Source organism: Rhinatrema bivittatum, chromosome 2 (genome assembly GCF_901001135.1).
Source record: "Rhinatrema bivittatum chromosome 2, aRhiBiv1.1, whole genome shotgun sequence".
Lineage (NCBI taxonomy): Eukaryota > Metazoa > Chordata > Amphibia > Gymnophiona > Rhinatrematidae > Rhinatrema > Rhinatrema bivittatum.
The window spans coordinates 672,775,582-672,919,760 of NC_042616.1; the positions used below are offsets into that span (position 1 = coordinate 672,775,582).

At 43.7% G+C, this 144,179-nt stretch overlaps 1 protein-coding gene across 1 annotated transcript; it reads left to right on the plus strand.

Annotated features, from left to right (window-relative positions):
* Positions 1–8,380: 8,380 nt before the first annotated feature.
* Positions 8,381–105,260, plus strand: HNF4G (hepatocyte nuclear factor 4 gamma). Its single transcript, XM_029591503.1, has 9 exons — positions 8,381–8,555; positions 8,821–8,915; positions 22,568–22,674; positions 54,716–54,871; positions 61,183–61,270; positions 73,328–73,480; positions 75,195–75,431; positions 88,881–89,003; positions 102,329–105,260. Exons 1-9 carry the CDS (start codon positions 8,410–8,412, stop codon positions 102,448–102,450), a joined length of 1,227 nt encoding a protein of 408 aa, XP_029447363.1. The 5' UTR covers positions 8,381–8,409; the 3' UTR covers positions 102,451–105,260.
* The last annotated feature ends 38,919 nt before the right edge of the window (positions 105,261–144,179 follow it).

The window sequence follows — 144,179 nt, forward strand, 5'->3', positions numbered from 1 at the left end:
CCCCCACCAAATATTTTAAAATGACCTGGTGGTCCAGTGGGGGCACCAGGAGCGATCTCCCGCTTTCGGGCCGTCGGCTGCCACTAATAAAAATGGCACCGATGGCCCTTTGCCCTTACCATGTGACAGGGTATCCGTGCCATTGGCCGGCCCCTGTCACATGGTAAGGCCATTGGCACGGATACCCTGTCACATGGTAAGGGCAAAGGGCCATCGGCGCCATTTTAATTAGTGCAGCCGACGGCCCGAGAGCGGGAGATCGCTCCCAGCGCCCCCACTGGACCACCAGGTAATTTTAAAAACGTTTTTTGGGGGGGTTGGGAGGGTTGGGGAGGCTATGGGGTCAGTTTTAAAGGGTCAGGGTGGGTTTTTTGTTTATCGGATCGGGCGCAGCTGATAAACAAAAAAACAATCGGGCCGGACGATAAAAATTATAAGATTTGAATCGGAACCGGAACCGAACCGATTCCGGTTCCGATTCACATCTCTAATTGAAAGGGAGTCTGATGGGCTAGCATATGGCCGGTTAAGAACATAAGAACATAAGAACATGCCATACAGGGTCAGACCAAGGGTCCATCAAGCCCAGCATCCTGTTTACAACAGTGGCCAATCCAGGCCATAAGAACCTGAGTCCCAAAAACTAAGTCTATTCCATGTTACTGTTGCTAGTGATAGCGGTGGTTATTATCTAAGTCAACTTAATTAATAGCAGGTAATGGACTTCTCCTCCAAGAACTTATCCAATCCTTTTTTAAACACAGCTATACTAACTGCACTAACCACATCCTCTGGCAACAAATTCCAGAATTTAATTGTGCGTTGAGTGAAAAAGAACTTTATCGATTAGTTTTAAATTGTGCCACATGCTAACTTCATGGAGTGCCCCCTAGTCTTTCTATTATCCGAAAGAGTAAAAAACCGATTCACATCTACCCGTTCTAGACCTCTCATGATTTTAAACACCTCTATTATATCCTCCCTCAGCCGTCTCTTCTCCAAGCTGAAAAGTCCTAACCTCTTTAGTCTTTCCTCATAGGGAAGCTGTTCCATTCCCTTTTTCATTTTGGTCGCCCTTCTCTGAACAATTTTGTATCATCTGCAAATTTGATTACCTCACTCATCATATTTCTTTCCAGATCATTTATAAATATATTGAAAAGTAAGGGTCCCAGTACAGATCCCTGTGCCCACTCCCTTCCACTGAGAAAATTGTCAATTTAATCCTACTCTGTTTCCCGTCTTTTAGCCAGTTTGTAATCCACAAAAGGACCTCGCCATCTATCCCATGACTTTTTACTTTTCCTAGAAACCTCTCATGAGGAACTTTGTCAAATGCCTTCTGAAAATCCAAATACACTACATCTACTGGTTCACTTTTATCCACAAGTTTATTAACTCTTTCAAAAAAGTGAAGTAGATTTGTAAGGCAAGACTTGCCTTGGGTAAAGCCATGCTGACTTTGTTCCATTAAACCATGTCTTTCTATATGTTCTGTGATTTTGATGTTTAGAATACTTTCCACTATTTTTCCTGTCACTGAAGTCAGGCTAACCGGTCTATAATTTCCCAGATCTCCTCTGGAGCCATTTTTAAGTATGGGGGTTACATTAGCTATCCTCCAGTCTTCAGGTACAATGGATGATTTTAATGATAGGTTACAAATTTTTACTAATAGGTCTGAAATTTTATTTTTTAGTTCCTTCAGAACTCTGGGGTGTATACCATCCAGTCCAGGTGATTTACTACTCTTCAGTTTATCAATCAGATCTACCACATCTTTTAGGTTCACCGTGATTTGGTTCAGTCCATCTGAATCATTACCCATCAAAACCTTCTCCAGTACGGGTACCTCCCCAGCATCCTCTTCAGTAAACACCGAAGAAAAGAAATCATTTAATCTTTCCGCAATGGCCTTATCTTCTCTAAGTGCCCCTTTAACCCCTCGATCATCTAACGGTCCAACTGACTCCCTCACAGGCTTTCTGCTTCGGATATATTTTAAAAAGTTTTTTACTATGAGTTTTTGCCTCTATGGCCAACTTCTTTTCAAATTCTCTCTTAGCCTGTCTTATCAATGTTTTACATTTAACTTGCCAACGTTTATGCATTATCCTATTTTCTTCTGTTGGATCCTTCTTCCAATTTTTGAATGAAGATCTTTTGGCTACAATAGCTTCTTTCACCTCCCCTTTTAACCATGCCGGTAATCATTTTGCCTGCTTTCCACCTTTCTTAATGTGTGGAATACATCTGGATTGTGCTTCTAAGATGGTATTTTTTAACAATGACCACGCCTCTTGCACACTTTTTACTTTTGTAGCTGCTCCTTTCAGTTTTTTTCTATTTTTCTCATTTTATCAAAGTTTCCCTTTTGAAAGTTTAGCACGAGAACTGTGGATTTGCTTACTGTCCCCTTTCCAGTCATTAATTCAAATTTGATCATATATGATCACTATTGCCAAGCAGCCCCACCACCTTTACCTCTCTCACCAAATCCTGTGCTCCACTGAGAATTAGATCTAAAATTGCTCCCTCTCTCATCGGTTCCTGAACCAATTGCTCTATAAAGCTATCATTTATTCCATCCAGGATCTTTATCTCTGTAGCGTGTCCCGATGATACATTTACCCAGTCATTATTGGGGTAATTGAAGTCTACACACTAAAACCAGTTATGTATTCAGACACAACGAGTACAATTCTCACTAGAAGGACGTCATGTAACTATGATTTTTTTCTTTTTCTTTTTTCTTAATGTGCTATAATTTATGGAGCCATCATAACACCTGCGGGTATACCAGCATTTTGTAGCTTAAGGTTTTACCACTTCAGGTCGTGTTTAATCATTGGCCCAAGTCCTTTATTCTTATGCGTATTTTTCTTGGTATTTTTCTCAAGGGTTTTTTTTATATAAAATTCTGTATCGGGGTAATATCTTCCTTAGTATGAATCAAGGTGTCAAGGAAAAGTGGTTATTTAAAGTCCAGTCCGACGCGCGTTTCGCATCGCTGCTTCAGGGACTGAAACGAATACACTCCGCTTTTGTGTTTAACAGGTGTAATTGCCCCGTTACTAAGTTGCTTCCGGTTACTTATTTTTACTTTTCTGCAAAGGACAGATATCTTTGTTATTCTATGAACCATGCAGCACATATATAATTGAAAAGTTTGGCACATACCTGGGTAACGCTGAATGAAAAGACTGTGAACTCACCCAACCTTGCCGCCGTTTCCTCTTACCGGCGTCTGAGCAAAGTTGACGCGAGAGTCCCGCTGATTATATGTGATTTTTCATGTCACAGCTGTGTGAGATCAGCATGCTTCAGCTGTGTGTGTGACATTTACATGAAATGGACCCATTCTATTTCTTTGTTGAGACCACTGGGATTAACTGTATTTAATGTAAAAATCCATCGTTGTTCACTTTGGCGAAGGCGTTGTATTCTGTCTCCTCGTCTCCAATGTGCAGGTATTACTTCTAAAACTGTCCATTTAATTTCAGCGAAAGTATGTTTATGTTCGGTGAAATGTGCAACCAAAGGCTCCTCAATTCTTCCTGTTTTTAAACAGCACTTGTGTTCTGTTAAGCGGATGCGAATAGGACGCTTTGTCATGACCACATAGGTTAATGGACATGGGCAGAATATGGCATAAATGACAAACGAGGTTCTGCATGAAGACTGAGGTAATGGCAGAGTACGTCCTGTTGCAGAACATATTGTGGTCTGTGATGATTTTAAAGTGCAGAGCGTACAGCTGGCACAGTTGTTAACTGAAATGTGAGGAGTTAATGCCTCACGCAGACCTGAGTGCACAATTTGATCCTTAATGTTCCTTCCCCTGGAATAGGCTATTCGTATAGGCTCCTTGAACATAGGATGGAGATCCTGCAGGATTGACTAATGTGCTCTGATGGCTCTGCTGATAGAGGGGGACACCAGTGAATGCCTCATAATCAAGGTCTGTGGGTTTGAATCTGGCAATTTTTTTGGAAGAAATAAATAATCACGATTCGAGTATAATGCTCGACGGTATGCCTTTTTTACACAGGATGTGGGATACCCTCGTTTTAAAAAGCATTTTGCCAAATGTTCCGCCTGTAGCTTGAATTCTTCATCTTCAGTGCACATGCGTCGGATACGCATGAATTGCCCCACTGGGAGATTGGACTTGAAGGTATTTGGATGGAAACTGTCAAATCTGAGAAAGTTGTTACGCTCATTTTGCTTCCGAAAGAGGGTGGTAGTGATAGTGTCTGCTCTTCTGGTTATGAGGATGTCTAAATACGCCACTTGATGCTGGTCATAATTCATTGTAAATTTCAGACATGAGTTCAAATTATTCAACCAGGCATGAAACTCAAGTAAGGATGCAGAAGATCCTTGCCATACTATGAACACATCATCTACATAACGCTTCCAATGTTTAATCTGGGCGGACCACTGGTTTTGATAAATGTAATGTGATTCAAACGCGGTGACAAATAAATTAGCCACATCTGGAGCCATGGCCGCTCCCATGGCGGTCCCACAGGTTTGCAAGTAAAATTTATTCTGAAACATAAAATAATTCTTGCTTAATGCTAGATGTAAAAGCTCAATCACAAATGATGTGGGAATACGTTGAGGAGGCACACGACTCTTTAATACTGTGGAGATGACTGTCAAGAGTTCCATTTGGGGAATGACTGTATAGAGAGATTCAATGTCCATGGTGACAAGTATGCTATTACTAAGTAACGTGACTGTAGACAAGAATTGTAACATTTCTGAAGAATCCTTCACATATGAATCCGCTTTAGAGACATACGGCTGTAAATGTTTGTCTAGGAAAATGGAGATTGGTTCTAATACTGATTGTTTTGCAGAGACAATTGGTCTACCAGGGTTTTTTTCTAAATTTTTGTGGATTTTAGGAACGATGTATATGACTGGGATAGTGGGATGTTTGTTGATTAAAAATTCTCGTTCGCTGTTGGTCAAAAACCCCAATTCATGTCTTCTGTTTACTAGTTATGTGACTTCCACTAGTATTTCGTCAGTTGGATCCGTCTGTAATTCTTGGTAGAACAATGTATTTGAGAGTTGTCTCTGCACTTCCTCAATGTATGATGTGAAGCTCATGATAACCACTGCACCCCCTTTGTCCGCAGGTTTTATGACAATATCTTGTCGGTCGCGTAGATGTTGAAGTGCCTGATATTCTTCTTTGGTCAGATTATAATAACTGTGGGATTTTGTTTTTTCAATTCGTTCCACCTCACACATAATCAGTTGTTGGAACGTGATGATGGCTGCATCTCCCGGGGGTGGCGGGCTCCACTTTGATTTATTTTTAACTATGGAAGTTACTGATGGTGAAGAAGTCTCAAACAGACTGTGTGCCAGATAAACTTTACGTTGCAATTGTCTTATGAATTTATAGAAGTCACAGCGGAATTGAAAAGGATGATGACGTTGGGTGGGCACAAAATTTAGGCCTTTATTTAGGACACTTTCTTCAATAGTTGTAATTTGGCACCCTGATATATTGATGATGGCTGATCTTACATCCATCGTTTCTGAGCAGCTGGAGGGGGGTTGTTTGGTTGATACTGTGACCTTGTTCTTGGACGATTCCAGTCTGCGTTGTAATAGTTTCGGGACCCCCGCCTTCTCTCTCTGCCTCTTTGTCCACGTTGAGGTGCTTGTTTTAAGCCGTCCCCCGACGGTGTGTCTTCATCGCTGCCTGAGGAATGATCAGATGTATTGAAAGTGACTTGCTTAGGTTTGGCTGCACGATTGAGCCACGGATAGATAGGGCCTTCTTTGTAATCTCCCTCGTCTCTTTGGAATTTATTGATCTTGGCTGATTTTGCATCAGCTTTAAATTTTTCCATGTTGCGTTTGAATTCCTGTTGAGCGTTATCAAATGCTTCTACAGTTACATCCTGCTTCAAGGATTCCAACATGGCCGTTGATTGATCCTGTAGTTCCTGTGTGATCTTATGCGTTTGTTTGACTATTAATAACATCAGGTCCATCGAGCATTTGTTCAAGATGAAGGACCATTGTTCCAGGAACTCAGGGTATTCTGTATAAATTTTAGGTTCCTTAACCATCCTGAGACCTCTTGGGATGCGATGATGTTTTAAATATTCAACCATTGTGGCTCCGTGGAGTTCCGTGCGAATTAATCTTTTATGCAACATAGTAATTTCAGACCAACTGGAGATTGATGGAATGGGTTGATCACCAGAGAACAGAGATTCACTTTGTAATGCGTCGCTGAGTTGGTCCTGAGAGAAGCTCAGGATGTTTACCCAAGGTGTGTGTGCCATGTTTTATAATACTGTAAATTCGTGGAAACCACACACTAAAACCAGTTATGTATTCAGACACAACGAATACACTCCGGAGTGTATTCGTTTCAGTCCCTGAAGCAGCGATGCGAAACACGCGTCGGACTGGACTTTAAATAACCACTTTTCCTTGACACCTTGAGTCATACTAAGGAAGATATTACCCCGATACAGAATTTTATATAAAACAAACCCTTGAGAAAAATATCAAGAAAAATACGCATAAGAATAAAGGACTTGGGCCAATGATTAAACACGACCTGAAGTGGTAAAACCTTAAGCTAAAAAATGCTGGTATACCCGCAGGTGTTATGATGGCTCCATAAATTATAGCACATTAAGAAAAAAGAAAAAGAAAAAATCATAGTTACATGAAGTCCTTCTAGTGGAATTGAAGTCTCCCATTATTACCGCACTACCAATTTGTTTAGCTTCCCTAATTTCTCGTAGCATTTCACTGTCCGTCTCACCATCTTGGCCAGGTGGACAGTAGTATATTCCTATCACTATAGTCTTCCCCGACACACAAGGGATTTCTACCCATAAGGATTCGATTGTGTGTTTAGTGTCATACAGGATGTTTAACCTGTTGGACTCTATGCCATCCCAGACATAAAGCACCACACCGCCTCCCGGGTGCTCCTCTCTGTCATTGCGATATAATTTGTACCCCAGTATAGCACTGTCCCATTGGTTGTCCTCCTTCCATCCTGTCTCTGAGATGCCAATTAAGTCTGTGTCATTCACTGCTATACATTCTAATTCTCCCATCTTACTTCTTAGACTTCTGGCATTAGCATAAAAACATTTCAAAGTTTGTTTTTTGTTTGTATTTTCATTCTGCTTTTTAATTGATAGGGATAAGTTGGAATTTTTTAGCTCAGGTGAGTTTTTAGTTACAGGCACTTGGACTACTTTTCTTATTAATGGAACCTCACTGTTGGGATGCCCTAATTCTAATGCATCATTAGCATCCTTTGAAGATACCTCTCTCCGAAGCATGCGCTGCTGAGCAACTGTCAGCTTTCCCCTTTGTTCTAGTTTAAAAGCTGCTCTATCTCCTTTTTAAAGGTTAGCGCCAGCAGTCTGGTTCCATCCTGGTTAAGGTGGAGCTCATCCCTTCGGAAGAGACTCCCCCTTCCCCAAAAGGTTCCCCAGTTCCTAACAAAACTGAATCCCTCTTCCTTGCACCATCGTCTCATCCACGCATTGAGACTCTGGAGCTCTGCCTGCCTCTGGTGACCTGCGTGTGGAACAGGGAGCATTTCAGAGAATGCTACCCTGGAGATTCTGGATTTAAGTTTTCTACCTAAGAGTCTAAATTTGGCTTCTAGAACCTCCCTCCCACATTTTCCTATGTCGTTGGTGCCCACATGTATCACGACAGCCGTCTCCTCCCCAGCACTGTCTAAAATCCTATCTAGGTGATGCGTGAGGTCCGCTTCTATAGTCACAAATCAGGGCAGCCCTCTGACTCTAGCATCTTAATGTAAGATATTATGATAGCCTTGGAGATTCAGTTTTCGGGCAGAGAATTGTCCCACCATATGAGGTAGGACCTTTGATGAATGCTGCTCAGGTGGCCAGGATAGAACATGTTGTTACCAATAGCCCTGGAGTGGACATTTAGTGATTGTAGACTGTATCGAAAAGGAGAAAAGGGGAGTGGTCAGGGAGGAGCTAAAGACAAAGGTTTGACACCTGCACACTTAGATTTAGTGAATTATCTAATATAGCTGTAGACAATTATCTAAATGGTTACTGATTTGTCAGAATCAGTTTGCTGGCCTGGATAGGGTGTGGGGGCTGGGGTAGGGTGGAATGGGCAAGGCGGGAGGCAGAAGGGGAGATATTGTCCTGGATGTTCTCATTAATTGTAAGTGCAGAGTATAGCATCAAAATGTATGTAGAGATTCTGTTTGTTTTGTCCCACTGATAGAATAAAAAATAAAATAAAGCAAGACAGTAAAATATCTATGTACATATAAATTAGTTCTATTCCACAAAAGCATGTGCTGTTCCTTTTATTTTTTTATCAGCAGACAGTTCTCCAGCTGAAGCATACAACATGAATACAGCTGATAGTGGGGTCAACAGTTTTTGTGCAATATGTGGAGACAGAGCGACTGGCAAACACTATGGTGCTTCCAGCTGTGATGGGTGCAAGGGCTTCTTCAGACGTAGCATACGGAAGAGTCATATTTATTCCTGCAGGTATTTGAAATGTTCTTTTGAGACCTTACCTTGATTAGAATGGTCATGCATTTGAAATTCAGCAGTGAATGTAATGCCTTCTGCATATAGTAAAGACAGGTTATTAATTAATTGGAAAAATGTAAAGATTTTACCCTAGAACTGTTCTCATATTACTGACAAAATATTTCTTGGTTATCGATATGTGGATAATACTAAAGTCTAATTATGCAAAATTTTCACAATAGGGTTCCTGCGTATTTAAACTTTTCAACTTGGCATTTAGGTTCAGTCGTCAATGTATCATTGACAAGGACAAGAGAAATCAATGTAGATACTGTCGTTTAAAGAAGTGTTTTCGAGCTGGAATGAAGAAAGAAGGTAAATGAATGCTTTTGCCTATTACTATTATAGCATAATAAAGTACAGCAGTTATTTTACTTCATGCTAATATATGTTGTAACATATGAGATACATTAAAACATAAGTAGTAGAAACTGTTAATTTACCACAATTAAGAATGTAAACAATTCAAGATTGAACTTAAGTATTTACAATTGAACTCAAACTGTTTAAATTTCAATATTGTTAGAGGCTTTTTCTTAGATATACTGATGGTAACTTTGAAATAGTCATGAGGGTTCACATGTGAACACATTTACCAGCTTGTGTCAAGAGTCGCAGCCATTTTATAACATACGTGCTTATATGAGTTCATGTTATAAGATAGGCTGAGCATACGCACATGTGCTTGCATTTTTTAGTATGTGGCGGTGCAAGCAGGGTACCCCAGCACATGCCTGTGTGTGTAAAGTATTTATGTGCCCATCTTTTCCTTTGGTCTTCCCCTGACATACTCATGTCCCAGACAGATCATGCCCATTCCCCCCTAGGGATGTGCATTCATTTACAATGAAATAAGAAATAAAGACGATATTTCCTATTTTGTTGCATTTCGGGGGGCTAACAAATTAAAGGAAAACCCACGAAATTTTGTGTGGTTTTCCTAGTGTTTTTTTGGGGGGCAGAAAGGACACATTAAAAAAAAAAAACCCAAACCCACCCCAACCCTTCAAATGTAATTAATTACAAACTCCTACCATCCCAACCCCCCAAGTCTTGCCCGACCCCCCCCTTCCAAAACTTGCCAAAAGTCCCTGGTGGCCAGCTGGGGTCCCGGAGTGATTTCCCCCTCTTGGGCCATTGACTGCCAGTAATCAAAATGGCATTGGTGGCCCTTTGCTCTTACCATGTTACGGGGCTACCGGTACTATTGGTCAGCCCCTGTCACATGGTAGGAGCAACAGATGGCCTGCGCCATTTTTTTAGATGGCACAGGCCGTCCATTGCTCCTACCATGTGACAGGGGCCAACAAATGGCACCAGTAGCCTCTGTCACGTGAAAAGGGCAAAGGGCCACCGGCGCCATTTTGATTACTGGCAGCTGACGGCCCGAGAGGGGGAGATCGCTCCTGGGACCCCGCTGGACCACCAGGGACTTTTTTTAAGTCTTGAAAGGTGGGGGGATTATAGTTAAATAATTTGAAGGGCTGGGGTGAGGATTTTTTGTTTTTTCAGGTTTTTCCCAAAATAGAAACGCAAAAGGTTTCGGGTTCGGGGAGTGGACCGAAATGGCCCACCCCAGACTTGAAAATGAAACACCTATTCCCGGCTCCTTTTTTAAAATGTTTGACTTGTGCGTGTAGCAGGAGATATGTGCTTACACGGCTGGCTTATAAAATCTGTTCGGTGCATGCTAGCCCAACGTTTACGCATATCTCCTGATTTTGCCCCATGCAGGGTTTTTAAAATTCATATAACTGGGTGTGAAATCAAAAATAGATCCAGAAAAATCTGGAGAAGATCTGAAAAGGTACTTTGGATATGCCAATCCAATGAAATATACTTCAAATTTTCCAATAATCTGAAGCAAATTGCTGGCAATTCAATACAAAATTTAAAAACTTTTCTCAAAAGCAATAGAAAGCTGATATTTAGTTGAACTTACAAAGCTAATTAGAAATATTTAATTTTTAAATTTTCAAAGCTTATAAAAAATGCACAAACATTTCTATCTAACCTGTTTTTTTTAATATTTATTAATTTTCAAAATACAAACAAATGTAAATTGTTTGTGACAGAAACACATGGATTTCAGCAGTTAAACACAAAAAATAAAAAACAATATTGAGAAAATAAATTACAATGTGGACCTCCATTTCTGAGCAATAAGAAGAAAGAAGCACAGATAGGCAAAGGAAAAAAAAAAACAAATCAAGGAGGTTTCCAAATGTAACAATAATCAAAAGAAACGGCTTAACACTAAATTACTTAAGGCACTGGAGAACAGGTTATCGGCCTTTAGGCCTCTATAAAAGATTTCAGTTCAGATCAGAACAAAATGAAGCATTCGTTAACTCTTTTGATAATACATTTTCAAGGATAGGGAAGTAGAAAGGAAAACCCTAAAGTTACAATTTCCTGCCTGAAAGCTGGAAAACATTTCCTCTTAACTTGAGTAGCTTGAGCAAGATCAGGAAAAATCCTCACAAGTTGACCATAAAAAGTATAAGAGAACTTTCTAAAGTAATTACACATTACATTTCTCAAGTCCACAGTTGAAATAAAGGAGACCAGCAAGGTACTCCTATCTAAAGCTTCCAGCGTAGAATTTTCAAGGAAATTAGTTAAATTGGCTTGAATTCCAATATTAGAAGTAACTCCAGGAGTTCTTTTATGAAAGAAATAGGTTTTTTCTGATGGAATTTGCTCAATTGTAAAACCTAGACCATCCTGAAAATACATCTTCAATGTAACATATAATATTTCCCCTATAACTTTGGGGAAATTCAACAGATGCAGATTTAAATGTCTCACATTATTTTCTAATAATTCATTATGTCAGAGTCACCATGGACAATCAACTGAACCTAAAAAAATTTATCAATAATACCACAAAGGATTGCTTTTTTAAATTACAAATCCTAAAACGGCTGAGACCACTCCTCCACTTCCAAGATTTCCGTACAGTTCTACAATCAATCATTTTTTCAAAAATTGACTACTGCAACTCACTTCTGCTCAGTCTCCCAGCAAACACCATCAAACCCTTACAGATGTTGCAGAACGCCACAGCCAGGATTTTGACTAAGACCAATAAAAGAGATCATATTACACCCATCCTGCGGAACCTGCATTGGCTCCCAATCAAATTTAGAATTATGTACAAAGTCCTAATGGTCTTACACAAAGCACAATCTCACTCCTCTGGTTCTGAATATCCCACTTCGTCCCCACATACCCTCCAGACTGGTGAGATCTGCCTATAGAGACACTCTCTATGCCCCCCCCCCCCATCAAAACCACATTAAGGAAACAAGCTCTTTCCACAGCTGGCCCTCTGCAATGGAACACTCTCCCACCAGAGCTCCGGCTAGAATGATGCCCGATTACCTTAAAAAAAAAACTCAAAACCTGGCTGTTCGATCAAGCCTTTCCTTAATTTCAGATGACCCCCTCCAGCATTCTACCCCTTCTAGGAATGGACTAGCTCTCAGGTTAACCTCCTAAGTCAGATGATCATTCCTAGGGATGTGCAGAGCAAAAGTTTAAGTTCATATGTCCATAAGTCGAAAGGTGGTCCTATTTGCGGTCAATATGGACATATGTAGAATTCCATAAGTTGAGTCTATGTCCATAAGTCGCCCATTAAAGTCAATGGGGGAAGGATTTCCAGCCTATTTTTGGCTGCAGAATTGGGGTTTTCTTATCAATTGGCCCAGGAGAGAGTTCCCTTTCTTTTGTGCAGGGAAGGACTCCCTGGAAAGGGTCCACCCCTAGAGTTGGGTGTACCCGGTGTTTACATTGGCGTCCAGTGAATATCGTTGGCGTCTAGTGAATTCAGACTGTACTTACGCACTTCAGATGATGACAAAGGAATTGGAAGATCTCTCAGAAATAAGAATACGTGTGGGAACACAAGGTCTGGATGAACAGGCAGGCACAGCAATGGAGTTAAAACACCAGTAGGAACACAAGGCCTGGATGAACAGGCACATCATTCGAGGACAGAGGTCAATCACAGCTAGGGACACAAGGCCTGGATGAACAGGCACAGGAACTAGGTTAAAACACTGGTAGCTCGCCAGCATCTTTCTGATGCATGCTAGAATATTGGCAGCGGTATGGGCATGGTCCGTCAGGTGGGTGTGCAGTAAAGCCCACCTCCACCCTGATGCTTGTTCAGGGAAGGACTCCCTGGAACAGGTCCACCCCTAGAGTTGGGTGTACCCGGTGTTTACATTGGCGTCCAGTGAATATCGTTGGCGTCTAGTGAATTCCGTTGGCGTCTAGTGAATTCCGACTGTACTTACGCACTTCAGCTGATGACAAAGGAATTGGAAGATCTCTCAAAAATAAGAATACGTGTGGGAACACAAGGCCTGGATGAACAGGCACATCATTCGAGGACAGAGGTCAATCCCAGCTAGGGACACAAGGCCTGGATGAACAGGCACAGCAACCAGGTTAAAACACTTGTGGGAATACAAGGCCTGGATGAACAGGCACAGCCACTGAGTTAAAACACCTGTGGTAACACAAGGCCTGGATGAACAGGCACCGCCACTGAGTTAAAACACCTGTGGGAACACAAGGCCTGGAAGAATGGGCACAGCAACTGAGTTAAAACACCTGTGGGAACACAAGGCCTGGATGAACACAGATACTCGGATAGTAATTTTTTTTTTAATGTATTTATATTCTTATTCTAAAACGTTTCTAGCACTTCATACTTGATTACACTCAGGTACTGTAGGTATTTCCCTATCCCCAGAGGAACACAAGGCCTGGAAGAACTATCAAACATAGGAATCAAAGGCACAGCTCTCAGTTGGTTCAAGTCGTTCCTATCAAACAGGTTTTACAAGGTCAGAATTAACAACAAGGAATCTGACCCCATCCTATCTGACCAAGGCGTACCACAAGGTTCATCCCTCTCTCCCACCCTGTTCAACATTTACCTCCTCCCCCTCTGCCATCTGCTATCACAACTCAAGCTTACTCATTACCTCTATGCAGACGACATCCAGATCCTCATCCCCATCACAGAATCAATTCAAAAAACCTTCGCCTTCTGGGAGAATTGTCTTCAACCAATTAAACAACTACTTTCCAACCTGAACCTGATTCTAAACTCCAGCAAAACAGAGATGCTACTTATTTCACACAACCCAAACACCTACTCACCTAGCCTTGCACAATCCACATCTTTAAACATGGATCTCTCTGCAGACGTCAGGAATCTAGGAGCATGGCTTGACAACCAACTTAACATAAAAAAAATTATAAACACCACCACCACCAAGGACTGCTTCTATAAACTACAAGTCCTAAAAAAGCTAAAACGACTCCTGCACTTCAATGACTTTCGCCTCGTTCTACAATCCATTATTTTTTCTAAACTCGATTACTGCAACGCAATCCTACTTGGCCTCCCCTCCACCAGCATCAAACCTCTACAGATGGTACAAAACGCCGCAGCCAGAATCCTAACTAACACTAATAAAAGAGACCATATCACCCCCATCTTGAGCAACCTCCACTGGCTACCCATCAAACAGAGAATCCTATTTAAAACCTTAACCATTATTCATAAAGCAATTCACAACGTTGCACCTATATCACTATAAACTCAACTTTGTCCACACTTATCCTCCAGACCCATCAGAAGTGCCTTCAAAGGCACCTTAGTCGCAGCTCCAGCTAAATCAGCACTAAGAAAAAGAGCACTCTCAACTAGGGATGTGCAGACCAAAAGTTTAAGTTCATAAGTCCATAAGTCGAAAGGGGGGGTCATTTGCGGTCAATATGGACATATGGAGAATTCCATAAGTTGAGTATATGTCCATATGTGCAAATAAAAATTTAAACCCCTCACCCTCCTTAATCCCCCCCCCCCCAAGACTTACCAAAACTCCCTGGTGGTCGAGCGGGGAGTCAGGACGCCATTTCTGAACTCCTTTGCGAGGAGCACGTGACGTCGGCGTCACGTCGGAGTGACGCGGCGTCACGTGATTCCCCCCACGTTTGCTCCGGGACCCTCCTTGCACCCAAAAGTTCCTTTTAGGTCAAACGAGGGTCCCGGAGCGAACGCGGGGGGAAGCACATGACGTCGGCGTCACGTCGGAGTGACGCGGCGTCACATGATTCCCCCCGCGTTCACTCCGGGACCCTCCTTGCACCCAAAAGGAACTTTTGGCCAGCTTGGGAGGGCCTCCTGACCCCCCCAAGCTGGCCAAAAGTTCCTTTTGGGTCAAACGAGGGTCCCGGAGCGAACACGCGGGGAATCACGTGACGTCGGCGTCACGTCGGAGTGACGCCGACGTCACGTGATTCCCCCCGCGTTCGCTCCGGGACCCTCCTTGCACCCAAAAGGAACTTTTGGCCAGCTTGGGGGGGCCTCCTGTACAATGGATGATTTTAACGATAGGTTACAAATTTTAACTAATAGATCAGAAATTTCATTTTTGAATTACTTCAGTTCCTTCAGAACCCTAGGATGAATACTATCCGGTCCAGGTGATTTGCTACTCTTTAGTTTGTCTTGCAACTAGCATGCTACGACTCCTTAGAAACTAATTTGATTGATACCAGCAAATTAGAGATTTATTTATTTTATTAAAAATCTTATATACCACATCTTCTCAAGATCCAGATTCAGTGCAGTTTGCAATAACAACATTCATAAAAGCACATAAAACCATCAACATCAATAAAACATTACAAAAATCCATAAGAACTACATTCATAAAATGGTTCTTTACTCACACACTTCTTTAAAACAAAGCATCAATCTGCTTTCTAAATTGCGTTACTTCTCACTCCTGCCTTATCCTGACTGGCAGCTTATTCCATGCCATTAATGCCACTTTGGAAAATACACTAGCCTGAGTTTGCGCCAATTGATAATCATGGGCTGTAGGAGATTGTAATAAACATGTCCCTTCTTCACGAAGATCACTCATGGGCATGTACCAAGTAATAACATTTCACAAAGAACATGACCATTCACTGTTCCGAAGTATATAAACAATTGATAAAAGCCTCAATTTTGACCTCCATTTTACTAGGAGCCAATTGAGATTTTTTTTAATACAGGGGTTACTTGTTCATATCATGACAATCCATACAGCACCCGGACAGTAGCGTGATTGAGTATCATCCAACAGGACCACAGGGATTTGTAGATTTTCAAAAGTCAGTGTATATATTTGCCCTTCCTCTTGGTCTTTCTTCACCCTCCAATCCCTACTCATACCCATACCCCTTCAAGAAAATCAACAGTAGGCTGAACATAGTGGTTATGCACTGCTAGAAGCAGGTGCAACTTCCTGAGTGTATGTACCTGGGAACTTTACCCAAACATTTTCAAAGTAATTTTATGGATGTAGCATTGCTTTGAAAATGAGTGGTATAGTTTGCGTGTAATTGGTATACACACGGGTAGATTTTGTAAGGTGCGTGCGCGTGTCCATGTGTGCGTGCTTCCCGACAAGCAAACATGGACGCACCGAGTTTATAACATGCGGGGACTGGCGCGTTCATGTTATAAAATTGATGGGCTGCATGCACATGTGCGCCGGATTTTATAATCAGCATGCACGTGTGTGCGTGGCATGCGCAAGGGGGGTATAATTGTGCAAATTCATGTGGCGATGCATTACAGGCTTCCCAATTAAGGAGCAGACTGGGAAGGAACTTCCCTATCCCCTACCCTAACCTCCCTTCCCCTTCCCCTCTCCTCCCCAATCCCTAAATCTAAAGTTTTTGGGGTTTTTACCTTTTTTTTTTGCAACTCCAGCTCCTGAGCTGAAGTAAGTTGCGTGCACCAGCAGCTGACCGGCAGGCAACCGGGACAGCGAGGAATGGCCTGTCCTGTTCCAAACACACACACACCCTCCCCCCGCCTAGCCCACCTTGCTACTTACAAGCGTCCCGGGCCGGTTTGAAAATTGGCCCAGTGCACGTAAGGCCCGGCGTCGCACATAAACCCCGGGATTTATGCGCGACAGGGTTTTAAAATCCGGTCTACAGACCTTACTGCTATATGTGGTGTTCTAAAATTACGCTCCCTAAAATGAAGGTAAAGGGAGAGAAAACATTATTCCAGCATTATTTTGTGGTAGCACTAAACAGTAGGGATGTGAATCGTGTGCCCGATCGTTTTAACGATCGGGTTCGGCTGGGGGGGGGGGAAATCTGATCGTTACGAGATGTGAATTGGAATCGGTTCCGATTCCAATTCACATCACTAATTTTTTTTAGTGAGGCCCGCGCCGATAAAAAAAAAAACCCACCCCGACCCTTTAAAATTACCTTCTTAGCCTCCCCCACTCTCCCGACCCCCCGCCCAAAAACTTTTTACACATACTTGGTGGTCCAGGGGGGCCGCGGGGAGTGATCTCCCGTTCCCAGGCCATCAGCTGCACTAAAAAAAAAATGGCGCCGATGGCCCTTTGCCCTTACCATGTGACAGGGTATCCGTGCCATTGGCCGGCCCCTGTCACATGGTAGGAGCATGTCACATCTTTAAAGATGGCGCCGGCCATCCAGTGCTCCTACCATGTGACAGGGACCGGCCAATGGCATGGATACCCTGTCACATGGTAAGGGCAAAGGGCCATCGGCGCCATCTTTATGAGTGGTAGCCGATGGCCCGAGAGCGGGAGATCACTCCCTGCGCCCCCCCCACCCCGGACCACCAGATAATTTTAAAAGGTTTTGGGGGGGGGGTCGGGAGGGTGGGTGAGGCTAAGGGGGTCGGTTTAAAGGGTCAGGTGTTTTGTTTTTTTTATCGGCGCCATTTATATTAGTGGCAGCCAAAATGGCGCCGATGGCCCGAGAGCGGGAGATCGCGCCAGGACCCCCCCCCCCCCCCCCCCACTGGACCACCAGGTAATTTAACATTTTGGGGGGGTTCGGGAGGGTGGGGGAGGGTAAGAGATTGGTTTTAAAGGGTCGGGGTGGGTTTAGGGGTTGTTTTGGTGTGCCGGTTTTCCCGCCCTCTCCCCAAATAATTCCCGTGCCCGATTTAACGATTTTTGACGATAAATCGGGGAAATTTGTATTGTATCGCACACTTTTTTTAAATCGTCAAAAAACGATTCACATCCCTACTAAACAGTGGCCTCTCTTTCTGCATTGCTCTCAGACTTTTAGCATCTTAATTACAAGGGAACAGAGCCCTTAAAGCCAGCACTATGTTTCCATGAGGACACTGTTTTTGCCTTTGTCACATTCATTTTTTCACTTATTTTCCCCCAGTGGCCTTTTTCCAACTATTCCTTTTGCTACATCAAGATCTTGCTGTTTCTACTACTATTGCTACTTAACATTTCTATAGTGATACTAGCCATAAGCACTAGCAGTGCTGTACAAACACACCTAAGAGTTTACTGTCTAGTTAAGACAAACATATAGGACAAAAGGAATTTCATTTATTAAGAAAGAGGTTAAAATCAACAAGGCTCTGATAAGAAGAATCAGAGTTTAAGATATAAAAGCGGATCCAAAAGGTGGATTTTTAGACAGCATTTGAATATTGCCAGTGAGGGAACATGGCACACCAAAAAATGAACTCTATTCCAAACACACTGTGCAGCAAGGTGGAAAGCTCAGAGGAGAGAAGAACATAGATAGAAGTGACTTGCCTTTTGAGCAGAGCTCATGAGAAAGGGGTATAGGATAAATAAGAGCGGGGAGGCAGTGAAGAGCTATTAATACACTTGTCGTGAGTAAGAGAAGCTTAAACAGTCTCCACGGCATGACACTTTGATCTCCTAGCTAGTGTTATGATCAGATTCAGGACAATTGATTTATGTTTTTAAATATATTTCTTTCTGTTTTGTAGATATTTGTTGCAACTTTGAGTAGAATATCCCATATCTGTTCAGTTGGATAAGGCATACTAAGGAGCCCTCTTGTGGTAGTTTTTAGATTCAATCGATTTATATTATGGAATACAAAGTATTTTTGCTTTCATAAGTGGATACAGAAGGTAAATGAGCTCCTTACCTTACATAGTACTAACATATAGTAACGTAGTAATGATGGCAGAAAAATACCAACTGATCCATCCAGTCTGCCAAGCAAGTTTCTTCATGCAGATTACCCCAAGTGTTATGTTAAGGGTAGTAATATTTATACTCAGATCTAAGCAACTACCAAACCCATAACAAAATTACTGCTAACAACATTTTTTGCATGGTGAGCAGCCTTGATAATTCAGATAATGCTGCTTGAATTTGCTTTGCATTTGGACTTGGCTGTAGAAGCGATCCTACTCTTTTTCCCTAATGTTTGGCTGTCAGTACCCCAGACCATAAAAGTCAGGGCCCAACATCCAATTCCTTTTTACTCCCACCACTGAAGCAGAAAGCAATATTGAAATTGTTACCTTGGCATTTTAAAAGGTGTTTGTACCCTCCAAATACTGTGTGATATTTCTAACATGCATAAGACAAGTAGTAATGCCAACCCATTTTGCTAAATTAAAAATGTAACTGATAATTTATTACTTTTAAAATTATTTAAGCAACTTTTTAATAGTTACTACCCTGGCTTACTTTGGCCTACTCCTTTTCCCCTCTTCTCTCTTTGGTCTATTCCCTTACCCTCCTTTCCTTTTGGCCTCCCTTCTCTACCTCCTCCTTCACCTTCTGCCACTCCTCCTCCTTTCCGCTCCTCCCTCCCCTTCCTCTTGGTTTTTCTTCACCCTCATATCCCTACTCATACACATAATCCTACAAGAAAATCAACAGTAGGCTAAACATAGTACCATATATCTCATGGCCTTGGCCTGGGACTACTAGACTGAGGCCAAGGAATTGGACCTTGGTCCAGGTTGAAGCCCTTCAGGCTGGGCCATGGTGTCAGACCTGGGCCTGTGCTCTGGCCTAGGCCAAGGCCGATATTGCAGCAACCTACTGCGATCTCAGTGTACACAAAGCTGAGGCTTTGGACTGGACCTAGACATTGCCAGCAGATCCCCACCGGACTTAGTAGTTGAGGCAGGGGGTAACCTGGCCCTGGCATTTTTCCGGGTAAGTAGGAAGCCTTGGGAGCCTTTTTTGGCTGTTTTTGGATTTTTATTTTTAACGTTTGATTCGTGTTTTTCACATGAATGAAACGAATCAAATATTCCATGTCAGAAATTCATGGGAAAATAACCTTCCAAAAACAAACCGAAAACGGAAACACATTTTTTTTTCTCTACACACCACTAAAAAATAGTTCTATTTAGACTTACACCTGATCAATCGCAGAAGTAAATTTGCACAGAAATGAACCAGACGTATGCCACATTTTCTTCCTTACATACTTACATATTTACATATCTTTCAGCCCCCGCCCTGGAATGCCCATGACTTGTCTTCATTCCACACCTTTTTTTTTTTACTCAGTGTGAGATAGTCGTACCTCAGTACTTATGCACATATGTGGCAGGTTTATAAAATTGGCCAGCCATGAATAAGAAGTATATGAGCATGGTTCTCCCACTTTTGGCATGTGCATTGCTTTTAAAATTCACCTTTTAAATATATACTGCAATATGACAGCATTTTGGCAAATTCTGCAATAATATTAAAGTATAAGTGCATCACCATTGAGCCCCTGCACAGCACTCTTTTCAATTAAAACACTTGTTTTAGGGGGTCATTTACCAGACAGATCGCACGTGATAAGGGACGCTTTGCACGCGAAAAGTCCCTTATTGCATGTGATACCAAGATGGGGGCGGGGTTGGCCCCGGAAGAGGAGGAGTCGGGGCATCACCAGGGCCAACTCCGCGAAGACACCGCGGACGACGAAAAGGTAAGGGCCTTTTTGTGTCCTACTTGGCACCCAATAGCTACACCTTCTATTAGGGGTGTGCATTCATTTTGAACTTATAGGTAAAACGCAACTTATTTTTTTTAACTTAAAAAAGTGATGAGGCGAAAACGATCGGATTTCCAACTTATTCAACATAGCTATGTTGAATACGTTGGAAATCGCGATTGTTGATCCTAAATAAAAATTTAAACCCCTCACCCTCCTTACTCCCCCCCCCCCCAAGACTTACCAAAACTCCCTGGTAGTCTAGCGGGGAGTCAGGACGCCATTTCTGAACTCCTTTGCGAGGAGCACGAGACGTCGGTGTCACGTCGGAGTGACGCGGCGTCACGTGATTCCCCGCGGGTTCGCTCCGGGACCCTCGTTGGACCCAAAAGGAACTTTTGGCCAGCTTGGGGGTGTCAGGAGGCCAACGAGTGTCCCGGAGCGAACCCGCGGGGAATCACGTGACGCCACGTCACTCCGACGTGACACCGACGTCACGTGCTCCTTGCAAAGGAGTTCAGAAATGGCGTCCTGACTCCCCGCTAGACTACCAGGGAATTTTGGTAAGTCTTGGGGGGGGATTAAGGAGGGTGAGGGGTTTAAATTTTTATTTAGGGAATCGGTGCACATATGGACATAGACTCAACTTATGGAATTCTCCATATGTCCATATTGACCGAAATTGACCCCCCCTTTCGACTTATGGACTTATGAACATAAACTTTTGGTCTGCACATCCCTACCTTCTATGGTGGCGCTATTGGGTGTGAAACCGGCAGCGATCGCACCACGGTGGTGCGATTGCTGCCGGCTATCACAGGACCGCCCCCCCCGTTTCGGCCCTCGCCCCTCATTACCTAAAGTATCGCAGGCCTGCGATACTTTAGAAAATGAGGACCTTAGTTTGCCAGGTAGAGTAAAATATAAACTTATCTATCTAATCTGGATTATGTGATTTCTCTAAGATTCCTTAACTTTTTCAGAACTTTCAGTTATTTCCTCGAAACATCTGATGAAATCAAACTCATCTTTTGGAACTTATTATCAATCATAAATCATTTCACTGAATGGGAATTCACAGTGCAAGACAATAGGATTGCAGTTTTAATATGGGATCACAAATCTTAACTGATGTTATATCAAGATAACCTATTAACTGTTTTAAAGTTGTTTCATAGGTAGGAACCTTCATTTTCCATTTTTTATTATTTTCATGGGAATTTCCAGGTTATCACAAAAAAAAAGTCAATACAAAAATGAGTTTTCCACTGATTTATCTCCTTTCTATTTTAACAGTAATTTTTGCACTGATTTTTATTTTTTTTGTGATAACCTGGAAATTCTGGGGAAAAATAATATAAAATATGAAAACAAAGGTTCCTATTCATAGCTCATTTAAGTTTTCTTAACTTTTTACTAATACCATGTCCATGTTACCTGTTTTATACTTACCAGTGTTTTTCTAAATTGCTCAGTATGAATCTCCCGATAAGTCATATTTAGTTATACATGTAAGTATAGATTATTAGGGATGGGCATTCGTGAGAAACAAAATAGGAAATTAGACTAAATTTCCTATTTCATTTCGGAACATATTCAAAATGGAATAGATCACGACCCAACAAAGGGTCTGTGGTCTATGCTTGAGTGAGATGCTGAGGTCTTGGCCTAGGTCTAGGTCCTGATGCCAGGACCTAGACCTAGACCCGATAAAGGCCCAGGCCCAGGAAATTTCCTGACAACCACACCCCATACGTACCAAAACCTAGGCCGCACTAGGTTGCCATGACCTCAACCTAGGCCCCATGCAAGGTCCCAGCCCAAGTCGGGGCCTAGACCTCATCTGTGGATCCCTCCTGGACTGGGTAAGTGGGGCATTGGAGGATCCTGAACCAGTATTTTTCAGAATGGGAGGGATGGATATTTGGGGCAGGGTTCAATGTTTACTTCATTTTTTTTAAACTAAAGAAACAAAATAAACATTATCTGAAATGAAATTCATGGAGATAAAAGCCCCCCCCCCAAAAAAAAAAATGAAATGAAAAACAAAATGACATTTTCCTCCTTTCCTATCCCTGCTAATGATTTGTGTACAGATTATAATGCTGCAAGATCTCCGATCAATTACATTATAAAACTGTATTTTTTTCTAGCTGTTCAGAATGAGCGGGACCGGATAAGTACAAGAAGAAATGCATTTGAAGGCCGTGATATTCCCTCTATTAACACATTGTCACAAGCTGAATCTCTTTCCCGTCAGGTACCAAAGTCTATTCTAAAGCTTTCTCACCATAGCACAACAGCCTTTCTACTAAAGTTGTGTTTACGATTCATAGTCATACTTGAACTAGGGAGATTTCAACTTGGTCTAAGTGCAATGGAAATTTCAGATTGGAAGAAAGTATTATGATCGTCATGTTAATCCACTTCACTATTGTAGAATTAAGGGTGAACAAACAAGATGTAGGAAATATTTTTTTATTGAACTAACATTAAACATGTGTGATGAGTTTTCATGAGCTACTGTTTCCTTCATCAAGACATTGATGAAATAGCACTCTGTGTTTAAATAGTACAGAGTCAACTAGGCTTTTGGTTGTTTGCATATATCATTATAGTTCCATAAAGGTAAATTGGTGGAGGGAGGGGTTGACAGAGGTGACAGTAATGATAAACTTTTACTGTTTAAAATGTCTCTATCTGATAATGGATAAGAAAGTAAATTTCCTTATTAAGTCTTTTGGTGTTTGTGTTCTGTCATATTAATATTACATGTTTTTCATTCCTGTATATTCCTAAAATTCCCCTATATGTATTTTGATTGTGAGGTCTTTAAGAGTGTGATGCTCCATTGAAAAATATTCACTTACTGATCTTCACAGATATAAAATAACATATTACAAGGAAGAAAAGTGACACCTTACTAGGTGAGCATTTCTCAAAGATTAATCAATTCCTTAATGACCTCACTATCATAATACATAAAAGGCCGGATTTTAATACCTACGCATGGGCATACATTTGTGCGCGCAACTTGCACATGGTGGTTCTAGTGTAGTACAGTACCAGCTCAAATGCATGAAAATGGGTAAAAATAATGTGAATTTGGCTGTTGATAATGTGGCTCAAAGTAGCTTAAAAACAAAATGACAATCAAAAACGTGATCTGTAGATGTATCAGAGGCTCTAAGCCATGAGATACCACAGGCTGATACTGGCTGTCAGAACCTAATAAATAGTACAGAACTAGCTCAAATGCATGAAAACTGGTAAAAATGTGAATTTGGCGGTTGATAAAGTGGCTCAAAGTAATTCAAAAACAAAATGGTAATAAAAAAGGTGATCTGTAGATGTAGCAGACATTCTAAGCCATGGGATACCACAGGCTGACACTGGTTGTCAACCTAATACAGTAAATATTACAGTACAAGCTAACATACATGAAAACATAAGAACATAAAATGCCATACTGGGTCAGACCAATGGTCTGGCCCAGCATCATGTTTCCAATAGTGGCCAATCCAGGCCATAAGAACTGGCAGGTACCCAAAAACTAAGTCTATTCCATGTTACCATTTCTAATGGCAGTGGCTATTCTCTAAGTGAACTTAATAGCAGGTAATGGACTTCTCCTCCAAGAACTTATCCAATCCTTTTTTTTAAACACAGCTATATTAACTGCACTAACCACATCCTCTGGTAACAAATTCCAGAGTTTAATTGTGTGTTGAGTAAAAAAGAACTTTCTCCGATTAGTTTTAAATGTGCCCCATGCTTACTTCATGGAGTGCCCCCTAGTCTTTCTATATCCAAAAGAGTAAATAACTGATTCACATCTACCCATTCCAGACCTCTCATGATTTTAAACATCTCTATCATATCCCCCCCCCCCCCCTCAGCCGTCTCTTCTCCAAGCTGAAAAGTCCTAACCTCTTTAGTCTTTCCTCATAGGGGAGCTTTTCCATTCCCCTTATCATTTTGGTAGCCCTTCTCTGTACCTTCTCCATCGCAATTATATCTTTTTTGAGATGTGGCGACCAGAATTGTACACAGTATTCAAGGTGCGGTCTCACCATGGAGCGATAGAGGCATTATGATATTTTCCGTTTTATTCACCATCCCCTTTCTAATAATTCCCAACATTCTGTTTGCTTTTTTGACTGCCGCAGCACACTGAACCGATGATTTCAATGTGTTATCCACTATCACGCCTAGATCTCTTTCTTGGGTTGTAGCACCTAATATGGAACCCAACATTGTGTAATTATAGCATGGGTTATTTTTCCCTATATGCATCACCTTGCACTTATCCACATTAAATTTCATCTGCCATTTGGATGCCCAATTTTCCAGTCTCACAAGGTCTTCCTGCAATTTATCACAATCTGCTTGTGATTTAACTACTCTGAACAATTTTGTGTCATCTGCAAATTTGATTATCTCACTCATCGTATTTCTTTCCAGATCATTTATAAATATATTGAAAAGTAAGGGTCCCAATACAGATCCCTGAGGCACCCCACTGTCCACTCCCTTCCACTGAGAAAATTGTCCATTTTATCCTACTGTTTCCTGTCTTTTAGCCAGTTTGCAATCCACAAAAGGACATCACCACCTATCCCATGACTTTTTACTTTTCCTAGAAGCCTCTCATGAGGACTTTGTCAAACGCCATCTGAAAATCCAAGTATACTACATCTACCGTTTCACCTTTATCCACATGTTTATTAACTCCTTCAAAAACGTGAAGCAGATTTGTGAGGCAAGGCTTGCCTTGGGTAAAGCCATGCTGACTTTGTTCCATTAAACCATGTCTTTCTAAATGTTCTGTGATTTTGATGTTTAGAACACTTTCCACTATTTTTCCTGGCACTGAAGTCAGGCTAACCGGTCTGTAGGTTCCCAGATCGCCCCTGGAGCCCTTTTTAAATATTGGGGTTACATTTGCTATCTGTATGTGGTACTTGATAAGTGGGTCAAAAGGACTCAAAAACAAAATGACAATCAAGAAAAGTAATCTAATATGTAGCAGAAGCTATATGCCATGAAATACCACAAGCAGACACTGAAAGTCAGTATAATGCAGGAAATATGTACAGTACAAGTACACGTGCACAAAAATGTGCACTCAGTGGTTATAGGGTGTTTCAATTTTTTTATGAAAACCAAAAGGATGGGGGTTGTTACATTATCAGAAACTGAAGGTCAGCAAAAATGACTAAAAGTCAGGAGGTTTCAATTTGTTGTGATAATTTTTACTGATTGTGCAAGCATTTATAGTTTTCAAATGCATGAAAACATGCACTTGGTGGGTCTTGTGATAGAGTCTGCTAATTAACATTTAATACTAAAAAAATTACAGTCATGCATGTTGGCTTTAAAAATCCAAAGAAGTAGTGCAGTATGGGGGAAAATTCTTCAATGCTTGAAACAAAAATGGGATCCGGTGTTGATTATATTTTATGATCTCAAGGTGTCCAAACAACTGGAGAATGAAATAGAAAAAACTAGAAAGATGCTTGGGTTCATAGTAAAAAGAATAGTCAGCAGAAAAGCAAAGATGATATTGCCTTGTATAAGTCCCTGGGGAGATCTCATTTAGAATACTGTGTGGATTTTGGAAACCACACCTTCAAAAGGATATAAACCAGATGGATTCAGTCCAGAGAATGGTTACTAAAGTAGTCAGTGTTCTTCATTATAAAGCATATGGGGACAAATTCAAAGATTTAAATATGGGGAAAATATGGCGGCAAGAGCCAAGTCTAACAAAAGCTCCTCCATGAAAGATTGTTTCTAGCAAGGATGCGACAAAAAGGAAGGGGAAAGTTTGCACTTACCCCACCGAAGCAACTCTCCCATCTGGACAGTGTTTGATAACCTCTTTTGGACCTGGTCCTGCTCTAGAAATGGGGGGCAATTTCCCTGCTGTAGTTCCTGCTGAGAGAGCAGTGGAGCTGTTTAGGGAGGTCACTTTTAGCCCTCCAAATTTTCATCTACCGTTGGCCTTGAAGTGTACTGGAGCTCCTCTGTTGCCCACAGTGCCGGGAAATGACATCGCTGAGGAAAATGTGGAAGGTGGGGGCCAGAGAGGAGGCTTCTCTGAGCAGTCTTTCTCTGTGGTGATTGGAATCTGCTGGTGTCGGCGCTGGGGATCTTCCTTTGACTTTGACACCAAGTGGGAGCTTTGAAGCATGTGGAGGAATGGAATCTGCATTTAGGAGACCAGCAGAGGAGGCAGACATTCCCTCTCGTGCAGGAGAGGGTGAGTCTTTTGTGAGTCCAATGAAGCCTGCGGTGGTAATGCTTGACGCATTGTGGGACCTGGTGGCTGGTTTTGGTTGCTCACTCCGAGGTCAAGGAACAAAGCTAGTAGATCTTAACAAAAAAATTGACTCTGTAAGGAAAAATGGATGGTCAGATTTGAAGTGTTAAATCACTATCAGAGAAGGTTGAATCATATTCTTCAAAAATGCATGATTGTAATATAAAGTTAATTAAGGATTTCAGTAATACTTCAAGAAGATTAGAATATTTGGAGAATTATAATAGGCTTTTAAACCTACGTTTTTTTAGTTTTGGGGGAAGAACGTTATTACACTCCAAAAAGCTACTTTAAGGAGCTATTAAAATTTGAAGATGGAAATTATCTTCTGTATATAAATTACTATTTCTGCCTGTTTTGGCTAAAGTGAGATGTTCTCAAAATCAACATGAGGCTTTAGAAAATTTAACACAATTTTTGGAAAATTCCTCTGCGGAGGTGTATGACCGTGCTACTCTCTTGGCTACATTCCTAACTGAGCAAGAACTTGATGAAGTAATGCAGAGATATTTTAAGAATATCTCTGCTTGATTTTACTCCCAGGAAGTCTGTATTAGAGATGTGCATCGGGTGCCTGATTGTTTTCACTTTGGGTTTGTGTGGCTGCGGGAAAATCAGCATTTTTTTTCCATGATAAATCATTTTTCTTCTTAGTGCGCGATAACGGGAGTTAGCGCACACTAACTCCCATTAGTGCACGCTAACTCCCGTTAGCGTGCACTAACAAAAACTAACAAAAAAGTTGCAAAAAGTTGCAAAAAGTTGCAAAAAGTTGCACACTAACCCGAAAACTGATTTCCCCCGAAAATTTGGTGAAAATGGAATGGTTTTCGGTGTTGCCGATCCATGACGATTTAGGAAATTTTGTACGAAATTCCCTATCATCAAAAAACAAATGCACATCCCTAGTCTGTATATATCCGGACTTTGCATGTGCTACTCAAGAGAGCAGACGGGAATTCCTTTTGCTAAAATCTCAGATAATATCTCTTGGTTACTCCTTTTGTTTAAGATACCCATGGAAATGCGTTATTCACTCACATAATATTTCCTTTATCTTTTTCTACCAGAGCAGTTGAAGTCATTTATTAATTCTAGGAAAATAACTACTCAGTCTCTAGGAAACATCTAGGTTATAGAAGACAATGCAGTGATCACGTTGAATGCCTGTTTCTTGTTTACATTTTTCTTTTATATCTCCCTGTAATCTGTCCCCTCTCTTGAGCTATTACTTAAGTTGGGAAAATGAGCATTTAAAATGATTATATAATTTTCTAGATAATATTTTGTTGTATATTATATATGTCATTTTAATTTTTCTGGAAGTAAGTGTTATCTTACTTGTATTTTAGTTGAAAATTATAAAAATAAAATAAAAAAAAACCAAAAAAACAAAAACAGATTTAAATATGTATACTCTTGAGGAATGGCAGGATAGAGAAAGATATGATAGATATTGTCAAGGAACTGATGTATAGGAAACAGCCCTCTTTCAAGGAAAAGGAGGTCTGAAATGATTGGTTAAAGGATGAAGGTGAAAGGAAGTAGACTCATGAGTAATTTAAAGATATATTTCTTTACAGGAAGGGTGTCAGATGCATGGAACAGCCTCCCAGTGGAGGTGATAGAGACAAGAACAATATCTGTATTGAAGAAATCATGGGACAAGCACAGGGAATCTTTGAAGGAGCAGAAGGGATTTTAAAGCTGAGCATCTGGTGTGGCTGGCCAGACTATATAGGATATATGGAGGTCCATATTCAAAAACATGTAGCCGGCTAACTCAGAAGTTAGCCAAATAAGGGGGTTATTTTCTAAAGTTAGTGCACGCGAAAAGAGACTTTTCGCATGCAATAGCTAGATAGGGGAGGAGTCGGGGAGGAGCAGCCACCAGAAGGGGAGGAATCGAGGCGGCATCGGGGTGGATGCCGCAAAGACAGTGTGGACGGCGAAAAGGTAAGGAGCCTTTTTGCTTCCAATTTCGCGCCCAATAGCACCACTTTTTACAACACTATTGGGTGCGAAAGCCGGCAGTGATTGCAGCGCGGAGGTACGATCGCTGCCGGCTATTGCAGGCCCGCCCCCCGCTTCGACCTCCCACCCCCCTGTACCACGTGATTCATAGAGCTGTACGTCATTAGAAAATCCCGGCCTAAATGAATATTTGGGCACTTAACTGGCTAAATTCTAGCTAGTTAATAAGATAACTAGCTAGAATTTAGCTAACTTAGGCCTGGATTTTCTAAGGTCGCAGACTTTAGAAAATCCGACGATAACGGGGGGTGGGATGGCGAAGTGGAGGGCGGGCCTGTGAAAGCAGGCAGCGATCACACCTCCGCGGTGCTATCGCTGCTGGCTTTCGCACCCAAAACTGGTGGCAAAAATGGCCTTTACCTTTTCACCATCAGCGACGTCTTCATGACATCTGCCCCGGTGCCACCCTGACTCCTCCCCTTCTGGTGTGGATGCCGCCCAGAACCCTCCACCATGGCCTTATTGAGCCATTCTTTGAGCTGCGACAGGTAGGCTCCATCATGGCTCCGTAGGCCTCTCTTCTGTTCACAGTGATGTGGTCTCCACTGTGGCCCTGCCAATCTTTCGTCTGGGTTGTGGCAACCCCTCATTTTTGACCGTACCTGGGAAGCTGAGGAATCACATGACTAGGGAGACTGACCCACTAGGGAATTCCCAGTCCTATGATAGGCCAATCCATCCCTGGATATAGTAGATATTTTCCTAAACATACTGATTGGAAGAATGGATGAATCATGGTCACTTTGAAGTCAATATTCAGCTGTTGTATGGCTCGGCTAGTTAGCCAGATAAATGGCTAACTAGCTAACTACATTTGTTCAAAATGTAAACCGAATTGATCAGTAATTCTGTTATTGGAAAGTCGGTATAGAAAAGTTCTAAATAAATAAATAAATGTATCCAGCTCAATTAGCCTATATATTCAGCAATATAGCTGCATCACAGAATATAGATGGCTTTCTTAAATTTAGCCAGATAAGTTTATCCGGCTAACTTTAGTACGGTTCTACAGGCCAACCAGAGTTAGCCAGATAAGTTATCTGGCTAATTTTGAATATTGGAGTTACCCGGATAGCTGCTCTGGTTAACTCAACTCCTCCTGGAATGCCCCTAACTTATCTGGCAAAATTTTAGCTAGATAAGTGCCCAAATCTTCATTGAGCTGGATAACTTCTGATTTATCTGGCTAAATACTTCTGAATATAAACCTCATAAAGGATTGAAATGGGGCACTCAAGTTAGTGCTTACTACTTACCTATATTTCTGTTGTTTGAATGGTTAATTTGTTCCTATATCTAGCCATTTTTTTGAAAAAGACATTCTACCTCACTTGTTAGAAAATTCCTCTGTTAGAAGGCAAACCCGTCCCTCCATCTTGCTCTCGACCATCCAATATGATCGGGGCCGCATCCATCGGGGCCTCGCGCCGTGGTGCACTGCTCGGACTGACACGGCTGGGTCCCGCCCCTTATGTCAACATTCGTCCTGGCACTCTCCGTGCCTAACTTGGGAAAAAATCAATGCTTAAGCCCTTGCCTCGGCTACAGGCTCGCTTGTGCTCGTGCTTTCTTCGATAATCGTTGCTTTCTCGTTTGGACCTGGTCTGTCTTTGGACTTGCCTTGCCTGCTGCCTGCCCCATGATTTGAATTTTCTTGGATTTTCCTTGCCTGCTGTCTCCCTCTTGGATTTGGACTTTCTCTGGATGTGCCTTGTCTGCTGCCTGCTCTTGAACTCGGACTGTCTCTGGATTACCCTGCTTGCCACCTGCTCTTGGATTTGGACTGTCTCTGGATTTGCCTTGTCTGCTGCCTGCCCTTGAACTGTCTCTGGATTACCCAGCTTGCCGCCCAACATGGGGATTCGGACTGTCTCTGGATCTACCTTGCTTGTCATCCATTCTGGTGGACTGGGACTATCCATTACTGGGTGCAGGATTGCTGTCTTCTTGGCTGACCCAGGTAAGGCTGTTATTCTACCAATTGGGTCCACATAAACTACTGGTATTCTAACAGATAGCTGAGGCCATGGATCCAGTGGATATGACAGCCTTACAGGCTATTCCAGGACTTGAGTACAACAGCAGGGAGGTCCTGGATCAAGTAACAGGAGTACTGGAGAAATTGGTGGCTCATATGGATGCATTGGCAGTAGCACCTCATCCACTACCTTCAACTTCTTCATTCAGTCCCATCCTTCATTTCCATCCTCCCCCACGTTTCAATGGAGATCCGAAGCTCTGCTGTGGTTTTATTAACCAATGCAAGATGCATTTTTCCTTGCAAGCACCATTATTTTCCACGGATAAAATGAAGGTCACTTTTATCCTCTCCCTCCTAGAAGGATCAGCTCTGGCGTGGGCCTCTCCCCTCTGGGAGCATGACGATGCGCTACTGAACAATCTAGATCAATTTCTTAAGGACTTTCGGCTCGTCTTCTATGAACCTGGGTGCACTGCCTCAGCAGCTTCTGAAATGCTCCAGATTCGACAGGGTTCAAAAACTCTGGGGGAAAATGCAGTCCAATTTTGGACCCTGCCCACAGAGCTTCGGTGGGGAGAGGAGAGTCTCACTGCCATTTTTCGACAGGGTCTTGCGGATAATATAAAGGATGAAGTAGCCTCTCATGACCCACCAGATTTCTTGGAGGATTTAATCCGACTAGCTATCCGTCTGGACCTCCAATTTCAAGAGTGTTTTCGAGAGAAAGGCACCTTTCGACTTCCTATGCATTTAGCCCCCTCATTTCAGCGACCACTCATCTCCTCCAAACCACAGGAGACTTCCTCCACTCCTGAGGAACCTATGCAAATTGATCGATTCTGGAATATCCATAGAGGAATGGCAGCGACGATGTCAACAGTTCCTATGTCTTTACTGTGCAGGTACTGGTCATTACACTAAAACGTGTCCCTAGAAGTCGGGAAACTCCCGGACCTAGGGTGGGTAGGAGAGGCCTCCCTTGGTCCAGCAACTTCCTCTGAACAGATACTGATTCTTGTGGCACTCTCTATTGACCAAAAATCCATTAACTTGCAGGCTTTTCTGGATACAGGGGCAGCGGGGAATTTTATTGAAGAAAATTTAGTCCAAACACTTTCAAATCCCCACTAAACAACTGGAGGTGCCTCTCATTATTTCTTCAGTTTCGGGACAACCTCTAAATGATAGGATTTCACACATCACAGAAGAACCCATTTCTATGACTACCGGAGTCCTACACCAAGAGACTATCCGTTTGTATGATTTGCCTTCCTCAGTCAACCAAATCATCCTGGGGCTGCCTTGGTTAAGACTGCATCAGCCCAGGATAGATTGAGGAACACTACAATTGGCCAGCTGGAGTTCTGATTGCCATAAGAACTGTCTGTCATCCATAAAACCTCCCTCCAGAAATCTTTTCTTTATGAAATCCACCTTATCTAATCTGCTCGATCAATACGCAGATTTCACGAATGTCTTCCGCAAGCAGGAGGCTGAGAAACTGCCTCCCTGTCATGACTACGATTGTGGTATTGACCTGCTTGCAGGGAGAGTCCCTCCCTGTGGAAGAGTATATGCACTCTCAGGACCAGAAACAGAGGCCATGAGTCAGTACATCCAAGAAAACCTAGCCCAGGGATTCATTAGGCCATTTTCATCTCTGGCAGGGGCAGGTTTCTTTTTTGTTAAAAAAAAAAAAAGATGGGTCTCTACAAACGTGTATTGATTATCGAGGCCTAAATGGTATTACTTGAAAAAACCGATACCCAATTCCTCTTATTACTAAATTATTTGATCAATTTAAAGGTGCTCAAGTTTTTACTAAATTAGATTTTCAGGGAGCCTACAATCTCATAAGAATTCGAGAAGGGGACGAATGGAAGACAGCTTTTAAAACTAATGACGGGCATTACAATATTTGGTAATGCCTTTCGGATAATGCGATGCCCCGGCAGTTTTTCACGCCATAATCAACGATATTTCCGAGACCTTTTTTACTTTCATGTTCTCGTTTATTTGGATGACATCCTGATATTTTCCAAATCCTTGGATCACACATCCTCCATGTTCAACAGGTTCTGCAAAGACTTCGAGAGAATAAATTATTCGCTAAATTAGAGAAGTGCATATTCCACAGAACAGAGCTCCCCTTCTCGGGTTACATTATTTCCCAGGATGGATCTATGAATGGACTCCGAAAAACTCAATGCAATCCTGGATTGGCCGCAACCAGTAGGATTAAAGGCTGTGCAGTGATTCTTGGGATTCTCGAACTATTACCAACAATTTATTCCTGTTTACTCAACCTTAGTAGCACCTCTCACAGCCATGATACAAAAAGGGGCAGATGTCCGAATTTGGGGCTTAGAGTCCATTCAAGCCTTTCAGAAATTAAAAAAAGAATTTATAAAGGACCCCTGTCTGCAATGACCAGATCCATAGACACTTCTGCTCTGGGTGTCAGAGCCATCCTTTTACAACAATCAGAGGACAAGGGATTAGTCACTTGTGCCTATTTTTCTAGAAAAGTTTCCCCAGCCGAAAAGAACTATGCCATCGGGGACAAGGAACTCCTGACTATTAAATTAGCATTAGAGGAGTGGTGACACCTTTTGGAGGGAGCAAAATACCACATCACAATTTACACAGACTACAAGAATTTGTCATATCTCACACATGCTCAATGGCTGAACCCATGACAAGCCCACTGGGTGCTATTTTTTAGTTGATTCAATTTCAAACTTCTCTTCTGGTCAGCCAGAAAAAATTTGAGAGCAGATGTCCTATTGAGAGGTTTTTTGCCTGAGGACACTCTGGATCCACGCCAACATATAATAGACCCTGCCAGAATTATGGTTGCCACTATGTTTGCCATTCCACCCGAGAAAACTGTGGTTCCCAAACGATTAAGAGAGAAAGTGTTATGTTGGGCCCATGTATCTCATTTTGCTGGTCACACGGGACTCCATCGTACCAAAGAAATTCTGTCCCACCACGTTTGGTGGCCGCAGTGGAAATAGGATACTAAGAAATTTGTGGAGTCTTGTTCCATTTGCGCTGCTCACAAAACCCCCCAGACTAAACCTTGGTGCTTACTGCAACCCTTACCCATACCTGACAAACCCTGGACTCACATTGCCACTGATTTTATCACAGATCTGCCTTTGTTGCATGAGAACACCATCTGGGTCACAGTAGACAGGTTTTCTAAGATGGCCCACTTCATCCCTCTTCCTGGTTACCCTAGGCATCAAAATTAGCCCAGCTCTTTGTGCAGCACATTTTCTGAATTCGTGGACTACCTCAACATATTTATTTATTATTTTTTATATACCGACATTTGATCTGAGATATCACATCGGTTTACATTCAGGTACTGTAGATATTTCCCTATCCCCAGAGGGCTTACAATCTAAGGCCTTGATTTATCAAAATGCAATAAGTAAAGGGGTGTGTTTTATGCTAATACCTATGTTAGTACAAATTGTGATAACATTTTCACAGTTTGTGATAGGTGCCAGACCTGTTGTATTTCCTGCATACAACCACTCGGGGACCATTTTTAATGGAGAGAGAGAGACAGACAGACAGACAGACTAGCTGTAATGCCCTCTCCCTAGATTGGTATTTACATCCCTATGGGAGGCCCACCTTGTAACTCGAGATGAGGTTTAGGTATTAGTGTAGGGGGTTAGGGGCCACTTTGACATTCAAAGTGAGATATAAGAACAGAACAGTGGTCTCTTGTGAAGATTTACTGACCTTTGGAGTGAGGAAACTCACTCAAAGATGAGATTTGTGCAATGTTCTCTCAACCTAACTTGATGGACTCTCTACCTGGGTAACATCAAGCTAGGTTGAGAGAACATTGCACAAATCTCATCTTTGTGTGAGTTTCCTCACTCCGAAGGTCATCAAATCTTCACAAGAGACCACTGTTCTGTTCATACATCTCCCTTTGAATGTCAAAGTGACCCCTAACCCCCTACACTAATACCTAAACCTCACCTCGAGTTACAAGGTGGTCTCTCTCTCTCTCTCTCCATCCAAGGCTTAACACTACTGCTAAAATTGGCATTAAAGCCATGCAATAGGACTTCACAAAATTGTAAACTCCTCCTGTTTTTCAGATTTGCATCACGCCATACAATATGGTGATGTCGCATGCATTAAAATCATTTTCACATGCGATAAGCCCTTAAGGCATGGAAAAACACCTTAGCACATTTTGATAAATGAAGGGGTAAGCTTGTACCTGAGGCACTGTGACTTGCCCAAGGTCACAAGGAGCAACAGCAGGACTCAAACCATGGTCTTCTGGCTCATAACCCACTGCTCTAACCACTAAGCTACCCCTCTTCCCTAACCACCAGGCTATTCCTCCTTTCAGATAGAGGAGTACAATTTACAGCATGCTATTGGATGAACCTATGCAAAACATTTGGTATACAACTCGACTTTTCTTCAGCATTTCACCCTCAGGCCAATGGTCTGGCAGAACAGACTAGTCAATCTCTTAAAACCTTTCTACGTTGCTATTTTAACCAACAACAGGACAACTGGTCTTCGCTACTTCTCTGGGAAGAGATCTACCATAATGATCATCACAGACAGGCCACTGTGTCTTACCCTTTTTATATGGTATTTGGACAACACCCCAGGATACCATTACCTGTCGGGACCTCATCCTGTGGTGGAACTGTCTATCCAGGACCTAAAGGATTTACAGAGAGACACTCGTATGCTCTTACACAGGCTGCAATCAAAGCTAAAAATCAAGTGTATAAGAGACAAAGACCAGCTCCTCAGCTCCATTCTGGAGATTTAGTCTGGTTGAGCACTCGTAACCTTAGATTATGTATACCATTGTTGAAGTTCGCTCCTCGCTTTGTGGGACCCTTTCCTATTGACAAGCGGATCGGGGAGGTTACCTATAAATTACAGTTACCTCCCACACTTTGAATTCATGACGTCTTTCATATCTCACTCCTGAAACCTGCAATATCGACTTGGTCTTCCAGAAGGTCTAAGCAACAGTCGTCTGTCATAGTGGAGGAGGACACACAATATGAAATGGAGGAGATAATGGATGTCAGACAAGGGAGATCATTCCAGTATTTAATCTTCTGGAAAAACTACGGCCCAGAAGAGAATTCCTGGGAACCAGACAAGAAAATCTAAGTCCCTCAATTAATTCACTGGTTCCATTTACAGTTTCCCTTGAAACCCAGGCCTCGGAGATGGGGGGAGACCCTTGAGCTGGGGGTACTGTTAGAAGACAAACCCATACCTCCGTCTTGCCCTCGACCGTCCGACATGATCGGGGCAGCGTCCGGCAGGGCTGCGCACCACGTGGGCTGACGCGGCTGGGACCCGCCCTTACGTCACATTGCTCCTGGCACTTGCCGTGCTTAGCGTGGGAAAAAAACAATACTTAAGCAGACAGCTCCACATAAGCCCTTGCCTCGGCTACAGGCTCGCTTGTGCTGGTGCTTCCTTTGGTGATCATTGCTTTCTCGTTTGGACCTGGTCTGTCTCTGGATTTGCCTTGCCTGCTGCCTGCCCTGTGATTTGGATTGCTCTTGGATTTGCCTTGCCTGCTACCTCCCTCTTGGATTTGGACTGTCTCTGGATTTGCCTTGCCTGCTGCCTGCCCTTGAACTTGGACTATCTCTGGATTACCCTGCTTGCCGCCTGCCCTTGGATTTGGACTGTCTCTGGATTTGCCTTGTCTGCTGTCTGTCCTTGAACTCGGACTGTCTCTGCATTACCCGGCTTGCCGCCCGCCCTGGGGATTTGGACTTCCTCTGGATCTACCTTGCTTGTCGTCCACTCTGGTAGATCGGGACTATCCATTACTGGGTGCTGGATTGCTGTCTTCTTGGCTGACTCAGGTAAGGCTGTTATTCTACCAATTGGGTCCACATAAACTACTGGTATTCTAACATTCTCTTCTTCCACATTAGCCAAATAATCAATATTTCAGTAATATGTTTTCTCTTCTTTTTAAAATCATAGAATTATTAACTTTGTACTTTATTTCTTATTTTCATAAAGGTTTGTACCAATGACAATACAAAGATATAAACTGCCATTAGACAATATGCTTTCTCTTTTCTTTAGTAGTAATGGCACCAATGACAAGGGATATGCATTCAGTAGATTCATTTTTGGATTCTAGTGCACACATTTCTTTTTAGTGTATACTAAAAACTGAGTGCACATATTAAATCAAACTAAATTGAAATAGTGCACATTAAATGGATTTAGCACACACTGCTTTTTATTCAGTGCACACTAATTTGAAACAAATGGAAAAATCCTAAATGAAAATGAAAATCTCATGAACATTTTCCAGCTTCACCATAGTAAAGACTTCTTTTTTTTGCAAAATTTCTGAATCATATAATTGTCCAAATATCAGGGAATATTTGAACTGTATCATTTTTTTTCTTGCATTTCAGACAAATTCAGGTTACCTTGGGGGGGATTTTCAGCTATATCCAGTGAAAAATGTTTTTAAATGCCTTCAAATTGTACAAAATGCAGGCCAATGTATTTTGCTTTTATTTTAAATTATATTTGAAACTTTAGATTAGTGTTGTAATAATATTGTATTATTTGTCAGTACTCTAAATATAAGGGGGTTCCTTAATTTTAGTTTATATTTGCCTAAAGCTGAATAATCCAAAAATCCTCTATAGACAATCTGAGGTGCAATACAAGTTGGAAGAGTCAGAAGGACTCTTCTGGATGACAGAGTGTATATTGGCTTATTTTCTGTTCTGAAGGGTAAGAGAGCAAAGTAGTCGGTACAAAGATCTGCAGTGTGAGGCAAAATTTTGAATTGTGTCCAGACTGGAGTTGAAGCCAGTTTCCTGCAGAAGAGAAACTACCTCTGTGTTTTTTTGGCAAGCTAACAAATTATAGCAGTCTTTCTGTAAAGGTCAATGCCTGAGGACTCTGTGTTGTGATAGATAAGAACAATTATTGATGCTAACCCTTGGTACCAACTCCTGATGGACTCAGATATGTACAAACCATGTAAGGAATAGGACTGAACCTTCTTTAAATATTCTGATCTGAGATGAAAAGGTTAATTCTGTGGATTTAGCCTAGCTATTATCAGTTGCTAGAGATAACTGCTTAGATTGGAGACTGCTGGAGAGTATTTAATCAACCATGAATCAGATATAGATAGAATCTGAGTCAATTGCGCCAAATGAGACTTAAGACCTTTCTGTACTGGAACTGAATTTGACAATTAGTTATTTGCATCCATCATGTATTACCCCATTCAATTTGTAGTCTGGCTTTTTCTATCTTATTGTAACTACTTTGATGCAGAGTCTGAACTTTTTTTTACCATTTTTTTGTTAACTACATCAAAATAAAACAAACTCTTGGGAAATAGCCAACTTGACATGAAAGATAATTATTTACTATTTTAAGTTGCAGTGATCCAAAACCTAGGTCTAATGTGTTATATAGCCTATTGGATACAACAGACATTTCTACGATGTCGGGTGTTAAATTAACCTGGGAAAGACATGGCTACAAAATGCATGTCCATCATTCTTCTCCAATCATCATTAGAGGACTGGGATAAAATATTTCAGGAAACTAAGGATCCTTTATCAGGGATAAAGTGTAGGGGGTTAGCAGCCACTTTGACATTCAAAGGGAGATGTATGAACAGAACAGTGCTCTCTTCTGAAGATTTGCTGACCTTCGGAGTGAGGAAACTCAACCAAAGATGAGATTTGTGCAATATCCTCCTCTCTCTCCTTAAAACTACTAAACATGCCCCCCCCCCACCCCCCAGTAGTTGTATGTAGGAAATACAACAATTTTGGCAATTATCGCAAAGTGTGAAAAAGTTATTGCAATTTGTACTAAGATAGTGCTTCGCATAGGTATTACTGCAAATTGCAATAAACTGCCTATTAGCATAAAACACACCCCTTTTCCTATCGCATGCAATATTTAGTGCATTTTGATAAATCCAGGCCATAGTGATATACCTGCAAGAAGTTAGGATTACAATAGAATCATCTAACCTCTCTTTAAATGAGTGAATTCAATCTTCAGGGCCCAAGGAAATTCTCAAATTAATAATTTTGGTTAATTGAAATGGATCATAAAAATCATATTTTATATCACAAAGGAGTGGATTTTAAAACAGTTACATGCGTAATATACACACATAACCCTTTTAAAACCCTCCTGCGTGCGCCGAGCCTATTTTGCATAGGCTCGGTGACGCACGCAAGCCCCGGGACACTCGTATGTCCTGGGGCTTGATAAAATGGGCAGGGAGTGGGCGGGCCGGGGGCGGGACAGAGGCCCCCGGCACAGCGGTCGTGCCGGGGGCTCGCATGCCGGCACTCGGCCGGCGCGTGCAACCTACGCCTGCCCGGAGGCAGGTGTAAATAAAGAATTAAAGGTAGGGGGATTTAGGTAGGGCTGGGGGGCGGGTTAGATAGGGGAAGGGAGGGGAAGATGGGGGGGTGGAAGGAAAGTTGCCTCTGAGGCCGCTCCCATTTCGAAGCGGCCTCGGAGGGAACGGGGAAAGTCATCGGGGCTCCTCTAGGGCTCGGCACGCGCAATGTGCACAAGTGTGCACCCCTTTGCGTGCACCAACCCGGGATTTTATAACATGCTCGTGGCTACTCGCGCATGTTATAAAATCGGGCGTAGCAAGGTTGCTCGCACAAATCTACGCCCGCGTGTAGATTTCAAAATCGGCCACAAATTGTAATTACACATTTACAAGGAAAATGTAATCAAAATAAGGCTCCAAGTTGTAACACAGCAGGTCTCATTAATACAAATCTTTTCCTCTTAAATTGTGAAATGCTTGCAACTCTTGGAAACATACGTACATTTAAAGTGAAGAAAGAAATTCTCAATTTATGAAAGAAAAGATTAAATAAATAATCTCCATCCGAATCTATTACCAATGTTATTATAAGAGTAGCAGGTATTTCATCTTCATCTGTAGATTTTTCCAAAAAGGAAGCTGAATTCAAAATATCAATAGAAACTTGACCAATAAAATCAGGTTCTTTCTTGAAGGGGGGGGGGGGGCTAAATAATATGCTCTTATAACTGGGGGCAAAGATTCTTCCAGAAACTGAAGTATTTCCAAAATATTTCTTAAACATCTCCAAGGGGAGACCAGCTTCTTACTTGGAAATTTATGAGTCTCATATTCTTACAATGGTTAGAATTTTCAAAAACTCAAGCCTGTTTTATAACAATAGATTACCTTTAGATATATAACAAACTGACTCTTACATAAGGGTAGATTTTAAAAAATTGATTTCGGAGCGGCCTCGGAGGGAACTTTCCTTCGCCCTCCCCCCACCTTCCCCTCCCTTCCCCTACCTAACCCACCCCCCCGGCCCTATCTACCCCCCCTTACCTTTATTCCACAATTTACACCTGCGAAAAGCAGACATAAATCTGCGCGCGCCGGCCAGCTGCCCCACTCCGTGTTCCGGTCCCGGGGGCTGGTCCGGAGGCCGCGGCCAGGCCCCGGAACGCCCCCGGGCCGAAACCACGCCCGCATCGCCGCCCCCGAAACACCGCATCATTCTGCCACGCCCCCCCCCGACATGCCCCCTCCCGCCCCTTTTAAAAAACCCCGGGACTTACGCACATCCCGGGGCTCTGCGCGCGCCGGCAGCCTATGCAAAATAAGCGCGCCGGCGCAGGGCATTTAAAATCAGCCCCATAGTGTCTGTGTGGCAAAATTTTAAAAATTCTGAAGTAAATTAGCACACATTTTGATTTTTTATATATTTCATTATACAAATAAAGTAGTTTTACATTATAATTATTAGTAAAATTTTATTTTTGTTCTATTGGTTAAAGAAAAGTGATCTCAAGTATCAGTATAGGATTGGGGTGAGGAGAATGCGGGAGGAATGTGAAAAGGAAATATAACTAGGGATGAGGAGGATGAGCGATGGGGAAGATTAGGAATCTTCAATAGGGAAGAGGAAGGCCAGGGAGGGAGGAAAGTTCTTGGATTGAGGAAGGGGAGGAAGGAGTAAGAAGGTTTGGGGACTGGGTCCTAGAACTTGGGGAGAAGGGAAAGGCAGAAAGGAAGGGAGGTTCCAGGATATGGGGGGATAGATCAAGGGAGGAAGGGTTTGAATTTCATTGGATGGAGAGGAGAGGAGGGCAATGTCCCTACTATACTCTGGCCCTGCTCCTCCTTGCATCCTCTCTCTAATATCCTATCCAATATGACATACACATATATTCACTCGCACACTTGGCACCAGACATTTCTCTTTCTTAAGCACAAACGTAATCTCTCACTGATACACAGACCTATTCACCCACAATTTCCCAGCTTCTCTTCCCACCCTTCAGTGATCTCTACTCAGCTCCTATTAGTCGCCCCAAAATAATTCCCCTTTGTTCTATCTGATGCTTCAGATTTTCCTGTCCCTGAATGCTGCCTAGAGGGGAGAGGTTGGATCAGGATACAGTTTCCTGTTGAGTGAAGTTCAGCATAACTGAAAGGCAGCAAATTTCAGCCAGCATGCTGCTCCCCAGATTTCTGCTGCCATAGGCACAGGCCTAGTGTGCCTATCAATTTATTCAGGCCTGCCTCATTGGGAGATAGAGCTATCCTCATTTTCTCACATAATGCTGGCCATTTGTTTACTATCTTGTGTTTTTCCTTTATAACTTATTGTCCCATCAACCCACTCCAGTAGCAAGTTTTCTCAAACAGTCTCTTATATAAAAAAGGCATTTCTGCAGCTTTTTCTCAAGGGATTAAAATGGTTTCTTCTCTATTCTACCACTGAACATCTTAGAGGTTCATATTGAAAGGGGTTTGTCCACATAAATTTCCACTTAGATGTATATTCCCTGAGTTTTGAATTTCCAGGCCCGCTTAATAGGTAAGTTTGCTTGGTCAAGTTATGACCCCAAAACCCTACACCACCACCAAAACCTCAACTTGAGTTACTAGCTGGCATTCCTATAGCAGTTTAAATAGGTGACTACTATGTGTGCTACCCAGAAGCTCTCAGGCTCTCTCTCGCTCTCTGTACCCCCCCCCCCCCCTCCACTCTTCTCCCTAAGCCCCGAAATGCAATTTGCAATCTTTATTGTGAATTGTGTTTTCGGAATTTCGCACAATTTAACACCAGGAAAAAATGTGTAGTTATTTCCGGTGTTGATAGAGTGTGTTACGTTATCGCACAGTGCAATAATGCCCCTCATTTTCATTAATCCCCCTCAAACCCCTTCCCAATCCCACCCCTTTAAAATATTTGCATTCGTGTCACGTGCTACCAAAACTATTGTGTGCTTTATGGTGTTAATGCATGTGTTATGACGTTATTGCAGGTGTTAATGCCATAACGCATTTTGATGAATGATCCTGTTAGAGATGTGCATTAGTTTCTAATGAATAGCAAAAATGCTCCGAATGAGGATATTTTAGGGGTTTTTTTACAAAGCAAAAATAGCCTTGTACCCACTAAATTTTGAGGGATTTTTTTACAAAGCCCAAATAGCCTCATACATACAAAATTTTGGGTATTTTTTTGTATTTTTTGTATTTCTCACCCCCTCCAGAATTAAATGGCTAAACTTTAGCCAGGCCAAGCACCAGGACCTTGCCACAGGAAGGCCCAGGTGAGAGAGCCTAGCCACAAACTGGATCTGCCACCAAGGCATAGCTCCCAACCAAGTCAAGCACCTAACCTCTAGGGATGTGCATTCATTTTAAATGAATGTGCAAAACACAACAAATAAGAGGAATTTGTTTCATTCAGGTCCCCCAAATGAAACAAACCTAATTCATTGCATTCATTAAAAAAGAATGCATCAGGCCTAGGCTTAGGCCTTGCCTAAGGCATAGGACGAGGCCCAAAGCAGAGGCCATGGACCACATTTGAGCAATAATGTAGATTAGACACCACGGAATCTCCAAGTAAAATCTTTATTTGAGAGCAGATGTATATTTTGTACTTGTGCCCGACTCAGGCCGAGTTTCGCCCCACCAGGGGCTGCCTCAGGGGCTGTGTGTAGGTGATCCCTAAATGAGCCAGAAAAATTGTTTAACTTAAGTGTGCCAAAATATGAACACTCTTTTGGTACAAATACGACGATAAAGCAATTCAGTTTCTGCTCTTGGATATAAACAATTTTTCTGGCTCATTTAGGGATCACCTACACACAGCCCCTGAGGTAGCCCCTGGTGGGGCGAAACTCGGCCTGAGTCCGGCACAAGTACAAAATATACATCTGCTCTCAAATAAAGATTTTACTTGGAGATTCTGTGGTGTCTAATCTACATTATTGCCTAAATGGCTTTCTTAGACAGCCTACCCTCCTGTTTTATCAGTCCCACATTTGAGCAAGACGCTGGCACCTAGGCCAAGACCCAAGCCCCTCAAAAATGTTCACTTACCTGATCTATCAGGTATCCGAAGAAGCTGCCAAATCAGGTTCCAATGCCTAGGCCTCAGCCTCAGCTGGGTTTAGGCCTGATGTAGCACCCTGGCCAAAAGGCCATGTCCTGATGCTGGGACCTTGATATGGACCCAGGTGCAATGATGGACCCAGGTGCAATGATGAGGCGTGGCCCAAAGTCTGGGTCTAGGCACCTGAGCCTTAGCTTATGCCAGGGTCCGGACCCTGGCCCAACACTGCAGCCCAGTCTGTAAGCCATGTCCTGACCCCAGGGTGATGGCCCAGACCTAGACCTGATGCTGGAGTCTTGTTTGGAGGATGGGTCCCAATATCTTGGTTTCACCCTAGGCCAGAGACCAGGCCCAGGTGCAACACTGTAGCCCAACCCGGAGGCCAGGTCCTGAAGCTGGTGTCTCAGTGTGAACCAAGGCCCAATGCCGTGCCTGGCCCAGAGACTAGGTCCTGACACCTGGGCCTCAGCTTAAGCCAGGGCTTGGGCTCAAGTCCAAAACTAGACTTGAGACTAGAGGCCAGGTTCTGATGCGAGGCCTCGGCCTGGACCCAGTCCCAACACCTGGGTCTCAGCCTAGTATCAAGCCCAGGCCCAGAGTCAGGGCTCGGAGCAGGGACAACGATGTCCACTTGTTTCTTTCTGAACTGACGCTGTCCACTGCGGTGATGTGCTGGTGTCAGTTTACAAAGAAAGAATAAAGAAGAGGACACCATCATTGGAGCTGTAAGGCCTGAGCCTGACCATAGGCTGAGGACTAGGTGTCAGGACCTGGCCTCCAGGCCAGGCCCTGGTGTAGGACCTGAGTCAGTGCTGAGGCCACGGCATCAAGACCTGGCCTCTGAGCCAGGCTGCAACATCATGCCTTTGCCCACACTCCAGCCTATGCCAAGGCCAAGGCAATAGAACTCAATCTCCAGGCCGGGCCCCAGAAACAGGCTTTGGTGCATGCTGAGACCCCAGCATCAGGACCCAGCCTCCAGGCCGGGCCATGGCATCACGTCTGGGCCCTATCCCTGATCTAGGCCCAGGCCTAGGCCCAGGTGTCAGAACCCAGCCTCTGGACTAGGCCCCTGGGTTTGGCCTTGGTCTGGGCTGAGTCCCTGGCTGAATCCCTAGCATAAGGACCCAGACTCTGAGCCAGGCTGTGGCATTGGGCCTGATCACGGGCTCCAGCCTAGGCAAAGGCCCAGGCACCAGGACCCGGGCTCTGGGCTGTGCCCAGTATTGGGCCTGGATCTGGTCTGAGGACTCACTGTCAATAGCAGGCCTCCAGGATAGCTTGCAGTGTTGGGCCTCAGTCTGAGTTGAGGCCCTAGTGGGACGCATCCTCCCGGCTGAGCTGTGGCATCAGGCTTTGAGTCTGGGCTACCGTCTAGGCCAAGGCACAGGAATGCGAACCAAGCCTCTGGGTCAGGCCCTGATGTCAGGCCTGGGCCTGGACTCCGGTCTAGGCTAAGGCATCATCCTTGAATTGGCCAAGGTCATAGTGACCTGCCTTGGCCTACACAAGGCCAAGTCTTTGGCCTGGGCTTAGGACTTGCCAGTGGATCCCCACTGGACCAGGTAAGTGGGAACAACGGGATCCTGGCCCCAGTTTTTTCTGGGTAGGAGGGATGGGTGTTGGGGATGGGAGGCCTTGGGATGCCTCATATTTTTTCTTTGTTTTTCTAAGTTATTGATTTATTTTTTTCAAATGAATGAAACAAATCAAACATTCTACAAGCTTTAATTTGTGGGAAAGAAACTCCTGAAAATGAACCGAAAAACAAAAACACATTTTTTTATCCCTATACACCCTTCTAGTCTGAAGTTGGTCTCAGCACCAGGGACATGGTTCTTCCTCTCAAACCAGGAATTATCTTCCCATTTTAATCCCCTTCCTGGGTTCTGGGTCTAAATGGGCAGGAGCAATATACAGCCATACATCAAAATGGTGCCAGCCACACCAGTGAAAGGTGCTGATATGATGTCATTTTGGTGCCCTCCTCCAGGCTGACTGTTCCATTTTTAAAACACTGGGACTCAGGGAGGAAGGACTGGACATTGCTCCTGCCCTTTTGAACCCAGAATCCTGGAAGGAGGCAAGTGGGGTCTAGGATGGAAGCTCCTCAGCTCAACACTTTTAATCAGGGGTAGGGACTTTGGATCTGAGCATGCTTCAGCTCTGGGGAGATCTCAATGCAAGGCCTAACTCAAGATAGGCCTTAGTATTGGGCCTTGCTCAGGGCAGACCCTGATACTATGGCCTTCTTGGGGCAGATTTTTTGGCCCAGGAAGATCCTGCCAGGGCCACCAAAGGCCCCTTTTATTAAAAAAAATTGCTTTAGGGTTTTTCTTTTTGTATTTTTTTTAAATCATGTTTAATGTTTTTTTTTTGTCAGTTTGGCAAATTAATTAAACTAAAAAAACAAACAAACTCATAAATAAACCAGAAAACCAAACCCTCGCAAAATGAAAAAAAAAAAAAAGATCCCTAAATTTTGTGGCTGCACATCCCTAACATCTATACTTCTAAAGATGTAGCAAGAGCCAGTTAACAAGGGAGCTTATTAAAAGCCCTATAAATTAAAAAATAATCTATAGCGATAATAGTAAAATATCACAGATGCTTTGCAGTATAATATGTGTGGGGTTTTAGCTTTTAGAGAGGTCTTCTGGATGCTTCACTGTTTCTTTATATCTGTTCAGCTCTCTGGAATGTGTGGGCGGCGCGCACGGGGGGGGGGGGGGGGGTGCTTTTTTGCAAATTTTGCGCGGCAACGCAGTGGGGCCTTTCCCAGTTCCCTCCCAGTCCGCTCCAATTAAAGAGCAGACTAGGAAGGAACTTCTCTAACCTTCTGCCTTCCCCTCTCTTCCCCACCCCCTAAATCTAACCTACCTTTCACCATTTTTAAAATTTTCTTACTTACTGCACCTCAGGAGCAGAAATAAGTTATGCATGCCAGATGGGTGCCGGCGCCTGCTTCCCAGGGACAGCAGCTAATGGCCTCCGTCCTGCCCCGCCCCTCCCCACCCCTCCAACACAAGCTCTGTCCCCTGGCCTGCCCCTTTTTTAGGGCCCCACATTGTCGGGCGGATTTTCAAAGCCCTGCTCGCATAAATCCGCCCGGATTTACGCGAGCAGGGCCTTGCGTGCCGGCACGCCTATTTTCCATAGGCCGCCGGCGCGCGCAGAACCCCGGGACACGTGTAGGTCCCGGGGTTTCCAGAAGGGGGCGTGTCGGGGGCAGGGCCGGATGACGCGGCGTTTTTGGGGCGGGGCGTGGCGTTTCAGGGGCGGGTCCGGGGGCGTGGTTTCGGAGCGGGGCATTCCGGGGGCGTGGCCGCGCCCTCCAGAACCGCCCCTGGGTCCGGTCACGACGCACCAGCAGCCCGCTGGCGCGCGTGGATTTACGTCTCCCTCCGGGAGGCGTAAATCCATGGATAAAGGTAGGGGGGGGGTTTAGATAGGGCCGGGGGGGTGGGTTAGGTAGAGGAAGGGAGGGGAAGGTGAGGGGAGGGCGAAAGAGCGTTCCCTCCGAGGCCGCTGCCTTGCGCGTGCCAATCCAGGATTTTAGAAGATACGCGCGGCTACGCGCGTATCTTATAAAATCCAGCGTACTTTTGTTTGCGCCTGCTGCGCAAACAAAAGTACGCGATCGCGCAGTTTTTCAAAATCTACCCCTGTATGTGTAAGTGGAGATTTTTACGTGCCCCGGGCTTTTAAAATCCGGCCTTAAATGCATAACCTTAAATTTTTTAGCTTTAAATCTTAGCCTTAAAATTCTAAACCATTCTTCAAGTTTCACTAGATCCCTTCTCATGTTTCCCACCCCTTCTAGGATGTCTACCCTATTGCAGATTTAGGTATTATTTGCAAAAAAAGCAAACCTTAACTTAAACTAGATAGGGTGTGGATGGATGAAAGCTGATTAAATTGAGCTGTCACATCCAACAAACAAAATTAGTGATAAAAATCTCAAATGTGTGTATCTCACAAGGCTACTTAAAAAGAAAAGAGATGATGGGGTGGGGTGGGATGGGGGTTAGAGCAGTAATGAGAATGTACAGAAAAGAAAAAAAACATATCTGGAAGGCTATAAGAACATAAGAACATAAGAAATTGCCATGCTGGGTCAGACCAAGGGTCCATCAAGCCCAGCATCCTGTTTCCAACAGAGGCCAAAACCAGGCCACAAGAACCTGGCACTAACCACATCCTCTGGCAACAAATTCCAGAGCTTTATTGTGCGTTGAGTGAAAAAGAATTTTCTCCGATTAGTCTTAAATGTGCCACATGCTAACTTCATGGAATGCCCCCTAGTCCTTCTATTATTCGAAAGTGTAAAGCTATGAGTACAAATGCTTTACTTTAGGGAATAAAATTCAAGAATTGGACGTAGTATTTTTTTTTTTTTTTTAAGAAGAAAAATTAAATAAAACCAGTAAGTCTTTTTATCCTTTGACTTTAGATATCTTTATTAACTGTTCAGACACTTACAAAAGAAGTAATGTTAATTTAGCTGCATTCAGACATGAATCCCACTTGCTGTATAACAAGGGTAGAAGGGAAATCTTCCTTAAAGTCAGTTGGAATGTGATGCCTCCTACATTATGATGAAGCATGAAACAACCATGAACAATGTCAGACACTTTTTTGGAGAGAAAAGAACGGTACAACCTGATTTACCAAACCATCTGAATTTACTTTTTAAAAGTTCAGATGTGAGATTAGAGGTAGCGTGTTTAGATGTGTACATCTTGACATATCTTATTTTGGCTGGAATTCTTTGGGACGGTTATATAAACGAGCAGCTTCAGTAGGCAACCGGATCCTGCATCACTTTTGAGTCAAAATATCCTCCAGAAAAATTAGGGATGAGTTTTTTAAGCAGCTGGACATCTTATGGGACTCAAGTTAGAGCTACCAACATTGCAATATAGGGAAATATGGGGCTACGAGATGCAGATCCACCCTGAAAAGAATTGAGAGAACTCTGTCCACTTTTAACAGAAACTCATTGACTTACTATGGATATGATTATATTCCTGAACAAAAATACAAACAGAGAAGAGAAGAAAGAGGGAAAAGGCTGGGTTATACAGGCTAGCCACCAGAACCCATATATCCCAGGATACCTAAGTTCCATCAAAGATTCCAAAACATTCAAAAAAGAACTAAAAATATGGTTGTTTAGACAATCATTCACAGACTGATATGATCAATATATATCAATATCAACCTTCATCTTGAACTCTAATACTTCTTTAATAAGTTTCTTCTAAATTAAGCCTTAAATTGTCTCATTCTAACATGTTATACTCTGCTGCTGTCGAGATGTTATAACTATGTTTATATTGTGTTATAATTTATAACCTGTTCATTGTATGAAGTTGTTACACTGTACACCGGGGTGAAGGCACTCAGCTATACTTCGGTATAAAAAAGAATATAAATAAATAAATAAATAAATATATTTTTGATGCAGAAACTCCCCATTGGATTGAAGTATAAAAAGAACATTTGAATAAGACCCTCAAACAAATATTATGGAAAAAAATGGCAACCTCCATTTCATGATAGGGGAAATCGCATGGAGTTCTACCAGCTTTATCCACTTTGATCTTCTTGAAAGAAAAAAGTTTCAGTGAATTCTGGATATAGTCAATGAAACCTGAGAATAACAGTCAGACCAGGAAAAAAACATTGCTGAACATATGATAAAAAATATAAATGAATCAGACTGGTTAGGAAATTCATAAAAGAACATGTGGAGAATATCAGTCTCCCAGACCACTTACGATAACTTTGAAAATGAGATACTTCTAAGTAGGAGATCAGGTCTTGGTCCTGCTCCTCTCTTCTGCAATTAAGTTACACTCTAGATCTATTTATGTATAATTACATTTATGAGTTGCTTCCTTTAGTAGCAATCCAAGGAAATTTACAATAGACATAAACAAATACATTTTTTCAAATAATACCAAAAATATATAAAAATGTAAAAGCATAGTCAACCTATCTAAAAATATTGAATTTAATCATCAAACCTATCTTGCAAGATTCCTGTGCAATAATTAATAGGCTTCAGCCAGCCAGTGGACTATCAAATTGCTCAGCCAGGAAAGAGGAAAAAGATCCAATTTTTGACATCAACCTGTTAAAGCAATGGATTGAAGAGGAATGCACCTAATTTAGGGGGTTATTTTCATGATAAGGCCATATCGCATGCGAAAAGGGCCTTTTCGCATGTGATACAATGGAAATTAGAGGGAAGGGGGGAGTTGGGGAGGGGGCGGAGTCAGCGTTGTCTTCACTGCCGGCGATAATGTTAGTAACGTTATCGTCAGCAGTAGCACGCTGAATAGCACCACCTTTCACGGTGGTTCTATTCGGTGTGAAAGCCAGCAGCCAGCACACCGCCGTGGTGCGAAGGCTGCGGGCTTTCACAGGCCTTCCCCCCCTTCGCCCCCCACCCCCCCATTTTCGCAGCATTCATCATTCTGCGAAGAATGATGAATCCAGGCCTTAGAGGGGAAAGAATAACATTGGCCTATATGCCTGAAGTATCCTCTAGTCTAATGGCTCCAGGAGTCAACCTGGGAGAAGAACTAATAACTAACAAAGAAGGGTCCTGCTGCAGCTGGTTTTTTAAAATCAAGATGTGTTTTATAAATCTCCTACAAACATAAATGATCCAGTATGATATCCTTGCAGACCCTGGGGTCATCATTAGACAGAAGCTGTGCCAAATCCCTGCAACCTGATGATAAACATTCTCCCAGGAATTGGCCAAAATTATGGAATTAGGGGATATGAAAGAATACCATTCAATCACCTATTGTGCTGGTACAAAAATTAGATGGACCTGTCCATTTTTTGTATTGGTTTTAGAAAAATCAGTGAAATATTTCATCTAGATGCAAATACAATACCATGAACTTAGGTGATTCAGAAACTAGAGAGGGCTGAATATATGACTATGCCAGATTTCACTATTGACAAATACCCCTGATACAGGCTGCCAAAGAAAATATAGCATTTACTTCACCAGAAAAACTGTTCCAGTTCACATTCCTCCTTCTTTGGTTGCATAAAGCCTCAGTCATGTTCCAGTGGCTGATAGACTGACATCAGGATTATGTTATCACAAACTGGACAATGTTTTTATGAAAACCTCATCTAAACTCTAACCCCTCCCCAAAGCACGTAAAATTACAAATATATACTTTGTCAGGTGAAATTTAAAAGCCCTACACAATACGTGGCAAAGCAGGAGATACGCCAGTATCTTAGGCCAGCATGTGCCTTGAGGATTTTAAGATGTGCCCGAGAATGCACGTATCTCCCAGTATGAGCACAAATGGGAAAGGCAAAAAAAGAGACAGGGTGTGGAAAGGGTCTGGGTGGGGCATGGGTGATTCGGGTCTGTCACATGAAATGTTCGCGTAAGTATTTACGCGCATAAACGCAAGCCGGGGCCCCCTACCACATCATTTTACTTCTGCTCTGGATAGTGTACAAGTGATAAAAAAAAATGAGCTAAGTGGGTTTTTAAGGGTTGGGGCAAAAAGGGTAAAAGGGAGGCTTATTTCTTAGGAGGGTTAGGAAATCCTATCCTTTCCCTGGGTGAACTGGGAACGGACTTGGGAAACGTGTCAGCACTCGTATTTAATAAAATCCTCCCCCTTACATGGTAAAGCTGGAATTTGCGCATATATGCACAGGTCCATATACAATTATGCGCACATGTACACTCGTACAGCCAATTTTATATCATGTGAGCATAGATGCACGTATGTTATAAAATGTCCATGTCTATTATCGCGAACTGGCATACGCGTGTACATGTACGCCTCCGCAGCTGTTTGAAAGTTACCATCCCCATTTATATTATTTTATGTGCATATTAGTTGACCAATTTTTAAAAGTAAGAAAAAACAAGGTGTGGGACTAATAGGTAATGCTGTTCCAAGTAGACAAAAGTTCAATAACGTCTTCAAAAACAGCATTTATTGTGAGCATCAAAGCAAATTTTCAGAGAAATCCTGTCCCCTGATATGGACTTATTTCACTGTAGGAACTGCGTTGGGAAAGACTCACAGAGAGCAATTCCCATATAGTTGAAAGCATCTATACAGAACCAGAAACCTTAATATCAGAACGGTGGCAAATTTACAACTAGAAAACGCACATAGAAAATTCACATAAAACATACCAGATTGAAGTTTAATGATTGTACTTCAACAGATTATAGTTTGCAAATTCAAGGCATCCTAAGAAGCAGAGACACATAATAAAGATGCATAATAAGCCTTAAATAAAAAAATGTATATTTTTTGCATTTACACAAATGATACTGTACATACCATGGGCATTGTCAAAGTATAGGTAAAGCAAAAATATTCAAAAATTTGGTATCCTGCCAGTAAATAGAGAAAAGGTGAAGAGACTCGCTGAGAGAAATGGCTGTAAGGGTAAGAGAAAGAGAGTATCAAAAACATACATACCAACTGATTCAAGCTGAATGTAGGGAGTGGGATGCCTACTGTAGTTAAAAGAGAGAGCATATAAGAGGTGTTTCAAATTTGCCAGAAAAGATTGCCAAAACGAGCTAGCCAATTACAAGAGTCATGATGAAGTCACATAATGCAAGATGTCACTAATGAGGATGAATCAACAATAACTCACGTGAACCCCGATTGTAGCGAATTAAAGTACAGTGGCAGATTACAAATATGACAAAACAGAATGCTAGTGGTACTGTGCAAATATAGAAGAGACGCTTAAGATATTATTGACCAGTCATAATAGGCTTCATCTTGTAAGCAAAATTGCTGGATGGTAAGCCTTATCTTTAATCATCAGTCAAAGTCCCAAGTAATAAATCAATTTTTTGTATTTTCATTTGCTATGTGTGTAATTCATGCAATTCATGTAATTCCAATAAGTTAGCTTGTAAACATCACTGAAGCCATAGGTTGTCAACACGCCCTTGGCGTGAGGATGAAACAGTAACTGGTAGGCCCAGAGGATCTGAAAGAGAACTTAAAGTAAAAAGTGAATGGAAACTGAATCTGAAAGGGGACTAAACACAAGCTAGACATAGAGAAAACACAGCAATGGAGAACCTCAAAGAGGACTAAATTGTTTAAATGCACACCACCCTTTCAGTATCTCTATTAAGGCCAGCAGGCATTAAAGAATAGAAGTAAAAACTCCAGTGCAGTTCATGCTGGGTTTAGCAAACCAGAAAAATTGCCTCCATGGCTAGGGTGATGGCAGTGTTCTAGCACAAACAATTCTTACATCGATGATCAAGTGTGAGAGTTCCTTCCAATGGACATCAAGGGGGGCTTCCATGCAACCCAATGAAGACATGAATAATGTTCAATTATTCTTTTTTTTAGTGACCAAATTATTTTGCCTACATAAATGAAATGGCATGAGCACAGACTTAAATAGATTATTCCTATTATGGTATAATCAGAAGAGTGTTTCAAGAGATAAAGTTTCCTTGTGCCAGGGTGAACAAACTCAGGGGCTGATGCAAACAAATGCAGTGAAAGTGGGCACTGAGTTTTCAGCACTTGCTTGCCTAACCTGCCCCCAGGCACCTCCCCTGGAGGCACCATGAAATATGCAAATTAGGGGTCATGTTGTCAAGGAGGCACTAGGGTCGATTGCGTGCCCCTAGCATCTCATTGACAGTGGGAGCCAGCGAGTAGTTGACTGTGAGTGGCCATCCACCGGTTAAGAAAACGGACACTGAATTTATTGGCATCCATTTTCCTAATTGGTGGACAGCCATGGGTTTGGGAAATGGATGCTTGTAACCTGAGAGTCCATTTCCTGAACCTGTCCACCAGCACTATTTTTTAAACTTTTTTTAAATTTTAATATTTTTATTGACCAACATTTAGTTAACAGTAGAACAAGAGAACATATAGTCACATTTTGTATTAACAAGCTAGTCGCTCGCTTAGCATATACAAATTAAAAGAATGGTTGTAAGACAAAAGTAAAATTTAGACATTAGAAAGAGTGGCCCCAGAAGTGGTTCTGATTTCTGGTGGGGCCTAAATTGTTTTTAACTTTTTAAAGTTTTCCTTCCTCCTACTTAATATTGCAATGATATTATATAGGAGGATATTCAGAAAAGCAGTATTTTCTAGAGATGTGAATCGTGTGCCCGATCGTCTTAACGATCGGGTTTGGCTGGAGGGAGAAAAAAATCTGATCGTTGGAGATGTGAATCGGAATCGGTTCCGATTCAAATCGTTAATTTGTTTTTAGTGAGGCCCGACCCTTTAAAATTGACCCCTTACCTTCCCCACCCCCCCGAACCCCCAAAAACTTTTTACGAGTACCTGGTGGTCGAGTGGGGGCGCGGGGCCGATCTCCCGCTCTCGGGCCGTTGGTGCCATTTTGGCTGGCACTTAAAAATGGCGCCGATGGCCCGATTAAAAAAAAAACCACCCGACCCTTTAAAGATGACCCCTTAGCTTCTCCCACCCTCCTGATCCCCCCAAAACATTTTTAAATTACTTGGTGCTCTAGTGGTGGTCCCGGGAACGATCTCCAGTTCTCAGGCCGTCGGCTGCCAATCATAAAGATGGCGCCGATGGCCCTTTGCCCTTACAATGTGACAGGGTATCCGTGCCATTGGCCGGCCCCTGTCACATGGTAGGAGCACTGGCTGGCCTGCGCCATCTTTAAAGATGGCCACCGCCATCGTAAAGATGGCCGCCGCCATCCTTAAAGATGGCGCAGGCCATCCAGTGGACGGCTGGTGCCATATTTAAAAATGGCACGGGCCATCCAGTGGACGGCCGGCGCCATCTTTAAAAATGGCGCGGGCCATCCAGTGCTCCTATCATGTGACAGGGGCCGGCCAATGGCATGGTTACCCTGTCACATGGTAAGGGCAAAGGGCCATCGGCGCCATTTTTATTAGTGGCAGCCGACGGCCCAAGAGTGGGAGATCGCTCCCGGGGCCCACTGGACCACCAGGTAATTTAAAAATGTTTTTTGGGGGGGTCGGGAGGGTGATGGAGGCTAAGGGAGCGGTTTTAAAGGGTCGGGTGGGTTTTTTGTTTATCGGTGGACAGCCCGAGCGCGCGAGAACGCTCCCGGGACCCCCGCTGGAAAATACAAAAAACAGGGAGGGGGGAAAGGGGAGCAACAAGAGTAACAAGTTGCAACAAAGGTGCTGCAGCTAGAAGGAGGCTCTATATGTGAGCCTTAAAAATTGAAACTAAAGGGTTAAAGATATTTACATATCAACATAGTAACATAGTGCTTAGGGCGGTGAGGGTTAATTGCAAGGTGAGGAGGTGAAGGTGGCAGTGGTTAATGGGAACTATGGGATATGTCTGTTTCTTGTATTATACTAATTATTCTACTTACTCTTTTCTTACTTCTGTTAGTCTTATTATGATTCAACAAATTTGTTAAAATTTCAGTCATAGAAAATAACATTGTTGAAGGTAGTTTAATATACCTTTTCTATTCCTTTTAGATCACTGTTTCAAGTCCTGGTGCAAGTATTGATATAAAAGTAAAGAAAACTGCCAGCATTAGCGATGTCTCTGAATCTATGAAGCAGCAACTGTTGGTCCTGGTGGAATGGGCAAAATACATTCCAGCCTTTTGTGAATTACCATTGGATGATCAGGTAAAAATAAAGCTGACAGGCAAAGCCAGATTTTACCTTATAAATACAGGTAATAATGCATTTCCATAGGAACATAAAATATTGCATTCAGGGTCAAACCAAAGGTCAATGAAGCCCAATATCCTGTTTCCAACACTGGCCAATCCAGGTCATAAGTACCTGGGAGGAACCAAAAAGTTAAATAGATTTAATGCTGCTTATCCCAAGAATAAGCAGAAGATTTTCCAAACTCCCCCTTAATAATGATTTATGGACTTTTCTTCCAAGAGCTTGTCCAAACCTTGTTAAAACTCAGCTTTTACCACATCCACCAACAACAAATTCCAGAGTTTAATTATGTGTTGAATAAAAAAAATATTTTCTCCTATTTGTCTTAAATATCTCAACTAGTAATTTAATTGAATCTCCCCTAGTCTTTGTACTTTTTGAAAGAGTAAACAACTGATTCGTGTTTCCCCACTGCTATTAATTGCATCAGTAGCATGGAATCTTCTTGGTGTTTGGGTAATTGCCAGGTTATTGTGGCCTGGTTTGTCCTCTGTGGGAAACAGGATGCTGGGCTTGATGGACCCTTGGTCTGACCCAGCATGGCAATTTCTTATGTTCTTATGCTCCACTCATTATTTTATAGACATCTATTGTATTTCCCCTTAGCCTTTATAGCTGATGCTTTCATTTTTTTCCTAACCATTTTTCTCATTTTCTCATAATCTCCCTTTTGAAAATGAAATGCTATCACAGTAGATTTCCTTAGTGACTTGCCTTCAGTCATCAAGTCAAATTTGATCATGCAATGATCACTATTGACAAGTGGCTCCAAAACATTACCAGTTTCACCAAATCATCTGTTCCACTAAGGATTAGGTCTAAAATAGATCCCCACCTTGTTGGTTCTTCTACTAGCTGCTCAATGAAGTAATCATTTATTTTATCTAGAAACTTTACCTCCTTATCATGTCCTGATGTGACTTTTATGCAGTCAATAATGGGGTAATGGAAATCATCCATTATTACTGTATTGCTAATTTTGTTAGCTTCCCTAATTACTGTTAGCATTTTCACATCTGTCCATTCTGGTTAAGTGGATGGTAGTATACCACCACTGTTATTCTATTCCCCTCCTTACATGGAATTTATAACCATAAAGTGCATTTTGGTTTTAGAGAACCTTTATCCTGTTTGACTCAATTAAACATAGAAACATAGAAATGACGGCAGAAGAAGACCAAACGGCCCATCCAGTCTGCCCAGCAAGCTTTCACATTTTTTTCTATACTTATCTGTTACTCTTGGCCCTTATTAGTAACTTTTTGGTTCTAGTTACCTTCCACCCCCACCATTGAGGTACAGATCAGTGCTGGAGCTGCATCAAAGTGAAGTATCAAGCTTAATTGGTTAGGGGTAGTAACTACAGCAATAAGCAAGCTACTCCCATGCTTATTTGTTTACCCAGCCTGTGCAATTGTTGCGTTCGTGCCTATTCTCGCCCTCGCTTCACCCTCTCTACCTTTGTGGCGACTCCCTTCGGCTCAGACGGACAGATGCAGCCACAGCTTCTCCCCACCTCTTGGTCCCGGTATCCCCAGGCTGGCTTGACGCTATGGATCTGCCATGTTCCTGATGAAGTAAGGGCACGCACGCACGCACGCACGCTCCAGACTTTGTACCAACAAGGGTGTGAACCTCGGGGGTGTCCCCCCGTAATGATGTCATCCATTTTCAATTTAAAAGGTCTTTGTTTGCTAACTACAAGCGAGTTAGCAAGGAACTCCAATGGGACTTGCTTCGGCAGTCCATGCTACTTGCAACTACGTTCCGAGTCAGCAAGGGGAATTCTTCTCCACTGCTCGGCCTTTTCAAACTTACCAGGAGTACCCACTCCTCGGGGGCTCTGCTCTCTTTATTCTTGATTTCAGATTGTTGGACGGGATCCGGTACTCGCTCCTCGAGGGCCTACGTTCCCGAAGACTCAGAATATTCCTATTGCCTGGAGGCAATCGCAGACGTGAACACAGTGAGTACTATTGTTAGAGTCGCTGGTTGCAGCGGCCCGCGACCGGGACCAGGTGTCATGGCCGCTGGCCACGGCGGGTCGCAACCCGGGTCGGGCCGACGGCCGCAGCAATAGGGCTCACCTAGAGTGTCGGGTCCTGCCGGAGGCTCTTGTGGTGGCAGGCAGCCTTCTTCGACCTTCCCGCGGGACTGCTTCTGCTGCCCAGCCCGAACGCATGGTTCCTCTCGGCCGGGCTGACCCCTCCCCCTCTGTTGCAGCTAAGGGCCGTGCACATGGCTGAAGAAGATATTTAAAGGAGCCTTGACAGGAAATGGTCATGGCTCCTCCTGGGACTCCGCCTCCTGGTTCCTGTACTTAAGGCAAGGTCTGACACTCAGACCTTGCCTTGGTATTGAGGCTCTGTGCTTGGTTCCTGTGTCGGTGTTCCGGATCCGCTCCTTGCCCTTCTTCTGCTCTTCTCCTCGTTGGGCTGATTCTTTGGCTCCTGACCCTCGGACCGGTGGTGGTGATCTTCTGGTATCGACAAGGACTGGCTCTGGACCCTTCTCCTTCTTTGCTCCTGGATTGGCTTCGGACCATTCTCCCGTCTGCTCCTGGACCGGCTCTCGACCTCTCTCTGGACTTCGACCCTTGGACTGGATTGGGACTATTCTTCAACGTACACACCCGGACTTCTCACGACCTGCTGGAGGCGCCAGCCATCTGGAACCCACGACCTGCAGGAGGCGCCTGCATCCAGACCATCTTCATTCTTCAGGGAGTCTCCTGAGTCGCAGCGGCTGTGTCCCTATGGACTCCTCCTGGGGGGATCACGAGCTTCCAGGGTAAAGCCTTCATCTCAACATCTTCAACAGGCCTTGCCAATTCAAAATATTGATCTTGCTCGCATTATCCTCTCTGCTACGTTCCCAGTCCCACCGGGCAAGACTGTGATACCTAAGAGACTTCGTACTAAAGTATTACAATGGGGACACGATTGTCAGTTAGCTGGACATCTGGGCAGAGCTTGGACTCAAACGCTCCTGCAACAATATTATTGGTGGCTCGACATGCACAAGGATATTCGTGCATATGTGGATTCTTCCCCAACTTGTGAAGAACACAAGAGTCCTACTGGAAAAACTTGGGGACTTTTACAGCCACTACCTATTCCCCAGAAACCCTGGACACATATTTCCATGGATTTTATTGTGGATCTTCCGCCATCTGAGGGAAATACAGTAATTTGGATGGTTGTGGATCGATTCTCCAAAATGGCCCACTTTATCAAACTTCCCTCCCTCCCATCAGCCCCTTGCTTGGCCCAACTGTTTATGATTCATATTTTCCATCTCCATGGCCTCCCACAGCATATTGTATCTGATCGTGGCCCTCAGTTCACGGCCTGTTACTGGCTCAATCTTTGCAAAAAATTTAACATTTCCTTGGATTACACCACTGCATTTCATCCGCAGGCTAATGGACAGGCGGAACGCCCTAATCGTGCGTTAAAGCAATTTCTTCGGATGTACGTCAACTCCCACCAGGACGATTGGGCAGCACTTCTGTCATGGGCTGAGTTCTCTCATAATTCGCATGTTTGCTCTGCGACCGGCTCTGGGGTTGCAGAGCATGTTTGCTCTGCAACCCCAGGCCGCCTCTACTGTTGCCATTATCGGTACCATCACCAGCAGCTCAGCTTACCGCAGTACAGTTACGGTGGCCCATTCCGCCAAGACATTCGCTGACAAGCATCGACGAGCAGCTCCACGGTTCCATCCAGGAGAGAAAATATGGCTTAGCACATGCCATATCCGGTTGTGAGTCCCTTCCATGCGGTTGGCCCCACGTTTCATTGGACCTTTTCCTGTACTACGTCAGCTTGGTCCTGTAACTTACCAACTCCATTTACTGACCACCTTGAGGATTCATAACTCCTTCCATGTGTCCCTTCTGAAACCGTTTGTCCTCACTTGGCCTTCTCGGAAAACTCCCGCAGTACCACAGCATAGGGCTGAGGATGAGACCATATAACAGGTACATGAGGTTTTGGATATCCAGAGAAGAGGCAAAACATGGGAGTATCTTCTATCGTGGGAAGGATTCGGGCCTGAGGAGAATTCTTGGGAGCCTGCTAGGAATATACTGGACAAGTCTCTTCTCACGAACTTTCACACTGCATACCCTGGAAAACCCAAGCCTTCTAGGGGGAGGCCTAAAGGAGGGGGTACTGTTAGAGTTGCCGATCATGGCGGCCCGCGACCGGGACCAAGTGTCATGGCCACCGGCTGCAGCGGGTCGCGACCCTTGTCGGGCCAACGGCCGCAGCAATAGTGCTCACCTAGAGCGTCGGGTCCTGCCAGAGGCTCCTGCGGTGGCAGACAGCCTTCTTTGACCTTCCTGCGGGACTGCTGCTACTGCCCAGCCCAGCCGCATGGTTCCTCTCGGCCAGGCTAGTCCCTCCCCCTTTGTTGCAGCTAAGGGCCGCGCGCGCGGCTGAAGAAGATATTTAAAGGAGCCATGACAGGAAATGGTCATGGCTCCTCCTGGGACTCCGCCTCCTAGTTCCTGTACTTAAGGCAAGGTCTGACACTCAGACCTTGCCTTGGTATTGAGGCTCTGTGCTTGGTTCCTATGTCGGTGTTCCGGATCCGCTCCTTGCCCCACTTCTGCTCTTCTCCTCATTGGGCTGATTCTTTGGCTCCTGACCCTCAGACTGGTGGTGGTGATCTTCTGGTATTGACTTGGACTGGTTCTGGACCCTTCTCCTTCTTTGCTCCTGGATTGGCTTTGGACCATTCTCCCGACTGCTCCTGGACTGGCTCTTGACCTCTCTCTGGACTTCGACCCTTGGACTGGATTGGGACTATTCTTCAACATACACTCCCGGACTTCTCACGACCTGCTGGAGGCGCCAGCCATCTGGAACCCACGACCTGCAGGAAGCACCTGCATCCAGACCATCTTCATTCTTCAGGGAGTCTCCTGAGTCCCAGTGGCCGTGTCCCTACGGGCTCCGCCTGGGGGGATCACGAGCTTCCAGGGTGAAGCCTTCATCTCAACATCTTCAACAGGCCTTGCCATCCGACGATATAGACCGACGAGGGTTTCCTTCTCGGCAGTGCAGACTCTACCTCGGAACAGGGATCCACTCTCCAATTCATAACACCTATTACAGACAGGAACCGGTACTCGCTCCTTGAGGGCCATTGTTCCTAATTGCTAAGGCTCCCTTCAGTCTAAGACGTTATCGCAGGTACGGAGATTGTGAGTTACCATTGCAGATTGAAGACAGGAATCAGTACTCGCTCCACGAGGGCCTATGTTCCTAATTCCTTTCTCATACTATCTTCTTCCTCAGAAGATATTGCATACCTATATCTTACGGATTACTATTACAGATTAACAGATAGGAACCGATATTCGCTCCACAAGGGCCTACGTTCCTAAATCTCTTCTAGCTTCTCTTCTATTCCAGAAGCCATCCCATACACAGTTATTGTGAACTCTATTTCAGACTGCCTATAGAAACCAGAACTCATCCAATGAACTATCAATTGTATTTTTCAGATCTTTGGGTGAAGGGGGGGCACTATCAGCCTTCATGTCTTTGGGAAGGAAAAGTGGGTTGGGTACTCTTTATTGATTACAGGGTTAATAGGGGGCTTCCATCATTGTGCGTGAACATAATTCTTTTTTTTTTACCACTTTGAGTTGTTGGGACCACCTCGCCTGGTTGCCCCAGGTTTAGCTGGGGGTCAGCCTTGTCTCCTGCTCAACATCTTCATTTTTCAGGGCAATTTTCTGCTAGCAGTCCTTTAAAGTGAAGAAGGTCCCTTGAGATTGGGGCTGCTATCGCATCTAAAGGGCCCCTTGCTGTGTTGCTTTGTCAGGTAGTGTTTTGCCATGAGACAAAGCAAAGCACCATACAGCCATGATGTTTTATCGAGGTAGGGGCTCACTATCAAGGCAAAAATTTCCCATGAAAGTAGGAGCCTTCCCACGAAAAAATATCATGGGTTAGTTCCTCTAGGCCTTAGTTAGCAAGGCCACAGAATAACTGCAAGTACTGTAACTTATGAGACTTCTTCAGGTGAAATGGCGACCAGAAGCATGTCTCCAAATAGAATTGCCAAATGCCATCTCACTCAAGTCAACCCAAACAGGCTGACCTAGAATTGATTTCCACTGAATGCATAAAGTTGTAGTTATGATTTCCCTAATAAGACAAGAAGCACATTTCTATACAAATGCTGAGTACTGAAAATATTGAATCTACTGACAATTAGTTTTAATTTTCCATATTTTCTTTTTAAAGGTTGCCTTGTTGAGGGCACATGCTGGGGAACACCTTCTTCTTGGAGTAGCAAAACGATCTATGTTGTTTAAAGATATTTTACTTCTAGGTAAATATAGAATTATTTTAACACAAGAAATATGTTATTACTTCTACTACTGCTTATTATTTATAAAGCACTACTAGAATTATACATAACTGTATAAATTTATGTATTTATTTATTTATTTATTTATTTATTTATCTGCCTATTTATTTATTTGCTAATTCTTCTAGAGCGACTTTCTGAGCTCCAAAGATTGCCCAAGCAAGTCTCCAAGTATTAAATATGGGGCGGATTTTCAGAGCCCTGCTCGCCTAAATCCGCCCAAAACCGGGTGGATTTAGGCGAGCAGGGCCCTGCGCGCCGGTGAGCCTATTTTACATAGGCTCACCGGCGCGCGCAGAGCCCCGGGACTCGCGTAAGTCCCGGGGTTCTCCGAGGGGGGCGTGTCGGGGGCGTGTCGGGGGGGCTTGTTGGGGGCGGGCCCGAACCACACGGCGTTTAGGGGGCGTGCTGGGAGCGTTTCGGGGGCGGACCCGGAGGCGTGGTTACGGCCTGGGGCGGCCCGGGGGCGTGGCCGCGCCCTCCGGACCCGCCCCCAGGACGCGTCCCGGCGTGCAGGAGGCCCGCTGACTCGCGGGGATTTACGTCTCCCTCCGGGAGGCGTAAATCCCCCGACAAAGGTAAGGGGGGGGCTTAGACAGGGCCGGGCGGGTGGGTTAGGTAGGGGAAGGGAGGGGAAGGTGAGGGGAGGGCAAAAGGAAGTTCCCTCCGAGGCCGCTCCGATTTCGGAGCGGCCTTGGAGGGAACGGGGGTAGGCTGCGCGGCTCGGCGCGCGCCGGCTATACAAAATCCATAGCCTTGCGCGCGCCGATCCAGGTTTTTAGCAGATATGCGCGGCTCCGCGCGTATCTACTAAAATCCAGCGTACTTTTGTTTGCGCCTGGAGCGCAAACAAAAGTAGGCTATTCGCGCTCCTTTTAAAATCCGCCCCTATATGTATAGCAAACATACAAAGCAAAATAATTAAAAACACATAGTAGACAGATACTGCTTGACAATCTAGTCAAAACATACACATGGCAAACAAGAGTCTCTAGGAAGTATATTTATTGTAAATATGATTTACAAGCAGCCACAGAAAGATGAGTTTTTAAACTGAATTTGATTAGAAGCAGAGAGACAGCATGATGCACTGATTCAGGAAGTCTATTCGAAGCATACAGGGAAACAAGGTGGAAAGTGCAGATTTGGGAGGTGAGGATGGAGGAGGGCATGCTGTTAAGTTTGATATTTTGCTTCTAAAGGAAAGCTCCGTAAAAATGACTGAACTAAAAGAATGTTAGCTTTTGTTAGTGAATCTCTTAAAAAAAAAAGAAAATGCATAGGGAAGGTGTTTGAATGCATATTCTTCCCCCATTTATTTACTGTATTTAGTGCATGTCTGTTGAATAACAAACTGAACAAATAAGAGAACTTTCATCATCAATCTTCTATGAGTTTTCCCTTATCTACAAATCCCTTAATTCAATAAATCAAAAGATGAGAAGTTTCTTTGAACATAATGGACTGACAGTTGACCAAGAAATTGCACATAGGAATTCAAAACTACTTCCTGGGTTGCTGCGTATAATTCTAACCCATTGCTGACCTCAGAATTCACCTCGTTAACCAATAAAAGCTTCTTCTCATTGGTATTGACTGCTTTATATTAGGTACAAATCAGATAAAAATTGAGGACCTAGGATTCTCTGAGTTTGATATAAAAAATGTGTTTTTCATTGGTTTATCTGATAGAAACTTCTTTGCATTTATCCAGTTTCATTTATTTAGTTATTTAAAATATATTTTTTCTGCCTATCTATAATGTTAGACACATTACAATTGAAATGTACGTAAGTGTATAAAACTATACAACATCAGACCAATAACAAAAAGTATACAGGCTAACCAAGCTGAAACATTTTGGGGCTTGAGCACAAGAGTAAATTATAAGCTTGTGCAGAGAAAATTAACATTCCCTGAAAGCCTGTTGAAAAAAGAAGCCTTTAAGCTTTTTTCGAAAGACTTTGATGCATATCTCGGCCCTCAGGTTATCAGATAATGAATTCCAGAGGGCCGGACTGACAACTGCAAAAATACGTTCTCTCATTTTGCACAATCTTAAATAGTGAAAAGAAGGCACTTCCAAAAAATTGCAGCCTTGCGAGCAGAGATGATGAGAGGGAACAGATAGTTTCATGGTGGCATCTTCACATGCAAAGTCTTTAATATCATTTATATCACCTTCAACCTGATATGCCAGATTACTGGAAACTGGTGCATTGATGGCAGCACTGGAGAGATACGATAACGATGCGGTACCCCCACAATCAACCAAGCTGCTGCATTTTGTATTACCTGTTCACTTCTTATTAGAGATTTCCAACCTTATTCTTACTTGGAACTTGCTGATTCCTATTTACTGGCAGCAAAATTGTGGAAATGAAAAAAGCTCAGTCTTAATTTATTTTCTTTCCTTATTTTGGGGCACTTGCAAAATATATATGCTAAAAAGTCTACGTGTGCAACTTAGTATAATTTTTAAATGCATTTTAAAATGGGACTGAACATGCTATCACAATCCAAAAAAGGGGAAAAACCAAAAACCTTAACCAATGTTTCAGTATCAGTGCCCAAAAGTTGTCAGCAAGTCTGTAGGTGTATCCTGCATTGCAAGAGCTACCCGGTCTATTCATTCATCCACCTCAAGGTGAAAAGTCAGTTTTTTAAAGAATTTTGAATGCACACTAAAAACTGGCTATGGCAATTTTATGAATATGCTGTGCCACTAATGTGGATGTTAATACAGAAATATGTGACATCAATTGCTAGCTGCTTGGAAATTCCCTGTGTTAACGCTCTTGAAGTAAAAGGGCTGTTAACAGCGGGGAATCCCTCCCATAAAGAAGTCAGCATCACAGAGTACCCACCAAGGCATCCACTCTTCATATCCCTCACTGTGACAGCACTCTCTCTGTGTCATCCCCTTCCTGATTATTCCCCTTCCTAGTATCAACAGCCAATCCCTTTCAGGGCAATCCCATGGCAACAATGACTAGTAGGGATGTGAATTGTTTTTTGACGATTTAAAATATCGTCCGATATATTTTAAATCGTCAAAAATCGTTAGGGCCACGATACAATACCAATTCCCCCGATTTATCGTCAAAAAATCGTAAATCGGGGGAAGGGGGAGGGCAGGAAAACCGGCACACTAAAACACCCTAAAACCCACCCCCGACCCTTTAAATTAAATCCCCCACCCTCCCGAACCCCCCCAAATGCCTTAAATTACCTGGGGGTCCAGCGGCGGTCCGGAACGGTCTCCTGCAATTGAATCGTGTTGTCTTCAGCCGGCGCCATTCTGCGCCGCCATTTTGCAAAATGGCGGCACAAATGGCGGCGGCCATAGACCAACACGATTCGACTGCAGGAGGTCATTCTGGACCCCCGCTGGACTTTTGGCAAGTCTTGTGGGGGTCAGGAGGCCCCCCAAGCTGGTCAAAAGTCCCTGGGGGTCCAGCGGGGGTCCGGGAGCAATTTCCTGCCGCAAATCGTTTTCCGTACGGAAAATGGCGCCGGCAGGAGATCGACTGCAGGAGGTCGTTCAGCCGGGGTCCGGAATCCCCACTGAACAACCTCCTGCAGTCGATCTCCTGCCGGCGCCATTTTCCGTACGGAAAACGATTCGCGGCAGGAAATCACTCCCGGACCCCCGCTGGACCCCCAGGGACTTTTGGCCAGCTTGGGGGGGCCTCCTGACCCCCACAAGACTTGCCAAAAGTCCAGCAGGGGTCCATAACGACCTCCTGCAGTCGAATCGTGTTGGTCTATGGCCGCCGCCATTTTGCGCCGCCATTTTGCAAAATGGCGGCGCAGAATGGCGCCGGCTGAAGACAACACGATTCAATTGCAGGAGACCGTTCCGGACTGCCGCTGGACCCCCAGGTAATTTAAGGCATTTGGGGGGGGGTTCGGGAGGGTGGGGGATTTAATTTAAAGGGTCAGGGGTGGGTTTTAGGGTGTTTTAGTGTGCCGGTTTTCCTGCCCTCCCCCTTCCCCCGATTTACGATTTTTTGACGATAAATCGGGGGAATTGGTATTGTATCGTGGCCCTAACGATTTTTGACGATTTAAAATATATCGGACGATATTTTAAATCGTCAAAAAACAATTCACATCCCTACTAGTCATTGTTGCCATGGGATTGCCCTGAAAGGGATTGGCTGTTGATACTAGGAAGGGGTATAATCAGGAAGGGGATGAAACAGAGAGAGTGCTGTCACAGTGAGGGATATGAAGAGTGGATGCCTTGGTGGGTACTCTGTGATGCTGACTTCTTTATGGGAGGGATTCCCCGCTGTTAATAGCCCTTTTACTTCAAGAGCGTTAGCACAGGGAATTTCCAAGCAGCTAGCAATTGATGTCACATATTTCTGTATTAACATCCACATTAGTGGCACAGCATATTCATAAAATTACCATAGCCAGTTTTTAGTGTGCATTCAAAATTCTTTAAAAAACTGACTTTTTACCTTGAGGTGGATGAATGAATAGACCGGGTAGCCCGTGCAATGCAGGATACACCGACAGACTTGCTGACAACTTTTGGGCACTGATACTGAAACATTGGTTAAGGTTTTTGGTTTTTCCCCTTTTTTGGATTGTGATAGCATGTTCAGTCCCATTTTAAAATGCATTTAAAAATTATACTAAGTTGCACACGTAGACTTTTTAGCATATATATTTTGCAAGTGCCCCAAAATAAGGAAAGAAAATAAATTAAGACTGAGCTTTTTTCATTTCCACAATTTTGCTGCCAGTAAATAGGAATCAGCAAGTTCCAAGTAAGAATAAGGTTGGAAATCTCTAATAAGAAGTGAACAGGTAATACAAAATGCAGCAGCTTGGTTGATTGTGGGGGTACCGCATCGTTATCGTATCTCTCCAGTGCTGCCATCAATGCACCAGTTTCCAGTAATCTGGCATATCAGGTTGAAGGTGATATAAATGATATTAAAGACTTTGCATGTGAAGATGCCACCATGAAACTATCTGTTCCCTCTCATCATCTCTGCTCGCAAGGCTGCAATTTTTTGGAAGTGCCTTCTTTTCACTATTTAAGATTGTGCAAAATGAGAGAACGTATTTTTGCAGTTGTCAACCCCCGCAGTTGTGAACCCCCGCTGAACGACCTCCTGCAGTCGATCTCCTGCCGGCGCCATTTTCCGTACGGAAAACGATTCGCGGCAGGAAATCACTCCCGGACCCCCGCTGGACCCCCAGGGACTTTTGGCCAGCTTGGGGGGGCCTCCTGACCCCCACAAGACTTGCCAAAAGTCCAGCGGGGGTCCATAACGACCTCCTGCAGTCGAATCGTGTTGGTCTATGGCCGCCGCCATTTTGCAAAATGGCGGCGCAGAATGGCGCCGGCTGAAGACAACACGATTCAATTGCAGGAGACCGTTCCGGACCGCCGCTGGACCCCCAGGTAATTTAAGGCATTTGGGGGGGGTTCGGGAGGGTGGGGGATTTAATTTAAAGGGTCGGGGGTGGGTTTTAGGGTGTTTTAGTGTGCCGGTTTTCCTGCCCTCCCCCTTCCCCCGATTTAGCTACGGACCGCCGCTGGACCCCCAGGTAATTTAAGGCATTTGGGGGGGGGGGGTTGGGGAGGGTGGGGGATTTAATTTAAAGGGTCAGGGTGGGTTTTAGGGGGTTTTAGTGTGCCGGTTCACGATTTTAAAGATTTTCACGATACTCTAAACACCCAAACGGCGACGATACGATTCCCTCCCCCTCCCAGCCGAAATCGATCGTTAAGACGATCGAGGACACGATTCACATCTCTAATGACTAGACACCTCAAGGACATACACTTTTCCCTCTCAATTCCTGACAGAAATATGACTTGTCATCTCTGGTTCATCCTCCTCCCTAATTCCCACTACTCTCCACCCTAGAGCAATGACATAGCCCCCTCTGGGAGCAACCAAAGAACTTCTACCATTCCAGAGATGCCCCTTAATTCACAAATGGAGGGACAGCAGAGTCCTCCAACTGTTCTGGCTACTGAGCAGCTAGGCATTATCATTCAGAGTAATTAACCAGTTACCTTTAGGCCAGCAATTTTTCTAACCAGACTTAGGGGGTCATTTTCAAACACTTATCGCATACGATAAGCTGCTACCGCATGTGAAAAGTCCCTTTTCGCTTGCGATAGCATGCTGGGGACAGAGTCGAGGTGGCGAGGGGAGGAGTCGGGGTGGTGAGGAGGCAGACTCGGTGGTGTCTTCGCTGGCGGCAATAAGGTAAGCAATGTTATCGTCGCTAGTAGCACGCCCAATAGCACCACCTTTCACGGTGGTGCTATTGGGTGCGAAAGCCGGCAGTGAAAACACCGCGATGGTGCAAAGGCTGCCAGCTTTCGCAGGCCCGCCCTCCCCCCCCCACCCCCCATTTTTGCTGGATTCACCATTCTGTGATAGAATGGTGAATCCAGGCCTTAGATGGCTAGTTCTGAATATTAGTGTTAGCCACATAAACTTAAACCATGCTCACAGAAAACACCCACACTGGCTTAATTTTAACTGGGTAGTGACTTCTCTGGTTAAAATTCCATTACTTGGGGAGCATATACTTTTGGCTGAGATTTGTCTGGATAATTCCCAGAATTAGGTGGATGGATAAACCCCTTTGAGTATTGACTTCATAAAAAATAGATATGTTTGTCAGTGTGTTTCAGGGTGAAAGCACCAACAATGCTTAGAGGCAGCAAAAATCTACGTCTCTCACTTTGTGGGTGTGTATTGGTTCAATATAGCTACACTTATTCTCTGTTAAACTGACTGCTGCTTCTACCTGCTGTCCCTTTGAAACTGTACATCCCAGAATAGCTGATCCCTTCATTTAGCTCAGCTTTGGAGTGTGTTATGCCTCCATCTCTGGCCTGGTGAAAGCAGAAGACACCCAAGAATTCAAGATAAATTCAGAGAGATGCAAGAGGGGTTGCCAGCAGCACTCTGTCCTCCCCCCCCCCAAAAAAAAAAAAAAGCAGTAGAGAGAAAACTCCCATTTTCCTTTTCTTGTCTTCTCACTTTGATCAAGCTCTCATTTGATTTCAAATTTTCCCTTTCTTCTACTTTTCCTTATTTCTTTCAGGATACAACTTCTACTTCTTCTTGTCACCATCTCTTTCATCATTCAGTTTTTCCTGTTCCAACCCCACATCTCTCCATCTTTCCTCTCCATTGCTCTTCTACGTCCACCATCTCACTCTCATTGAGGTCCATATTCAGAGTCATTTAGCTGGCTAACTCATAAGTTATAAATGCAAAAAAGAACCTGTGAGTTTCCACACTCAACAAATTAAACTAGAAAAAGGAAACCAGTGGTCGCTTTAAAGTTAACAATACCATCGGTTATCGCAGGACCAAACGTCTTTCATGGCATCTCCAGCTATTCACATCGGGGCAATCCTGGCGGCGTCCTCAGCTGGTATTTAAATCCCTCCTACACCGGAATTCTCTGTTCCAATGAGAAATGTGTAGAGACGTTTGGTTCTGCGATAACTGATGGTATTGTCAACTTTAAAGCTAACACTGGTTTCCTTTTTCTAGTTTAACTCATAAGTTAGCCAGCTAACTTATGACGATATCCGGCGTTGATAGAACATTTGAGAGTGGAAGAAATCCATATTTTGATACGTTATGAATAGCGAACCTTGTGGAACATAACAAGAATAGTGGAGATATTTACATCAGGACACGGTTTTTCTACAAAGGACAGTGTGGTAACGACCCATCTGTTGTAGTTTTGTTTGATAGAGCAAACTCCCCTGAGGAAAGATGATCCGTCTAAAACATGTACGTGTTGGGAATTTAGCAACAGATTCACTTCTAACAGAAGGGTTAAGGTACTCACTATTTTATAACAGTAAACAAATAATCGATATACAATGTCGTGTGAAAGAAATTAGAAGGCAACACTTCACAGAAATAGCTTTAATGGATGTCATATAACACAATTAGGATTTTAATACTAAAAGAAAAGTAAAACATTTTTGTAAAAAATATCTTACACAAGGAGGAGGGTGGAAGTTAATGATTATATATGCATTTGAAGTGCAGGGACACCTACACGAGTATATGAAACTTTCAACCAATTCCTATAAAAATTTCACCAGTGAACCTATTTACACATAAAAAATATTGTGTCGCCTTATGAGAAGCGGGCATAAAAATTCATTTTATACCACAGACGTGTAGGCTTTAAAGTTCTTTCATTTATAAAAAGTTAAAATATCTCATAACATAAGTAATAAGTTGATTAACTGGAATTCACAGAGTATTTTTCAGTACAGCGATTGATCAGCATTGTTCTCTTTTTTGATTGATGTCGAACTGATAAGTTAGCCAGCTAAATGAATATTTAGGCACTTATTTGGCTATTTTCTAACTGGCTAGGTTAGGAGTGATCTGGGACGAAACTGAGAGGAGTTGAGTGAGCTGGCTAAGTTAACCAGCTAACTCAGATATTCAGAGTTAGCTGGCTACCTTAGCTGCTTAGGTCTGGTTGGGTCAAAGAGCTATCTTAGTTAGCCAGCTAAGTTTAGGCCCAGTTAAAGCCCCCTACCCCATGTCCCAGAATAGAGAGTGGTTTAGTAGGACCCCATGATCCCACTCCTTGGCATTACTTTCCAGGCTATAAAGATATAATTCTAAAAGTCCTCCTAACCCCTGCACCTCAAATTAGCATCCCCTCTCTCTAGTTACAAAATGTACCCCTGTCTATTCCCACCACTCACCCAGATTCCATAAGGCTTACTAGGAAATCCCACTGGAAGAAAAATAGGGGATTGGGAAAAGGAGGGGCCTGCATTTTCAGCCAGGGCTGGGGCTTCTAACCTGGGGGATGTGGCTTAAGGGGGTCTTCACATTTTTTTACAGCCCATGGTGACAGTGCTGATGGGGGTGGGGGCTCACAGAGAGTCACTAGACCAATTGTTTTCACTTAGCCAGTTGTATTTTTCAGGATATCAGCTGTGCATGCACCTGCCTCGATTGTATACAAATCTATCTCATGAATATTCATTGTGGATATCCTGATATCCAGAATGGCTGGATGTGTCCTGAAGACTGAATGTATTTATTTATTTGTTGAGTTTTATATACCGTCATTCGGTGCAGCCATCACAACGGTTTACAAGATTCAAACAGAATACAGATAATTAAACAATGCTGATCGTTGCAAAAATAACAGTGGGAGGGATGACGGGATGGGGGGGAAGAAAGGAGGATAGTAAAGGTATTGAGATGTATTCATCTTAGAGGCAGTCTCTTTGTGTTGTTTCTTATAAGTTCATAGTGTTATGGCACTGGTTGATGTTGGTTGCTATTTCTTTCTTGCGTGAGTTTGGTTGGTGGTACTGATTGTTGTTAGATCGTTGATTTAACTGATTGTCAATGTAGACTTTGTGGAAAAGCAATGTTTTTAGATCTTTCAGAATGTTTTGATGTTGGTTTGTGTTTTCAAATCAGGTGGTAGGGAGTTCCATATTTTCAGGCAGGCGATTGAGAATGCTCTATCTCTTGTGACTTGAGAAGCAGCGCACTAGACAACCAGCAATAGTATGGGAGTGGGAAGGGAGGGGGTGGGCATTTACTGGGCCTTGTGGCTCCTTTAAAATTGTTGCCACAGGAGCACTGGAAGGCACATGAGTCTTCCATAAGCTCTCGGTGGATAGTTAGTTACACTTCCCAGAATAGCACAGTCCACGGGGATTTTTTTGAGTACTGTGCTACTCATTTACCAGCCAATAAGCTACTTTGCATGCTGATGCTGCATCAGGATAAGGGTCCAGGAAATAATATGTGGAACGTGCAAGTTCCAGGTGTTATTTGCATTTTTGCAGTACTAACATTTTTTTTTACCTTATGCAAACGAGTTTTACCACATGCAAATACGTTAAAACAGCTTAGTAGATAGGCTCCTTAGACTGGGAGCGCTCCATGGCAAATAAATGCCTACTGTACCTGACATGTAGCTCAATTTGAACTCAGGTTTATAAATCTGAGTAATAAATCCAGAATTATTACTGGTGTCATTATATTCTGTAGTTTCATGTGAATGTAAGAAGGATTATAGGTAAGAAAACTTTGGGATAGAAAAACATTTCATCTGCTTCAAAATTCAAATTATGAGTAATTTTATAAAATACAAGTTATACATAGGTTGCCTTATTATTAAGACACTGGATTCATAGTGAAGAGGGGGCTATGTCAAGGCAGTCTGTGACCCAGTGCTTATTTCTTCTTTGAAAACCGCATCTGAACAAAAGTGTTCTGTCACAAATTATATTTCCTGAAACTAGAAGAAATGAAGATTTTAGAAGTGAATGACTGTTCTGTCCCTTCCCTTGAAATGTTATGCTACCCATAATTTTCCTTCAACAGGACCATTATATCTGAAAAATACATTAATTCTACAAATGTTTTCCATTTAGAGAGGCATTTTTGATAAAGGCAATCTGGTAGTCACATGAATTTTGTACCAATGGAATGCTATTGTGTTGTCCTGAAATAATGATGTATGCTTTACTTAGGTAAACATGAATAATGATTATGGCTGTTTGCAATGAACATTTTATTGCAAACTGGAAGAAATATCTATTCTTCACTGGGGTTAGAAACCCCAAAGCATCCTCATTATAGGCAAGAATGCAATATCTTTGTTTAATTGATCTAAACTTCTTGATATTAGGGATGTGAATCGTTTTTTGACGATTTAAAACAATCGTCAGATATATTTTAAATCGTCAAAAATCATTAGAGCCGCGATACAATAACAATTCCCCTGATTTATCGTCAAAAATCGTAAATCGGGGGAGGGGGGGAGGGCGGGAAAACCGGCACACCAAAACGACCCTAAAACCCTCCCCGACCCTTTAAAAGAAATCCCCCACCCTCCCGAACCCCCCCCAAAATGTTTTAAATTACCTGGGGTCCAGTGGGGGGGGGGGGGGTGTCCCAGCGCGATCTCCCACTCTCGGGCCACGGCTGCGTTAAGAGAAATGGTGCCGGTGGCCCTTTGCCCTTACCATATGACAGGGCAAAGGTAGCGCCAGCGCCATTTTGGTTCCTGTGACCTGACGTTACGAGTGCAGGAAATCGCTCCCGGACCCCCGCTGGACCCCCAGGGACTTTTGGCCAGCTTGGGGGGGCCTCCTGACCCCCACAAGACTTGCCAAAAGTCCAGCGGGGGTCCGGGAGCGACTTTCTGCACTCGGGCTGATTTGCCAATATTCAAAATGGCGCCAGCGCTACCTTTGCCCTCACTATGTCGACATAGTGAGGGCAAAGATAGCGCCGGCACCATTTTCCGTATGGAAAAAGCGATTTGCGTGCAGGAAGTCGTTCCCGGACCCCCGCTGGACTTTTGGCAAGTCTTGTGGGGGTCAGGAGGCCCCCCCAAGCTGGCCAAAAGTCCCTGGGGGTCCAGCGGGGGTCCGGGAGCGATCTCCTATGCTCCTGCCGTCGGGGGACAAAAAAACAAAATGGCGCCGGTGCTACCTTTGCCCTGTCATATGACAGGTCAAAGGTAGCGCCGGCGCCATTTCTACAACGCACCGGAGGTCCGAGAGTAAAAGATCACAGCGGGACCCTTCCTCTGGACCCCAGGTAATTTAAGGCATTTTGGGGGGGTTCGGGAGGGTGGGGGATTTATTTTAAAGGGTCGGGGTGGGTTTTAGGGTTGTTTTAGTGTGCCGGTTTTCCTGCCCTCCCCCTTCCCCTCGCCCCCACTGGACCCCAGGTAATTTAAGGCATTTTGGGGGGGTTCGGGAGCGTGGGGGATTTATTTTAAAGGGTCGGGGTGGGTTTTAGGGATGTTTTAGTGTGCCGGTTTTCGATTTACACGATTTACACGATTTACACGATATTGAAAAAACCCAAACTGCGATGATCCGATTCCCTCCCCCTCTTAGCCGAAATCGATCGTTAAGACGATTGATCACACGATTCACATCTCTATTGGAAACTTCCTGCTTTAATGAACAGATATTGATGGTGCTATCTTTGTTTTAAGGTAATGGCTATGTTATTCTTCGTAATAGCTCAGAACTCGAGATCAGCAGAGTGGCCAACCGAATTCTAGATGAGCTTGTTCGACCTTTCCAGGAAATTCAGATTGATGATAATGAATATGCTTGTTTGAAGGCAGTTGTATTTTTTGATCCAGGTATGTTGTTCCATTGATTTGTACTTCAAACAAAGCATGGGCTCAAGTGTTGTATAGGTCTTCTGTTGAGATTGATATTCAGATGTCAGATATCCCTATGACTTTTTTACTTAGTCAGGCAAACCCCAACTTTTAAATTCCCACCCTGCTTAGCAGATACTTTTTAGAATGGTCAGCCATTACCTGGCTACAATTTAACTAGATAATAATAATAAGAGCCAGGATAGGGGTGAGGGAAAGGCACAGCTAAAACGTATCTGAGTAGTGCTGATGATATTCAACCCTAGCAGAATGAACTTAGCTGGGTAAGTCTGTTCTGAGAAAACTGTCCTAAAGTTACCTGGCTAAGTTTTCCCTGGTAATTCTAGCTGAATATATTCCTCAGAACACTTGTCTGGGTATATTCTGCTGACTATTGGGGTATACTTACATGGTTAACTTTCACACTTTTTGGGTTATTCAAAATGGACCCCATAATATTTATTTACAGAACAGGACTTACAGTATAATTTCAAGCTGAGAACACCAGTCTGCAAGATTGGAACGCCCATTTTACTTCCCCAGCCGCCAATTACTGTGCAAATCTGAGCAAATTATTTAATTTCTTTGTGCTTATATTTAAATTCAAATCTCACTGAAGCAGTCATAGTAACTATTATGATAATCATGTACAGTGCAGTATATGCTAATCGTATTATGCATGTTTTATATTGAAGGGGTCAATTTTCAGCCAATGTAAAGTCTATAGGTACTTTTTAGCCTCACTCATTTTCATTGTTAAAATTATCCTGGAAAACCTATGCTCACACAGATACACCTTCTATTTGGTTCAAATGGTATTGCTGAGAATTTACACACTCAGGCCTGGATTCTCTAAGGAACGCCCCTGAGCCGGAACCATGCCTGCGGCCCCGCCCCCGGAATGCCCCCGATGATGCGCCGGTCACGACACGCCCCCCCCCAGGAAAGCCCCGGGATTTACGCGTGTCCCGGGGCTTGCGCGCGCCGCTGAGCCCATGCAAAATAGGCTCAGCGCACACAGGGGGTGGAAGGGGAAGCTTTTCGGTGGTTACACGCGTATCTTACGCATGTAACCCTTTGAAAATCTGCCCTTAATTTGCCCACCAGGTCTCTAAAGCAAATTTTATGGGGCCATATTGGAGATGTGGATAAATACTGTATTTTGGATAAGTATTTTAGAGTTTCAAAACTAAGGTGCTTTGTTACTAGTTTTTATTTTATTTTTCCTGAAAATGTAAAAATGCTTATTATAGTGAACAAAACAAGGAGAAAATCTGGGAAAAAAATGTGTCATTTTTCTCCACTGATCTTTTCACATTTTTATTCTGCATAATTCCTGGGAAAAATAAAATAAAAACTGAAAATGAAGGTCCCTAAATATTACATAAAAAATATTTTTAGGAGCAATGATTATAATGAGGAATTATTGTAAGAGCTGGTTACAGACAACTTCTATGTGTGAAGGTCCCTAATATTCATCCATGAAAGTTTCAATATTTATTTAATGATCTGAGTTAGGTGGATTTGTTTTGAGATATTAGTTCTATTATGGCTATTCAACTGCAGTAGTGGTACAATTTTTGAAAGAGCTGTTTTTTACCTGTAAAAATTCCTTTAAAACTACCCTCTAAATGTTATCTGGTCACTTGATAATAAATATGTGGAATCTTAGGTTATATAATTTTGTATCTAGATGCCAAAGGTCTAAGTGACCCATTGAAGATTAAGAACATGCGATACCAAGTGCAAGTGAGTTTAGAAGATTATATCAATGACCGACAATATGATTCCAGAGGAAGGTTTGGAGAACTACTTCTACTACTACCCACACTCCAGAGTATTACTTGGCAAATGATTGAAGCAATACAGTTTGTGAAACTCTTTGGAATGGTTAAAATTGACAACCTGCTTCAGGAGATGCTACTAGGAGGTAAGTTATTTTACCATGGTATTTCATGGCATGTTTTGGATAGACTTTTTATATCATAATTCTATTTGCCTTATCTGAATAAAATAAAAGTATAGGAACATTGTTAAGAATTAGCTATTCAGGAAAGTACTAAGTTTTTTCACTTGCATATGCCATAAAAGGGTATCTAGTATTAGCTGAATTGAAGTTACTTTTACTTTATTATTTGAAAACATAATTATGGCAACAGTGACTAAAACAAGCTCATCCTTATCCCATATCATAATGCATGTTACAATAGACAATGCACAGAAATTGCTTGATCTTGTGGAAATATATAAGGCCACAGCTTTATTAATGATCTGCAAAGGAATCTAGCCTAGGTGTCTGCTGTATGTATTATCAATATATATCTATATACATAAATATGTTTAATTATTGTGAATGTTCTATTGTAATCCACTTAGGAAATTTGATAAGTGGTATATAAACAAAAAAATAAACAAATAAATAACTTAGTAAAGGTATGGGGTGGGGGGGGGGGGGGAAGGGAGGAACAATCTAGGGTGTATTTTTAGGACAATTGCTTCCAGAACCATCAGCCCACCTCTTGCAAGCAAGACCACAGTCCTATACCGGATTCATTTACTGGCCGGGCACTACTGGGTAGAGATGTGGTTCGTTTATCGCACGAATTAGGAAATTACACGAAATTTCCCAATTCGTTGTGGTTTCGGAGGGCCCGAAACCCGAAAAGAATTTTCCCCGAATTTCGGGGAAATTTCGTTTTTCGGGTTTGCATGGGGAGAGGGGCACTTTTTTTTTTTTTTTTAATTAAAAACCACCCCAAACCACCCCAAACATTTAAATAAACTATAATACAACACCCCCCCCTGATCCCGATCCCTCCCCAAGACTTACGAAGTACATCCCTGGTGGTCCAGCAGGGTCCCGGGTTCCATTTGCCCTCCGTGCCCGTGCTACTGCAAGCCGTTCTCTTTAAAATGGTGCCGAATAGCCTCTGAACTACCATGTCACAGGGGCTACCGGCGCCATTGGTCAGCCCCTGTCACATGGCTATCAGCGCCATCTTGTGCTCCTGTCATGTGACTGGAGCTGACCAATGGCGCCGAAAGCCTCTGTGACATAGTATGGGCAAAGGCTATCGGCGCCATTTTGATTACTGGCAGCCGACAACGAAATCGCTCCCGGACCCCCGCTGGACCCCCAGGGATTATTGGCAAGCCTTGGGGAGGTCAGGAGGGGGCTCTTGACCTCCCCAAGGCTTGCCAATAATCCCTGGGGGTCCAGCGGGGGTCCGGGAGCGATTTCGTTGTCGGCTGCCAGTAATCAAAATGGCGCCGATAGCCTTTGCCCATACTATGTCACAGAGGCTTTCGGCGCCATTGGTCAGCTCCAGTCACATGACAGGAGCACAAGATGGCGCCGATAGCCATGTGACAGGGGCTGACCAATGGCGCCGGTAGCCCCTGTGACATGGTAGTTCAGAGGCTATTCGGCACCATTTTAAAGAGAACGGCTTGCAGTAGCACGGGCACGGAGGGCAAATGGAACCCGGGACCCCGCTGGACCACCAGGGATGTACTTCGTAAGTCTTGGGGAGGGATCGGGATCAGGGGGGGTAGTTTGTATGTATGTAGAAAAATGATTTTAAATGCTTGGGGTGGGTTTTTTTTAAGCTTCCTTTGCCGTTTCGTTTTTTGGCCCGGTTTCGGGTTTCCTCGTTTCGTTTTTCAAAAAAACGAAACGAGAAAACCCGAAATTTACCATGAAGTATCTGAGTCAAAAAACAACCCGGCAGAAAAAAACGAAGCACATCTCTACTATTGGGAGCATGTCATAGTCAAGCAATTCTGCAGGCACTTTGCACCATAACATGACTATATCAGGGGTCATTGGCCAGTCACCATACTGGGGCCCACATTGCAGACAGATCCCTGTTATCTTTAAGAAATCATCTGTCCATGTCTCAATCTTTCATGACCATGCTAGAGATTAGGGATGTGAATCGTTTTAGGACGATTAAAATTATCGTCCGATAATTTTAATATCGTCTTAAACCGTTATGGAACACAATACAATAGAGATTCTAACGATTTATCGTTATAAATCGTTAGAATCGTGAGCCGGCACACTAAAACCCCCTAAAACCCACCCCCGACCCTTTAAATTAAATCCCCCACCCTCCCGAACCCCCCCCCAATGACTTAAATAACCTGCGGGTCCAGCGGTGGTCCGGAACGGCAGCGGTCCGGAACGGGCTCCTGCTACTGAATCTTGTTGTCTTCAGCCGGCGCCATTTTCCAAAATGGCGCCGAAAAATGGCGGCGGCCATAGACGAACACGATTGGACGGCAGGAGGTCCTTCCGGACCCCCGCTGGACTTTTGGCAAGTCTTGTGGGGGTCAGGAGGCCCCCCCCCAAGCTGGCCAAAAGTTCCTGGAGGTCCAGCGGGGGTCAGGGAGCGATTTCCCGCCGCGAATCGTTTTCGTACGGAAAATGGCGCCGGCAGGAGATCGACTGCAGGAGGTCGTTCAGCGAGGGTTCCGGCGCCTCGCTGAACGACCTCCTGCAGTCGATCTCCTGCCGGCGCCATTTTCCGTACGAAAACGATTCGCGGCGGGAAATCGCTCCCTGACCCCCGCTGGACCTCCAGGAACTTTTGGCCAGCTTGGGGGGGGGCCTCCTGACCCCCACAAGACTTGCCAAAAGTCCAGCGGGGGTCCGGAAGGACCTCCTGCCGTCCAATCGTGTTCGTCTATGGCCGCCGCCATTTTTCGGCGCCATTTTGGAAAATGGCGCCGGCTGAAGACAACAAGATTCAGTAGCAGGAGCCCGTTCCGGACCGCTGCCGTTCCGGACTGCCGCTGGACCCGCAGGTTATTTAAGTCATTTGGGGGGGGGGTTTGGGAGGGTGGGGGATTTAATTTAAAGGGTCGGGGGTGGGTTTTAGGGGGTTTTAATGTGCCGGTTTTGTGATTTTACGTTTTTTTGATTTTTCACGATTTTTCACGATTTTTCACGATATTTTACCCCCCCAAACGGCAACAATACGATTCCCTCCCCCTCCCAGCCGAAATCGATCGTTAAGACGATCGAGGACACGATTCACATCCCTACTAGAGATTGCCATTCTGCCACAACACCGGGGCCAGGACAGCTTAGATAGCATATAAAACCCAGGTATGCATAAAAGTTATTGGTTGATTCCCAACAGCCGTCTGGTCCTCCTCTGAAATTAGTAGTGACCCAGGCCCTTTCACACAACTAACTGCCCCTCCCCCCCCCCCCCCCCCAGAATTGATAACTTCCACCATTGTGTCTGGGTTGGGGGTGCAAATAAACAAGTAGATAAAGGTGAACCAGTTGATATAATATATTTAGATTTTCAGAGGCATTTAATAAAGTCTGCCATGAGAGATTCCTCAGGAATTAAACATTTTGTAGGATACGATGCAGTATCCTATTGTTAACTGGAAATCAGTTGAAAGGTGGGAAACAGAGGGGAGGACTAAATGGTCAGTTTTTCAAAAGGAGAAAACTCTTTAGAGGAGTGCTGCAGACATCTATACTGGGACTTTTGCAGTTTAATATATTCATAAATGATCTGGAAAAAGTAACGGGTGATGAGATAAAAAATATTCAAAATTGTTAAAAGAGCAGCGTTGCGCCCGTCGGTCACAGACGGCTGCAACCTTTGCTGCTCACCTCTCTTTTCCCTGCTACAGTGATTCTCAAGGCCATGGCGGCCTCAGCCTGCAAACGCCGCCTTCCTCGGCGTCCCCGGGACGGTGTGGGCAATCCTGTCTGCCATCTTGAGTCGAGGATTACTTAGGGCACACGCACGCGCACCAGGCCCTCTCTTATTGATGTCATGGCGGAAACTTTGGGAGCATCCCCTCCGCATGACGTCACCCGCTTGATGTATTTAACCCAGCCAGCCTAAGCTTCCTACGAGTTAGCAAGGACTTCCTTCCTGCTTATTCCACTCCATTTGGAGACGCTTCACTTCACTACTTCCTGAACTAGAATGCCTTAGGTACCTGCTCCTCGGGGGCCTTGTTATGTTCTGACTAGCCGCTCCTTGGAGGACCTTCCTGACTGAAGATTCTTATCTTCCTGATTCAGGACATTTTGAGTTCAGTCTACTGAATTCTACTTCTGCTTCTACCTCCTAGCTGAAGGAACCGCCGGCATACCCCGTGCCTTGGGCCACTACTGTGGTCATTCCAGCTACCCTTCTACACTCCGGAGTAAGTACCATCATCTACTTCACTCTGCTGACCTTCTGCAACTCTCTGGACTTCTACCTGCTGATCTTCGGCATACCCCTCACTGCGGGCCACTACCAGGTCGCTTCAGAGACTTACCATCAGGAGAAGACTACCCAGGCATACCCTGCTCTGCGGGCCACTCCCAGGGATATCTACATTAATCTGCTTTACTACTTTGGACAGTGTCTTTTCTCCATGCTGTGGTATTTCCCACGACTCCAGTACAATAAAGCCTATCTCATCTATGTCTGTCTCTACTGAGGCCACGCCTACCATAGTGAATCCCCACAGGGTTCCTCCCTGTGGGTGGAAGCAACTCTCACTATGGTCCAGGGTCCATAACCACACCAGATTTTAACAGATTGCTAACTCCATGGACCCAGCTCAGGTCCTGCAGGCCATTCCTGGCCTGGCCCAATGTATTGCTAAACAACAGAGGACCTTAGAGACATTGACAACTGCTTTCAATCAGGAGTTCATAACTGAATACTTCTACCATGTCTGATAAAGATGCCTCGTCACAAGTGGTTTCCGTTCAAACTGCTGTACCTCTATCAGCCCCCACTCGCTTCTCGGGAGATTCCCTGTTGTGTAGGGGCTTCATCAACCAGTGCTGTATGCACTTCTCTCTACAACCATTTTAATTCCCTACTGCATTACCAAGACCACATATATCCTGTCACTTCTAGATGGAAGTGCTCTGGCCTGGGCTTCACCTATATGGGAACGCAATGATCCAATCCTCAGTGACTTGCCAGAGTTTCTTGCTCTCTTCAAGTCAGTATTTGATGATCCAGCTCGCAAGACGGTTACTGGGTCCGCTCTTTTGCATCTCCAACAAGGAGCTAAGCCACTTCTGGACTATGTTATTGAATTTAAGACCCTGTCTTCAGAGCTTCATTGGGACCTGGGGTGCCTACGTTCAATTTTCCTAGAGGGTCTTTACTCTCGTATCAAGGATGAATTGGCCGCACATGATTTGCCTGATACCTTGGACTCACTCATTGACCTAACTGGCAGAATTGATCATTGCCTGCGTGAGCATTCAGCTGAGGTAAAGAGTCCTAAGAAACTTTCATTAGGGAGTATACGCTCATGACCTACACCTGCCCCGCTGACTCCATCTCCGCCCGTCGCTGAAGAAGATGAACCCATGCAACTAGGTTGCAGCCACCTTACTGCCAAAGAGAGACGCTACCCTAAGCACTTAGGTACTGTGGACAACCTGGCCATGCAGGTCAATGATGCCCCATCTGTCCGGGAAACATGTAGACCTAGGATCTGCGGGAGGACTCTTCCTAGGTCTTGTTTCACCATCTGCTCCACTGACTCTCCCAGTCTCAATTATCTCCGGAACCCTCGAATTTCAGACCCTAGTACTCTGGTGCAGGTGGCAATTTTATTCTAAAGAGACTGGTAGAACATCTTCAAATTCCTATCATACCAACACCAACTCCATTGCTCCTTTCTTCTTTACACGGCAAGCCTCTTCCAGGAGAAGTTTCTTATACCACACAACCTATATGCCTTCGTACAGGTTCTCTTCATACTGAGACCATCTCATTTCTGGTTCTTGACAAAGCCATTCATCCAATAGTGCTTGGCCTACCCTGGTTGCAAGACCATACACACCAGTTTGACTGTGGCACCATGGAACTCTCACAATGGGGAGCGGCCTGTCACAACTGATGCCTGAAGAGAGTAACACCTATACCCTGCATGTCTACCTCTACTTCTCTCCCTGGTCTGCTGTCACAATACTCATCATTTCAAGATGTGTTCTCAAAACAAGCAGCGGATATATTGCCACCACACAGGTCCTTCGATTGTGCGATTAATTTAAAGCCTGGTTCGGAGGCCCCTAGAGGAACGGTCTACCCGCTTTCTCTTTCAGAGACTGAAGCCTTGTCGGCCTATATTCAAGAAAATTTGGAAAAGGGTTTTATCCGGCCTTCCAAGTCACCAGCCAGAGCTGGATTCTTTTTTGTCGGCAAAAAGAATGGATCTCTTTGTCTATGTATAGACTACAGAGAACTCAACAAAATTACTATTAAGGATCACTATCCTTTACCTCTGATTTCAGAGTTATTTGACAGACTCCAGGGGGCCAAGATTTTCATAAAACTAGACCTAAAAGGGGCAAACAACCTGGTCTGCATTCATCAAGGAGACACATGGAAGACGGCCTTTAATACGCACAATGGCCACTTCGAGTACACGGTCATGCCTTTTGGCCTGTGTAATGCCTCAGCCATATTCCAAAATATGATGAATGAGATTCTGCAAGATATGCTTTACCAATGTGTGGTTGTGTATTTAGATGACATACTAATTGTCTCCCAGGATTTGCAAAGCCATCAGACAGAAGTTGCCAGAGTCCTGCAAAGACTATGTGATACCTGTCTCTATGCCAAGCTCGAAAAATGCACTTTCCATCAGGAGTCCGTTCCCTTTTTGGGCTACGTGGTGTCCAGTAGAGGGTTCCAGATGGATCTATAAAAGATCAAAAGTATTCAGGACTGGCCTTAACCCACTGGTCTCAAAGCACTCTGCTGCTTCCTCGGCTTCACTAATTATTATTGCACATTCATCCGAAACTACTCTATCTTGACGGCACCACTCACCACCATGACAAGGAAGGGAGCCAACCCTTCACAGTGGTCTCCAAAAGCTGTTGCAGCTTTTCAAACCCTCAAAGAAGCTTTTCTAAAAAAAACCTTGCCTTCACCACCTGGACCCTCGACGTCCATTTATAGTCGAGGTTGACGCCTCCGATGTCGGTGTAGGGGCCATTCTTAGCCAGAACAGTGATACCCATACTCTACACCCCTGCTCTTTTTTTTCCCAGTGTTTTTCTCCTGCCGAGAGAAATTATGGCATAGGAGATAAAGAGCTATTGGCTATTAAGCTAGAATTTGAAGAGTGGCACCCTTGGTTAGAGGGGGCACAACATCAGATAACTGTATACACAGACCACAAAAACTTGTATTATCTGCGACATTTATTTATTTATTTAACATTTTTCTATACCGACCTTCAAGGTTAAATACCATATCAGGTCGGTTTACATCGAACAGGGGTAGATCAGTGTAACATAACATAACAAAGGAACAACTTTTTATAATTAGTGGAGGTAAAGCAGAAAAGTAAGAAAGTTACATAATAACAAGGACCATGAACTAGGAAGCTGAATTCAGCTGGAAAAAGAGAAACCTTAAGAATGTATTAAATTAAAATACTAGGAGACTAGTAACTGATGAGAATATTGAAGGGGCGAAGTTCCATGCGCAACAACTTAATCATAGACAAGCTCGATGGTCTTTGTTTTTTAATCGGTTTGACTTTCTACTCAAGTACTGCCCTTCTGACAAAAACACACGCACAGATGCTCTCTCAATATCCTTCACTGTTGAGGATGTTCCGGATGCACCTTGCCATATAATCAACCCTGATAAGGTCATTCTTGCTGCTACCCATTCTGTTCCAGCTGGGAAGATAGTAATTCCATGTCCTTAAGAAAGAAACTTCTTAAATGGTCTCATGATGCTCGTCTAGCTGGTCACCTGGAACAAGCCCATATGCTATCCACCCTAGAGAGATTCTACTGGTGGCCTTCAATGAAGAAGGACGTGCAAGCATATGTAGCATCTTGTATCACCTGTGCAAGATATAAGCCTCCGGCTGGTCGCCCTTGGGGCCTTCTCCAGCCTTTACCTAGTCCAGAGGAACCATGGACGCATATCACAACTGACTTTGTCACTGACCTACCAGTGTCCAATGGAAACAACACCATATGGGTTACTGTAGAACGCTTCTCGAAAAAGGCGCACTTTGTGGTATTACCCGGACTCCCATCTGCTCCAGAATTGGCCAAGATGTTTATATGACATATCTTTCGCCTGCATGGCATGCTGAACCATATCCTTTCAGACAGAGGTGAACAATTCACGGCAAAGTTCTGGAGAGCTCTTTGCATGAAGTTTGATATTTCTCTTGACCTGATGTCTGCATACCACCCTCAGTCAAACGGTCAAACCTAAAGAACACTTAAACAGTTCCTTCATTTCTACGTCAACTCCAGACAAAGCGACTGGACAGAGCTGTTCCCATGGGCTGAGTTCGCCCTGAATTCACACCCATCTGCCGCAACTGGATCAACACCTTTCCAGATAGTGTATGGCCGTCAGCCACTACCTCCACTACAATACCCTTGTCTGTTCCATAGCCAGCAGCCTAGGCTTCAGCTGAAGAACTCCATCAGCTCGGGGTCCAAACCAAAGGCCTTTTGCAGAAGACTGGACAATGGGCCAAGAAATATTATGACGCTCATCACAGAGCAGCACCTAAATCCTAGCCAGGAGACAAGGTATGGCTCAGTACCAAATTCATCCATCTCAAGCTGCCATCTGTTCGATTCGCTCCATGCTACATTGGCCCTTTCGCTATTCTCTGCTGCCTGGGACCCATAATTTATAGCCTGCGATTACCCACTTCCATGAAAATACACAACGCCTTCCAAGTATCACTTTTGAAGCCATTCATCCTCTCAAAGAAGATCCCAGATCCACAGCCTCTGACTTCAGAAGAGGACATTACATGGATGAGATCTTAGACATACACAAATGTGGAAAGCATTGGAAATACCTATTATCCTGGGAAGGATATGGGCCGGAAGAAAACAGCTGGGGTCCTTCTAAAAACATCCTTGACAAGGATCTCATACAACAATTTCATCTAACTCATCCAAGGAAGCCAATACCCCCTGGGTATCCCCTAAGAAGGGGGATAGTGTTGTGCCTGTCGGTCACAGATGGCTGTGGCCTTAGCTGCTCACCTCTCTTTTCCCTGCTACAGAGATTCTCAAGGCCATGGTGGCTTCAGCCTGCAAATGCCACCTTCCTCAGCGTCCCCGGTATAGTGTGGGCAAACCCATCTGCCATCTTCAGTTGGGGATTACTTAGGGCACACGCACGCGTGCCAGGCCCTCTCTTATTGACGTCATGGCGGGAACCTCGGGGGCGTCCCCTCCGCATGACGTTACCCGCTTGATGTATTTAACCCAGCCAGCCTAAGCTTCCTTCAAGTTAGCAAGGACTTCCTTCCTGCTTAGTCCACTCCATTCGGAGATGCTTCACTTCACTATTTCCTGAACTAGAATGCCTTAGGTACCTGCTCCTTGGGGCTTTGTCACATTCTGGCTATCCACTCCTTGGAGGGCCTTCCTGACTGGAGATTCTTATCTTCCTGATTCAGGACATTGTGAGTTCAGCCTACTGAATTCTACTTCTGCTTTTACCTCCTAGCTGAAGGAACTGCCAGCGTAACCAGTGCCTCGGGCCACTACTGTGCTCATTCCAGCTACCCTTCTATACTCTGGAGTAAGTACCATCATCTACTTCGCTCTGCTGACCTTCTGCACCTCTCTGGACTTCTATCCTCTCTGGACTTCTATCCTCAGCATACCCCGTGCTGCGGGCCACTACCAGATCCCTCCAGAGAGTTACCATCAGATCAAGACTTCCCTGGCATACCCGCTCTACGGGCCACTACTGGGGATATCTGCATTGAGCTACTTTACTACTTTGGACAGTGTCTTCTCTCCATGCTGTGGGTATTTCCCACGACTCCAGTACAATAAAGCCTATCTCATCTGTGTCCGTCTCTACTGAGGCCACGCCTACTGCAATGAGTCCCCACAGGGATCCTCCCTGTGGGTGGAACCAACTCTCACTAAGGCCCAGGGTCCACAACCACACCAAATTATAACAGGCAGCAGATTGTGAGGAACTGCAGAACTTGCAGTCTTTGCCTACCTTAAAGCAGGTAAGAAAGATAATTTTATAGTTTAACAGAATTTTAAGGCAGGCTCCTTGCACACAAAGGAGAAAGCTTCTTTTTTTTGCATTAAGTGGCATGAGAAGTCTCTGTGATCCATCCATAGAACTTGGCCCAGACACTCCAATAATGTCAGTGTAGGATGGGGCAAAAGTAATGCACACACTCAGCATCAGATATCAAATGGCTACACTGGATATTGTAATGGCAACAGTTTGGTAGTTAACAGGCAGCTTCAAGGTCCACCTCCAGAATTTGGCCAGGACATTTTAAGGATGTGATGAGGAGCGTCCGGAGCATCCTCAGGGACAAAGGACCTGGAGAGAGCATCAGCACGGCAGTTCTTATTGGCTGGTCGGTAGCAAAGCAGAAAGTTAAATTGGGTGAAAAAGAGGATCCAGTGAGCCTGACGGTGATTCAAGCGTTAAGCATTGTGCAGGTAATCGAGGTTCTTGTGATCGGTGTACACCGTGACCTGATGCTGAGCTCCCTTGAGCCAGGGATGCCACTCTTCGAAGGCTAAGTTAATAGCCAGGAGCTCCTTATCTCTTATGGCATAGTTTCGTTCAGCAGGAGAAAAATGCCTAGAAAAAAAGAAGCATGGGTGTAACGTTTGATTGACAGAGTACTGGCTTAAGACCGCCCCAGCTCCCTCGTTGGAGGCGTCAACCTCAACAATAAATAGACATCTGGGATCAGGATGTCGGAGGCATGGTTCATGGAGGAAGGTGGTTTTAAAGTCTTGAAAAGCTGTTACGGCCTCAGGCAACCAGACAGAGGGATTGGATGCCTTGCGGGTCAAAGCTATAACAGGTGCGGTCAGAGTAGAGTAGTGATGGATGAAGGAATGATTATAATTGGCAAAGCCAAGAAACCTTTGTAGAGACTGAAGGCCCAAGGGCTGAGGCCAATCTCAGATACTTTTTAGCTTCTGAGGGTCCATTCTGATGCCTTGCTGAGGAGGATACCAACATTACAACTTCCCCAGTTTTTCACAGGTACAAATAGCTCTTTCTCCAAAACACTGAGATGCCACCCAACACTTTTAACAAATCCCAGGTTTCCCAAAATGGCTGCAGCACCAAGACAGGGGGGGACAGAACTTGGAGTCAATTTTTCCATTCAACAACCTCCACTCCCCTGGGTCAAAGGCTGATTGCTACAGCAGTGTCATGCTTTCAGTGGGTTCTAAGCCAATGCCCTATCCCCAGTCTAGGCTTCAGCACTGGAGGAGCCCTCTCCTGGAACCAGGCCTCAACCACCACCAAAATGCAGTTTAAAGGGAGAGGGGGACAGGAGGAAGAGGTTGAGGCACTGTCTGCCCTCTCCTTTAGCCTTTGAAACTGCCCTGCTGCTGGGCCTACCCAATCACAGCACCTCTCTGAGCTGGTGGGACTAGCCTTGGGGAAAAGGCAAAAAAAGGGGACTGTAAGAAGGAAGGCCCTTCTTGCCACATAGCCACATAGCAACTGGCAACTCATTTCCTACTTTGGGATTCATTAATTGTGGGGTGGTCCAACCAGTGCATAGATGCCCTGTTCCAATGGTGTCTGGGTAAATGGTGCGGCACCATCCATTTCTAGATTTTAATATATTTTAGTCATTTAGGGGTAGATTTTAAAAGAAGCGTGCGTGGCCTACATGTGCACGCGCTACCCGGCGCGCACATGTACTCTCGATTTTATAACATGCTTGCGCAGGCAGCGCATGTTATAAAATCCGGGGTCGGCGCGCAAGAGGGTGCACAATTGTGTACTTTGCACACGCCGAGCTGCCTTCCCCCATTCCCTCCCAGGCCACTCCAAAAACGGAGCTGCCTGGAAGGGAACTTCCCTTCCCCCTAACCTGACCTTCCCACCCCTTCCCCTAACCTTTCCCCTTCTATCCCTACTCTAACCCCCCAAAATTTTTATTTTACCTTTTGTGCCTGCCTCTGGGCAGGCACAAGTTGCGCGCGCCAGCAGCCTGCCGGCACGCAATCCTTTGACACAGCGGCAATGGCCACTGTGTCAGAGGCCTCTGGCCCCGCTTCTGCCCCCGGACTGCCCCGCCATGCTCCTTTTTGCAAACCCCAGGACTCAGACACGTCCCGGGGCTTTACGTGCGTCTCCGGGCCCTTATAAGATAGGCCCGACTCGCATAACCTTTTTAAAATCCTGCCCTTTACTTTTAATCCAAATAAATAAAACAAAAGATTTAGTAACAAATAGAAATACAAAATATTACAATGCTCTTTTGGGCAATTGAACTAAAGCAAAGGACAGTAATTTGCTAAGAGACTACAAAGTCTTAATTTTTCCAAGGAAAAATGACTTCTAGAGGTTTACACCAGCAACTTGCCATGGATAAAATTTGAACTACACATTCTGTTACTTTTTGAAATATTTAAATTTGTGATCATTTTGGCTGTTAATACATTTCCATTTTTCTATCTGGATTACAAAATCTCAGAGAACTCTAAAATAGAGATATCCATCAGAGAACCCCAAAATAGGGATATTCTCTCTGTCCCTACAAAGGCCTCCGTCTCTCCGTCCAGGCTTCCTCTGGGAAAAATATTGTTCATAACTATTCTTGCATTGATACCATGGACTGTATTTAGTAAAGAGAACTCAATCTCTTATTGTTGATTCTACTTTATTTGTCAATTTATCAATTCAGTGTCTCAAGACTTCAACTATTGTTAATTAACAGATTGCTAAATGCAGCATAATCATCTATGAATTTCCAATGTTTTCTTAGTGTGTACAAAGAGGCACAATACTATCTTTATTTATGACATTAGAAAGGCTTTCATTAAAAATATAATGATAGTATAGTCCTCTCCATATCAATGTTAATAATATTTGTCCATTTATGAAAGATTGCTTTGATAGGATTATTCTGTGCAACCAAGAAGTAAGTGAAAGAAATGGAAAATCTGTCAAAACCCTATTTTTTTTTATGAATAACACTTTCTGTATGACCTTGAGCAAGTCCCATAATTTCTCTTTCATTATCCCAGAACATTCTTCAGAACAGGTTGTTCTAACCCCCAAATCTGTTTTTTTGTGTTAACGTGTTTATTTTGATTATAAATAGTTCCTCACCTCCATATAATGCTTAAGTAAAGGGTTGCATTGCCTAACTATTCATCAGAAGAAAATCATTGACATAAAATAATATACTTAATATTTTTGTTATTTGTCAAATATAATAAATACAATACCTGCAAGGCAACAATTGGAGCTATCAGTACTGTGCATTTACAGTAATGGAGCCAGTGAATTACAGCATAGGTATTGTTAATATAATTATGCTCATTAAAGGTAACTTGTACACTTCATATCATATTTTGCAGGTGCACCTAGTGATACTAGTCTCCTTCATCATACAGCACAACCACATTTAGCACAAGATCCATTAACTGGCCAAACGTTACTTATAAGTTCGATGTCTGGCCCTACACATACAGAGAGGTTATGTAAGTAATTGTGCATTAGATTCTTAGAATAACATCCTATTTGCTATACAACAGTAATATCTCAAAGTCAATTTATTGTATTTCTTAAGTCAATTATCTATTTGTCTATCTATCTATCTATTTCTCTGTTTGTAAACCCCATTTGACAAGAGGCTATACTTTAGAGACTGTAGAGTACTTTTCCACTCAAGGCTGCATCTGGAAATCAGATTCTGCTAGTGCGGACAACCTAACCTGCTTGACCCAGTAGATCAAAGTCAGTAACAAAAAATAAGTGCTGTGTTCCAAAACAAAACTAATTTTACTATATGTAAAAATAAGCAGTCCAACAGTGCAGAATAGTGAAAAATGGCTCAGAAATTTAAAAATCATGTACTTAAATCAGTTGAATAGAAGGGGCTAAGCCTAGGCGGTTGGTGTGGCTGGGTTCAAAGGGGGTTTGGATGGGTTCTTGGAGAAGAAATCCATTGACTGCTATTGATGAAGTTGGCTTGGGGAATGGCCTCTGTTATTGCTGGCATCGGTAGCATGGGATCATCTTGGTGTTTGGATATTTGCCAGGTTCTTGTGGCCTGGTTTGGCCTCTGTTGGAACCAGGATGCTCGGCTTGATGGACCCTTGGTCTGACCCAGTATGGCAATTTCTGATGTTCTTATGGACTTTCTAAATACTCTCCACACGGCTCTAACTCCTCTAGAAGTCCCACTAGGGAATAAAAAGTCCTCTTCTTTCACACAAAAAAAGAGATCTCAGAGATATTAGTAACATATTCACATGGAATAATTCCCTATCCTTAAGACATATAAAATGGAGGAAACGAAAAAATATGATCCTAAAATAATGTTTCCTAATATACTGTAACATATTAGCGGTTTGTTTGTTTTTTTATTGGTGAGAGAGTATGTGCTGAAAATTTGGACTTCTGATAAACTACACATTGCACATAGAGGTATTATTGTTATATTTGTATGATTATATATGTGTGTTTTGGTATGTGTGTGGGAGAATCCGTGATCCCCAATGTTTCTGCTCAAAATATGACCCTAGTTGCAGAATTCCCCTATCATAGAGAAATCCCTGCAGAATCACAGGAAATCAGGAGGAAATGACAGCTGGCTGGTTTTGTGATGCATCTCTCTTTTGCTGATTCTGCTCATCATTCAGTGCAGGAGAAGGAGAGTAGTGGTCTTTGATGCTTCATCCTCCTATTTCTGTTGCATGGCAACCACTGGCTCTTTGAACTGTCTGCAACTACTGTGCCCCATTCCACTGGGGCTAGATTCTTAATTTGACCATGTGGTCAAATTAAGAATCTAGCCCCAGTGGAATGACCTTTCTTTCTTCTTCTCCTGTCATTCAAAGGAGATAATTGGCTGGGTAGGGAGGGGGGATAATGGGAGAGGGCAGGTCCTGTCTTTGAGCAGGAAATAAGAGGAAAAGATTGGCCTAGAAAGTAGGAAAGGACAACAGAGGTGGGGAAAGGGACAACAGAAGAACAATCTGGAATAGGAGAAGGGGGAGCAGAAAATGGCCTGTTTATAGGGTCAGGAAAGAAGAGAGAGGATTGATTTGGGTGTCGGGAGAGAGTGATGGAAATTTCAGACATGGAAGGAGGAGGAGGGAAATTGAACTTAATTTTTCTGCTACCTACCCCATTTCCTTTTTCTCTTATATAGAACTCATAAGTTTGTGTGTTGGGGGGGCGGGGGAGACTTTCCTTTCCTGTAAGAATTCTGACTCGCATAAACCATACATGTCCATAAATTCCCTTTTGCGTTGAAAATCCCTAGTTTCATCAAAATGCGTTATTAACGCATGGATAACACCTGCGATAAGAAAAATGGGTGTGTTTAGGGAAATTTTAGAATTACTGCACCATGTGATAACATACCGCTTCACATTGAGGGAGAGAGAGACTACCTTCAAATATTATATCTCAATAGGAGGGCCATCTAATAGTTCAAGGTGAGATGGTGGTTTAGGGTTTAGGGGCCAGTTTCTCACATAGTGCCACGTATGAACAGCACAGACTCCTTGGTGAAGACTTGACATCATTTGGAGTGAGGAAAGTCTCAAAAAGATGTCATTTCTACTATGTTCTCTCACCCTAGCTTGACGGCCTCTATAACAGGGTACCATCAAGCTAGGCGAGATAACATAGTGCAAATTTTCATCTTTGTGAGACTTTCCTCACTCCAAATGATGTCAAATCTTCACCAAGGTATACTGTTCTGTTCGTACATCGCACTCTACATGAGAAACTGGCCCTTAAACCCTAAGCCACCACCAATACCTCACCTCGAGCTATCAGATGGTCTTGCTATTGAGATTATTTATTATTGCACACCGTGAGAAACTCCCTAGAGACTCTCTCTCTCCCCCCCCCCCCCCCACACACTCCTTTCCTTCTCACTGTCAAGCCCATAAATAGCCAAAATTCAATTCTAAAAATTTATCATGAATTCCATTACAGCCATTTTGTGGATATTGCACAACTTAACATGAGAAGAAAGGATGTAGTTATTTCCAGCATTAAAACTAATCAATGTCAGGAGGAGGAATAGCCTAGTGGTTAGAGCAGTGGGCTACAAACGAGAAGACAATGGTTGCTCCTTGTGACCTTGGGCAAGTCACTTTACCCTCCATTGCCTCAGGTACAAAAACCTAGATTGATAGGGAAATACCTACAGTACCTGAATATAAACTGATGTGATATCTCAGATCAAATGCAGTAAAAAAAAACCCAAAACTATGCAATTGCACAGTATGATATCGTCCCTCATTTTCATAAATCTCACCCAGATTCCACCCCTTCCAAAAATTTGCATTCATGCCATGTGCTACTGTTATTATCGCATGCGTTATGGCATTAATGCATGCAATAACAGTAGCACATGCCATGATAACAGTTAACATGTGCGTTAACATGTGCGTTAACATCATAACGCATTTTGATGAATGACCCTAAAAGTTTGTCAGAACTCTTCTGCTGCTGAATTTTAGATATAATTTCAATTGAGGGAGGATCCAGCTGTCATGGCTCATGTGAGTACCATTGACATAGGAAAGTGTAGGAGTAAGGTGCTATAGGATAGATAGATTTAGGCTGCTAGATAGGAAATGTATTTAAAATCTAGAACTTCTAGGGTACCATTTTTGGAAATCCTCCGTTCCATGGGCAGGATCTCAGAGACAGCCTGAACTCCAGAGTCTGAATAGTAGATGAGACAATGGTACAGGGATGAGGACATTAGAGTCATTAGGGATTGTAGAAGTTTCTGGGAATAGGAGAATCTATTACAGAGAGATGTGCTCCACCTTAAGCAAAATGGAAACCTGTTGCTGAGACTAATAATTTAAAAGGATATAAAAACATTTTAAACTAGAAAATGGTGGAAAGCTGACAGTTGCTTAGGGAAATATGGTTCAAATCAGAGTTTCTAAAAAGGATACCATCAAAATTAGGAAATTTAGAGCATTCTGAGAATATGGATATGGAAAAAGTGGATATGAAATTAACTGAATCAATTGCTAGTAAGCAGATTGTGAAGAAGAATAAAAACAATACATTTAGGTGTCTTTATGTAAATACCAGAAGTCTAAAAATTAAGACTGGAGACATAGAGTGTATGGCATTGACATAATAGACCTTCTGTGACGGGGAGTCAAGCAGTCAATAATATTGGCCTTGTAATTGAAATATTCAATGACTTTAAGAGAGGTTTTGTATTTTTTTATTCCTTCATATGTGCCTCACTTTTTTTTTGGGGGGGGGGGGGGGGGGGGGGGGGGTATATGGAGGTATGTCTTGTCTTGCCTAGGAGCATGCCCAGAACTTCAGAGGGTTAGGTGCAGCTGAAGCAGCCAGGAGGGAAGGAGGCATCTAAAGATTCCTACAGGACCTCAAGCAAGAGGATTTAGTATTTTTATATTCCCCTCAGGATTTCAAATACTTTTGGGAGAGCTTTGGATCCTCTCAAGATCTATGAGGAGAAAGAAGTTGTAGGACTTTCCACAGGGTCTCAGAAGGGAGAGTGTGGAATACATTCTGGATGGGCCTTCGGCTCATCACTTTGGTAATTTTGAGATTCAAGGAACTTTTGGATTAAAGGATTTTTTGGTCTTCGACTTGACCAGTTTGAAGGGAAGGTCCCTGAGGATTTGGGGCAAGAGTCTGATTGCCTGAGTGAATTGAAGAGTCAAGGGTAAGAAGCTTTGATACTTTTTGATACAAGGACTCAAAGGGCTACACTCCTTGAGATAGAGATACATTTTTTCAAGTTTGAAATTGGATGTTTTTATATATAAGGAGAACTGTCTTGCAGTAGGCTTGGGGATTTTCTTCTATTTGCTGAATATATGCTGGAATTCCATTCCAGTTTTCTAATCTTGTAAGGGGAACAGTTTTTTCACCATGGATAATGGTTCAAGAGAAATGAGAAGGGAGGTAAACCATAAGAAGGACACATTAAAAGTCATCTTCACAGAAACGCTGAGAGGCGCTTTCCACCGCTTGCTGGTGTTGCTTTTTCCTGCAACTTTAACCACTTGAATGGTTAAGTGGAAGGAAAAGCTTCAGGGGGCTCCCCCTACTCACCCACAGCTTACCCAGATTTGGAAAATGGCAATTCCGGAGCTCCTTCAGCTTTCTCAAATCTTGTTGGGGTTAGACTTTTTTCCTGCTGTTTTAGAGGGAGCCGCCCACGCCCAGCAGCTACAGGTGGAAACAGAAGTATCACTCAGCTCCAATGCCAGGTTTCTTCCCTCCCCGGCATTCTCCACAGTCACATCAACTGAAAGCACCTTGGGTCTGTTGGTTTGAAATCAGAGTAGCATTGCTGGGGGTATGATGATGTTTATAGGAACAACCTGTGGGGCATATTTTCGGGGAGCTCAGCACTGGTCCTTTGAGGGAGGTAAGGAAGATCGCCCAGATGTCGGTGATGAGCAACCTTTATCCAAGGCAAGTTCCATCTCTTCCTTGCCCCCTATGGCTACCAATCTTCACGCAAATCCATCTGCTGCTTTACTGGCTGCTCAACTCTGCACACCTAAACCCTCCCCTGTTTCTCTGGATAGTATTTTGAGAGTTCTTTCATCGATGGAATTCTCATTATCTTCTTTGACTGGTACTATAAATGAAATACATGGCGAAGAGAGAATTTGAAATGAAGTTGGCCATAGAGGCAAAAACTCATAATAAAAACTTTTTTAAATATATCCAAAGCAAGAAACCTGTGAGGGAGTCGGTTGTACCATTAGATGACCGAGGGGTTAAAGGGGCTCTTAGGGAAGATAAGGCCATTGCAGAAAGACTAAGTGAATTCTTTGCTTCCGTGTTTACTAGTGAGGATGTTGGGGAGATACCAGTTCCGGAGTTGGTTTTCAGGGGTGATGAGTCAGACGAACTGAACAAAATCACTGTCAACCTGGAAGATGTAGTAGGCCAGATTGACAAACTAAAGAGTAGCAAGTCACCTGGACCGGATGGTATGCATCCCAGGGTACTAAAGGAACTCAAAAATGAAATTTCTGACCTATTAGTTAAAATTTGTAACCTATCATTAAAATCATCCATTGTACCTGAAGACTGGAGGGTGGCCAATGTAACCCCAATATTTAAAAAAGGCTCCAGGGGTGATCGGGTAACTATAGACCAGTGAGCCTAACTTCAGTGCCGGGAAAAATAGTGGAAACTATCCTCAAGATCAAAATTGTAGAGCATATAGAAAGACATGATTTAATGGGACACAGTCAACATGGATTTACCCAAGGGAAGTCTTGCCTAACAAACCTGCTTCATTTTTTTGAAGGGTTAATAAACATGTGGATAAAGGTGAACCGGTAGATGTAGTGTATTTGGATTTTCAGAAGGCGTTTGACAAAGTCCCTCATGAGAGGCTTCTACGAAAACTAAAAAGTCATGGGATAGGAGGCGATGTCCTTTCGTGGATTACAAACTGGTTAAAAGACAGGAAACAGAGAGTAGGACTAAATGGTCAATTTTCTCAGTGGAAAAGGGTAAACAGTGGAGTGCCTCAGGGATCTGTACTTGGACCAGTGCTTTTCAATATATATATCAATGATCTGGAAAGGAATACGATGAGTGACGTTATCAAATTTGCAGATGATACAAAATTATTCAGAGTAGTTAAATCACAAGCAGACTGTGATACATTACAGGAGGACCTTGCAAGACTGGAAGATTGGGCATCCAAATGGCAGATGAAATTTAATGTGGACAAGTGCAAGGTGTTGCATATAGGGAAAAATAACCCTAGCTGTAGTTACACGATGTTAGGTTCCATATTAGGAGCTACCACCCAAGAAAGAGATCTAGGCGTCATAGTAGATAATACATTGAAATCGTCAGCTCAGTGTGCTGCAGCAGTCAAAAAAGCAAATAAAATGTTAGGAATTATTAGGAAGGGAATGGTTAATAAAACGGAAAATGTCATAATGCCTCTATATCGCTCCATGGTGAGACCACACCTTGAATACTGTGTACAATTCTGGTCGCCGTATCTCAAAAAAGATATAGTTGCAATGGAGAAGGTACAGAGAAGGGCAACCAAAATGATAAAGGGGATGGAACAGCTCCCCTATGAGGAAAGGCTGAAGAGGTTAAGGCTGTTCAGCTTGGAGAAGAGACGGCTGAGGGGGGATATCATAGAGGTCTTTAAGATCATGAGAGGTCTTGAACGAGTAGATGTGACTCGGTTATTTACACTTTCGAATAATAGAAGGACTAGGGGGCATTCCATGAAGTTAGCAAGTAGCACATTTAAGACTAATCGGAGAAAATTCTTTTTCACTCAACGCACAATAAATCTCTGGAATTTGTTGCCAGAGGATGTGGTTAGTGCAGTTAGTGTAGCTGGGTTCAAAAAAGGTTTGGATAAGTTCTTGGAAGAGAAGTCCATTAACTGCTATTAATCAAGTTTACTTAGGGAATAGTCACTGCTATTAATTGCATCAGTAGCATGGGATCTTCTAGGTGTTTGGGTAATTGCCAGGTTCTTGTGGCCTGGTTTGGCCTCTGTTGGAAACAGGATGCTGGGCTTGATGGACCCTTGGTCTGACCCAGCATGGCAATTTCTTATGTTCTTATGTTCTCTCTCAGGGGCTGATGCAATACAGTGCGCTCAGCCGAGCACACTGTTTACCCACTTTCGGACACGGGTTAAATAGGTGCTAATCCACCCTCTAATGCAATAGGGGGATTAGCGCCTATTTAACATGCGTCCAACACAGAGTGAATGAGTTAGTGTTCATCATATGCAAATGCATGTGAATGAGGCTATTACTCATTCACGCCAAATGCAAAAAAGATAAATGTGCACCTCAGATGTACTTTTATCGCTCAGATATTAACGTCTGCCTGCAGCAGGCATTAATAGCTGAGCACATTGAAAAGAAATACAGAAAAGCAGAGAAACTGCTTTTCTGTACTTCTTTTTTAAAGTAAAAAAATAAAAATAACTCGGCAGACCGCCGAGTTATGAAGACCGATGCCGGTAAACTCGGCATCGGTTTTCATAACCGGCCGTTTGCCAGTAATGAAAATGGCTGCCAATAAACTCGGTGGCCTTTTTCATTACTGGCAGACAGGCAGACAGCTCTTTATAACCAGTCATTTTACATTTTAAGGTGTGGTTAGAGTCAGATCAGAGCAGATACAGAACAAGAAAGATGTAGGTTTTTGTCCCTCTGTGGTGAAGCCTCAGCTTCCCATTTTGGAGAGAATTCTCTGTGTACAACCTGCCAGGGGAGCCTAAGTATTTTGCTGTGGCAAAGATATTTTTCCCCTGAATCCATTTTGATCTTGCACTTGAGAACTGAAGCTCAGTGACAGGCTTTGCTGTGTGAAATGCTTGAAGGCTGGAAGAATCTTATTAAAAATGAGACGATGTTCAACTCTGTTCCTTTGAGGAAGGTCATCCTCACTGGCTGGGCTGAAGACCAGTGAGCCCATTCTCCCCATGAATGTGGCAAGCACCTGTGACAGCAACACACCAGTCTAGGAAAGTTTTTGAAGAAGGAAGATTTATGTCTTTCGTTGTGGGGCGGTTTTAAGCCACCCCTCCTCATTGGGAACTTGGTTAGATCAGCAGGTTCCTGCCTTTAGACTTTTCAACCTGAGGAGTCACATTTTCAGATCAACTAGAAGGAGTCAGATAAGATCAGGGAGACCCCATCTGGATCTCCAATAACATGGGACCAAGATACAGGGCTGGGTGTTCGGGAAGATGCTGGAGGATCAGGCAAGATGGATTTTTGCTATGCTAGAAGGGGTCCCTTACATAAAACTCCCAGGTAAGGCACTGGGAGAGCTTTAGTGTACAATTCACATCCCTAATTGGGAAGCTCAACCAGTTTGCTAAAGAAAAGAGTATCTACCCAGACTGAAACACCCTAATTGTACAAAGGATCAGCTGTAATGGAAGACTTATTTAAGATGGACTTTAATTTGACTTTAACTAATCAGTATTTATTTATTTATTTAAAACTTTTTTATACTGACATTCATTTGCATATCACATCGGTTTACAAAGAATGGGTAAACATAACTTTGGAAAGGAAAGTAAAGGTAAATGTAACAGGGAGATAAAGGAACTGCTCTTTCCAGCAGCTACCTCCAGGAGTTGCCACAACTACCAAAATGATAAGGGGAATGGAACAACTCCCCTATGAGGAAAGACTAAAGAGGTTAGGACTTTTCAGCTTGGAGAAGAGACGACTGAGGGGGGATATGATAGAGGTGATTAAAATCATGAGAGGTCTAGAACGGGTAGATGTGAATCGGTTATTTACTCTTTCGGATAGTAGAAAGACTAGGGGGCACTCCATGAAGTTAGCATGGGGCACATTTAAAACTAATCGGAGAAAGTTCTTTTTTACTCAACGCACAATTAAACTCTGGAATTTGTTGCCAGAGAATGTGGTTAGTGCAGTTAGTATAGCTGTGTTTAAAAAAGGATTGGATAAGTTCTTGGAGGAGAAGTCCATTACCTGCTATTAAGTTCACTTAGAGAATAGCCACTGCCATTAGCAATGGTTACATGGAATAGACTTAGTTTTTGGGTACTTGCCAGGTTCTTATGGCCTGGATTGGCCACTGTTGGAAACAGGATGCTGGGCTTGATGGACCCTTGGTCTGACCCAGTATGGCATTTTCTTATGTTCTTATGTACCAACAACACACGCAGGATCACACACCACTGTCCGGGCCATAGACGAGAGTCTCCCCTCTAAAATGACTCCCGAAGGATCAAGAGTTCAGTTGAAATGGAAATCAGCTAGCCAGTGCGGCCCCAAAGTGTATAAATTAGTTATGTGCCATAGGAGCAACAATCCTGCAAACAAGGGGTTACATCTAGGTGATTCGCTGCTATTTGTCAGTTTGCTCTATAATGCCTTCCTTCACAATGATTTGCTTCAGTACCTCAGACTCATCATCATCAAAGATTGGTTCTGATGTAGGTATCTCCCTTTCTCTTCAGCAAAGACCAAAGCAAAGAATTCATCTAGCTTTTCTGTTATGGCCTTGTCCTCTCTGGGTGCCCTTTTACCCCTAGTCATTTAGTGGTCCAACTGACTCCCTCACAATGTTTTTTTTTTAAGTACTTGAAAAGGTTTTTAGTCATAGTTTTTGCTTCTTTGGCAAGCTTCTGCTGATATTAAGGTGAATGTTAAAAGCCTAACGCGCGCCAAAACTTTGAGATACGCGAATATATCAGGCTGGTGCACGCCGAGTGGATTTTAAACGTTACACGAGTATGTGCTTATCTCCCGCTATACGCAGAAATAAAAAATACCCAAACAAGAGGCGGGGTGTGGATGTGGACTGGGCAGGGCATGGGTGAATGAATACCTATGCAGATAGGCGAGCATTGGGGTCTCCTGCCGCGGAGCTTTACTTCTGCTATGAAGGACAAGAAAGTAGAGTTGTGAATCGTATTTTGATGATTTAAAACAATCGTCAGATATATTTTAAATCGTCAAAAATTGTTAGAGCCGTGATACAATAACAATTTCCCCGATTTATCGTCAAAAAATCGTAAATCAGGGGAGGGCGGGAAAACCGGCACCCTAAAACCCACCCCGACCCTTTAAAATAAATCCCCCACCCTCCTGAAGCTATGTCGACATAGTGAGGGCAAAAGTAGCGCCGGCGCCATTTTGAATATTGGCAATACGGCCCGCGTGCAGGAGATCACTCCCGGACCCCCGCTGGACTTTTGGCAAGTCTTGTGGGGGTCAGGAGGCCCCCCCAAGCTGGCCAAAGGTCCCTGGGGGTCCAGCAGGGGTCCGGGAACGATCTCCTGCACTCGTGACATCGGGTGACAGGAACCAAAATGGCGCCGGCGCTACCTTTGCCCTGTCATATGGTAAGAGCAAAGGGCCACCGGCACCATTTCTTTTAATGCAGCCGTGGCCCGAGAGCGGGAGATCGCGCCGGGACCCCCCCACTGGACCCCAGGTAATTTAAAACATTTTGGAGGGCTTCGGGAGGGTGGGGGATTTATTTTAAAGGGTCGGGGTGGGTTTTAGGGTGCCGGTTTTCCCGCCCTCCCCCGATTTACGATTTTTTATGATTTAAAAAAAACAAAAACCATGACGATCAGATTTCCCTCCCCCCCAGCCAAAATCGATCGTTAAGATGATCGATAACCCGATTCACATCCCTACAAGAAAGTAATAAAATGAAGATAATTAGATCAGTGGGGTTTAAGTCTTGGTGCTATCAGGGGAGAAGGGAGGCTTTTAAACTAGGGGAGTTGGAAATCCTATCCTTTACCTGTGCAAACTGGGAAAGAACTGGGAAAACTGGTAATGATATCAGCGTGAGTGTCTACTAAAATCCCCCCACTTATGCAGTAGAAGCGGCATTTCCACACATAGGTGAATTTCCACTTAAAATTGTGCATACGTGCGTGCATATAAACATGCATATTATAAAATGGTCGCATCCCTGGGTGCGGCCAAATGAAAGCGCGTCCTTGTGTGCCCAAATGCCTGTTTAAAAGTTACCATCATTCTAACTTGGCTTGCCTTATTATGTTTCACATCTATCTTGCCACTGCTTATTTTCTGATTTTCTTCATTAGGATTTAGGGATGTGCATTTGTTTGCGACAAAATAGGAAATAGAGACGATATTTACTATTTCATCACATTTCGGGGGGGGGGAGGCGTTGAAACAATAAGAAAACCCATGAAATGTTGTGTGGTTTTCTTATCGTTTTCAGGGGAGGGGAGAAAGGACACATAAAAAAAAAAACCCCAAACCCACCCCAACCCTTCAAATTTAATAAATTGCAACCCCCCACCTTCCCGACCCCCCAAGACTTGCCCGACCCCCCTCAAGACTTACCGAAAGTCCCTGGTGGTCCAGCGGGTTCCTGGAGCAATCTCCACCTCTCTGGTCGTTGGCTGCCACTAATCAAAATGGCGCCGATGGCCCTTTGCCCTTACCATGTGACAGGGGCTATCGGTGTCATTGGTCGGCCCCTGTCACATGGTAGGAGCAATGGATGGCCCACACCAGTTTTGTGACAGGGGCCTACCAATGACACTGATAGCCCCTGTCACACGGTAAGGGCAAAAGGCCATCAGCACCATTTTGATTACTGCAGCCGATGATCTGAGAGGGGGAGATCGCTCCTGGGACACCCGCTGGACCACCAGGGAATTTCGGCAAGTTGTGGGGGGATTGTAATTAATTAAATTTGAAGGGTTGGGTGGGTTTGGGGGTTGGTTTTTTTTTGTTTGTTTTTTTACAACCCCCCATTGTAATAATTGAATTTGAAGGGTTGGGGCGGGTTTCGGGATTCGATTCATGGGCATCTGAAATAAAATTGGCCCGAATCGTGGGAAAGCAAAATTTCCCACGGCTTGCTAATAACAAAGGCCAAACCAAAGGTTTTGGCTAAATCATATTTCTATTAGGATTTGCTTTCCATTTTTAAAGGATGCTTCTAGAAGCCATTTGGTCTTTTGTCAACTTTTTTTTTTTAATGCGTAGAGCACATTGTATCTGGACTTCCAAAATTATATTTTTAAACAATTATCAAACCTCATGCAAATTGTATAATTGAATGTGTGGTGTATTTGTACATGGGTCTCTTTTTATATGTTTCTGAAGGTTTGTTTGTGTTATGTTTTGTATTTTTCTATGTTTGTGTGTGTTTGAATATTTGTATGTGTGCATATGTTTGTGTATACTATGTTTTTGCGCATGTATGTGTTTGGGTTTGATTGTTAATGTATGTTTTTGCATCCTGGTAGCCAACTGGATGGAGAGAAAGGGTCCACATGAAGTGTGTGCTGCTTTTTGCCAGTGTTAAAATTTATCAAATTTTCCCACCTGTTTGGCATTTTGCCTATTAATCAACATGATTGCCTATCAATCATGAGCATCATGAGCAGCAGCCATCCTCCTTCCCATTCCCATCATGGATTCCTTCCCTCCTCACAACATCAGTGGTTCTTCCCTACCCTTCTCATCCCATCAGTGGTATCTTTCCCTCTCCTTGCCAGTGGTACTTTTCCCTCTCTCCCTAACTCCATTCCCTCTGCCTCTTTGTCCTTTTCCTCTCTACTTCCTATGACTCTTTCTCTTTCTCTGCTGTCCTTGTCTACCTTGTATTCTCCCACTGCTTTCCCTTTCCTTGTGCCACGACTTCCTCTTTTCCTTGTGACTTTTCCCCTTTCCTCTCAGTGACTCTCTGCTATTCTCCTCCCCCCCCCCCCCCCGTTTATGCTCCTTTGTCTTCTTTGTTCCTTGCTCTGTGCCCCTCTTTTCTCCTGCTTTCCCCAGGCCTCTTTGACCTTCTCCCAACCCTTCCCTTTACTCTTTTTTCTTTTCCCACTACTATGAAAAATGATAGTACTGACACCCTGAGGCCACTTCTGGTATTGCAGTTTCTTTCATTTTTTTTCCAAATAGATATAGACAGGTCTTCTCTCTCTCTCTCTCTCTCTCTCTCTCTGTTGCTATCTATCATCCAGAAGTTAGATTGTTTAATAAAGTTTTATGGTGTAGTTCCGTTTAATAATGCTATCTGGCCTGATTTTATAGCTGTAAAAGTCTTTGGGAACATTAAATACATGTCAAAGAAATATTCTGCATAGCCCAGCTTTGAGGTCCCTGAAGCAAACATCTGATTTTAGATATATAATTATTTTAATTTCCTTTCTGATATTTAATAGTGTTCCATTATATCTAGAGGCATACAAATTCATCTGTAGGCTTCCTTTATCATAAATATTATAATTAATAATGCTTTTTTTTTTTTTTTTTTTAATCTTCTTCTTCTACAGCCACTCCAGAAACTCCTCTGCCTTCTCCTCCACAAGGATCTGGACAGGAACAATACAAAATATCTTCAAATCAGGATTCACTCATATCACATCATGCAATTCCAAAGCACAAAGCACTATGATTCTACAATTTCATTTCATGCACTGTGTAAATAAACCATTGTACCGTATGTGTTGCGCAGTTTAAATCTGGAGTGTCTCCTGATAGTGTCAGAACCAATCCTTGAGCCAAAAAATCATGACCTCTTTCCCATAACTATTTGCTTGGGCTATTTATGGAAAGTTATAATAGTATATGTTGCTCTTAATGCCAGTGAGCACAAACTTTAGTATTCATAAATTCTTTTATTTGTATTTTATTTCATTTTTTATAATGTATTTGGATCATTGAACTGAACAAAATGAAATATCAGTTTCCATTTATAGCTGCAGCCCATGGATCCAAATAGCTACCATTATCTATCTGTGGAAGAAAGCTATATTTTTATAAATAAGGGCAAAAATTATATAACTATTATGGGACTAACATTTTGGTATATTATTTTATTGGGTATTTCAGCTCCATGAGATGAGGGCTAATATGTTTTCTGTTATGAATAACACACTTAACACAAAAATCTCAGCTAATAAACATGACCTAGAATTAGAAATTTGCTAATTTGTATAGATAAGCAATAGTTGCCTCAGGTGTGGTGTGACAATTGCAACATAGCTCAGGAAATAATGTTTACTATGGGTATTCTCTGCGAATGTGCTATATATTTTTTGACACAGAATAGGAGCAAGGCTAATTAAAAAACAGTATTTTTCTATTACTCTTCATTAAATATGACTTGAACATTTAATAACTGCCATTGTGAAGATCAGTGGAAAGGGAAAGATGATTACTTTATACATAAACAGTTTCTCACTTATACCTATGGCAAATAAGAGAAGCCTAATAAAGTCTTTAAAAATATCTTTTCCACATGGAAATGGGCAGAGTAACTATTCATTTTAAAAAGTATTCCAAAAAATGAGAGAGAGAGAGAGAGAGAGAGAGAGAGAGAGATGTTTTTATTACCAGCTGTACCCACCAAACATTTGTAGTCAAATGAATATTTCTGTTGAAACACCTTCTCTTCCTTTTTCCTTCTTCTCCCTCTCTGCCTTACTTCTCTTCCCTGTTTCCCCTATCCCCACCTCCTTCCATTACCCCTCCCCCTTCTCACTGCCCCTTAGGCCTCTTCCTCTTACCTATTTTCCCCCACTCTTCACCACTTCTCGCACCTCTCACCCCTTCACCTTCCCCACCTCACCTGGGTCTCTTCACCCTTCTTTCCTTTCTTTCTTACAGTCACCAGAAGGACAACTAGTTTCTTCTGCAGCCAAGGCCTTGGTTGTCTGCCCATGTCCTGCCATAATTCTCACTGTGAGTGCAGCCCATACTGCAGATAGAGTCCACTGAACCAGAACACAGCAATCAAACATATCTCTAGCCACGTGACTTTCATTGCTGGATGACAGCATATTCCTGCTCCCAAGTGATCCATGCTCCCAAGCCTGTAGCTCCCTTGCAGCTAAACTGCTGCTGTCACATGTGTGGCCTTCTCTTCCATCTTCCCTCTAATGTGCCCAACTCTCTTGTGCCTTCTGGGGCCCATTGCATTCTCAAAATCATGAGCTGACAGCTCTCCAGACACAAATGTAGCTTTGCATCTCTAGGCCCCTATGCTGAACACTATGCTGACCTCAGTGGAAGCCTTTACTGCTCTAATACAGCTAAACCAAAATTCTCAATACCACGGAGACAGCATAATATGGCAAGAAACTGGTCTCTTGAAAGTTAACCCCAGCAATTCATATGCTGCAAGTCCATGAGCCAGATGCCACGTGCACATTCACATTTCTCTATGTGGTTTTTTATTTTTGTCTGTCCAGGAAATGTGAGAGGCTGCAAAGTATCAGTATCGTATATTATAATAATAATAGCATACTGCTATCTTGTGGTCACTACTGGTGTGAAACTTGACTTCTAAGACAGATGAATATCATGAGCCCACAAGTGTATTATTATATATGCTGATTATTATTCTAGTTTTAAATGCTGTTTTTTGTTGTTATATACTTTTTCATGCTGGATCAACAAGCACAATTGTATGTAATCATCCAGATATTCTATGATCTTATTATAGGATAAAATCAGTCAGAGTAAATAAGTAGCTCATTTTATGTAAGTATAATATGATATTACTGATTTCATGGATTAATTCTCATGAGATATTACAGATATCATGGCTCAGATTTTGAAAATTATTTCTATGGCCCAGGTATAAGCCTACAACATCAATTAATGCTTGAAATTGGGGGGGCCAGTGTACTAATGAGAATTAACATTAGCCATTAATACATATTAACGCAGTGTGTTAATGACCAGTGTTATTGAGTTGCATGCTAAGGCAAGCATTAATATATGTGCATTAAAGATCACTTGATAATGCAGGCATTAATGTTAAAAGATGACTGCATCTTCCTAAAGAGGAGAAAAGTGTTTTTAATTAACAGGTTTTTGTTAAATTTTGTGTGCATTGCTTCTTGCTGTGCTAAAGAGGCAATGAGCTGTTTAAGATAATTTTGCATCTCATTACCTCTTTAACATAGCTTTTATATTAATGCTAATACAAATTAGCAAATGTGCCTTAACACTTGTGTTACTATTAATGAACTTTATTATATTGGCCTCTTACTTTGTTTTTAGTCCATTGAATAAGCATGACCAGTATTTATAGGCCTGTATGTTTAAAAAATACTGTCCCAGGTCTATCATAACCCATCTCAGTTTAGATATAGGGGATTATAATGGTCCCCTGGCAGTTCCTCCCAAATAGCTCCATGGATCAGCTCTGGGAACCTGAACCTTTTAAATAAATGAGTAAAGATAACCTTCTCACTTAAAAATAATAATAATATTAGGGTTTTTTAAAATTAATATATTTGTTAAAATAACCCTCAGAATTATGATATATATGAAAACAATTATGAATTTCTAAAAATAATTCAGTAAATATCGCTCTTACCCATAGGTTCTCAGTGAAACTGTAAATAGGTTTGATATTAAGGATATCTACAAGGAATATTCATCAAATGTGTTTGTAAACTAACCAAAAAAAAGGACAATCAAAATAAAAAATATTAACACAAAAAAGGAAATATGTCAAATATAACTAAATAGTTTTTAATATAATTCATACAAATTTTAATATTTTATTCAAATCAGTTCTAACAAAATGCATTCAAATATTACTCACAATAGCATCCAAAGTAAAATATCCTATCAAATACATCTATATGATGTCCAAAAACTAGGGATGTGCAGAGCAAAGGTTTATGTTCATAAGTCCTTAAGTCGAAAGGGGGTCCCATTTGCGGTCAATATGGACATATGGAGAATTCCATAAGTTGAGTCTATGTCCATACGTGCAAATAAAAATTTAAACCCCTCACCCTCCTTAATCCCCCCCAAGACTTACCAAAACTCCCTGGTGGTACAGCAGGGAGTCAGGACGCCATTTTTTAACTCCTTTGCGAGGAGCATGTGACGCCGCGTCACTCCAACGTGACGCCGGCGTCACGTGATTCCCCGCGCGATCGCTCCGGGATCCTCGTTGCACCCAAAAGGAACTTTTGGGTGCAACGAGGGTCCCCCGGAGCGATCGCGCGGGGAATCACGTGACGCCGCGTCACTCCGACGTGACGCCGACGTCACGTGATCCTCGCAAAAGAGCAGAAATGGCGTCCTGACTCCCTGCTGTACCACCAGGGAGTTTTGGTAAGTCTTGGGGGGGATTAAGGAGGGTGAGGGGTTTAAATTTTTATTTAGGATCAACAATCGCAATTTCCAACTTATTCAACATAGCTATGTTGAATAAGTTGGAAATCCGATCGTTTTCGCCTCATCACTTTTTTAAGTTAAAAAAAAAAATAAGTTGTGTTTTACATTTAAGTTCAAAACGAATGCACACCCCTACCAAAAACATTAATACTAAAAACAACAAAAGAAGACAAAAGAAAATACAGAAGGGCCCACAAAAAATTAGCTGAATTATATCATGCACAATGGTGAAGCCACTAAGGGGGTTAATTTCTAAACACTTATTGCATGTGTTAGAGCCTAATGCACGTGATAAGGCCATATCACACGCAAAAAGGGCCTTTTCGTGTCTGATAAAGGGCCTTTTCGCGTGTGATAAAAATTAGGGGGAGGGGAGGAGTCGGGGCGGAGTGGCCCCTCCTTCGCCCCACCCCGCCCCTTTAGTGCAGGCTTCATCATTCCACACGGAATGATGAATACTGGCCTAAGTTGGCACTTTTCAATGAAATTCCCTTTGTAGAAATTCGAGACGACACAAGAGGGATTTGTTAATGTGTGGAAGGAGCACAAGATGTTCCTCTCCAGAATACGATGCCTTTGAAGAAACACTTTGACTTAAATGTGGTTAGGGAGGGATCTCTGTTCAGTCTCCACAATTATTTTGGTGAATTTTCATCTGTGAATTAGTGTGTAAAGCTTTCTTTGCTAATAATAGTATTAGCAGACTCCCTGAAGCAGCTGATAGCAAAACATGTTTGATTATACCGGTTGTTAATAACTTTGAGATGCATATCCACCAGTGCCTTCACCCTCTCATCTATTCCAATTTCTTTGGCACTTAAGGAACCTCCTACAAGAGAGGGGATGCTTATGAGACTTTTATAATTGTGTCTGGTGTTTTTGTGGGTCTGTGTGTTTTTTTGTTGTTTTTGTGGGTCCTTCTGTATTGTCTTTTATCTTTTTTGTTGTAATTATTAATAATTTTTAGACATCAATGGTTGTATATTTAGATGCATTTTGATAGGATTTTAGACTTTGGATATTAATGTGAGAAATATTTTGATATATTTAGATAGAATTGTTCATTTGTATAAAATATTAAAATTTGTATGAATTGTATTAAAGCCTTAAACGTGTTTGTATACATACGTTCTACAAACAGGGTTAGTTTGCATATATCCAATATACTGAAAACCAGACCTATTTGTGACCCTCAATGAGTAGAGATGAAATCCCTGACTTAGTTGATTCTTCAGTATTCCATAAAGTATAACAAACTTCCCCTTCATTAAAAGACCAGATTTCTTGATCTTACAATCGAAACAAAAAAATAGTCCCAAAGAAATTACATCATTTTCAAACATTTTTAAAGATTCAAAATAAATAAATAAGAATGATAACATAATGCTGGAAATGTGCAATTGGGGTGTTCTCTTGTTAGGAAGGGAACAATGTAAAATCGTGGTTTGAAATAGGAATCATCAATTTCCATTGACTTCTATGGTTCTAAGTTAAATGTTAAAGCTTTATAAATTATGATTATTGAACTTTATTTTAAAGATTACACCCATCTTATTTATTTGTGTATAACCATATCTATTGAAATAGTAATATCTCCTCTTGGGACACTATGAGGTTGATATTCAGTGTCATTTGTCCAGCTGCATTTTGACTTACCCAGACAAATGATGGGATTTGAAAATCCCCACTGGCTTACTGCCTCCAAGTTATCTGGTTAAGTATTTAGCCAGATAACTTGGAGGCATTTTAGGGCTGTTTTGGGGCAGAGTTAAGTTAGCCAAATGAGTCATCCAGCTAACTCCATTATTCAGAGTTAGCCAGATAATTTATCTGGCTAACTTTGGTTATGTCATAGAGCAGTCCTAAAGTTAGCCAGATATAGTTGTTGTCAGACAGAGGCTGAAAATGAACTCCTACATATCTAGAAAACACTGTGGAAACTGGAAAGCTATTTGTCCATAAGACTAAGGCCTTGAATAAATATATATAGTTACTTTCCATCTCGTTTTCTCTGTATCTTTCCAAGCAGTTTTTGAAGTATAGACAAAATAGGTTTTCAATTTCACAAACTTCAGTGGTATAGTGATATATAAACAAGAGACTCTATTCAACCTATTCAAGCACATTCCCAGTGAATGGTCAGTATACTTGAAAGAAGATGGAATATTATTGCTATTTAGTCTACAAATGATCTTCAGAGAAAATGTAAATGGCTGATAACTACGTATTAAATTAATTTCTGCCTTGGAGATGGAAATTGTATTAATATGATGCTCTTTTTGTATATGGCCAAAATATGCAGGTACATGTAAGGCTCATTCGATGCATTCTTCCAGGCTAGTTATTCAACATAAAGAAGGGTCATGCCCACACATTCATAATAAATAAGAGTAGCTTAGTTAGGCCTATACAGTACCAATATTTTTTTCAAAGGAGTATGCTATCCAAGAAAAATGCTGAGTCATGCTCTTAGTTTTCAAAGCATTTAGCATACTGTAAGATATTATCTGTTGACTCTTTCAAATAGTGAAATCTCTAATAATTTATTGTGAACAATTGATTTCTTTGTAGACATTAAATTATTTTTGTAAGATGAGCTATATAAAATCAAAAAGGTTAAACATTTTGAAATACTACTGTAGATTATGAGAAGATGATATTTTACATTTTTAAGCTCCGAAATGTTTTGTAATACTGAGCAATAGAAATAAAATACTTTGTGGAAATTTTCCAATAGTTTTTCAGTCTACTTAAAAATCATGCCAATGAAAAAATATTCGTTGGTATCAGAGGAACGAGAGAAATCCAGGCATTCTAAATGGAAATATGTATTCTGTTAACAAACGTTTCAGCTCTCCATTAGTACTTTAATTTCCTCAGGACACTAGAGGTGCTTGGATCTCTCATTTTCACTTTGACTGATTTGCTGACTGTTTGGGAGGGGGGCAGGAGGAAAGATGGGATAGATGTATTAGCTTATGAGAATTTAGAGAATCTGATGAAGACTGATTGTATATATAAAACATTCTTATGATAGTCTGGACCCAGCCTGGCCGCTTCTGTTGATACCTGACAAATCAAGTAAGTTTGTTTGGGGGGGCTCAGCTGAGCTGTTCGGGCTTAGGCCATAGTTCCTGCTTTGGCCCTTGACCTATGACCTTGGTGAGGCTATGGCCTCAGGCCTAGTCGTAGGCTCAATGCACTCATTTAAAAAGAATGCAGCAATTAATATTTGGGGGTTCTGTGATTCATTTTGGGGACCCCAAATGAAACAAATCAGCCTTACTTGTCACATATTACACATTCATTGTAAACACATGCACATCCCTAGCAAGACTGTGTCTGCTGGTATCAGTTAATAGGGATGTGCTGGGAAAAAAGTTCATTTTTATTTTTTGGTTCATTTTTGAGAGTTTTTTTTCCCCCAAGAATTTTAGTTCATGGGTTGCTTGATTTGTTTTATTTGTGAGAAAAAAAAATCAATTAAAACAAAAAACCCCAATGGCCAAAAACCGCTGGGCCCCCATTTACCTGGTCTGGTATGGATCAGCTATTTCAGACTTGGCCAAAGCCTCAAACTTCACAGGGCTGAGGCTTTGGCCAAGCTTCGGGCTTGCATAGGCTGAGGATGTGACCTAATCCTAGGCCCAACACCTAGGCCTTGGTCTAGGCTGGTGCACAGACCCAGGCTTGACACTGCAGCCCGGTCTAGATGCCGGCTCCTGACACCGGGGCCTCTGCCAGGACCCAGCCCCAATGCTGCGATCTGACTCGGAGGCCAGGTCCCGAAGCTGGGGCCTCAGCCTAGGTTGGGACTAGGTTGGGACCTGGACCCAGCCCTGACACTGTGAACTGATCTGGAGTCTGGGTCCTTATGCCAGGGTCTTGGCATGGACCCAGGCTCGAAGCCAAGGCCCCGGCATTGAGACCAGGCCTCCAGGTCAGGTCATGCCATTGGGACATGGCCTTGGGCCTAGGTCTGGGCCCCAGCTTAGGATGAGGCCCCAGCATAGGGACCCAGCCTTTGGGTCAGGTAACGGTATCAGGCCTGGGTCCAAGCTTAGGTCTCAGCGTCAGAACCTGACCTTCATTGGATACCCAACAGATAAAGTAAGTTTTTATTTTTTAATTTAATTTTTGTGGGTCTTAGCCATTGGCCTGTGCCTCCACTGTGACCCCGGTATCACGCTTAGTCCTAGGCCACAGCCCCTGCTTTGGGCTTCAGCCTATGCTCTAGGCAAGGCCCCAGTTTTGGACCTAAACTAAGGCCCTAATCATTAGTTTAAAATGAAACGAACGAATTCGCCTTATTCATCACATTTTGCAGTTTCATTTTAAATGAATGCACATCCCTTACAGTTAAATTGTAAGGCAAAGACAGATTCCTCAGTATGGATTGCAATAGAAGTTTCTTCTCTGTGGAATTTACTGGCATTCATATTAAAACTGCAGGGGCCATCATGTGTCCTGACTTCCATCTTGTGTTATTTAGGCCTGCAGACAGTTTAGTTCAGTTGCACACTCCTTTTTAGGGTGACTGGTTTATACCTACAGACAGGTTTTGACTGGAGGGAGTACAAATCTAAACGGGAGGTAGATTCTTTGACTGGTGAATTGCTGATTTCAGAAAACACCTTTGACAACAAAAAACTTTCTTTTCTCTGAAGACAAGCAGATTCATTGAGTCACTCAAGTGGAATCCTCTTGTTAAGGGTTGGTTGGCTTCAATCCTCATAAATATGAGGCAACTGGGTGAATTGGAAGGAAATTATACTTACACTTGCTCCTTAAATGTGGGCACAGTCATTTACCTAAAGCAGGTGGTTTCTAGCAATGCACATTCATTTGAAATTAAATAGAAAATGAAACATTTCCTATTTTATAATGTTTTCCAAATGAAACAACAGAAAAACCAATGAGATTTCTTTTGTTTCATTTTTTAATATTACTACCCTTACATTAAGGCTTAGGGGTAACCTGCATGAAGCGACAGTTACTACCCTTAACAGGAACATGGCGGTAACATGCACAGAGCAGCAATTACTGGCATAAGAAACTTGCTGGCAAACTGGAGGACCATTTCATCTTTTTCTGCCACCATTATATTGTTACTATATTAATTAAAAGGAAAACCCACCCCAGAAATTGCCAGGGCTAGGAACCTCCCCCATCAGTGGGAGATCCTAATGATGTGACCTGCCTGAAGCCTTGTCCATTGCCAAGGTCTGGGCCTATGCTCGATGCCTGAATACAGCTTGGCGGTTGGATACTGATGTCTCAGCCTTGACCCCAGGGCCCAAGCCGGACAGTGGGTCTCAACACTAATGCCTCAGCATAGGTCCAGACCTAGGACCAGGCCCACTGTGGGGACCAACCAAGAGGCCATGTCCCATCACCAGGGCTTCAGCCTAGACTGGGGCTCAATGCTGGGGCCCAGTCCAGTGGGCAGGTCCTGATTCAGGGCCTCAATATAATCCCAGGCCTGGGTCCAATGCTAGGACCCAACCTAGAGGCTGGGTACTGACACCAATTTCCTCAGTCTAGGCTCATGCCAAAGCCCAAGAACAAAGTCAGTGCCTGGTCCAGAAGCCAGGTCCTGAATCTAAGGCCTCAATCTAAGCCTAGGTCCAGGATCAATGCCAGGGCCTGGCCTGGATGCTAAGCCCTCCTTGGCTTAGGTCCAAGTCAGGCATCAGGACCCAGCCCGGAGGCCATGTCCTGATGCTGAAACTTTTGGCTAGGCCCAGACATAGGCCTAAAGCTGGAGTCTGGCCTTGAGGTTTGGTAATGTGACCAGGGCCTTACCCTAAGCCCAGGTCTGATACTGAGGCCCAGCTTAGAACCTAGGTTCCAAACTGCAGACCTCAGCTTAGGTCCACGCTTAAGATTAGTGCCCAGCCAATGGCTGGGTCCTGACGCTAAGATCTCAGCTTAGGTCCAGGCCCAGAGGCTGGGAACCAGATCTCCAGACATCTTCCTTCATCATCCTTTTCAAAATGGCACTCTTTGCTTAGAGGACATGTCAGAGTGACTATCTCTCTGGCACCTTCTTTCTGAGCGGAGGATGCAATTTTGATGTAAGGCCATTTAAACGAATGATGGTACATCAAAAAGGCACCCTCCACTCTGGTTGAAGGTACTGGAGAAAGTCATACTGGCACATCTTCCAAGAGGAAGGCATAATTTGGAAGAGGATGTTGATGGAAGAAGATATTTTGAAGCCTGGACCCTGGTATCTGTGCCTGGGTTTAGGCCAAGGCTGAAGCCCCGGTGATGAGACCCGGCCTCCTGACTGGGCCCTGATGTTAGCCATGGATCTAGGCCTTTATTTGTTTTGTTTTGTTTTGGGGGATTTTATAATGTTATTTATTTATTTTGTGGAAATGGATTAATACTAAGCAAATGATACCTGGGGGAGGGGGAACCCCAAAAATGAAAAACAAAATCACTGCACATACCTAGTGGTTTCCACTTTTAGAATAAAATGTGATTCTAAATTGAATATAAAGCAAATTACTCTGCTAGTTTAATCTGCCTTTTATTTGTTTGACAAATAAGCTGCAACCATTTTGGGAAACCTGGGATTTGTTAAAAGTGTTGGGTGGCGTCTCAGTGTTTTGGAGAAAGAGCTATTTGTACCTGTGAAAAACTGGGGAAGTTGTAATGTTGGTACCCTCAGAAGCTAAAAAGTATTTTATTTATTTATTTATTTATTTATTTAAACATTTTTATATACCGGCATTAGTTGTGGACATCATGTCGGTTTACAATAAACAGGTTAAGCTTGGAAATTACATTTTAACAGGGAAGTCAAACTGGGAGAGGGGATAGTGAAAGATAGCTGAGAAAAGATAGGATAACAAAACATGGTTCCTCAAGGTGAGGAAAGGGAGTATAACAAAATATAGTTCCTCAATATGAGGAAAGGAGTAGAAGTATTGTGGTCTACTTTGGCACGGAGGGATAGCTTTTTATTCTGGGTAGGCTTGGTTGAATAACCATGTTTTTAATTTCTTTTTGAAGTTGTTCATACATGGTTCAAGGCGTATGTCAGGTGGTAGCGTGTTCCAATGAGTAGGACCTGCAATCGAAAGGGCACGATCGCGTGTGGAGGAGAGATGGGCTGTTTTCATGGAGGGCACAAGTAGGGTGCCTGAGTTGGCCGTTCTGGTGGGTCGATTGGCCTTAGGAGTTGTAAATGGGAAATCTAACCAGTTGGAGTTGTGAGTGTGAATTGCTTTGTGGATTATGGTGAGGGTTTTGTAGATAATGTGTGATGCTATGGGGAGCCAGTGTAAGTCTGAGGATAGGGGTGATGTGATCATATTTGCGGGAGTTTGCAATGAGCCTCGCTGCCGCATGTTGCAACATTTGAAGAGGTTTAATGGTAGAGTGGGGGAGCCCTATGAGTAAAGCATTGCAGTAGTCTATTTTGGATGTGATGGTGGCCTGGATAACAGTACGGAAATCTTGGGTGTGTAAGAGAGGTCTGAGTTTTTTAAGCACACTAAGTTTGAAAAAGCAGGCTTTGAGTATGGAGTTTACGTAGTTCTTCATACTTAATTGGTGGTCAAGGATAACTCCAAGGTCTCTCACAAAGGGTTGTGTTGAGGGAAGGTTGAGTTTGGTAGTATTAGACGGGAGGGGGAAGAGGATGAGAGGTGGGAGATGAGCAGAATCTCAGTTTTGTTCGTATTGAGGGCAAGATGGAGGTTAAAGAGGAGGGAGTTAATAGCTGTGAGGCATTTCTCCCAATGTTCTAGGGCATCAGAGATAGAGTTCTGTATAGGGATGACGATCTGGATGTCATCAGCGTAAAGGTAGAACCTAAGTTTGAGGTCAGAGAGGAGGTGGCATAGAGGGGTGATGTAGATGTTGAAGAGGGTAGAAGAGAGTGAAGAGCCTTGGGGGACTCCCTGCTGGAGGGGCTGTGGGGTGGATGTGGAGTTCCCGATTTTAACAGAGTACTTTCTGTTAGAGAGGAAGGATTTAAAACAGGCAAGAGCCAGATTCGAGATGCCAATGTTTTCCAGGCGTGTTAGTAGATGATGGTGGCTAATGGTGTCGAAGGCTGATGAAATGTCGAGGAGGGCAAGGAGGTAGCTGTGGCCTTGACCCATGCCTCGGAGGAGATGGTCAGAAAGGGAGAGGAGGAGGGATTCAGTGTTAAAGTGTTTCCGGAATCCAAATTGTGCTGGGTGGAGGATCAGATGTTCTTCAAGATAATCCATGAGCTGTGAGTTGACAACTCTTTCCAATAGTTTGGCAATGAAGGGGAGGTTGGAGATTGGGCGGAAGTTAGAAGGATCTTTAGGGTCAAGTGAAGGTTTCTTGAGGAGAGGTCTGACTACTGCGTGCTTGAGTGAATCTGGGACAGATCTGTGTGCAATAGAGCAGTTGATGATGTCTGCTATGGCTTTGACTATTGCGTCAGGAACAGCTAGTAATGCTTTGGAAGGTATAATGTCTTCAGGATGGGAAGAAGGTTTGATCTTTTTGAGGATAGAATGGATTTCTACGGTGGAGGCAAAGTCAAGAGCGGGCATAGCTGGTTGGGTGGGGGTGGGAGGAGCAGGCAGGATGGGTGAGGGACTGTTCAAAGAGGGGGGGGAATCTCTTTAGGAGGGTTGCGATTTTGTTGAAGAAGTAGTTGGCCAGTTCCTCGTATTTGGCAGAGGCATCATGGTCAGGAATAGTGGCAGGGATAGGGGTGGTGAGACTTGAGACATATGAGAATAGTACATTGGGATTGAATCTGAGGTCATGTATTTTTTTAGCGTAATAATCTCGTTTATGTTTTTGGGTGGAGATTCTGTAGCTGTGGAGAGCTGATTTGAAGTATCTGAGATTGGCCTCAGCCCATGGGCCTTCAGTCTCTACAAAGGTTTCTTGGCTTTGCCAATTATTATCATTCCTTCATCCATCACTACTGCACTCTGACCGCACCTCTTACAGCTATGACCCGCAAGGCGTCCAATCCCTCTGTCTGGTCGCCTGAGGCCGTAACAGCTTTTCAAGACCTTAAAACCACCTTCCTCCATGAACCATGCCTCCGACATCCTGATCCCAGATGTCCATTTATTGTTGAGGTTGACGCCTCCAATGAGGGAGTTGGGGCAGTCTTAAGCCAGTACTCTGCCAATCAAACGTTACACCCATGCTTCTTTTTTTCTAGACATTTTTCTCCTGCTGAACGAAACTATGCCATAAGAGATAAGGAGCTCCTGGCTATTAACTTAGCCTTCGATGAGTGGCATCCCTGGCTCAAGGGAGCTCAGCATCAGATCACAGTGTACACCAATCACAAGAACCTCGATTACCTGCACCATGCTTAATGCTTGAATCACCATCAGGCTCGCTGGATACTCTTTTTCACCAAATTTAACTTTCTGCTTTGCTACCGACCAGCCAATAAGAACTGCCATGCTGATGCTCTCTCCAGGTCCTTTGTCCCTGAGGACGTTCCGGACCCTCCTCATCACATTATAGACCCTGTAAAGGTCATCCTAACTGCCACCTACCCTGTTCCACCTGGGAAGACAGTGGTTCCGCGCCAGCTGCGCCCAGAGAGTGCTCCACTGGGCCCACAATTTCCTCACCACAGGGCACTCTGGGCAGTCCAGAACCTTGGCCACCCTCCAACAATGTTACTGGTGGCCAACCATGAGGAGTCTTGCCCTACTTGCGCTCACCACAAACCTCCAGTGGGATGCCCGTGGGGCTCTCTTATAACTTCTACCAATCCCTAGTGAGCCATGGACTCACATTGCAACAGACTTTATTGTCGACCTTCCACTCTCTGGCAGCAACGACACCATCTGCGTCATTGTGGGCCAGTTTTCTAAAATGGCCCACTTTGTTGCTCTGCCTGGCCTTCCATCGACCCCACAACTTGCTCAGCTATTCATCCTCCCTGTGTTCCGGCTCCATGGTCTTCCTAAGCACATCCTGTCTGACCGCGGAGTTCAGTTTACAGCCCATTTTTGGAGGTTCCTCTGTAGAAAATTCAACATCTCCCTGGACTTCACCTCCACATATCACCCCCAGGCCAATGGGCAAGCAGAGGGAACCAACAGAACTCTCAAGCAGTTTCTATGTGCCTATGTCAACCTCCGGGAAAACGATTGGGCAGACCTCCTTCCCTGGATGGATTTCACATTAAATTCTTATCCCTCATCATCCACTGGTTCCTTACCCTTCCAGTATGTCTACAGATGCCAACCTCTTCCTCCACTACCATTACCATTGTCCTGTGGCTCAGTCTTCCACCCAAGAGTTACACCAGCTCTGCAACAGTAGTCAGCAATTACTACAAAAGGCAGCCCAAAGGGCCAAGACGTTCTTTGATGCCCATCACCGTGTAGGCCCTCAGTTCAAACCGGTTGACAAGGTGAGGCTTAGCACCCGATTTATCTGTCTCAAGCTCCCATCTTCACGCTTTGCACCCAGATATATTGGGCCCCTTCCCGGTGCTCCGCCGGTTGGGCTCAGTTACTTACAAGCTCCGGCTTCCGCCTTCCCTCAAGATCCACAACGCCTTTCATGTATCTTTGCAAAAGCTCTTGGTATTATTCAGATTCTCCAAGAAGCCGCCCGAGCCACAACTACTGTCTTCCGAAGCTGATGTAGTTTACCAAGTGCGAGATGTCCTTGATGTGCGAAGACATGGGAAGAAATGGGAGTACCTTCACTCTTGGGAGGGTTTCGGACCAGAAGATGATAGTTGGGGACCAGCCACTAATATTCTTGACAAAACCCTCATCAAGTAATCCCATGCCACCCATCCGTTGAATCTGAAACCACCAGGATGGGGGCTTAAGAGGGGGGGGGGGTACTGTTATGGCCGCCAGCTGCAGCCACCCACAGCAGGCTCAACTCACGTCATGTCATGCTTGACGCTCTACCCCATTACTCTCTTGGCAGTGGCCAGTCGCTGCCGCTGCGTTCCTCCTAGCTCCTTGCACTCCACGTGGTGGCTGGGATGCCACCGACTAGTGTTCCGACCCTGGGCCTCTCTAGGTACACGCACCATTTGTCCTCCCTTTAAAGGGGCAATGGCAGGAACTCCAGGCTCGTCCCTGGCTGGTGACATCACAGGCCCGGGATATTTAAGTTTCACCTCCAGCCACCAGTAACCAACTTAGCAATGAGTTCCTTGGTTCCTTTGGGTGCCAGTTCCTTTCCCATGGACCTGTTGTTCCTGCCCGGATCTCTGAGCTTCTCCACCCGGGTTCCTGTCTCAGCGCTTCCCGCTCCTCAGGGCCTGGCTCAGCGCTACTTCACCTGGACTCTCTCTCAGTGCATCCTGCTCCTTAGGGCCAGGCTCAGCGCTACTTCACCTGGACTTTCTCTCTGCACTTCCTGCTCCTCAGGGCCTGGCTGCGCCTCTACTTGTGAGTCCCTACCACAGTGCCCTCTGCTCCTTGGGAACCCCACGACACTTCTCATTGAGGACCTTGCTCCAGTGCCTTTTCTCATCAAGACCTGGCTCAATGCTGTAACTCCACCAGACTGTGTCTCGGTGTCCCCTCTCCTCGGGGCCCGTCCCAGTGCTGCTACTACAGAAGGCCCTGTCACCACTTTGCCATGTCTCAAGCAGTACCTCTGTGCTGCTACTCTCCTGGCACCTGCTACAGCGGGTTCCCCGCTCTAGCCCTTATTCAGCATATCACAGTTTGTGCCTCTGCCCCTGTACCTCATCACCTCAAGGCCACTCCCACATGGTCCTGCTCTACACTCTTCAGAGCTGCAGTGGCTTTGAGACTCTTTCTCCTCCCCCCCTCTGAAAGTGCTCCTGTCTCAGACTGCCTAACCTCTCTGACACTCTCTTCACCCAGCCATCTACCCTCTCCACGACCAGCCACTCAGAGGTGCTTCTAAGTCCTGCCGGCCCTGGCACCCAAGGGCTCAACCTGCAGGGAACGAGAGTCAGTATAGGCGAAGTTCCAGCTTGCCTCTGTTCCTAGCCAGTCTCATCTCCCCATGGTGGGGACCGGTGGAGCCCAACCCTTCAGGTAGCAACAACCCCATCTCGTGCCAAGGGTCCATAATTCCTAACATCATCAAGAATTGCCAAGTATTCCAGCTACATTTTTATTAAGAATGGAAGTGAAATATTCTTCATTCAGTCGCCAACCATCTTCTTTATGGAATGTGTTTCTGCTGGACATCTGCTTGAAGGTGAATTACTTGAAATTCAAGAAAACCATAAAGGCTTGACTGTTTAGCTAGGCCTTTAAAGTTTACTATTTTACAATGCCTCTCCTCACTTGGCCAAGTGGTATGGTTAAAGCAGAGAAATAAGTTTTAAAAATCTTTGCGATTGAAGGGGAAACCTTTCCTAGTATAGATTGTATAATTTTTTGAGGTATGATATATTATTGTTTATTTTATTGTTTATAGAATAGGGTGTGCCTATGTTATGTTTTAAATATTATGTATATTATTTATTATGTTAACTGTTTGGTTTAAATCTCTATACAAATGGTATATCAAATCCAATAAACATAAACAAATCTGATCAACATCAAAACAACTGCCTAAGACACAACAATAACCAATAAATGTCATTAGAGGGGCTTTGGCATCAAATGGGGTCCCTTGATCCACTTGTGTAACAGATGAATTGCTGTCTTCAAAGGACATCTTGCTATAAGTAGGCAACTTTGCTTTTAAATATATTTGAATATGTTTTAAGAGGCACTATTTGTTTGTCCCGATGGTTCTTCTTTAAAATCATTATGATAAGTGCTGATTAACTTGCAGTCATGCTGAGATCAAATTGCAGGTTTAAGTCATATGTTTTCCAAGTTAAATTCCATAAGAAATTGCCATGATTTGTAAGACCAAGGGTCTATCCATTGTCAGAACTATATGCCAGCGCTGAGGTCTAATCTTCTCTTTTATAAAAATAACTGAAAAAATGAAAAATCATAAATTTAACAACTAAAATAATTGTTCAAAAAAATGTTTAATAACAGTGGAATAAAGTAAGACATTTTAATCATAGACAGCAACTTTGAAATCATAGGACTCATTGTGGTGCCTTTACAAGGAATATTAACTAGTGGATTCTTCTGATTTCACGATAGCAGCTTCCAACGATTTTATAGCTGACCATATAGAGCTCATTGTTATTTCTTCAGGGTTTATGATCTGTAATTGGTTATTAGATTCACTTTGGCCTCCTTTAGCCAGGTCTCCTTCTCCCACCAATTCACTGAAAGACTCATTTGTTAAATGTTCCAAAGAAACTAATTGTGGTGGAGGAGGAGTCTTAGGGGCTCCGGGACTTAAAGATGCCTCGGCCAGGGGGTCTGTCACCCGCTCTGTGACAGTCTCCTCAGCGGCCATATCAACCGGATCACTTGAAGGTGCAGGTGAGAAGAAAGCTGAGATCTGTGATTAAGTAGGCACAGGATTGGGAGACAAAGTTATTACCTCCCTAATCCTTGCCTTTCTCTTAGTATGTGGCATTTATAAACAAGTTATATATTTCACAGGTCCAAATCTTTCAATTCTTCACAGCCTTATAATTAATTGTTTCTCCTCGAGTGGTAAATGGAGGTTAGAAAGAAGGTAGAATAAAATTCTACTCATGATTCTTCAATCCTTTTGTGAAAATGACGAGAATAACTTAAAAGTATTTCTCCTGAATTCTCCAACAAAGCCGCGCGCCCCTTTGGAGCGCGGCTTCAGTGACGCGCCGGCGGCGTCGATGCGCCACAGGGGGCTGGCCTTTATACTCTAGCCAGTCACCCCTGGATGACGTCGGCGTGCAGGAAGAAGCTTGTAAATCTCTGAAGGGGGCCGATTAGGCTGCAAATCTCTCACCCTCCTCGTCTCACAGGTAATTTTGGCACAAAAGGAAATCATAAGTCTCTCAGGAGGGGCCAGGAAATCCTCACCCACTCCTGTCTCCCAGAAGCAATAACTCCTTCTTTCCTCCTCGGATAGCACGCCGCAGGGGGCTGGCCTTTATACTCTAGCCAGTCGCCCCTGGATGACGTCGGCATGCAGGAAGAAGCTTGTAAATCTCTCAAGGGGGCCGATTAGGCCGCGTATCTCTCACCCTCCTTGTCTCACAGGTAATTTTGGCACAAAAGGAAATCATAAGTCTCTCAGGAGGGGCCAGGAAATCCTCACCCACTCCTGTCTCCCAGAAGCAATAACTCCTTCTTTCCTCCTCCTGGCTTCAGTGTTTTGAACAGTTTGCAGTCTCCTTATTAGAGCAAATGTTAAGCTATGAAACATGGCATTGCAATAGTCATGATAAAATAAGTTGGTGTGTTAATGTTTTCAGATCAGAGGAATCCAAGAATGGTTGAAGACAATGAATACATCACAGAAAAAAAGTAAGAACTCTCTAATAGATGGGAAATATGATCTGAAAAAATAAGTAATGAACCAATATTGACACCCAGAATAATGATAACATTTATAAATTGGATTAGGTTACCAGCCATAATAGGGGAAGGAAACTATATAGAGACTTGTTGCATTTTGCAGCTCACAGGAGATCTCCATGAGCTCTGTTATTCACCCCGATGTGGCCAGCCTTCTCTCCAGATATGTCAACATGCTGCTATCTGCTAGCATAACAGGACACTGCCGGTGCCGTCTAGCATAAGCGTGTGCTAATGCTCCATGATTTAAAGGGCCCATTGCAAGAAAACCCCCGCAGTGCCCTTAGATGACATTTCCCACTTGCTCCTATTTAAGGGCACTCCAGACGCCCTTCAGACACCTCAGCAACATGTCCTCCTATATTCTGTAGTGCATGTTGTTTCCAGTATTTGTCTGCCCAGCCTTTTTCAGTCTTCATCTGCCCAGCCAGCACCTGCTTCCTCTCCCTCAGACAGATCCCTGGTTTTGACCCTTGCCTGGACTCTCGACATGTTTGATTGCTGCCTGCCATTGACAATTGCTGGATTCTCAATACGCCTGATCACCGCCTTCCACTGACCCTTGTCTGGACTCTTGATACATCTAATAGCTGCCTGCCACCATCCGTAACCTGCCCTTGGATCACATTGCTTACATTGCCTCAGCACAGACATTCACCTAACTCCTGCCAGCCACTGTACCCAAAGTCTCAACCCAAAAGGGGTAAAGGTGAAGCTCCTGACCAGTCTCTGTGAAAGCCTATGTAGAATCTTGTCCTACTTGTGCTCAACAGAAGCCCTTGGTAGGAATACAGGGATGGCTTCCTGACTCCCCGCTGGACCACCAGGGAGTTTTGGTAAGTCTTGGGGGGGAGGGGATTAAGGAGGGTGGGGGGTTTAAATTTTTATTTAGGGAACCGGGAAAAGTATGGACAGATCCTCAACTTATGGAATTCTCCATAAGTCCATATTGAACGAAATCGACACCCCACGAAAACTTATCAACGATTCAACGAACACTTTTTGTCTGCACATCCCTATTAAGCATCTACTGCCTCTAGCTCTGTCTACCCTTGATGAGATTAGCACCTCGATACTTAGGTCCCTTTTCAGTTCTTTGCCAAATTGGGGCTGTGACATCAACTACGCCTACCTGTCTCCATGGGCATTCATAATGACTTTCATGTATCCCTTCTTAAGCCACTAGTTCTCACATGGCCATTCCGGAAGCCCCCCAAATCACCAATCATCTCCTCCAAAGATCAAGTTTACTGAGTCAGGGAAGTACTGGATGTACAGCGAAGGAACAAGAAATGGGAATATCTGCTTTCCTGGGTAGGTTTCGGTCCCGAGGAAAATATATGGGAACCTGCCTCTAATATCCTAGATAAAAATCTTCTAAAGACTTTTTATGCATCCCATCCCAAAAAAACAAGACCTTGGGGAAGGGGGTCTTAAAGAGGGGATACTATTACCCTCAGCTAGCCGCATTCATGTCCTGTGGCTGGCTGCCCATCCCGAGCTGCTCTTCTGAAATCGCTCCCCTGAAGACACGGCTGACCTGCAAGATGCTGCTGTGTTGCAACGGGGACATCACAAGACTAACTGCCTAGGTGCATGCACCCGCACGCGGTAGTCAGATCCTTAAAGAGCCAACAGTGGGAAATTCAAAATAGCTCCTCCTAATGAAGTCATAGAGCTGCCCTATTTAAGAGCAGCTATGCCTTTCATCTGATGCCTCAGTAACAGGTTCCTTGTGCCCTGTCCTGATGTGTTCTCCGGAGACTCTTTTGTTTGACCTGGTCTGTTCCTCATTCTTGTCTTGCCTGCTTGACGCTTTCCCTGACTTGGATTGCTTTTCGGACCTTGCCTGCTTGCCATCTGTCCTGACTTGGATTGCTTTTTGGACCTTGCCTGCTTGCCTCCTGCCCTGACTTAGATTGCTTTTCAGACCTTGCCTGCTTGCTGCCTACCCTGTCTCGGATTGTTCTTCAGATCTTCTACCTGCTGCCTGTCCCAGCTCCGGACTGCCTCATGACTCGCTGCCCATCTGGGGAGTGTCCTCTACTCTTCTTGGTTTAATGTCAGCTCAACCTCAAATTAATTACCTCACATCTCACCACCAACCAGTGCTGCCTGCTGACAGTGTGGACCTGCGTAGTTCTTCTTTGGAGGTTGTGACAATCTCACCGTTGCCCAAGGGTCCATGTGGATAACAGTTTACATGTAAAAGTACTCACACAACTCCATTACTTTTGCACATATTCATTGTAGGCATTGTGGGGTGTAGAGTTGGGGCAGGGTTAGGACTTTTGACAGACTTTTGGATTTTCAAATGTCTACATGCAAATTTGTACCCAGATATTTTGCACTATTAGGAGCAGATGTAACTTCTTGTGACTTGTGTGCAAACTAGGGAACTTTGCCCCTATATTTTCAAAGCAATTTTATGCAGATAAAATAACATTGAAAATCAGTAGTAAAGTAATAACAGGTTTCCACAGACTTTACTTCTATGAACAGTATTCTAAAGTTACCCTCTCAATGCTTAACTTTGGCCACTAAAGGAAGCCAATATGGCCTTTGTTGACAGACTGACACACTGTAAAAGAGGTGCGGATCACTTATCATTGGTTAGCATTAATACATGGCAGATGACAAAGCTCTAGTTTCAACCAATCAGATAGTGGAATTTGATTGTTCAGTATAGGTCATCACCTGTAACAGCATTTGTAATCATCTAACATTTCCATACTTCACACATTTTGGTTTGGGCTGTAACTTTTAGACATCTATCAAACCAAAATAAGTCTTTCTGTATAATCTTGTTGAAAGTGTGTGCAGTTGATCTTTTTATATAACTTTCAATAAAGGATAACATAATTATACATTGGGTTTAAAAAGCTATCAGTATAGTTAATGATTTTTCAGCCTTGAATTGCCAATTTGCAATCATTACATCATCTGCTGATTCAGGCATTGTTGTCTTTGTTGCTATTCATATACTGTAAGAATGTAACTGTCAAAGGGTATTATTAATGAAACTTTACATTGCTTTATTTAACTCATAGTCCCAGTGAGATGTTGAAAGCTCTGACACCATGATTGCTTTACAAACGCTATATAACACATATAACAATACATTCTCAGACAAACATCTAAAATAAAATAAAGAGGTGTGTTAGTAGGCAAATTGCAGGAACCATCTGTGTTAATCTTACAGTACATTAATTCTATCTCTCTTGAAATGTTAAGTACCTGAAAATAATAATTTTTCATAGTTTTCAAAATGATTCAACTATCAAGATGAAATTGAATGATGGGAATGTGGATACAAAATATAACATTAAATTATTCCATTATAGAAATATTGCAGAATGCTATCAAATTAAAGGTACTGTACTTCATGGACATTTTCTAGGTCTAATATATTTTAAGACCCTAGGGATATTTCATCTGGAGAACAATCTGTCTAAAGGAATAGTAAACAGGTATCAGGTTGATGGGATATTTTAGAATTATTTAAGAACATTGGCAATTATGGAGGTAATTTTCACAGAGTTATGTGGAGGTTGCGAGGATAAAATGAGCTTATATGTGCACATATATACTTTTTTTATAAGCCTTGCATATATGTAAATACTTGCAGTGTCTCATGTAAATGTTTACAGGAAAAAAGAGGGGTGGATTAATGGTATTCTAGGGCAGGGTTTGGAGTGAGTGCATAAGTTGCTCTTTTGTAAGCTGTCTAAATGCATACATTACCAAATTTGTCTGTACACTTTTATACATGCTATGAAATTCCACTTGTCTTTTGTTAGTAGTTTTTGGTTGGCAGGTCAGGGTGAACTAGTAGGAGTTCAGAGAGAACTGCTGGAGGGTCTGCATGAACTATTACAGGTATGAGCAAACTGGTGATTCCAAGTCTGCACAGTAAGCATGTATTTTCAGAAGCAGTGTATGAATATATTTTATAATATACCTGCCTCCACGTTTAATTCTGGATTATTACATGCACATTGTTGTTGTTATTATTCTGTGCATAAAATATATGATACATAATTTTACAAAATGGCCAGAGAAAATATGCATGTACCTGCATTACAAATATTCATGTGTACTGAAATATATACACAAACTTTCAGGAGAAAAAAATATGGTAGTTTGTAAATTGTGTGGCTTTAGCAAGAATCACTAAAATGTAATTGCCATGACTCTTCTATGTATTTTGGCATTACCTATTTTTTTGTATAAATTATAAATTTGTTCCAAATGTATGTTGTCTTTGAGGATATATAGAGCCCAACTTTCAAAACTGCCTGCAGTACACTATTTGCACGCATTAATAGGCCTGTGATATAAATTATCCCTCATGGCTTTTGTTCTAATGGTTAGCTACTGTGCTTTATCACAGGGACATCTTTCAAACAGCCCTCTGAGAGCAAAGTCCATGGGTATTTGGTAACCCATGGATATAGTACCTATAACCCATGGATATAGCACCTAATTTTCAGAGAGAATGTATTCACTTTGAATAATGTTCATGAGTACAAAAGACCTGCAGACTTTGTACTTGTTTCCTCTACAGACATTTTTTTTCTGTAAAACACATACCTCACAACCCTTCCCACCCACCTCCACACGCCCACTTATCCACCTCTGCACCACCACCTACATGCACACACCCTATCCCCCCCCCTACACATGGGTGAGGAGAGAGGGAAAGAATGCACCCAAACAAACCCCATCTGTACTACTGTTTCCTCACTCACATACATGGAAGGGCAGAGGAGATGGCTGCAAAATGCAGAGTGCAAAGGAGAAGGGAGTATAGGAGCAGGGGAGGGGAGAGGAGTGCCTCAGGATTTTCTTAGCACTGTTGATGCTATTTTGCCTTTCTCAAGTGCCTTGGGGTATTCATGCCATTGGGCTAAGAGACAGTTCTATTGTGGATGGATAATTGGTTAAAAGACAGAAAACTAAATGATCAGTTTTCCAAAAGGAGAAAATTCATTAGTGGAGTACCACAGGAATCTGTAGTGGGAACTGTGATTTTAATATATATATATATATATAACACCCCCTCTATATGGCTATCCCCCGATACAAACCCAAGGGTAACACCAAGGGGATTGGTCTCGAAAGAAGGGCCCCTTCCCGGCTCCCCCCTTTCTTTCATTCAACAAAGGAACAACAATAAAGTGTAACAGGGGCATCAGTACTGCGAGCTAGGGGGCAATGATACGTCTTTGAAAGGTCTGATATCGTCCCTAAGCTCAGTGAGGATATCCATGTGCTCCCCCAACCAGTAGCTTCCTTCAGCCACTGCACCAGCTGTATGGCCGAGCCGACTGTCCCGTCAAACAGTTCAACAATAAAAATAATAAACAGTGAAATATATATAAAAAATATATAAAGTGATTTTGGCGATCAGGGTCAAAGGGACTCCATGTCGTCGCGCAGAGTCTAGCGCTGACAGTGATAGCTGAGTCCAATCTGGTGTGCACCAATAAAAGGTAGCTCCTTTCTGGGACTGGGATCTGGGGAACAAAAATTCAGAATGGGTCCTGGTTTTGCACGTGTGCAGTCCTTCCACTGACCCAGCAGGTCTGTCCCCGTAGTCCGGACTAGCATCCTCTCAGCTCATGTAAATGACCAAACAAAGTCGAGGTACAGCAAGATATCATGTCCAACTTCCAGACAGGAGTGGTTTTAAACCCAGCCCATCCGGGCAGCTTGCCCTTTGAGCGATCCAGATCCATATTTATTCCACCACTATGGAATCTACAAAAGCTTTTGTGCGGTCTACTGAGTCAAAGGTTTGATTTTTCCCCGCATGCCACACACGTAGTCGAGCCGGGTACAGTAAGGCAAACTTAATGCCACGTTTATGGAGGAGTGAGCAGAGACCAGAAAAACCCCGCCGCGCTTCAGAAACTGTGGTGGAATAATCTTGAAAGATTCGTATGGGGTGCGAATCATACTGTAAATCAGGCCGTGCCCTGGACGCTCTCCAGATTTCCAACCCGATGCGCCAAGTTGAGGACCTTGGCAATGATAAGCCGTGGCCTGCCTGCATTCTGGTTTGGCGTGCCAAGGCGGTGGGCCCTCTTGATGGTCAGCTTGCCTTCCAGGTGCGGCAAATTTAAGACGGTGGGGAGCCAGGACTCTAGGGTTGCGCACAGGTTTCGCTCTTCCAGGGTTTCGGGGAAACCCAGGAACCTGAGATTGTCCCTCCTTGCCCGATTTTCTAAATCGTCCACTTTGGCATGCAGAGCTTTTATCAGGTTAGTGTGTTCCGCCGGGTCGGATGATGGCCAACTTGATAAAGTCGGCTCACCCATGGCGATATATCCTGGCCTTACTTTCTTCCCCTAACACTGTGGTGCGTGACACCCCCTCTATCCTACGGAAATTCAGAGATTATTATGCTACCCTATATGCCTCTGACGGGGGGAATGATGAGATGCGCGAGCGTATTTGTTCGGCTTTACCCTTACCATGCTTGACTGCAGCTCAGCGGGAACAATTGAGTCGGCCAATCACGGCAGGAGAGGTTATTAAGGTCATACGACAGGCCAAGCCATTTAAAGCCCCGGGACCTGATGGGTATACTGCAGAGTTTTACAAGTCACTTCAGGATCAGATTGCTGGCCCGCTAGCGGAAGCCTATATGGAGCTGGTCGACCAGGGCTCCTTTCTAACCCATGAAAATTTGGCTCTGATCACGCTTATACACAAGGCGGGCAAGGACCCTCTGTTGCCCGAATCCTACCGACCCATTTCCTTATTAAATTCAGATATCAAGATTTTGGCAAAATTTTAGCGGATAGGCTTGCTCTCATTCTTCCATGCTTAGTAGAGGCACATCAAGTGGGGTTTGTCCGCAACCGTTATGCCCTGACCATATTGGTCAGGGCATAGTGTTGGCTGCTATGACTGTGTGTAGACAAATGCAACTCCCTCATTTAATTATCAGCTTCGATGCCGAAAAGGCTTTCGACAGAGTGGAGTGGCAATATTTATTTGATATACTGCAGAGGATGGGCTTTGATGGCTTTTATGTGAAGGCAGTGGCCCTACTATACAGCAGCCCTCGAGCTTTTATTTTTGCTAATGGGGCCCTGTCGGAAACTTTTGAGGTGGCAAGGGGAACAAGGCAGGGCTGTCCGTTATCTCCTCTGCTGTTCGTATTGCAGTTAGAGCCGTTGTTGCTTGCAGTTCAGCAGACGAAGGAAATTCGGGGAGTACGTCTTGATAACCAGATCTTTAAGAGTATTGCCTTTGCTGATGATCTCTTGGTCTTCCTCACGGAACCTAGGACGTCATTGGCAAGACTACAGCGGTTGATCTGGGACTTCAGAGTTTTTTTGGGTCTTCGCCTGAATGAGTCCAAGTCCTTGGCACTGGCCTACCCTCCAGCGCTGCGAACAGAATGGGCGGACTCCTTCCCGCTGGAATGGGCACCGGGGTTTATTACATATTTGGGAATCAGACTTCCGGAGAACCCAGCCGACATTTATGTGGCTAATATTCCCAGGCAGGTTCAAGCGACCACAGAGAAGCTGGCGTTATGGCGGACTCTGCCCCTCTCTTTAATTGGTCGAGTAAATTTACTTAAAATGATTATTTTGCCCAAATGGCTTTACTTGCTTCAAAATATACCCTTACTCATCAAGCGAATAGATATACTGCGTTTGGAAAGTGCCATTCGGCGTTTTCTGTGGCGGGGAGGGAAATACCGGTTGCCCCTGTCCTGGCTAAAGACAAGGTGGGGAAGAGGGGGCTTAGGGGTACCTGATTTGGCCTTGTATAATTTGGCCTGTAACCTACGCATCCTCCGTGATTGGTTGACCAATAACCCGATTTACACAGCATTACACGCAGATCGGGCAATTATGTTCCCAGTGGCGCCGATGTATACGCTACAAGCGAACTCTACACATCTTGTCCCATACATTACCCGAAATATGATGATTTGGCCTTTAAGACAGACCTGGCTACGATTGATGAAACTTTTGAAGACGCAGGGGGTATGTGCGTATTTTCTCCCCATTAGGGGGAATATGGAATTCAGCCCGGGGTTGCAGGCCTCCTATTTCCGGCGCTGGGAAGAGAGAGGAATTACTTTCTTAGGACATTTGCTGACAGGGGAAGGGCAGTGTCTTTCTTTTAAGGAATTTATGGCGAAGTCTGGGTTTGGAGTCATGCACACCTTCCCTTATTTACAGATCAGACATTATATCCAAGCGTTACCCGAGGAGACCAAACACCCCTCGACATATCATACTATTGACCAGCTGTTTCAGTTCACGGCCGTTAATGCCCCCACTTTATCTACATACTATAAAACACTAGTTCGTAATGTGGAGGTAGATATGTGCGCTGTGTTGGAAGCTCGCTGGAATAGGGACGGGGTATTCGTGGTTAGTCAGACAATATTAAACAGAGCATTCCGGGGTATAGCCAAGATCTCGAGTGCCACGAATTACCGAGAACGTCAGTTTAAATTTCTCAGTCGGGCCTACATATCGCCGAAAGCGGTGCAGCAATCGACCATAGCGATCACTGCGGCTTGTCCTAAATGTGGCGCAATGGTGGGGACTCTTTCTCACATGTTCTGGGCGTGTGCCTTCATACAGCATTTTTGGCACAGAATAGCAGCTTACTTAGCAGATTTGATAGATATCTCTTTTCCAGTAACCCCTATGTGGATGCTCTTTGGATGTATTTCCCCAATTAGAATTCGGGATCCGGGCTCCCGACTGCTCCTTCAAAAGGCTAGTTTAGTGGGGAAGAAGCTGATACTTTTGGCATGGAGATCCTCGGATGCTCCGTCTTACTGGGCTTGGAGAAATCATTGGCATATTATGATGACAATGGAGAGTTTGGAGGCGAGGGTCTCTCCGAAACGTCAACAGTTGTTTCTGAAGTTGTGGCAGCCCTATATTCAGTCCCTTTCCTCGCACGCCCGAAGCTTGGTGATTAATGATTAAGCTTTCTGACAGTAATTATGCACCAACTCTACTGTAATACTGTACTAATGTTACAAGGTTTGCAGTGTTTCCTATAGCAGAATGTTCCCTTGTCCGTGGAGGGGGGGGGGGGGGGTGGGGTGGGGAGAGGGTGTTAGCTGAGTACTGAAATACTTATTGCTGTATTTGTTGTTTAGTGCTGGGAAGAGCCAAGTGTCCTGCTCTTCCTAGTGATGTTATTATTACTGTTACTTTCAAAACTCAATAAAAATCGTTTAAACATAATATATATATATATATAAATGATATGGAAAAGGGATCAAGTTAGGTTAACAGATTTGCAGGTGACACAAAATTGTTCCAGGTAGTTAAAACAGCAGTGGATTGGCAGGAACTGCTGAAGGACCTTGCAAAAGTAGGGGACTGGGCATTGGAACAGCAAACGAAATTAAAGCTGGAAAAGATCAACGTGATCCAGGCAGGAAAGAATAATCCCAGCTACAATGTTGGGCTCTGTATTAGAAGTCACCACTCAGGAAAAGGATTTTGGAATCCTTGTGGACCATAAAGTGAAATCCTCTGCTCAGTGTGCAGCGGCAGTCAAAAAATTAAAGAAATGTTAGGAGTAATCTAAAATAGAATGGAGAATACAACAGAGAATATCATATTGCCTCTGTATTTAGCCATGGTACAGCCACACCTTAAATAATGGGTGAAGTTCAGGTAACTTCATTTCAAAAAAGACATAGTGGGGCAAGAAAAGGTACAGAGTAGGGCAACATAATGATAAAGGGGTTGGATTATCTCCCTTATGAAGAAAGGCTACCAAGGTTAGGGATCTTCAGCTTGGAAAAGAGATGGCATGATAAAAGTTTATAAAACCATGAGTGGGGTAGAATGAGTAATTAAAGGGTTGTTATTTACCTTTTCAAATACTAACATAAGGGGACAGTGCATGAAACTAACACCTAGTAGATTTAAAACACATTGTAGAAAAAAATCTTTTTCACTCAGCACACAATCAAGCTATTGAATCTGTTGCCAGATGATGTGGTCAAGGTGACTAGTATAGCGGGATTTAAAAGAGGTTTGGAAAAATTCCTGGAGGAAAAGTCCATAACATATTAATTAGAGATGTGAATCGTATGCCAGATCGTCTTAACGATCAGATTCGGCTGGGGGGGGGGGGGGGGAATCTGATTGTTAAGATATGTGAATTGGAATCGTTTCTGATTCCAATTCACATCGCTAATTTTTTTTTTAGGGAGGCCCGCGCCGCTAAAAAAAAAATAAACCCACCCGACCCTTTAAATCGACCCCCCCTCCCGACCCCCCCCAAACCTTTTAAAATTACCTGGTGGTCCAGGGAGGCCTCGGGGAGAGATCCAGGGGGGCCTCGGGGTGAGAAGAGAGATCCAGGGGGGCCTCGGGGAAAGATTTCCCGTTCTTAGCCATCAGCTGTTCTAAAAAAAAATGGCGCCGATGCCCCTTTGCCCTTACCATGTGACAGGGTATCCGTGCCATTGGCCGGCCCCTGTCACATGGTAGGAGCACTGGATGGCCAGCGCAATGGTAAGGGCAAAGGGGCATCGGCGCCATTTTTTTTTAGAACAGCTGATGCCCGGGAACGGGAAATCTTTCCCCGAGGCCCCCCTGGATCTCTCCTCTCACCCCGAGGCCACCCTGGATCTCTCCCCGAGGCCCCCCTGGACCACCAGGTAATTTTAAAAGGTTTTGGGGGGGTCGGGAGGGGGGTCGATTTAAAGGGTCGGGTGGGTTGTTTTTTTTTAGCGGCGCGGGCCTCCCTAAAAAAAAAGGGTCGGGAAGGTGGGGGAGGCTAAGGGGGGTCGATTTAAAGGGTCGGGTGGTTTTTTTTTTTATCGGGCCATCGGCACCATTTTAATTAGTGGCAGCCAAAATGGCGCCAATGGCCCGAGAGCGGGAGATCGCGCCGGGACCCCCCCCCCCCACTGGACCACCAGGTAACAACATTTTGGGGGGGTTCGGGAGGGTGGGAGAGGGTAAGGAATTGGTTTTAAAGGGTCGGGGTGGGTTTAGGGGTTGTTTTGGTGTGCCGGTTTTCCCGCCCTCCACCAAATAATTCCCGTGCCCTATTTAACGATACAATACAAATGCCCCTGACGATAAATCGGGGGCATTTGTATTGTATCGTGCACTCTAATGATTTAGAATGATTTTAAAATTATCTGACGATAATTATAATCGTTCAAAAACGATTCACATCCCTAATATTAATATTAATCAGGTAGGCTAGGGAAAGTCATTGCTATTCCTGGGAGTGAGTGACACAAAATAAGTCTACTTTTCAGGATTTGCCAGGTACTTGTGACTCAGACTGGCCACTGTTGGAAACAGAATATGCTTGATGGACTCTGGTTTGACCCAGCATGGCATATCTTATTTTCTTTTACCCACTGGCTCCATTTGGAAAATGTATACCTCAGAACTGCCCAGACGATGTAACTCAACATATAATCACCAAAACATCACCAACAAATTGGAAACTTCATTGTCTTAGATTGTGAAATCAGACCTCATATATTATATAGGAGAGCTTTTAAACTGTGTACAATTACTCTCACTGGTATTAAATACCTGTATACTACATGAATATTTTCATATGTAGTTATTCAACATTTATAATCATTGGTCTTGGTTGCACATTTTTTAAAATTATATTTAGTGGTTAACACTTATCCTTTGAGATGAGCGATAAAAATGCTGGAGGAGCATTCTTGTTTTTGTCAGCCTGCCCGACACGGCTCGTGTTTCTTAAATGTTTCCTCAGGTGCAATATGTCAACTCTTTTTTGCTTCTACGAGAAAAAATAACAAAATGTTTAAATATGCTGATTGATAAAGCAAACTTTTACCCATTACTAAATATACATACGCTCTGAACTTCTATGCTGTCACTCATTCCATTCTTTCAGCATTTCCCAAAACAATCCTCCATGTTACTTCTCCGAGGCAGTTTTTAAACCAGCCTTCGGATGTGACGGCTGCCAATGATTGCTCTCCCATCCCTGTATATCCAATGATATAACATTCTATGTTTCTGATGTCATATTAATGTTGGCCAATCCACTGCATCATTCATGCCCAAAGGACTTTGAGCGGATAATTTGAAAATCCAATTTTTGCTTGAAAAAATTTAACTTTGCTTGATTATCTCTTTCACAACTTAAACATCCCACTTGATCTAATACCATCCATTTCAAATGACGGAACTGATGAGCATTTTGAACACAGTGTTTTACCTTCGGAGCTTCCATATTAAGCGTATTTATCCTACTACGTGCTCTCTTAGACGGATCTTGACGTCTACTTGTTCGTCCTACATAAATGGAAGGAATGTTATACCATTGGCTATGCAGGGATGGGAGAGTAATCATTGGCTGCCGTCACATCCGAAGGCTGGTTTAAAAACAGCCTCAGAGAAATAACATGGAGGATCGTTTTGGGAAAGACTGAAAGAATGGAATGAGTGACAGCATAGAAGTTCAGAGCGTATGTATATTTAGTAATGGGTAAAAGTTTGCTTTATCAATCAGCATATTTAAACATTTTGTTATTTTTTTCTCGTAGAAGCAAAAAAGAGTTGACATATTGCCCCTGACGAAGCATTTAAGAAACACGAGCCGTGTCGGGCAGGCTGACAAAAACACGAGTGCTCCTCCAGCGTTTTTATCACTCATCTCAAAGGATAAATGTTAACCACTAAATATAATTTTAAAAAATGTGCAACCAAGACCAATGATTATAAACATTGAATAACTACATATGAAAATATTCATGTATTATACAGGTATTTAATACCAGTGAGAGTAATTGTACACAATTTAGAAGCTCTCCTATATAATATATGAGGTTTCACAATCTAAGAAAACGAAGTTTCCAATTTGTTGGTGATGTTTTGGTGATTATCCATTTGGAAAATGGCACCGGTCTCAGGTCCTGTTGGGGCCAAGTAGTTTTATGACAATAAACAATTACTTTACAATTGACTGAATAAATGTAACATCAGGACTTGCTAGAGACATAAAGTTCCTGGATGTAATAAATGACTGCTTCATGGAGCAATTGGTTCAGGAACCAACAAGAGAGGAAGCTATTTTAGATTTAATTCTTAGTGGAATGCAGGATTTGGTGAGAGAGGTAACGGTAGTGGGGCCACTTGGCAACAGTGATCATAACATGATCAAATTTTAACTAATAACTGGAAGGGGGACAATAAATAAATCTGCACTAAACTTTCAAAAGGGAAACTGATAAAATGAGGAAAATAATTAGAAAAAAAATGAAAGGTACAGCTGCAAAGGTTAAAAGTGTTCAACGGGCAGGGACATTGTTTAAAAATACAATCCTAGAGGCATAGTCCATATGTTTTCCACATATTAAGAAAGGCGGAAGGCAGGCAAAACGGTCACCGTCATGGTTAAAAGGTGAGGTGAAAGAGGCTATTTTAGCCAAAAAAACATCCTTTAAAAATTAGAAGAAGGATCCATCTGAAGAAAATAGGATAAAATATAAGCATTGTCAAGTTAAGTGTAAAACATTGATAAAACAGATGAAGAGAGAATTTGAAATGAAGTTGGCCTTAGAGGCAAAAACTCATAATAAAAACTTTTTAAAATATATCCGAAGCAAGAAACCTGTGAGACAGTCGGTTGGACCATTAGATGACCAAGGGGTTAAAGGAGCTCTTTCGGAAGATAAGGCTATTGCAGAAAGACTAAATTAATTATTTGCTTCCATGTTTACTATTGAGAATGTTGGGGAGATACTAGTTCTGGAGATGGTTTTCAGGGGTGATGAGTCAGACGAACTGAACAAAATCACTGTGAACCTGGAAGATGTAGTAGGCCAGATTGACAAACTAAAGCATAGGAAATCACCTGGATTAAAATGTGTAACCTATCATTAAAATCATCCATTATACCTGAAGACTGGAGGGTGACCAGTGTAACCCCAATATTTAAAAAAGGCTCTGGGGCGATCCATGTAACTATAGACCAGTGAGCCTGACTTTAGTGCTTGGAAAAATAGTGTCTATTTTACTATGCACAGGGGCTATCGGCGCCATTTTGAATACCGACAGCTGACAGCCCGAGTGCAGGAGATCGCTCCAGGACCCCTGCTGGACCACCAGGGACTTTTGGCAAGTCTTGGGGGGGTCGGGAGGTTGGGGGTTTATTCGTTAGTGATACTTTGTATTCATGGGAGTTCGTCATATATTTCGTGACCCCCCCAGGAATACAACAAATATGGCATATACGTTGCGGATTGCCAATATTGCAAACAAATGCACACCCCTAGTATTTTCAATGACAGGGGATATCATGAGCCCTCACCACTCAAGGCTGGCACCAGAGTTGATGGAAATGCTAATGTTTTTGGAAATAAACCTGCCTTTGCTTGGGTTTCCACATTTTCCCTGTGAATGGCAAGATGAATAAAAGCTATTGAAAACCTTACAGCAGCTCCAACTGCCTCCTATGCTCCAGAAAATATCAGCACATGTACCTGACCTGAAATGCTGTGCCTGTCCATCCACTGTCCAGGCCGTACGTCCCCACAAGGGCCTGACCGCAAACGCTGTGCCTGTCCGTCCACTGTCCAGGCTGTACATCCTTACAAGGGCCTGACCTCAAACGCTGTGCCTGTCTGTCCACTGTCTAGGCCGTACGTCCCTACAAGGGCCTGACCTCAAACGCTGTGCCTGTCTGAGTTTAGTTCTAGTATTTCTAATTTCAGTTTCATGTATTTGTGCATCACTTCTTTCCAGAATATTATTTTCCTGTTTTGCACAATTTGGAATGTAAGAACTTAAAAAGGTGACATAAGATGTTTGGAGTTTGCACAGTTCATATGCTCAATAGCTTTCGTGACCTTCATTATATGGGCCATGTTCCCGAAATCTTTCTTAGGTGCCAACAGTAATGCTTCTAGTACTATAGAAAACTGGTGGTAGTTGCACTCTAGTTCATCCTCTGTCTTCCCATAGTTTACAGAGGCACTGTGTAAACTACAAAGTCAATATAGGTTGATATTGTAGATTTGAACTTGAGTAGTGGTTTTCTTATTTCTGAGAGCTCTTCATATTCCTTTGTCATCAGCGGAAGTGCATAAGTACAGTTAATAGCTTCTGGGAATTCACAAATAATCTCCAGCTCAGTTCTTGTTTCACAAATGGCAGTCTCTATTGCTCTAAAAGCATCATCTGTTGAATTATCTTTCAGAAATGAAAAAGATGCCATTTTCTTCTGGCAGTGAACCAGTTCAAGAAGTGACATATCAAACCACAACATACCTGCACAAAGGAAATATTCTAATGCTATGCCTGTCTGTCTAGGCCTTATGTCCCTACAAGGGCTTGACTCCTATCCTCTAATGCTGTGCCTGTCCGTGCAGGCCTTACGCCCCTACAAGGGCTTGACTTCTATCCTCGAATGCTATGCCTGCCTGTCCGTCCAGGATTTACACCCCTACGAGGGCTTGACCTCTATCCTTGAATGCTGTGCCTGCTGCCTGTCTGTCCAGGCTTTATGTCCATATGAGGGCTTTATTTCTATCCTCGAATTCTGTATCTGCCTGTCCATCCGGGCTTTACACCCCTATGAGGGCTTGACCTCTATCTTCGAATGCTGTGCCTGCTGCTTGTCCATCCAGGCTTTACGCCCCTACGAGGGCTTGACCTCTATCCTTGAATGATATGCCTGCTGCCTGTCTGTCCAGGATTTATGACCCTATAAGGGCCTGACCTCTAATGCTGTGCCTGTCCGTCTAGGATTTACATCCCTACAAGGGCTTGACCTCTATCCTCAATTGCTGTGCCTACCCATACAGTTTCCAGGCCTTATGACCCTAAAAGGGCTTGACCTTTATCCTCGATAGCTGTGCCTGTCTGTCCAGGATTTACATCTCTACAAGGGTTTGACCTCGAATGCTGTGCCTGTCCATCCAGGCCTTATGTCCCTACGAGGGCTTGACCTCTATCCTCGAATGCTATGCCTGTCCATCCAGGCTTTACGTCTCTACAAGGGTTTGATCTCTAATGCTGTGCCTGTCCATCCAGGCCTTAAGTCCCTACAAGAGCTTGACCTCTATCCTAGAATGCTATGCCTGTCCATCCAGGATTTATGTCTATACAAGGGTTTGACCTTGAATGCTGTTCCTGTCCACCAAGGCTTTACGTCTCTACAAGGGTTTGATCTCTAATGCTGTGCCTGTCCATCCAGGCCTTATGTCCCTACAAGAGCTTGACCTCTATCCTAGAATGCTATGCCTGTCCGTCCAGGATTTACGTCTCTACAAGGGTTTGACCTGGAATGCTATGTCTGTCCGTCCAGGATTTATGTCTCTACAAGGGTTTGACCTCGAATACTGTGCCTGTCCAACCAGGACTTATGTCCCTACAAGGGCTTGACCTCTAATGCTGTGCCAGTCTGTCCAGGCTTTACGTCTCTACAAGGGATTGACCTCGAATGCTGTGCCTGTCCATGTAGGCATTATGTCCTTAAAAGGGCTTGACCTCTATCCTTGAACGCTGTGCCTGTCCGTCTAGGCCTTATGTCACTAAAAGGGCTTGACCTGGAATGCTGTGCCTGTCTGTCCACATTTGGAATGTAAGAACATAAAAAGCTGACTTCAGATGTTTGTAGCTGCATATTTCATATGCCTAATAGTTTTCCTGACCTTCATAATATGGGCCATGTTCCCGAAATATTTCTTAGGTGCCAACAGTAATGTTTCTAGTACTATGGAAAACTGGTGGTAGTTGCACTCTAGTTCATCCTCTGTGTTCCTTTAGTTTACAGAGGCACTGTATGGTACAAAGTCAACATAGGTCGATATTGTAGATTTGGGCGGGAGATGATGTCAGCGCTTCTTTTGGTCCTAACGGCTGAACCCTCGTTGCAAAGGGAAACCTCAGTTTCCAGCAATTCAAAATACTAATCCTTCACAGCATGGATCCTTAAATAAAACAAACAATTTTCTTTTTGTTTCAGGGCAGAGAAGAGAACTTCCTCCATTTTGCTCTTGGTGTCATGATCTGTTTGCACATACTTAAATCCTAACAATTTGTATCATTATACACTCTAGGGGCCAACCCATTCCAAGGGAGCCCTTTCCTGCTCAAAGGAAAGGGAACTCCCCTGGCAAAAAATTCCAGAGTTTAATTGTGCATTGAATGAAAAAGAACTTTCTCCAATTAGTTTTAAATGTGCTACATGCTAACTTCATAGATTGCCCCCTATTCCTTCTATTATCCGAAAGAGTAAATAACTGATTCATATTTACCCGTTCTAGACTTCTCATGATTTTAAACACCTCTATCATATCCCCCTCAGCTGTCTCTTCTCCAAGCTGAACAGTCCTAACTAGAGATGTGAATCGTGTCCTCAATCGTCTTAACGATCGATTTCGGCTGGGAGGGGGAGGGAATCGTATTGTTGCCGTTTGGGTGTTTAAAATATCGTGAAAATCGTTAAAATCGTGAGCCGGCACACTAAAACCCCCTAAAACCCACCCCCGACCCTTTAAATTAAATCCCCCACCCCAAATGCCTTAATACTTCATCAACTTTGGGAGGGAAGTACTTACTTACCCTAAACCAATGGCAGGAAAACCGGCACACTAAAACCCCCTAAAACCCACCCCGGCCCTTTAAATTAAATCCCCCACCCTCCCGAACCCCCCCCCCCCCCCAAATGCCTTAAATTACCTGGGGGTCCAGCGACAGTCCGGAACGGGCTCCTGCAATTGAATTGTGTTGTCTTCAGCCAGCGCCATTTTGCAAAATGGTGGCCGCAAAATGGCGGCGGCCATAGACCAAACGATTCGACTGCAGGAGGTCATTCCGGACCCCCGCTGGACTTTTGGCAAGTCTTGTGGGGGTCAGGAGGCCCCCCCAAGCTGGCCAAAAGTCCCTGGGGGTCCAGCGGGGGTCCGGGAGCGATCTCCTGCCGTGAATCGTTTTCCGTACGGAAAATGGCGCCGGCAGGAGATCGACTGCAGGAGGTCGTTCAGCGGGGGTTCCGGACTGCCGCTGAACGACCTCCTGTAGTCGATCTCCTGCCGGCGCCATTTTCCGTACGGAAAACGATTCGCGGCAGGAGATCGCTCCCGGACCCCCGCTGGACCCCCAGGGACTTTTGGCCAGCTTGGGGGGGCCTCCTGACCCCCACAAGACTTGCCAAAAGTCCAGCGGGGGTCCGGAATGACCTCCTGCAGTCGAATCGTGTTGGTCTATGGCCGCCGCCATTTTGCGGCCGCCATTTTGCAAAATGGCGCCGGCTGAAGACAACACAATTCAATTGCAGGAGCCCGTTCCGGACCGCTGCTGGACCCCCAGGTAATTTAAGGCATTTGGGGGGGTTCGGGAGGGTGGGGGATTTAATTTAAAGGATCGGGGTGGGTTTTAGGGGGTTTTAGTGTGCCGGTTTTCCTGCCATTGGTTTAGGGCAAGTAAGTAAGTTCCTGCCCTCCCCCTTCCCCCGATTTACGATTTTTTAACGATAAATTGGGGGAATTGGTATTGTATCGTGGTCCTAACGATTTTTGACGATTTAAAATATATCGGACGATATTTTAAATCGTCAAAAAACGATTCACATCCCTAGTCCTAACCTCTTTATTCGTTCCTCATAGTGGAGCTGTTCCATCTCCTTTATCATTTTGGTCGCCCTTCTCTGCACCTTCTCCATCGCAGCTATATCTTTTTTATACACAGTATTCAAGGTGTGGTTTCACCATGGAGCAATATAGAGGCATTATGACATTTTCTGTTTTATTAACCATTCCCTTCCTAATAATTCCTAACATTCTGTTTGCTTTTTTGACTGTGGAAGACACACACACGTTAGCTGGGCTTGAATAACCTCTTAAAATTTGGAACTTACTAATGTGCAGTTTGTGCATTTTACAAAATATGTGCACGTGAGCGCTAGATTAAAAATTCCAGCGTATTTTCACTCATGCACATGTACACATGCATCTGAGTGCATGTGCACTCATAAAATTACTGTCTCTCTAATTATAGATTTTCCTTTGTAATTAGCATGGCAAACTGCTGATACTAAGGGCATTTTCATCATACATAAGTTCATAAATTTGGAAAGACAAGACCTTTCTCAAGAAAATATAAAAAGGATGGTTGTACGGTATGTCAATTCAAAAGAAAAAAAGTTTGTAATTTTTGTGTCATTAAGAACATAAGAACATAAGAAATTTCCATGCTGGGTCAGACCAAGGGCCCATCAAGCCCAGCATCCTGTTTCCAACAGAGGCCAAACCAGGCCTCAAGAACCTGGCAATTACCCAAACTTTAAGAAGATCCCATGCTACTGATGCAATTAATGTTGATTTTTGTAGTTGAAAATTTTGTATATGTATATTGGTTACATAGGGCTGGATTTTAAAACCTGCGCGCGGGGTACATTTGTGTGTGCTACCTGGCGCGCACAAATGTGCGCCCGATTTTATAACATGCGCACGCAGTCGCGCGATTGTTATAAAATCCAGGGTCGGCTAGTGCAAGGGGGTGCACACTTGTGCACCTTGCATGCACCGAGCCCCAGGGGAGTCCCGATGGCTTTCCCCATTCTCTCTGAGGCCGCTCCGAAATCAGAGCGGCCTTGGAGGAACTTTCCTTCTGCCCCCCCACCTTCACCTCCCTTCCCCTATCTAATCCACCCCCCAGCCCTACCTAAATCCCCCCTATCTCTGGCAGGCGTAACTTGTGTGCACCTACCAGCTGCTGGTGCGCAATCTCATGGCACGGTCACTGAGCTGGAGGACTCAGTCCTACCCCCGCTCCGCCCCTGCCCCGCCCCCACCCTGCCCTTTTCACAAAGCCCCGGGTCTTGCGCGCATCTCCAGACCTATGCAAAATAGGCTCGGCACGCGCAGGAGCAGTTACGCAAGTAAATCCTGAGGATTTACCTGCGTAACCCTTTTAAAATCTGCCCCATATTGTTTTAAAACAATGTGAAATTTTTTCAAAAATTGCTTTTTGTATAGTGAGAGATGTGAATCTTTGTACAAAATAATGCAAATTTGCCACATTATTGCTGCAGAATCTTGAAAAATCTACCCTTATTTTGTTAGTTCTTTCAGCAGAATCTTGAAAAATCTGCCTCAGGAAATTGGGGGATATAGTCATATGTGTGGTGTTAATTACTTTTATTGTGAGGAATTACCTGTGCATTATTTTTTTTTGCCATGGTATGACTGTTTTTTGCTGTTCTGTGACTGTTCAGATAGTGTCTGCTGCTTCTGCTCTGTTTGGCTGGCCACAGCTCTTTGCATCTTTGACTGGCAGTGCTGATACATGTTGTGGAGCGCCAGGAGAGCGATCCCACTCCTGGGTGATGTGTGTCCTTGGGCCACGGCTCGACCCCAGAGGGCTCTGAAGAGGTGCCGCGGGAGGCGTGGCATGCCCGAGCATGGGCTGGACGGGAGCAGGGCTGGAGTGATGACTGGGAAGACAGGCCCTCCTCCGGACCTGCACACTTCGGAAGACCCAACAACGCAATGTTGGTCTTGTGAACAGTCCTCCGACCGTTCCCAGCCCTTTCGGACGTGCCGCAGGGTACGGCATGAAGCGGCAGGCCGGATGGAGGCCAGGACAGCGATGACTGGAACATGGATTCAGACGAGACTCAGGAACGATGTAGACTCAGGCATAGATGTGGACTCAGGACGAGGTGCAGGATCCATAGACGTGGACTCAGGCATAGATGCAGGATCCTTAGACGTGGACTCAGGCAAAGACGTGGACTCAGGAATGAGGTGTAGGATGCATAGACGTGGACAGGCACAGGCGTGGACTCAGGACTGGATGCACAGAGGAGGAATCAGGAACGAGGGCTGAAGGAAGACATGGGCACCGTCCCTCAGGGCGCCCTACTCAGACCACCCGCGGGACTGAGTCGCGGACCACCCTGCCTCATACGCACCCTACTCAGCCCTGGAAGGCTGGTCGCGGACCACGCAGAGAGCGGGAGAGCACAGGAAAGAGGAAGCAGGTTCGCTGCACTCCTGGCAGCACTAGGCAAGGATACGCTGCTCTCCTGGCAGCACAAGGCAAGGATACGCTGCTCTCCTGGCAGCACAAGGCAGGTTAAAGCATCAGGATCAGGAACAAGGATATCTGGAACAGCAGGAACATCAGGACTGGAACACAGATACTGGAACAGGAGACACACCTCAGGGCTGGAACATGGACATCAGGAACAGCAGGAACATCAGGACTGGATCAAGAGACAGACCTTGGGACTGGAACGGCAGGCAGACATCAGGACTGGACGAGGAGTTCCGACAGGTAACACAAAACACAGGACCTTGTAGAAGTGCTGGAACACGGACGACTTCCTGGAGCGAAGGATCTCAGGAGTGACCAACTCCCTGCGAAGGCAAAGACAGACTGAAAGCTGAGCCCTTTAGTAGGGCTGAGGTGGACAATGCCCAGGGAGGGGTCAGCAGGGGGCCACACCTGGCTGGCCCTTGAAGAGGAGCAGAGAGACACGCGCCCGTGCCCTAGGGAGCTGGAGAGAAGAGCTGGAAGCTGGTGGCGTCCTCAGCCACGTGGAAGGCCAGGGAAGCAGTGGAGCAGCCCAGGCTGGAGCTGGGTGAAGGCAGGTCAGTGGAGCAGCTCCCAGCTGCAAGGACAGAAGCAGGAAGAAGCAGAGAGAGGCAAGGCTGGCTGCAGGCACCGGCAGAGAGAACAGAGAGCTGTAAGGACTGAAGCAGGAGAAGGGCTGACTGCAGGAACGGCTCCATGCCGTGAAGACAGCCCCAGGAGGAGAGGTAAGACTGCAGGCAGAGCAGAGAGCTGTAGCAGGCTGCAGGCACTGGCAGGGACGGCTTCCCAGCCAGGCAAGGACCCGGGCTGAGCAGGCACCGGCAGAGACGGCCTGCTGACTAGAGGTCCCGGGATCGCAGCAGCACGTCGGGGGAAGGCAGGAACAGAGAATCCGGCCACATGGGAACAGCTGCGGGGACAGCCCCAGCTGATTCAGGGAGAAAGCAAGCAACAGCGTCAGCAGCCCTGCTGGCTGTCTGTGAGAAGGTAAGAGCCTGCCCACGCTTCTTGCAGGCAGGAGCATAACAGATACATGAGTAATATACATGCTATTGAGATTACTTAGTTTAAGGCATTCTGGGTCAGCTGTCATTGAGCACCAAATCAATTTTTGTTGCATGGGAAGAATGTTCCTGTACCAGTAAACACCATCAACCAAGTAAACTAAGCTATAGCATTGTAATTTGCAGAACTTCTGACACAGGTAAAAGAGTTCGATAGATATCTAGTCAAACTCATACAAGTCTTTCGTAAATGGAAAGGTGTTGCATGTGGAAGACTTTGATTAGTTGCATGCTGCCTGGACTATCCCATCTGCACAAAGAGAAGTAGAGAAATCCTGGACTTCAGCAAGGAGATCTCAGGAAAATGGTAATTGAGGCGACAATACTTGTCTCGGTACTTGCAAACATGGCAAGTGTTTCTAATGCCTAGGTAGAGTGGTTTCATACAAGAGGAAAAACATAAATTGATCACAAAAAAGTCAGGATCCTGGATTTCTAGTTTACCAACTTTGTTGCGGGGAGTATCTTAAGGAGACACTGGCTTGGTAGAAAATTCTTTCCAAGATAGAAGAGCAGTAGGAGCTCTAGTAAGATACACATATCTTTAAGTTAGTAAAGTAATTAACTGTAAGAAGAAAAAGACACATAAAGACATAAAAAATATGTTGGTAAAAAAAGGATCACATAATCTACCCATTTGATTCATTTGTGTCTACTGTTTCAGAATAAACTAAAAATGATCTAATTTGTCACGTTTTTAGCATTTGTTTCAAATAAATGTGCATCTCTCATGAATAGCCCAAAGGCAGAAAAAGACCAGTGAAATAGCACCAACGGTTACATAAACACCCTAAGATGCCATGAGGAGTGAAAGCAGTGGCAAAAGTGGCAGGAACATCCCAAAATTCCAAATTAGGGGCAAGACACCATCTCAAGTAGTCTGACTACCCCAAGGCACCAAAATAGGAGTAAATGGCACTAACAATGGTGGCATGAAAACCCCAAGTGGGTTTTCATGCCACCATGAGTGGGATACGGTATGAGGGTGATCTGGCTATGATATATATCATCTCATTGATCACTAAGGTTGATTCAGCTGAGCTGGCTGGATAGGTAAGAGAATGTCCCCTTCCTCCCTCACTGCTCCATGTTCATCTCTGGAAGCTAGATGCTTGGTCAAAGAGGATTGCCTTCCCTGATGGAAGAAGAAGAACATTTCTTCAGAAAAAGCTTTATGCATTCTTATGCTTCCCAGCTATAGCCTTCAAAGCCCAATGAGAGGGGCAAAGCATCACAAACACCGGAGAAAACTAGAGAAAATCCATAGATGTCATGATTTTGCAAATCAGTTCTCAGATCTGTATGCAGGGCAGAAGATAGTGGACTTACTGTCACTGGGCAGGGAGAAGCCAGAGGACATCTTTGCAGGTAGTCTGTAGTAGTCATGGTGTAGTTTCCCCTATGGCATCAATGGGGGAATGGGGGAATGGGCAAGGTGTTCAGGTTTGG

Bases quoted from the DNA above. Each gene is read 5' to 3' on its own strand.
- HNF4G (XM_029591503.1), top strand. From the start codon at position 8,410: ATGAATACAGCTGATAGTGGGGTCAACAGTTTTTGTGCAATATGTGGA. The intron at 8,916-22,567 runs GTAAATGAATGC...ATTTTTTTCTAG, and splicing joins AGCTGGAATGAAGAAAGAAG to CTGTTCAGAATGAGCGGGAC. The intron at 61,271-73,327 runs GTAAATATAGAA...CTTTGTTTTAAG, and splicing joins TAAAGATATTTTACTTCTAG to GTAATGGCTATGTTATTCTT.